The sequence below is a fragment of the Oncorhynchus kisutch genome, linkage group LG11, assembly GCF_002021735.2.
Source record: "Oncorhynchus kisutch isolate 150728-3 linkage group LG11, Okis_V2, whole genome shotgun sequence".
NCBI classification, from domain to species: domain Eukaryota; kingdom Metazoa; phylum Chordata; class Actinopteri; order Salmoniformes; family Salmonidae; genus Oncorhynchus; species Oncorhynchus kisutch.
Genome location: NC_034184.2, coordinates 64,731,275 through 64,859,709, shown reverse-complemented (window position 1 = coordinate 64,859,709; position 128,435 = coordinate 64,731,275). Strand labels below are relative to the sequence as shown.

At 41.8% G+C, this 128,435-nt stretch overlaps 2 protein-coding genes across 2 annotated transcripts; both read right to left on the bottom strand.

Moving 5' to 3' along the window:
• Positions 1 to 18,269: 18,269 nt before the first annotated feature.
• gad2 (glutamate decarboxylase 2) lies at positions 18,270 to 32,286 on the bottom strand. Its single transcript, XM_020494623.2, has 16 exons — positions 31,370 to 32,286; positions 30,901 to 30,963; positions 30,587 to 30,742; positions 29,912 to 30,145; positions 28,870 to 28,960; positions 27,934 to 28,046; positions 27,314 to 27,429; positions 26,512 to 26,591; positions 26,342 to 26,396; positions 25,982 to 26,098; positions 25,093 to 25,157; positions 24,927 to 25,005; positions 24,473 to 24,622; positions 23,536 to 23,643; positions 22,412 to 22,501; positions 18,270 to 19,165 (listed from the first exon to the last, which is right to left on the bottom strand). Exons 1-16 carry the CDS (start codon positions 31,446 to 31,448, stop codon positions 18,992 to 18,994), a joined length of 1,770 nt encoding a protein of 589 aa, XP_020350212.1. The 5' UTR covers positions 31,449 to 32,286; the 3' UTR covers positions 18,270 to 18,991.
• A 5,186-nt stretch (positions 32,287 to 37,472) lies between these two features.
• Positions 37,473 to 115,251, bottom strand: myo3a (myosin IIIA). The gene is made up of 37 exons (XM_031836104.1): positions 115,147 to 115,251; positions 107,594 to 107,777; positions 102,442 to 102,576; positions 83,811 to 83,915; positions 83,455 to 83,554; positions 78,010 to 78,086; positions 76,166 to 76,311; positions 71,501 to 71,566; positions 70,988 to 71,143; positions 69,007 to 69,048; positions 66,175 to 66,274; positions 64,774 to 64,890; positions 63,474 to 63,578; positions 63,262 to 63,345; positions 62,889 to 63,091; positions 61,884 to 61,982; positions 61,641 to 61,755; positions 60,375 to 60,501; positions 59,232 to 59,442; positions 58,776 to 58,923; positions 57,206 to 57,359; positions 56,578 to 56,666; positions 56,244 to 56,373; positions 55,138 to 55,232; positions 54,817 to 54,861; positions 52,826 to 52,909; positions 52,264 to 52,469; positions 52,008 to 52,119; positions 51,730 to 51,892; positions 51,484 to 51,573; positions 51,260 to 51,383; positions 49,389 to 50,595; positions 49,126 to 49,270; positions 46,092 to 46,183; positions 43,962 to 44,002; positions 38,595 to 38,969; positions 37,473 to 38,246 (listed from the first exon to the last, which is right to left on the bottom strand). Coding segments are annotated over exons 1-37 (5,592 nt in total). The 5' UTR covers positions 115,149 to 115,251; the 3' UTR covers positions 37,473 to 38,128.
• Positions 115,252 to 128,435: the final 13,184 nt, after the last annotated feature.

Here is a 128,435-nt window from a genome sequence, read left to right as displayed (position 1 = left end):
CGAAGGGAAGATAAACAGAACAAAGAGCAGAGATCCTTGATGAAAACCTGCTCAGGACCTCTGACTGGGGTGAAGCTTCACCTTCCAACAGGACAATGACCCTAAGCACACAGCCAAGACAATGCAGGAGTGGCTTCAGGACAAGTCTCTGAAGGTCCGTGAGTGGCCCAGCCCGAGCCTGTACTTAGACCCAATCGAACATCTCTGGAGAGACCTGAAAATAGCTGTGCAGCAATATTCCACATCCAACCTAACAGCTTAAGAGGATCTGCAGAGGAATGGGAGAAACTCCCCAAATACAGGTGTGCCATGCTTGTAGCGTCATACCCAAGAAGACTCGACTCTGTAATCGCTGCCAAAGGTGCTTCAATAAAGTACTGAGTAAAAGGTCCTAATACTTATGTAAATGGTATATCAATTTATAAATTTAAATACATTTCTAAAAACCTTTTTTTCATTTTGTCAGTGACTCATATTACTAGAGCTATATGTCATTTTTTATTGCAGATTATGGCTGCAATTTGTATATATATACTGTATATATAAATAAAGCTGCCCTCATTATAAATAAATACTCCAGTTTGCATTTTCAAGTTGGAAGTTCTTGTTCAGTGCCCTACCTGATAACACAGCCATAATGGGAAAGAACATTGTTAAAAGATTTATCAAAAATTGTACTACATTATTGTGATTGCATTATTTGTGACAAACCTTTTCTTAACCTACCAAGTACAAAATTATTTTTATTGTTCCTCCAAATGTTTTATTTTATTTCCTCATTGTCATGCTTTATTCTGGCCACATGAATATTCCTGCCTGTCAATTGATCACTGTGGGTGGGCTCATCAGAGATCAGGGATGTTTGACTGTTTGAATGGGTTGCTATTTCTTTTTTAATATTTGATTCTGCTAGGCAAGAACAAATTCTTATTTACAATGACGGTCAAACCCGGACGACGCTGGGCCCTATGGGACTCCCAATCACGGCCTGTTGTGATACAGCCTGGAATCGAACCAGGGTCTGTAGTTACACCTCTAGCACTGAGATGCAGTGCCTTAGACGGCTGCGCCACTCTGGGTTTCAGAGCCGTCTTATTTATTGGGGGTCTGATTTTCAGGGAAGGGAGTAGATTGGTTATCTAGTCATAAACACTTTTCAATATACTTTATTGTGGCAAAATCTAAAATGGTTCTGTTCATAAATATAGATTCCCCCTGTAAAACTGTAGAATTGCAGGAAAATTGTCTATGGGATATCCTATAGACGGCAGACATCCATAGATCGATAGGGCCAGCTAGCTAGTGTGGACTACAGCATCATGTGTTGGTCTATGGTAATACTCAGTATCATGGATACAAGCTGACTTATACAGACTTGGAGTAGACACAGTAGCTCAATCATACTCTTCAAACGCCATTACCAAGACAGCTGGGTCACTATGTTGTATAGAAGTTGTATAAGTGCCAAGCCTGGCCTCCATAGACGTAACATAAATGTATATCTGTGACACTCCAAATTAGAATGATGTTTTATATTTGGTATGGTTACGTAAAGGATAATTGCGCTTCCTGTTTTGGACTCGTTTGGAAAATTGCTCATTAAGAAATGCTAGCAGCCATTACCGATGCCAAATGAGAGTTGCCTTGGGAGTGGGGTTTGATGTGGGTGTGTTATGTTCGCATATCGTACCATGTCAGGTTCTGTTCTGAGTAACTGTAGCCACTTCCTCAAAATAATACGAATGAATCCTTAAGATAATTCAATAAATAACTCAGATTTTTTTGTAGATGAAGAGATCTTAGTCACTCAATTATACATCTAGCTAAGGTGTTCGGTGCTGTTCTTTATTTAAGTAAAATGTGCAGGGAAGAACTAGTCAGTGCACTGCATACAGTCTCGACAAGTCTGGCTGCGTGCTCAGGACTGAAACATGTCTAACTTCATCTGCAAGCTGTCAAACTATCATAAATATAACACAAGCGACACTGGCGTTATTTCAAAGCGAATCATGTTACAAAACAGGTCTCGGCAGACAAGATGCGCACATTGGTTTTGTAATATTTACAAGCTGTAGTTGGGATACAAGTGCACTCTGATCATCTTAATTCTCATTTTGCCTGAAAAAAGTGCCACTCGAGTGATCCCTATCAAACACATCAGCAATCTAGTCATTCCCCATGCTCCCCCCCCTCTTCTGTCCTCCACCTGTCCCCTGATTTTAGTTGTCAGACTTCCAGACATTGTTGAGTAGTCTGACCACCTCTTCATAGATGACAAACACGATATACACATCCTGCCCAGCCTCGGCACCGTACCGTTATAGAACCTAGCCACGCACAAAGGGTGATTGGGTTAGACAGTGGCCACATCCTGCCCGGCCTCGGCACCGTACCCTTATAGAACCTAGCCACGCACAAAGGGTGATTGGGTTAGACAGTGGCCACATCCTGCCCGGCCTCGGCACCGTACCCTTATAGAACCTAGCCACGCACAAAGGGTGATTGGGTTAGACAGTGGCCACATCCTGCCCGGCCTCGGCACCGTACCCTTATAGAACCTAGCCACGCACAAAGGGTGATTGGGTTAGACAGTGGCCACATCCTGCCCGGCCTCGGCACCGTACCCTTATAGAACCTAGCCACGCACAAAGGGTGATTGGGTTAGACAGTGGCCACATCCTGCCCGGCCTCGGCACCGTACCCTTATAGAACCTAGCCACGCACAAAGGGTGATTGGGTTAGACAGTGGCCACATCCTGCCCGGCCTCGGCACCGTACCCTTATAGAACCTAGCCACGCACAAAGGGTGATTGGGTTAGACAGTGGCCACATCCTGCCCGGCCTCGGCACCGTACCCTTATAGAACCTAGCCACGCACAAAGGGTGATTGGGTTAGACAGTGGCCACATCCAAGCGACCGAGTGGGGGAAGAGCAAGAGAGAGTGCTACTCACGACTGTGGTCCTTCGTTCTTGAGGATCTGGAAGGCACAGTCCATCGTGCTGCTGTACCGGTGGGCCTCCAACCCCTACGTTAGGCTTCAGTGGTATATCAGGGTATTTTTTTATTTATTCATAAATTCAATTGAGCCAGTCACATGGTATGATTGTTTTACAAAAAGCACATGTGTGACCATCCACTGTTGAGCAGCACTAGAGGCGATCAAGGTACACTTGAAATTCACAACTACTGTTTGCCTGCTAAATATTGTGTAACTATTGGTTACTATCCAAATACATTTTCTCCAGCTATGCATTAGGTTTGATAACGTTAGGTGGCTAGCTTGCATTATCAAGCTTCTTCTGTATCACACACACACACACCGATAAATCCTACAAATTCCTAAACACACACAGTGCTTCGCTGTGTGTGTGTGTGTGTGTGTGTGAACTTTTATTGGTCACGTGTTTAGCAGCTGTTATTGCGGGTGTAGCGAAATGCTTGTGTTTCTAGCGCTTCCAGTGTAGTAATATCTAACAATTTCACAACATACACCCAATACACACATCTAAGGAATGGAATTAAGAATATATAAATATATGGACGAGCAATGTATATAGGCAGAAGCCTCTGGGCTAGTGATGGCTATTTAACAGTCTGATGGCCTTGAGATAGAAGCTGTTTTTCAAACAGAATAGTGATTTGGCTGTGATAATATACATAGACACATTAATATTTTCTCTTGGCCAGTTGTTACAATGTGTCATGTTTTATATCTAACTTGGAGCTTCGCCCACCTTAAGCGTTTTCATTGGACAGACGACGATAATGGCCTCCGCTTTGCCTGCCACCAGGCCACACCATGGGCTGCGTGTGTTATCTAGGTGATGGTTGTATCACCACCTAGAACGTCCCAAACCTGAACAGAGAGGGAGTGGTAGACAGGCTATAGCTACTCGTATCCTATGTTGTAGGTATCTAGGATAGCGAACTTCACTTGTCAAAATAGCTAGCTAGATAGACATGATCATTATTCCACAATGTTGTGTATCTAGCTAGGCATTAGCCATAGCAATGCCAGCTTGTCTTGTCAAAGAATGAATGACTGGGTGAGGTCATTAAACCTAGTTCCACTAGCTAGCTCACTGAGATGAGAGAATGCGGTTCCATGGGGTAAGCTGTCTGTCTAGCATTACAGCTTTCCACTAACGTTAGCTACAGTAACTGCTGTGCAATGAAATCGTCTCTGCTAGAGCTACAGTGTTAAATCATATTTCTATACCAGTAGCTAGCTGCTACATTCGCCTGCTAGAATGGCCTTCCCCAGGTGGGTGACTTTCCTTCCTCTGACCGCTGTGGCCACCAGCATCATTATAGCCGAGTAGGTGTGGTAAATCTCTGGGGAGCAGCCCGGCTTGGTTGCGTTGATCCCCCGGTGTTCCCAGCCCCTTTACCATGGGATTTGACACGTCTGGGAGGAGCATTCTCCTCGCTTGAAACCTCTACTCTCACACGGCCCATCAGACACAGAAAAACGGCTGTCATTAACTCCACAGCTCTCTAAAGTAGCGGATAATTTTGCCGCATCCTGGATTAGAGGACATGTCACCAAACGTAGAGCCTAGATAATTTTGGAGCAGGCTGAACAGATCAGACACCCATGCCCTGGTCTGTGTGCTTGATTGCCTATACAAAGCGGCTGACACTCCATCCACAATACCCGCTTAATCACCAGACTTTTCCAAAGCCTTTTGACCACACCACAGTAATAGAGTGTCTGATCCAACTGGGCGTGACACCAGCAATGCTACCATGGGTCTGTAGTTTTCTGGCTGGCCAAAAGCAAAGGGTGCACTACTAGGACTGCCACTCTGGCTGGAAAGAACTCAGAGGGGCGTGGCCCAGGGAACACTGGTCCACTGATCTTTCTTGCTGTTATTGATAGTGCTGCCAGAGACTATTGCAATCTCAGGAAAAATGTTGATGATCTACATCTGATCCATACCTGCCCAGGTGAATAATATCTCCACCCCACTATCGGTGTGTGTGTGGTCTGTGTGTTTAGTTAGATGTTGGGGATCATGAAAGCACAGGTGTATATCCTCAGTCTGTTGTGTAGCAGACCCAAGATTACTCCTCACAGACCTGAGGAATCCTGCTCACATTCCTCCTCAGTCTCCTGCACAGAGTACATCCTCACCTAGACAACATCATATGTTGGTGTGTGTGTGTGTGTGTGTTACAGATGGAAGGTGTATGATTGCCATCCCTATTGACATGCCCCCCTCCAGGCCATGGATGCAATGACATCAATCCAGACCTATGTTAGGCTTGGATTCGCCATGCCAAGAGGTTTTTCCCCAGGTGCATGAACAATGAGGACATTTACTGCAATGTTGATAACCTTTGATCACACATGGGCTAATTTTGGTGGGTAGTGTAAGTGTATTGCCAAATGTGTGAATAGTGTAATTTACAGTACTGAGCCATATTCAAAGGGCAATTTTGAAAAATGTATCTTGCATTTTTGTTTTGCTATTGGATTAACTGGTTGTTAAAAGAACTAAATTGAAGATGTGTTTTGGTGATTGAATCAATGTTCTCATGCTATTTCACAGTGATCTTATATTTTGGATCAATGTGTGGTGAAAGATGTCTCCAAATAAAATGAATGCCCGATAAAAGGTTTTGAATGTAAGACTTGCTGCGTTACACGTGGTACCAGTTTGCAGTTTTTGTACAAAGAGTTTAGATAATTCACAGCTTTTATTGCTTTGGCGAAAATGGCACCAAAGTGATAAACTGTAGCCGGCCTTTTCTGCTACATATTTGGTTTATGCAGAACCAGTGTTTGGACTGGAGGGCTTTCCTCTTCTTTGAATAATCACATTGAGGATTACAGTGTTAGTGCTTTATAGGCCATGAGATGTGGGCCACATGTGGAGGGTCATGGCTGACACTAAACCGATACACTGTTGATAAACGGCCCAGCCAAGGGAATCTACAACATGAGAGGACATGTGCTTTGGCGAGAGGAATCTTTATGTGGAGTGGAAGTTGAATGTGACTTATTGTATTGGGACAGGGCAACCATGTCATAACAACTGTCAGACCAGGGCCTAGAGATGTTGCTGTAAATGTAGAGCAGGAAACTGGCTTTGAAGCTCTAGAATGGGAATCAATCAACTCCTGACCTAATTTCTGCTATCAAGGCCACTGGAAAACAATGCCCAGGTCTGTGTGGAAACTAGAAGGGTAGCCAAACATCACCCGAACAGACTTCGGCAACTGATGAGACTTACTGTAGTGTGGAACGAGTTAAATAAGTGGGCTACTACCACCATGTCACATTCAAGATATCACCCATCTCATTGGAGAGAACTGCAGGCCTGAGCCAGCTAATAATGTGGTCTCCAAATGTTTAGCATACATTATAAATAACACTTAGGGAACAGATCCGATCAGATCAGGACTTTTGTCATTAAGTAAACAAATATGGTAAGACCCTATCTTAATGTGGGCCAGAAGTCTGTTAGAGACTCAAATGGTGCCAGTTCCCTTGCATCAGTGTTCCGTCTATCTCCGCGAGCAACTCTCGTCCTGAAAAGGAGAGGATAGTGGAGGTAAACCATTTTTATTTAACCTTCATTTAACTAGGAAAGCCAGTTAAGAACAAATTCTTATTTACAATGACGGCCTACCCTGGCCAAACCCTTACCAGGTACGACGCTGGGTCAATTGTGTGCCGCCCAAGGGACTCCCAATCACATCCGGTTGTCATACAACCTGGAATCGAGCCAGGGTCTGTAGTGGTAGCACTGAGATGCAGTGCCTTAGACCGATGAGCCACTTGGGAGCCCCCATCTGGAAACCTTTTACAGAGTTTTGGAAGTGAGGATCTGCTTACAGTAAATTTCACTTTCATCTGATGTTCAACCAACTTTAAAGGAGGCTTTCATAAAACAATCCTCAGCTAAATAACTGTAAGCATACAACACACCAAAATGACCCGAAAGATGAAAAGCATGCACGGTACCAAACAAATAAACCATGTGTGACACAGGGCTTTCAGATAGATTATTTTTCATGTTAAGAGTGGAAATGGAATTGATATAATGCTCTCTCCAGGTTTGGGAAACTTGTGAGAAAGCAGTGCCACCTAGAGATTAGATGGAGCCACTGACGTCGTACTTCTGAGGACAATGTCCTCCCTCATACGCTAGTGATGTTGTTCGCACCCTAGGGAATGTAGATTTAGGACTTGGTTCAATCCTTATCGTGGAAGCCTTGCTTTATAGTGCGATTGAAATGTAAAGGTAATGTTCCTGCGTTGGCGGAGACTGCATTCACAGTACCTTGGGTTACAGCAGGAATCAGTCACTATGGTATTTTTGCTCTGTAGAACCCCATACACTAATCTAATTCGACAATAATGCATATTTAAAGCAAATTCAGCATAAACTTCCAATTCAGACACACATGGCCCTATGAAATGAATTTGTTTCATAGTTCATCCCAAGGGCGTAACTTTGTATTGCATATTGTGGGGTGGGGTTCCAGGGTCAATACCCTTCTAGGGGTCCAAATGAAATATTACTTTAAACAGGTTGGTTTAACTATCAGTTCTAAAAGTAACCACGCTATGAGAAAGTTAGTTCTGAGGTGTGGGGTGCGTTCAGTTTTATTGAACGTTTGCTACGTTGCATAATGGGTTGTAATGAAACGACACGTTTCCCCAAAATGTTCAACGTTCTTAAACAAACTTTGAGGTAACCTACGTTTGCTCCATTCGGCGATGGAGGGGAGGGGGGTGTGTGGCTTGAAGCAAAGAGTGACATATTTGAAGGGCAGTGATGCATTTTGAGCCCATAACCCAACACCTCTTTCAACTGGACATTCAGAACAGCGCTGTTTCTGTTTAATTGAACATTGCATCATGTTTATTTGTACTGAACGCAGCCCTGGTGACTTTTCTTCTCCAAAATGAATGAAAATAAAATGATGGTGACACCATTACAATATAATTTTCCCCTCCAAAAATGTGCTTTCTAAACTTTTTCTGTTATGGCCCCCTTTCATGTCTCTCTTTTATTCATATATATTTTTTTTAAATGTAACCTTTATTGAACTAGGCAAGTCAGTTAAGAACAAATTCTTATTTAGAATGACGGACTACACCGGCCAAACCGCCTCCCCATGGGACTCCCAATCACGGCCGGTTGTTATACAGCCTGGATTCGAACCAGGGTGTCTGAAGTGAGGCCTCCAGCACTGAGATGCAGTCTAGTCATAGTGGGAGGACCACACACCATATCATCGCGTGACTCCCCAAGTTTACTTCGATATGATGGTTATTATATCAATATTTGTCCATAAAGGCATTTCCACTACCATTTCTTGCCAATCAATTTTACTAACACAAAAAGATCCCACCCTGTCTAGCGAACAAATTATCTATTGGCTTTCATAAAATTGTACAGAAACTTCCTGTTTCCATCATAGCTGTTGTGATTTCATTTGATATGGTATGACTTTACTCACATAAAAACTGTGGATGGAAACGTGGTTAGTGAAGACTAGGGTGGGCAAATTTATTTTGTAGATGTTCTCAATTAAAATAAAATATAAAGGTGGTTCTGGAAGTATTCTTAGGGGGAATATTAGGTTGCATAAAGATGAGTGCTTTCCCCGCACAATGTTGGCCTTCAAATTTGCCCTCTAAACATAAATAAGGCAGTAGGTTGCTGCTGCTGGTCAGAGTCTGAGAGACAGGCTTTCTTTAGCCTAATGCCTAATTCTGTCGTCTACTAGAAACCAGTTGTTTCAAAGTTAATAATACTAGCAAAGTTGTCTTTGAACTCACAAAATGAGCTAAAATTAAGTTAAAAATGATCGCTGGTTTTGAGAAATACTGCTCACATGCTAGATGTTCATCTCATCACTTTGCAATAGAAACTTTAACCATTTGAAAAATATCCTTTTCTATATAATTCTTATTTGTTATGAATTTACCACGTTAAATAAAACGGTACTTCTTTATTTGTTTCAAGTTAGCTCACAGAATTAAGGGTTTGTCAAGGAGAAGAGAGAAAGACAGGAGCTATTGCTCCATCCTCCTTAAAAGTCTTGCGCAACGCTTTTCCCTTCACAAACCTACCTGGCCGAACCAAAATTTTGCGGAGGAATGCAATCATAAAATGGGGAATTGAGTAATAGTGTGCAGTGGAAAGCCACAGAAAGCCAGTAACTACGGTGGGAAAATAATTTCCAATCCATCAAATTCATCATGGTTGGCTATATTATTGAGGGGGTCAAATTGGCCTGTCTCTAACATTGGGGTGGGGGTCATGACCCCCATGTCCTCTGCAGGTTATGTGCCTGGTTTATCCCTTAAACTGGGGCTGTCAAACTCAAACTTCCATGGAGGGCCTAGTGTCTGTGGGCTTTTGGTTTTTCCTTTCAATTAAGACCTAGACCAGTGCTTTCCAACCCTGGTCCTCTAGTACCCTCAACAGTACACCTTTTCATTGTCGCCCTAGATAGCCACACCTGATTCAACTTGTCAACTAATCATCAAGCCCTCAACGAATTGAATCAGGTGTGTTTGTCCAGGGCTACAACAGAAATGTGTACTGTTGGGGGTACTGGATGACCAAGTTTGGGCTGTTGGGTGTTTTGGAGGACCAGGGTTGGGCTGTTGGGTGTTCTGGGGGACCCGGGTTGGGAAACACTGACCTAGACAACCAGGTGAGGGGAGTAATTTACTAATTAGTGACCTTTAATTAATCAATCAAGTACAAGGTAAGAGCGAAAACCCACACTCAGCCCTCCATGGAATGAGTTTGACACATGCCTTAAACCATATTTCAGTATGATAGAGAAGCAGTAGTCATATCCCATTATTTCTGTGATTGGAAGCACTGTGTCAGGAAGCCTTGTGAGTGCCGATTTTACCAATCCTAAAGGCTTCTGAAATAGTGCTTTGTTTGACACACCCAATGGCTCAAATGTAACTGGGTGATTCTGCAACTTCGAGCACTTTGGCCCTGCAAGCTTTCAGAAATGAAAATGTATTGAAAAAAAACATTTTAACAGTATTATAATTCTCTTTGATTTGTCTAGAAATAATATCTGATAATGGCTGCAATTGTACTATTCGGGAATGTATATATTTTTGTAATTTTTCTGACAGCCATAGACAAATGTAATTTACATCACTTCATTAAAGATCAATTTTAGTTGAAAATGAAATATCATACAATTAATTTATAACACATTTCTTATACATTTGTACATTAACTTGCACTGAATATTATTGTGCTTTAAGGTTTTCCTAAAATGTATAATTAAACAACGCCTGAATGCATAAACCTGCCTTTGTGACAGCAGAAACATTTACTTATCATTAAAAAATATATATATTTCCACCCAACCTTTTTGTGAAATTATGATAACAACCATATGATTTCCCTATCTAAAACGGAAAAAATAAATGTCATCCTCATAGAAGACCTCAGTGAGTAAAGTGAAACCGTATCATTTGTGGTATACCCAACACAGGTGTGGAGGGTCACCTGCTTGTGAGAATCACCAAAGTTAACTGCTTGGATTTCACTGGTGAAATTGAAAGTTGCGCCCCTGAGTTCTCTGGAAAGTCAATATGCACGATGATCTCCTCTTTCCGCAGATTCTCTTTTAATTCTCTCAGTTTAGAGTATTGATGTCGAATGTTGTACACGTGTTTCCCTAACTTCTCTTTCAATACTTTAGAGAATTTCTCCAGTAGAATATGCAGTGTGCCACAAACCTTTTCTTTAACTGTCAAATAAATGTACAGTGAACTTTCCCTCTTTGTTTTTCCTTTTTGCTCTCTTCAGCTTTGCTTTTCCACTCAAACCACCATGTCTGCTCACTAGCATCAAAGTCAGATGTTTAAGCTCTTTTGCTTGGTGAAGGGAGCACTCTATGTACATGCACTCTTTCTTCAGGTTCTCACAGCACAAAGACTCAATAAGGTTCTCATTGTTGCTGCAGCTGATCACTCTGTGATGCTGTAGTTTGTTCTTCGGAGTTCCCTTCATTTTCTGTTTTGTCTTTGGGGAATCTTGTCTCTCCATTTTCAGTTGACCATACCTTTTTTGTATTCCTCAGTTTTCCGTTAAGCTTTATCAAGTTTGACATTTGTCATGCAAAGATCTCTATGTTTATTCCGGCACCAATGTGCCGGAGGAAACACCATGCACCTGGCAGCCTTGATTAGCGCGCACTGCGCCCGGCCCGCCACAGGAGTCGCTGGTGCGCAATGAGACAAGGATATCCCTACCGGCCAACCCCTCCCTAACCCGGGACGACGCTAGGCGTAATTGTGCATCGCCCCATGGACCTCCCGGTCGCGGGCCAGTTACGACAGAGTCTGGGCGCGAACCCAGAGTCTCTGGTGGCACAGCTGGCGCTGCAGTACAGCACCCTTAACCACTGCGCCACAATCTGTTCTTAACTGACTTGCCTAGTAAAATAAAGGTAAAAACAAAAAAAAATTGCCATCTCTTGCTTCTTTGTTCTCGCTTTGTAAGCTCAGAGATAGATTTCACTATCTTCTCTCTGTCTTTTTGCAGATGTTCTTTGTATCGTGTAGGATAATTTATTTTGTTTCTATGTCTGTGACATCTGTGCTGTTTTATGTGGCATCTTCTAAAAACAAATAAAATACTACTTAAGCTTTCCAATTTTGCACATCTTGGAGCATTTTCTAGATTAAAGGATTAAAGATTAAAACATGATTAAATAAGTCTAAAGTTTAAAAAAAAGTCATAACAATGGATTTTTGTTATTTCCACCACGTTCTGTTATTTCCACCACAGTTAAGTTTGTGATGGAAATGACGCTTCTACTATTTCTGGAGAAAAATGACAGACTTCTTAGCATGCTTTGGCTAGTATTCCAGCTGAAGGAAAAAGGAAACCGCACACTGCTCTTGATAGTATCACTGATATTTAATAAGCTTACGTATCGGCCTCACGGCCTTCGTCAGAGCTTTTGTGATTAAAATTTTCTTTGCACCCTTATGTAGACCTAGCCCCACCCACATCCGTTCCACACATCGAAAGGGGTTGGAGGCAAAGGAAAAACAAATATAATTATTAGTATATGCTAGTATTACAGCTAGCATATAGTTTACACTAAATACAGTGCCTTGCGAAAGTAATCATCCCTCTTGGAGTTTTTCCTATTTTGTTGCATTACAACCTGCAATTTAAATGGATTTTTATTTGGATTTCATGTAATGGACATACACAAAATAGTCCAAATCGGTTAAGTGAAATTTAAAAAATTACTTGTTTCAAAAAATTCTTTAAAAAAATAAAAGTTGTGCGTGCATACTGTATGTATTCACCCCCTTTGCTATGAAGCTCCTAAATAAGATCTGGTGCCACCAATTACCTTCAGAAGTCACACAATTAGTTAAATAAAGTCCATCTGTGTGCAATCTAAGTGTCACATGATCTGTCACATGGTCTCAGTATACACCTTTTTCTGAAAGGCCCCAAAGTCTGCAACACCACTAAGCAAGGGGCACCACCAATCAAGCGGCACCATGAAGACCAAGGAGCTCTCCAAACAGGTCAGGGACAGCGTTTTGGAGAAGTACATATCAGGGTTGGGTTATAAAAAATATCTGAAACTTTGAACATCCCAATTAAAAGAATATGGCACCACAACAAACCTGCCAAGTGACGGCCGCCCACCAAAACTCACGGACCAGGCAAGGAGAGCATTAATCAGAGAGTCAACAAAGAGACCAAAGATAATCCTGAAGGAGCTGCAAAGATCCACAGCGGAGATTAGAGTATCTGTCCATAGGACCACTTCAAGCCATACCCTTCACAGAGCTGGGCTTTATGGAAGAGTGGCCAGAAAAAAAACTGCTTTTCGTGTTCACCAAAAGGCCCCTGGGAGACTCCCCAAACATATGGAAGAAGGTACTCTGGTCAGATGAGACTAAAATGTAGCTTTTTGGCCATCAAGGAAAATGGTATGTCTGGTGCAAACACAACACCTCTCATCATCCCGAGAATACCATCCCCACAGTGAAGCATGGTGGTGGCAGCACCATGCTGTGGAGATGTTTTTCATCAGCAGGGACTGGGAAACTGCTCAGAATTGGGTAAATAGTTATGCATGCTTAAGTTTTCCATTTTTTCATCTTATTTCTTGTTTGTTTCACAACAACAACAAAAAATTGATATAAACCCCCCCAAAATCAATTTTAATTCCAGGGTGTAAGGCAACAAAATAGGAAAAATGCCAAGGGGGGTGAGTACTTTCGCAAGCCTCTGTACATAAAATATATATTTTAAAAAAAATCTAAATTCTACCACAAATTAAAGAAATTATAGCCTGTTTGGTAATGACTGACAATAACAATATTCTATACACAAGCAATATTTACCTAGATTTTTCTTCAACTTCTGTACATCACTTCTGGAACAACTGTCTGCTGCAGCCATGTGCTTCAGTGTCACAATAAGTTTCCATGGTAACTAAGTTAACATTCTCTTTACAAAACATGAATTTGCCCTCAGTGGTGGCAATGACACCACTACCAAAGAATAGGTATGTTTTGTGTAAATAACATAAAGGGCATACTCACAATAAACATTGATATAGATTTAATTTAATTGACTCTTTCTCTAAAAGGTAACATTTCATAATGTGTAGTTATTAATGTTTTCTCATCGTAGTAGCTCAAACGTCTGGGTCAGGGACAAAGGAGAAAGAGTGAAATTAAGGTATAAAATGCATCTGAAAAGTAGCTAAAATACATGATAGAGAGGTGATAAAGAAATCTGGGGTGATTGTTGAACTTAACATATAAAGAATAAAATCATTAAAAAAAGAAAAAATACCCAAAATTGACTCTGAGGACATAAGTTCCCGTAGTTGCAGAATCACCCAACTATGGAATATTGCTCTTTCATGTTTGGACGTTTTCTGACATTTCCAGAGGTCTGGAAATTGTGTTGAGGCAGGATAAAAGACAAAACTGAGGATGTCTTTTACTTTTGGCAAGAAGAATATTTATTTGTATTTCCCCAAGAGAGTGACACACATTTCAAGATAACTGGATGTTTGAGAGAGGCTTGTATACATGCGACTGTACATAAGGGTTCCTATTCATTCAAAACCAGTAACCAAGTTTACAGGATAAGTTTATATAATACATTATTTTTGTATCACATGAATGCATGTTTGTGTGTTTATTTCTGTAAACACAGTCAATTCTCAGATTTGTCATTTCAAACATACTTTGTTACAGGGCAAAGATAATATATTTTAGACTCATCCCAGAAACCAGGTTGGGAATCTTGACTGTACAGGATCTATTGTTTCCAGACACCAGTTCAGGCAATTAGGGACCTCAGAAAAGGGACCGCTTTTATTCAGATTCCACTGACACGGTTAAATTAAACTACTTATGTAATGTTGTTTATCAAGTCCATCACCATGACACAAGCCAGCATAAACCAAAAACATTCTCAAACAGACTGCGAATATTGTGGGTAGCCAAGAAACTTCAGAGGAAAGCAATACATTATTCGTAGTGAGATTTGATTGCTACTACGGCAAAGCTAGAGAGCGATAGAGAGAGATAGAGAGGTTATATATATGTATAGAAGAGCTTTTAGAAAGGCATGCTTGGGATCTACACATAAAGATATATTATTCTACGTTCATAGCGACAGACTTAAAGCGAAAGAGATACAGTATAGAGAAAGTTAGATTAGCACAGAGAGGACAGTTGCAAGGCAAGATTAGCATGCTTGCTGATCGAGAAGCTAACTTTTTACAGGACGTCAACGATACACAAAGCAGCTGTTAAAGGCTAGCGACAGTGCACACTATAGTATAAGCTAAGCTATTAATTTGACGCTAAAGCTATTAAGAGGGACTACATGGTTGTCACTAGTTACCACAGCCAAAAATACACAAACCCTGCCTATTTCTTAAATGTATCTTCATAAAATGTGGTTTTAAACCTTAACCCTAACTTTAACCACACTGCTAAATGTATGCCTAACCCTATCCTTAAATACAATTTTGACTTATGGTAACTAGTGGAAACCGGACTACATATACCGTAGATTGTATTTCACAAGCTGGAAAGGCAAGGCGTTTCATGCACATGCAAAGGAAGTTAATCTAGTAGCAGCAGCAAGAGAAACAAAATGGCTGACTTTCCGACTACCACAGTGAGATTCCTATTTTTGTTTCTATGATTCAATACCCAATGTTGCTTGTGTCACAGTGTGCTTGACAATTTAGATAAGGCATGGAAAGATAGAATCACTTCAGAAAATAGATTTAAGGATGCAGCATTTTTTTGTATTATTTTTAAATATTTAAACTTCCATTGTTGAAGACAGTTGATGGACTTCATAATATCTAAAGATCACTCCAACTACAAAACAACGGAACAATAAAAGCAAGCATTTTCCAATCAAACCCGGTACTTCCAACAGACCCTTAAGTCGCCACACATTCAGACTAATGACAGTTTCCATTTTTTGTGTATGTCTTTTAACATCGAACTATGAACAACCATTGGACATTGCACATTATTAAGTCATCTTATGCGTTTAGTCTAAAGTGCACAATCTTCCCTTTGAGGAGAACTAGACAATACTGGCGATTGATACTAAGGCAACACAGTTACAAACACACAAAAGTACACATTGGCACATACTGTCAAGTACTGTATCACTTGTACACAAAAACCACAGGGCTTGAGTTTAGAAATGGCTTTGCGTACTCATTTGAAATCTACACTGTACCATAGTCGTAATCTGAAATGGTTTCCAAGATGAATTCGGAAAATTTCCTTTGAAAGCCAGTCCCTGAACACATTTATCTTTGAAGTAGCTATCATACACTAATCAAGTCAAGTATTTTGACATAAAAACACAGGAAGAAGCAATATCAACTAACAGGGATGAAAATACTGTTTTTTCAATAGAGAAAATATGAATCCTTTTACCTGACAAATAGTCTCTGATTATATGCCTTTTGTATACACAAATGCATACACATAGATATGTACTACAGTTATGGTATCTAAAAATTCTATTTACAACCTATGATTAAAAGGGATTGTACACTGACAAACCATGTTGAGGAAATTGTGCTTTTCTAACTTGTGTTCTAATGACAATGCTACAAAACCCCTGCTTATTGTGAAGCAGGGCTTGCCCTCTGCTGACCTATGCAATTGTCCATAACTTTTAACAATATTTTTGCAAGTTATACATTTTTTTGACACTTGCATATGATCATCTAATTTTGTAGACTATTGAGTTGACCAAAACGATGCTTGTTAACTTTGTTTATTGGCCAGATAAATACGTAAATGCTTGAGAATTAATACACTGTAGATGCCTCAACCACAATGATAAGGGAGGCACCTCTCTTCCCTATGCTTTTGTGCAAGTGATGTCAAGTATAGCTGCAAGCCTGGTGAAGTGCCTATACTCAAAACAAAATTCTATCAGTTTCTACATGTAATTAATCGCTCATTGGCCCCATGAATAAGCAGTATATTAACCCAATCTCTTCACTCCACTCCAAATACAGGTTCTCTCCAATGAAGACTCTGCTCTAAAAGGTCTGATGTCTATCCCAAGAAGGTGACACTGCCACAGAATTACACTGAGTGTACCAGACATTACGAATACCTGATCTTTCCATGACATAGACTGACCAGGTGAATGCTATGATCCCTTGATAAATCCACTTCAATCTGTGTAGATGAAGGGGAGGAGACAGGTTAAAACTCCATATTAAGAAGGTGTTCCTAATGTTTGGTATATTCAGTGTATATCAATTTACTGAGAGGTACAAACAACATGGCTGACTATACAACTTGGCCTGAATTACTCCCCGTCATGTGTTTCGGTCACACACACCTAAACTCAGCAAAAAAAGAAACATACCTTTTTCAGGCCCCTGTCTTTCAAAGATAATTCGTAAAAATCCAAATAATTTCACAGATCTTCATTGTAAAGGGTTTTTAACACTGTTTCCCATGCTTGTTCAATGAAACATAAACAATTAATGAACATGCACCTGTGGAACGGTTGTTAAGACACTAACAGCTTACAGACAGTAGGCAATTAAGGTCACAGTTATGAAAACTTAGGACACTAAAGAGGCCTTTCTACTGACTCTGAAAAACACCAAAAGAAAGATGCCCAGGGTCCCTGCTCATCTGCGTGAACGTGCCTTAGGCATGCTGCAAGGAGGCATGAGGACTGTAGATGTGGCCAGGGCAATAAGTTGCAATGTCCGTACTGTGAGACGCCTAAGACAGCGCTACAGTGAGACAGGATGGACAGCTGAACGTCCTCGCAGTGGCAGACCACATGTAACAACAGCTGCACGGGATTGGTACATCCAAACATCACACCTGCTGGACAGGTACAGGATGGAAACAACAACAACTGGAAACGCACAATCCCTCCATCAGTGCTCAGACTGTCCGCAATAGGCTGAGAGAGGCTGGACTGAGGGCTTGTAGGCCTGTTGTAAGCCAAGTCCTCACCAGACATCACCGGCAACAACGTCGCCTATGGGCACAATCCCACCGTCGCTGGACCAGACAGGACTGGGAAAAAGTGCTTTTCACTGACGAGTCGTGGGTTTGTCTCACCAGGGGTGATGGTCGGATTCACGTTTATCGTCAAAGGAATGAGCGTTACACAGAGGCCTATACTCTGGAGCGGGATCAATTTGGAGGTGGAGGGTCCGTCATGGTCTGGGGTGGTGTGTCACAGCATCATCGGACTGAGCTTGTTGTCATTGCAGGCAATCTCAACGCTGTGCGTTACAGGGAAGACATCTTCCTCCCTCGTGTGGTACCCTTCCTGCAGGCTCGCAGGCTTGCAGGTGCCTTGGTGGAAGAGTGGGGTAACACTCTTCCAGAAATGGCAAATCTGGTGCAGTCCACGAGGAGGAGATGCCCCGCAGTATTTAATGCAGCTGGTGGCCACACCAGATACTGACTGTTACTTTTGATTTTACCCCCCCCCCCCCCTTTGTTCAGGGACACATTATTCCATTTCTGTTAGTCACATGTCTGTGGAACCTGATCAGTTTATGTCTCAGTTGTTGAATCTTGTTCTGTTCATGCAAATATTTACACATGTTAAGTTTGCTGAAAATAAACGCAGTTGAAGTGAGAGGACGTTTCTTTTTTTGCTGAGTTGATATCATCTTGCACCCACTACACACCAGAGAGAGAATTGAAAGTGACATTAAATAAATGAGGTCATCCAATGAAAAGTGCTTTTGCTGTTGAGCATAAACATGGCTGCTTTGAAGAGCATTACTGTGGCGCTACTCTTAGAGCTGCTTGGTGTTAGTCGATTGACATTGTCTTTCTCCTTCCCTGCTATGAGGCACGACTCTTTTCATCCTTCAGATTCTTTGGAAATGTGTTTAAATTCAGATACTACAGTTATGGGATGTGTTGGATTTGGAGACTTTGTCATTGTTTTCTAATACAAGTAGAAGTGAGTCAACCAACATTTGACCAAAACCACTGCTTGAAGTATGCAAATGTTAAGGCAGTGGACTGAGTTGAGATAAGTCGTAAGTGTTCTTTTAAACATGAGTGAGACTAGAATGTAGCTTACAATGGAATTTAACCACATCTGGCACTTCCAATGTACCTTGCAAATGAGAAAACAATTAGAAAAGAAACTCTTCATCATCAACCTATTGCACTAGCATTTCATATCACAAAAATACATATAAACTTACATCAATTACACTACTCTATACTAGGAAAAACTTTTACAGAACCCCAGACCAAGGAGGTCCACGACAAAGCTGCGATACATAAATATGGATATATCTATAGATTATTTTTTTCTTCTCAAACATACCTTGTTATAATATATGACTTTGGAAGAAAGAAAAATGGATTACCAATACATTCACAACAAACATTTCATCCGTTTAGGGAAAAGGAAAGGGATATTTGGGTGACACAAGTCTTATAGATCCTGACCGAGCCGCTCGATTTCCTCGATAAGAAAGTCGATGTCCTCAAAGGTGGCCGCGGGGTTGGAGATGACCATGCGGAAGAAGTTAACCTTGTCCCCCTGTGGTTGGTAGCTGACCATGGTTGTCCCATACTCCATCATCCTGGCCTTGATCACTGGAGCCACCTAGACAACAAGACACATACAGTTGTGTTACAAAGAAAAAGTGTTAAGTGCTTTTCGACTATTACGAGGAAATACTATTGTAAAACAAGGTCACATGTATTTATTTAAAAATGTCAAGCCCCTTTTTGTATAGCCTGGATAAATTGACAATTTCCTTTGACAAACAAAATGGACACCAATCGACATTTTATTCCCTAAAAAAAAGGAAACTTCCTGTATTAAATGCCGTTCACTTGATCAAACCTCTGTGTTTTCAATGTGCGACACATCCCTGTAGTCAAGCTATAGTATCTACAGATGCACAACTTACATTCACTCAGTGGACAGGCCGAAAAGACAGCTACAGACAGCTGGGGTGACAAATAAATCTAACACCAACAAGGTTCAGAAGAGTTCAGCAGAAACTGTGATGTTGAGAGGCTATCTTGCAATAAAACTTGGTAAAAGTCATTTATTTGTTGTTCAGTACAGTCTGTCTGGCTTTGTGGATTACATTCTCTGATGTGCAGAGGCAGATTCAATTACATGTTCTGGAGGAGATAGTGAGAGTGACACAGGCATAGCCGTGGGAAGTAGGGGTGCTGAGGGTGCTGCAGCACCCCCTGAAATATATATATATACAGTTGAAGTCGGAAGTTTCCATACACCTTAGCCAAATACATTTAAACTCAGTTTTTCACAATTCCTGACATTTAATCCTAGTACAAATTCCCTGTCTTAGGTCAGTTAGGATCAACACTTTATTTTAAGAATGTGAAATGTCAGAATAATAGTAGAGAGAATTATTTATTCCAGCTTTTATTTCTTCTATCAAATTCCCAGTGGATCAGAGGTTTAGATACACTTAATTAGTATTTGGTAGCATAGCCTTTAAATTGTTTATCTTGGGTCACATGTTTTGGGTAGCCTTCCACAAGCTTCCCACAATAAGTTGGGTGAATTTTGGCCCATTCCTCCTGACAGAGCTGGTGTAACTGAGTCAGGTTTGTAGGCCTCCTTGCTCACACATGCTTTTTCAGTTCTGCCCACAAATATTCTACAGGATTGAGGTCAGGGCTTTGCAATGGCCACTCCAATACCTTGACTTTGTTGTCCTTAAGCCATTTTGCCACAACTTTGGAAGTATGCTTGGGGTCATTGTCCATTTGGAAGACCCATTTGCAACCAAGCTGTAACTGATGTCTTGAGATGTTGCTTCAATATATCCACATACTTTTCCTGCCTCATGACGCCATCTATTTTGTGAAGTGCACCAGTTCCTCCTGCAGCAAAGCCCCCCCCCCCCACTTTTCGCGCCAAAGTACGTTCATCTCTGGGAGAAAGAACGCGTCTCCTTCACAAGCAGTATGACGGCTTGGAAAGTGCTCAAGAGAAAAGGATAAAAGGCTCTTTTACATGGGTGTACAGTATTTTTGTAATTCACATTTGGCTTAAAGGGGCAAGGAGGTACTACCAAGAGGTAATGCTAGGTGACAGTTTGTGAAGCTCAACTTTTCAGCTTAGAGCTTTACAGTAGCAGTGCTGTACAGATTCAAATCACCTGCAGGTCCACAGTAATCTTCAATTGACTTAGAATATATCTGGGGTATTAAGTTACACAAGGCAAACGGAACTTTGGAAACTTCTGCAAGTTTAGGCTTAATAAGGAAAATGGATATTGTCTTTAAAGGGAAAATCCACCAAAAAAATGATATTTTGGTATTTGTTTCGTTAGTGCACTGTTGATACGGTCCCAAAATGTTTTTGCATGTCAGCAGTCTAGTTTTCACCAGCCACCTCCTCATGATAATGCAACATGCTAGTTAGTTTTTAATGTTTGATCGCTTCATTTGTTTTAAGTCTATATGTTGAATCAGCAGGTCATGTTTTGATGTATTGTGGTCATTGTTTCTCCTTACTGATGTATTGATGCTGTTTTTTGTTTTTGCTTTCTACCTTATGCGCATTGAGCATGGGAAATGCGCTCTACAAATGTCATATTATTATTATTATTATTATTATTATTACTACAGTCATTCCACACAAATCTGTTGCAGGTGTCCTGTTGTCATTGGCAACCCTGCAAATAATAATAAATAATCAACTCTGAATTGTGCCTCACTTGAATCGGTCCTTTGGCAAAGGATTTTGTGTCCAATTGTTTCAAAGCACTGTTGAAAAACACTGGTGGTTGAAAAAAAGCTAGTCAACATGGATTCAGAATATCACGTCTTCCAGCACAGTCCCTAATTGTGCTAAATGGTCATCATTATGACAATCACCTCTGTCTGCGGAAAATGCAGAATATCAGTCCTGCTAAACATCTATACCCATAACAGATGGGGCATGTCAAAACTGTTTTAATCAGGATGTTATCATGCATGTGTGAATGAGACAATGGCATAGATTCGGTGTCAGAGGTGTCAGAGGTGGAACTGCATTGGAGCCTTCAAACCAGTGAGTAGCTGCTCTTGCGATCATTGTCACGAAGTCACACCCGCCCCACTCACTTTAGAAGTTCAGCGCGAGAAAGTGAAGGCTATATAAAAATAATTACGCTAAAATGTAAAAATCATCAAATAAAATAATGAGAATTTCTATCAGCCTAATCGAGGTGTAGATTACATCTCACATTCCAGAGTTCGAACTTGTAAACAAGGCTGGATGGGATTCCTGCAGCCAATGGCAATGTCCACTTTAGGTGTAATGCCACTTGTGGATTTGACAGCTCTAACTCAGTTCCACCTCTGACACTGCCAAAACAACTGCTATGAGGATGTCGGCTAAAGTATATCAGATTTAATAGAGCCCCATGTGTGTTTGAGAGAGAGAGAGAGGTCTCTATATATGGCTGGCACGCACATCATCTGTTCATCCTAATTGCAGATTAGAGGACCCCTGCTGCTGAGTGGCTGCCACAGTAACAACCCACGGCCAATGATTGAACTCATGGACAGTAGCCCCCCCCCCCCCATATTCACTCCCTCCCTCCTCTCACAGTCCACGGAAACATGTCTGTCATTTAAGATTCTCTCATTCCAATTGTGCTATCGAGGTTGAGCTATTGAACTCTATTTACATGCTTAATGACTTCCCAAACGCCTTCCATTTTTAGGCACAGGGGTTTTTCTACAAATTACATCAGAGGACTGCCATTTTGTTTCGGGTGAAGGAGACATGATGTGGACAAACTGAGTGCAGTGAGACGGAGGCGTTTGAGGCTCGGACAATAAGGACCGGACTAGTCCTTTATGTCTTACTGCTCACCTTGTGCAGGCGCTTCTTTTTCTCCTCTTTGTCCTCCATGTACCGCATGCCAGGAGGGAGGTACCAGAAGCACACGTTGGTGTGTTGAGGCTGGGACAATGCAAGATGGGAAGACGAAATGATTCATCAGTCAATCATTATGCTTTACACATGGACGCACACACACTCGCGCACGCACACACACACACGGTGGTGCACACGTCAAATTGAGCTGGAAAGACAGGCGGGGGAAAAAATCCATTAGAGAAACCGTGGAATATTGGAATCCACTCAGGTTGTACAAAATAGAAAGCTCTCAAAGCAATCATGGCTGTCAATTTATCAAGCCAGCGCAGTGTATACTGAGCAATTCACACCCTTACAAAAGAACTCTGCTGTGAGTTCTGCTGTGACGGGTGGTGCTGTCGGTGGCAGTGGTCTGAATAGTAAGCAGGTAGAGTGGCTCTCATTCATAGACCCTCTAGCTATGTCTGAGTGTCTCACATGTCGATCTCCTAGTACCAGATGTGATGGGAGAAGAAAATTCTGTCTGCTCACTGGTGTAAAGCATTCATTACCAATGGTTGACTGACCATGCATACCAGACTCATTTATTTAGCGTCAGTGTTGAGTCCCCGACTGCACTGATGTGGTGCTATGGTTTTCTGGGCCACCAAGCCAAGTTAACACCTGGACCAATGCCCAGGGGATTTGGACTATTCCTGCCTGTCACTCTATTGTGTTACAGTGGTTTCTGTCTTTTATATGGCTGTAATTATAAGCATAGCTAAATAAAAGTCATTTAAATGCCAGGGTGTCCATACTCTACCGCAGGGGTATTCAACTCTGACCCTACGAGGTCCGGAGCCTGCTGGTTTTCTGTTCTACCTGATAATTCATTGCAACCACTTGGTGTCCCAGGTCTAAATCCGCCCGTCATTAGAGGGGAACAATTAAAAAACACACACAGTGGAAATGGCTTCGAGGTTGAGTTTTGAGGGCTTTATGGCATGGCTCAGCCCTACTCTATAGTATAAAATACATTCCAATTAGATTTGAGCCATTCACAACATCATCACATATTTGGTTAGTTTTTTTGTGTTATCATTCATGTCGTTCAGTGTCTAACCATAATATGAACATACCTTTCCATTGAAGACCATCTCATATCCTTCCCTGTCCTTGATCTTGTTGTACAGGTACTCCGAAAGCTCCAGACACTTGTCAATCTGAGCCTCGAACCCGATGGTGCCCTATCGGTGAAGAGGAAAATGCTGTCAACAACACGGTAAAGGTAACAACAAAGGTGGAAAAAAGAGAGCTTATTTTAGAATCATACTAACGATAGCTAATATTTTTAAGTCCCAATAACTGATAGCAGGAACAAATAATGTTGTTTTCCTGTGGTGATTGACATTTTCCAAGAATGTTTCATAAATGTCTTGTCCAAATTAAAGAAGACACTTGGTACACTAAAACCCATAGTCCAAATGCAACACGAGCAAAAAACAACTCCCTCCACACATCCCTGTCTTTGCAATGCAGGTTGATGTCAGTTCCCATTGTAGCACTGTGATAAGCAATTACCCCACTAGTCCTCAACTGTCAAGCTGCAGGGGTCAAACTAACTACTTGAAGACCAGGACAGGCTTTACATCCCAGCCACATGGTCAGAGGGAATCTATTTGTCTGGGATGTCCAGCATCACAAAGCTCACTATATTATACTTAACAGGACCATTTGTTGACTGAAGAAACAGAAGGCTACTAAAGGTTTGGAATTCATACTGGACACAATGTAGTCAAACAGACATCAACAATGCAATCAAAAAAGCAACACACTGTACATTGTACTAGGCTGTAAAAGGCTTTTGGAATATGTATTTTGAAATATACATGAGATAGTCCCTGGCAAAGAGAACTATAATATATATGTTTTTAAATACCAAAAATATCAACATAAATGTTATTTAAAACAATCTGTTTTACAATTAATCAAGGGATGATGAAAATCTCTAGAGGGGATCTTTATTGAACTAAATGATCGAAAGAGAACTACATTTGCAATCAGTACTCTACCAACCTTAGCTCTCCACATGAGCCAGAGCTTGAAGATGTCCACATGACGTCCACACTGCAAGGCCTTGTCCCCAGTGTCGTAGGACAGGTCGTAGTGCTTGTCCTGCTGGAACAGGTAGCAGGCGTGCATCTGGTTGCAGTTTTGCATCAGCCCCTGGAGAAGAGAAAATAATCACTTAAACAATAAGGCCTGGGGGGGTGTGGTATATGGCCAATATACCACGGCTAAGGGCTGTTCTGAGTGCTAGGACACAGCCCTTAGTCGTAGTGTATTGACCATATACCACAAACCCCCGAGGTGCCTTATTGCTATTATAAACTGGTTTCCAACATAATTAGTAGTACAAATAGATGTTTTGTCATACCCATAGTATACGGTCTGATATACCACGGCTTTCAGCCAATCAGCATTCAGGGCTTGACCCACAATATATGTAAAGGGGACTTTGACCCCTTACCTCCTCCCGGACCAGCAGGGCTGAGCACTGCAGTGGGACTGCCATCATCTTGTGAGGGTTCCATGTCACTGAATTGGCCCTGTGAATTGAAAAAACAATGGATACTTTTTCTGAATATTGATTTAAAAGATGAAAATTCATCATTTTAGTACATTTCAGTACGGACCTCTCAACTCCATCTAGCTTCCACTTGTGCATCCTGGACATGATGAGACTGCCTCCCCACGCACCCTGAGTAGAGAGAGAGATAGTGAGATGACCAAACTACAGAACACTTTGTAGCATGAGACTGAGTCTCAACATGAAGAGCCCCATTACACCACAGCATGTCTGAACTCAACCAGCCATATGTAATAACATACACTTCATATTCCCGGAGTGACCCCGCTGACAGTTTCCTGCAAATACTGACGACTCGTCTCTATTTCATATTTTGTGGAAAGGGAGCTCCTAAACCTAAACCTCACCCTCAAATTTCTATGTTCGAAAATGCAAGAATTCAACGTAAAAAGGCCCTAAACAAATCCAGCATGTCTGCAGTTTGACACTGATGGATCTCCTTTCTTGGTCTTAATAGAGGTGTCTCTATGTCATGCCTCAATCACCTCCATTACACAGAGTCCTTCAGTGAGAGAGGCCATGATGGGGAAGTCAGGGGAAAGGATGATTTACAGCCCCGGCTCCAGTTTCCTTAATCTCCAGTGTTACAGAGGAAACTGGCTGAGTGGCTGTCTCCTATCTAGGTCAGCTGAAAGCAGCAGAGGGGACTCAGATATATTACATGAATCAAACTCTGACTGGTGAGCTCTGTGTGCCCCTGTCCCTGAAACACCCAAAGCTAAATGCTATGGACTTACCATCTGATGAGGTAACAACAAAGGTCTTCACCTAAAGTAACTTGAGTGTGTAATAGCCACTTGTATAGTGTAACTTAATGTAATTTGCCAACATAACAGGAGTCTTGGTCTGTATATCAGTTGGGACGATTCTTATCGGTCAGCTGTACAAAATCAGCATGTAAAAAAAAAAGATAAAGTACACGTGTTTCTACTTACATCCACGTGGAACCAGACTTGGTACTTCTTACAAATATCTGAGATGGCAATGAGGGGGTCAAAGGCTCCGTAGACTGTGGTGCCAGCCGTCGCACTCACAAAGAATGGCACAAATCCCTAAACATAAAACATGAAAAGAAATCATTTGCATGTACAATGTCACATACCAACATTATAACTATTTCCCATTATACACATGACATTACCGATGATATATTCTAGATAATAGCACAACACATTCCTGATCATCGTTGCGGTAAATTTCCATATGGTTGCACAGTATGAAGGAAAAAAATGACTTAATAGCCATTGCTCTTCAACAGGGATATGGATGGATGTGTCATGTGTGTATGAAATTACCTTCTGCTTGGCTTCCAGTATTTTCCTTTCAAGGTCAGCTGGTATCATTTTACCACTGTGAAGAAAGAAAAAAACAGGATTTCAATTGCTTGAATGCTTTTGCCATTAAATGACATGTTCTGTTTTATTCTACACCTGAGGCCTACTGTATAGTTAAAACACTACAGTACCTCTCATCAGCTTTGATGCAGATGACACTCTCTGTACCAATGCCAAGGGCTGCTGCTCCTTTCTTGATTGAGAAATGACTCTAAAAGACACAGAAGTAGAGAAATCCCTCGCACAAGCTCTTCTCGTAACCTGATTACATTTCCTGTTTGATGCATTTCATTGAATGCTGCTATAAAGGGAATTCAAGACCAAGGAAAGAATAAAAAGAGATGAGCTGTAGTAACGTTGGAATGTTGCTGTCCAAGGCAAAGCAAAGGCTTTTGGGAGTGTTCTATTTGAGCTGTTGTTTGCCCAAATTATTTAAATGTCCTGGGCCACTGCAGGGGAGAGGAGATAACAGCAAGTGTCCCTGTGTGCTGTACTGTCATGCAGAATGTCAGCAAATCAGCCTCATATTAGCTATGGCTGCATGTGAAGGTGATGTCAGTCCCTTTTCTACAACATGAATACATCAGTGATGGAAAATGTGACCTGGCTTTATATGGAACAGCTGGCCCAGCAGTATGCCAAAGGGATTTCATTGGGAATCTGACGCCCACTTTGCCAAACATTACCCTCTTTAAATAGTGAACGCTGGATCCTTGTAATTTGACGTAATCTAAGAACAAAGCATACAAATTATACTCCCTCACCAAGACATTGGGATAACATCACTATGAAGCAGCTAAATGAAATGCACAATAAATTAAACACACACAAAAAAGGAAGTCAAAGCAAGAAATGTATAAAACGATAAATTAACGAATTAACAAATTAAATAAAGTGAAAATGAAAGATAGGAGTAAGGGGAGGGAGGCCTACATGCTCGGATGTGAAGGCTGCCAGTCTGGGGACTGATGACATTCCTTTCTCCTTCACTTCAGGAAACATCTTGAAGCGAGCCAGCAGCATGGCATACATATTGGAAATGGCACCACCTAGGGGAAAGAGGCGACGCACACCACTCAATCACTTGTGTTGTGTCAGGATCATTTGGTACAGCCATCAGATGTCAAAACTCACATGAAGATAACGCTTTGGCTATTCAATAACACAGGACTAAAAGTAAATTCAATGGTTATGTATTGGTAACATACATGTCTCGGGAGAATCTGTCTTAAATGTTTTGAGGAAATAATAAAAAAATACAATGTTTCAATGATGATAACATATATGTCGATGTAATTGTGAAAAAGCATCAGTTTGCCTCTGTTATTATAACCTCCTATGTATTTTTGTTTTTGTTACATGTCAACCAAGAGTCCAGAGGAGAAATGAAAGCAACCGTTATGTTGTAAGGGAGGAAGTGGTTTTATGCTAATTGACTGTGGAAAGTGTTCCATTTTTGTCATCAAAATGCTAATTTACACATAGCTGGAGATGGGCCAACCAATTTTCTGTGAATCTGATGGGGGGGGTTATAATTGGCGTCACCTACGCACCGGGAGAGAAGATTCCATCCCCTCGGCCATCCTCCCAGCCAATGATCTCCCTCATTTTCTTCAAAGTGACGTATTCCAGCAGCACGAACACTGGAGCCACCTCGTAGGTGAACCTGGATTCAACAAGAGAGATCACATGACTGAGTTACACAAAATATGTAATGACAGACAAATGATTGAGCATCTGTCTTTTCTCCCCTCTGGAGGTTCACAACCGATTTGGCTTGAGAAACAGTTTATCATGGGCTCAGGTTTAGCATGAGGGATGGGGTTATATAGCCAATAGAAGCTGACAACGTATTTCAAAGTCAAGACAGACAAAGCAAAACGTTGGGTTTATTGGAATGCACATAGCAGTAGATGTCAATGTACAACGTTGCAATTCAACTACAAACACAGTGGAATTTACAAAGGTCATTGCAGGTTATGTAGGTTAAATGCATTACTCTGTGTATGACTCCTTTCTCTACATTACAAAACAGTTCAACATTCTCTGCATCATACAAACGGCTTGCTACACTGCAGCATGTCAGACTCCAAATTGATTACAAATGTATTCATTTTGGGGATTCAGTGCATTTAATGGTGCTAGCAGAACCCGTATTTCACTGAGCCATGACTCTCAGTATATATCATCCCCCACTCAGCCAGAAATTAACTTCCGATTAGCCTGAATCAAGCCAAAATGCTAATTTTCTCCTCTTGAATTGCCATGGGGATAGCGAAGGAGGGAAGGCGGCGAGGGGTGGGGTTAAATGAATACGGGATTGAATTATATGCTGCCTTTCCTTTCAACCTTTCACATGCTCTCTTTGAGTGAGACTCCACTATCAGTGTGAGAAGTCGCAGCAGAGAATGCCCATGGATGGACCGGAAATGGAAATGATTGTTATTCTGTTTTATCATTTGAATCATGATGAGGCTAGTCATACTCACATGTTGGTGTTTGCGGTGGACGTTAGCCAATCAGCTGCAAGACCAACCATATCTAATCCTGTTGAGAGCTGATTGAAGTATCTGGGGTGGGCTAGAAGCAGAGGAAATTGTGTGAGATTACAGAATTGTGTTGTGGTCTTTTTGGAAATGTCAGGCATATTTTCCTGTATTTCTGTTTTCCATACTATGCGTTTTATGTGATTGTGGTGCCTATGCCACTTGGCACAGCTTGGCATGTAAGGCTGTATGTAGCTCCTTCATAGTTGAATTCAGTTGTGGTGTGTTTTTGGAGTGACAACTATTAAGCTTGTAAGGTCATGCTAGAACATTTTAGAGAGAAGGTGATTTCAAAACGTTTCCGTATTTTTTGACATTTTACCAGCCCTGAGGGGTATTCGTTTTAGTTTTTAAATTGAACATGGTGAGGATAATATCATGGCATATATGGAACGTGTTAGTGATTTTAGCATTGATACTGTCAAATTCGTTTGGAAATTGTATTTTGGGGAAAGACATCATGTCATTTCCATTTTGCTCCATATATTATGCCTTTCTTCATCCCGAATAGTGCGGCACGGGGGGAAATGACCTAGCACATTTAACAGATTATGATCTCAAAAACATTCTATTTCCACCATCTATACATACCATCTACTGTAATTTGCTAAATAAAAACATGTAACGAAAACACACATGTAGGTCTGTTTTCTTGGATATGCCACTGGATAGGCCTGGTTTATATTTTAATCTTTATCTATTCATATATATTCTTTCAACAATCTGCCTGCTGTACATTAATTTTCGTCTGGGTAGCCCCAGGCCTAATTTATGAATAGGAACAACTCTTCAGAAGAAGACATTTAGCAATTAATTTCGTGTATATTGACCCAAAACGAATTTACAAAAAAACCATATAGATATCTATAGGCTGAGTAAAACAGCAGACAGGCAATATTTGAATTGAATTGAATTGTCCATTTCCTCTCATAAAAAAATCTGCGACATTAGCATTTTGTTGCAATAAATATATATCTTATAATACCTGTTTTGATAGCGTATTTCAGAGTTGCACGACAGCTTATCAAAATATCATCCAGTGTTTCTGGCTCATCCTGCAGTTCCCAGTTGTTTCTCTGGAGCAATTCATTGGGATAGTGGAAATCAATGACTTTCGTTTCCCTATCAAACGATTCCGTGATATATGCCAGCAAAATATCCACAACTTCTTGGAGAAAAGTCATTGTCTTCAAGTCACCATCCAACGCGGGTAGTAGATCTGTGAATCAATGTAAAAATGCAGGCAATTTGAATTTGAACTCTAAAGTGTCATTTTAACCTTGAAAATGAAGGACAGAGAGGCCTAGATTTAAGTAAGGAGAAAATGCGTATAAACTGTAGACTTATTAGGAAATAATAGGCTACACATTTATACCAGATACATAAGGCCATCGACTTTTTTAATTATTTGTTTCGAAGTGATAATGACTAACCTAAATTAATTATATGTAAATAAGAAAACCTAACACATTTTTCAGTTCAAAATAATAGGTCTATACGTCAGTATGCCTACGTGGGTTTTAAATGGGCTTCTTGTTGAATTTGTTGAAGGTTACTCTGTTTTTCATATGAATGATGCATCATGCGGGTAGGCCACTCATATCACGATTTCGTATGTGAAAAATGTATCAATATAGGCCTGTCATGTTTATAGGCCTACCTGTTGAATATAGATCTGAGAAACCGACAGTCGCCTCAGTCGCCTTTAGACAATTGCACGGTTTGTTGCATCCGCAGGTCCCAACCGTTGTCTCATCCAGTTTGGTAGATGTCGGCTCGGATGTTTTCTCGCCCTCTCCAGCAACACTGAGTAGAGCTTTAAATGTTTGTTTCAGTTCATAAAAATCAGAAAAGGAGGAAACAATTCAATGCACGATAAGCAATGAATATGTTGCGACAATGTTATATTGCCTCATATAGGCTATGCTAATATGCAAATTATAGCAGTTTTTTTCTTTTCCACAACCAACCTACCACACAGTTTCGATCCAATGCCTCCAGGTAGTTTTTGGGCCGCCGCCTGGCACCATGCCCTGGCTGGAGAGAGCAAGTCAAAGACGGATGAATAATGGGCTATATTCAGGCTGTGTAACTTACAAATATTCAGGAAAAAACGTGCTGAAACAAGGTGAACACAACCTCACATGAACATAATACGCTGTATTGGGCTACCAAATTCACAATGATAGGGCTACTAGCAATTTATATAATCAACATTTTTTAAGTCGTCTTAACCTTGACTAAGCCCATTTTGTCTAGGGGCTATATGCATGACATAAAAACATTGTGACATCTTCTACCAGTCATTGTTAAGCCACATTTATCCTGGTAGCCTGAATACATTGTTTATGCGAGTTAGGGGTTGCAAGCGTTAAACGTTGATTTATCCAACCAAATAGGTTATTTCATTTTCCCTTTAGGGGCTCAAGCCGATAATACTCACGCGTAGTGGGGCTTTGGTTGCTGGTATTATCACCAGCATTCTCTGGCGCGCCAAGACCCCAAAATCCGTGTGATGCCATTGCAAACAGTCGCCAGCAGTTAAGAGCTATATGAAAGACGGACAAATAGCGCCCATTCAACCGGGGGGAAATCTGCCGAAGGGAAACGGGAGCTGTTCAGAGACGTGGTGCTGAAGCTGTCTGTCGACTCTTTTCCAGCTGCACAAAATCAAACTGTGCATTCAACAGAGACACAAACGAAACTGCAAAAGTGCTCAAAACGTAGCGCTCTCTTCAACGAGACTCTTCTCTGTACGCAGGCGACCACAGGTATACAGATGGAATGCCAGGCATTGTCTTCTCAGAGAATTCGGTAACAGTTACCCAGAGCCCCTCGCGATTCAGTGTAAAGCGCAACCTCTCACCACTGGGTAAAATACAAGGCTATGTAGTATGGCAGAGTGTAAGAGTATGAATATATCCGTATTGTGAAAAAAGGCGATAAAAAGGCGATTTCACTAAGGCCACTTTCAGGAATAAGCACTACTATGCAGAGTATAATCCAGCGGTGAAAAGTAGAGCGCAGGGTCTGCTATATTAATGGTATAAGCAACTTAATAAAACAAACGTGTCCCACCGTAGTGTTAACCTGGTTTCACGTCACTAAATAAATTCCAATGTGATTCAGTTCATGACGAACTGGGTTGCGTCATGAGTCGTGACCACACATCTTTGTCCCCCTCCTGCTGTGTGCGTGGAACTCAACATCAGAAACAGTCTCATTTAAACAGTTTTACTCCAGCTTGGCTGCCCTGATAATTCATTGATCCAAAACTTTTGTATGCCTTGGCGCCTTCTATCATTGCCCCCCTCCGGTCAAGGAAACGTAACGCGGTGTGGAGTGGGAACGCGTGGGTCCCTCTCGCTCCGCTAGAGTTCAAACCGAGTGCTCCATGGAGAGTGGCGTTCAAATCCGCCGTCCGTTTATTGTGCCTGGCTCTACGTCGGTCATGGCTAGAAGGGCTCCAGCTGTTGTCAAATGAATGTCAAAAGTTTAAATGTTTTGAATTTCAGCTAACCCTAACCCTTTTCCTAAACTTAACCAAATTCCCCTAACCTGCTACGTTAATTCTGCTGCATAAATTCTCCTAACTTGCTATGAGAAGTCAAATCTGACGTTTTAACTTGACAAAAGATGTAGCCCTTCAAGCCATGACTGTCAGTGCTGTCCAAAAGCCATGCATCCAGATCCCAGATGGCTATATCGGTCTGCTAATACAGGACTAGTAAAACCCCAGTGCACTACTTTTGTAAAACAAAATAAATGCCGTAACAATAATAATATATATATATATTTTGTATTACTATTTTTTTGTCATTCAGATTTTTCAGCATCCCTACTTCCTGCGGCTATGCACAGGCCTACAAAAAGAAGAAACATAGCTATGAGGTCATCTGGGGAAATAGGGATGTGTTTTGTTTTGGGGCAGACTACATTCTGTTGGATGCTATCATCAATCAGTTGTGCTGCTAGTGTGACCACTGAGAACACATCACAAGTGAATCAGTAACAAACCCTGTGGGCTTTTCTGCTTTAAATGTCACACTTAAAGGTTACGGATTCACCGAACAACAAAAAATGCTAAGTTAACATAAGGGAAATACATAGGAAAGTTGAATAACACTGCAGCTCCGTGGTTTGCATTTACGTAAGTGGTAATATATTTGGGCAATTTATTAAACAGCGTTCAAATGATTCAACCTGAGCATTGGGAAGTAGAGTGTGTAAAGTCAAAACAATTCACAGTGAATGTAGGCATACCTGAACACAACAGTAATGTTGAAAGCCATTCTCAATCTACATTAGGCAATACAATCTACACTGTTAAAATGAAGTGCTTTGTAACACCAAAACGAGTGGCAACTGAGCTGCCACAACACGAAGGAGATAAAACCTTAAAGCTTCTGGAGTATTGAAACACATCATCCTGAGATGTTTTGAAACATTGCATGTTGTCAGTGGCGACCCCAATCAGGACTGCCCCAACTGTTTTGAGCCCCACCTGTTTAGCAAAAAAAAAAGAAGCCTGTTTTGCATGTTATTTTGGCATTAATACGCATAACATATCATTTTGCAAACAATGTAATTTTTTTTTAAAAATGTCATTAATAAAGCCGCATACAAACATGGTCTCCTTATTTGCTTTTTAAGGCAGCTACAAAATGCAGGTGTTTCAGCCAAGCTCAGTGCTTTCTGTGGTGGTGGGGCAGCCAGCGGAACATACAAAACATAGGGGTTGGTAATGCTCTCTAGCTGTGCCATGATTAGTTCAGTGTTCTGTCACTCATGGGGACACTTCGTCTCTGCAAAATCTACAGGGAGAGCTAGAAAGTTCAAGCCCCGTAGGTGCTGCCATAGATTTACAGTAGAAGTACCCATCCAAGAAGGCTCAAGGTCATTGGCTACAGATAAAATTACATCGGTACACGGTTTATGTACCGAAGCTTTGATTAGACTGATCATGACAACATCATACTTTCAAAATCTTAGCTAGCCAGCTAGACAAGCAGTCATCATCATGAATCAAGTTGACAATCTACTGGCAAATCCTTTTCAGTCCTTGTCATATAAAACGTATTGTGCTCATCGGCCATTGGACATAAACATTACACAACAAGTTGGAAATCGCAAATTCACCAATGAGTGGCTTGGAAGGAATCAGTGGCTAACTGCAAGCGTTGCAAAGCAATCACTAGCCTGCTATTCAGTTGAGTGGGTGTGTGGTCCAAGTCTGGGTTTAAGAGTCTCTTTTCCAAACTTAAAAGGATAAACATTCAACACCATGGGCCAGAAAAGGTTGAATACATTGGCCATGCTGTCAATCCAGCATGACTTCTACCGCATTCAAAACAACTGGAAACTCTGAACTGGGAAATCTCAGATTTCAGTGAGTTCAAGACAACTGGGAACTTCGAAAAAACAAGCTCAGACTGGGAAAATACTTTTTGAACGGTCATCCAACTCGGAATTCCAAACCGGGAACACATGCCTCTTTCTAGAGCTCCGACCTGAAGATCACTGAATGATCTTGATTCGACCTTGTATTTTTCACAGTTCCCAGTTGCCTTAAAAGCACTATAAATCCAGAGAATGCCAGACTTTGATTTTAAAAAATGATGACAAAATTTGCCCACAAGAAGGACCCCCACACCACCTTCCTGTTCAAGTGAGCACAGCACAACAAGATGAGTCCAAAAATGTCTTGTATGCTGCTGCATAAATTATGTAATCTGCCAGGGAGATATGTATACTGTAGCTAAGAAAGTAATACTAAGTGTATATTATGTAGTAAGCTGTTAGTAGCCATGTGTCTCACCCTAATAATTGTGTCCCTTCCCCACTCATAATTTAGCTTACTGTTCTGACTTGGTGGTGCACATGTAACCTATAGCCTGTATTTGAGAAATGTAATCATTGAATATTGTAAGAGCTTTCATTGTCTGTTTATATGCCCCCCTTTATTTTTCCTATGGTTCTGACTTGGTGTAACAGGGAGAATACTGTAAGATCGACCCATGTTCTGAATTTTTTCACTGTACATTTCAAAAGTGCTTAACAAATAGTTATATTGTCTACGTTCGTCTTAGCTTGCTCATTAATGTCTCAATCGAATTTACTGATTGCCTCTTTTCCGCTCATCGTTCCCTTATGCCATAGTATGTACATCTCAATTGCCAGTAGAAACCACATTTGTTGAAGCAAGTCAGCCATGTCAACTTTTTTTTTTATAAAGGCAGTAAATAAGGCTGAATGAACTGTTTCGGTGCCAGACAAGTCTTCTCTGATAGCCAGGTGTAGCAGTGGTAAGGATTCATTCCATGGTTCTGAAAAGAAAACTGCTGTTGGGACAGCTTTATGTAGGCCCTAACCATTTGTGGGCACAGTTTGTCACCGTTATAGTGCAATTAATGTATTGTTTAGTATCGTGTTGTGTTGTGTAGTGGCTTCCCTGTCATGCATCCCCATGACATTTCTTTTGTTGATGTTTTCCCCACCAAGATTTACATGCTAAAATCACCACTGCATGGTGTGTTGTAACACCACTTAATAAAGTGTTGCACAACACCTTGCCAAGGACCGGGAGCCCTACCAAAAAAGGTTGAAAAAACTATATTGGTATTTCGTATTCTGTTTAGTGCAGAATTAGATAACTTCTCTTTTGGTGCCGTTTCCTCCCTCTATAGTTTCTAAACACTATTATGGTATTTCAAATCCTGTCTAGAGCAGAGTATTTTATTGTTTAGCATTCATTAATGTGTCTGTTCATTTGCCTGTTTAACCCATTTTGGCAACAGTAACTCCAGGTTTTGCAACATGTTTTGCAATTTCCTCTTCCATCAAAAGTTAGAAATGTGGGAATGGGTTTTCTCATCATTGAACATTAAAAATGCAGTTTTTGATATCCGTTCATCATGATCCATTACACCTTATGGTGCATCAAGCTGCTTAATACTAAACTATACTGTAAATATACTTTTCTTTCTTCAAACATTCATACACCATTGTGTAAAATAAGAATACATTCTAAACACTTTTGAATTACCCATAATCCTCTAAAAACAGAGCCATGTGGCACGATAGGATTCAAACCAATTAGTTCAATATCTCAAATTTCTCAGACTTTGGATCTCCTCATAAAATATCTTAACTTTTAAGCCACATGTTAAGTTGGATTTATTCTTAAATTGTTGGGTAAAATTAAATGAACAAATCATTGAAATGACTTGCAATCCTTTTTAGTAAGTATACTGTATGTTTTTAGTTTTTTTATTATACATTTCAATTCACCCTAGAATTTTTTTGTGGCGGGGTGGTTGAGTTTGTAAAACTTCAATAAAATTCAAATGAAATGTACTATTTTACTGCCCCAGAATTCGAGGGTTCAATTCTTACTTCTGCCTGTCCCACTTTCACTCCTTCTCTATTTCCTCCTGTTTCCAGTCTAAATAAAGCATTGAAAAAAGGTAGATTCCACCAAAAATATTCTCCACAAGTCCTCATCAATCAATATTTAGGCTATAAATAATTTGCATTTCTTAACTATTTTGATTGTGTATTTTTTTACGTTGCCTTTTACATGCACTAAAACCCCCAAAACTGTTTTCACAACACCAATATTCAGATTAAAAGAACCACTTTGGGTGTTTCAGAGTACTTCTAGTCAGTTTTAAAACCCTTTCTGTGTATCAGAACACTTACATTGGGGTCTACATTCAAACCCCCTCCTAACACCAGATCCCAGGTAAGGTGCACTACTTTTCACAACTTTCCCCCAAAAATGTCCATGTCAGGGCAAGCTGTCAACATCCCCAAGGGCTCTCGTAATTAATAAACGGTTAGAGCCACATGGAAGGTAAGCCGAAGGATGGGGCTTGGCAGACAGACTGACAGTTACTCTTAAAGACGAAAAAAATATGGACAGGAAATGCAGAAAGTGACTGATAGTTTATCAGGAAGTACAGCAGCCTATCTGCCCTTCAGAGGTTTCTGTATGTCACACCAAGGAGAGCAATGACATATGCACACACTATTTGATAAATTATAATTGATGTATTTTAAAAGACCCAAATATGTAGACAGCCACTTAATTAAAGTTAAACAAGATAAAGTACTAAGCGTGGTTGGTAATCAACTGTAATAACACACATTGCAATTGAAAGACAGATCATTGCAACCTCAAATCGTGCAGTTATTGCGTTAAAAACCGATATGACATTACATTTGGTCTGATGGTACGACATACACTTACGGTCTACAGGTCAATTTATGTATTCAAATTAGCGTTGACCTTTTACATGTATCTGTATTGCTTTGTATATTTACACTTCACAACAGTAATAAAATGATGTTTGAGTTGATAATATTGACCATTCAAGCAGCAAACAAGCATTCATATCAACATACTGTACATCACAAACCCATACACTAATAAACAGTGGTAGTGCCAATGCAGTGAATTTCAGGAACGTAAGCTGCCTACAGCCAATGATCACCACGAACCCTTGTTTGATAACCCACTGTGCATCACCATAAATGACATAGGACCACATTTTCCTTCCAACTTTATATTCATGGACATCAATAGTAGTAAACCTGTTTTAAATCGATCACAATACACTGAAACAGATCCTAGAGGTAGAGCCTTCATGGCTTGCACCACATACCACTCCATTTCTATTCTCTATCTCTTTTGACATTCAATTCCTTTCATATACATTTTGAAGGATAAAGAACACATTATCAGCTCACACTAAGCAGTGAATGAAGCTTACCAGCATTGTTTAAAGTAGATACAACAAATCTGCTTCTTAGAAGAGCCTGACGCAAGTATTTACAGACTGACAAAGTTAACCCGTTCGTGACGCCATCTGCTATGTATAGGCCCCAAACTCAACCTGGTAACTACAGGGAAGTGGCTTGGCGCAACACCGTCATAACAATGCCATAAGCAAAACATACCAGCTGTCATGACATTTTATGAAAACCAATGTTAGTTTATAACAGCTGACACAGCACTATCATAGAACGCAACTCATTAGACATTCAAATAGGGTTTGTCAGATGTTAACAAAAGTCAACAGTAATGAACTATCATGTCGCATTATGTCAGATGTTATGGCATGCTTCTGGCGGTGTCACATACAGGGAGGTATTATGCCAATCTGCTTTAAATGGAGTATGCCTTTGAGAAGGGCACTGCTCAGTCTCTGTACTGTTTGATGAGCCTTCTTCTCTGGGAGGTCTTTCTCAGGAGCTTTCTGTAGTCATAAGGGTTGTCGTCCTGGCCCTCTGCAGAGGGCAGTCTGGGAACGGAGTGCCTGTCAACACAGCAACACAGGAGATAAAGTGAGACGGCCAGGCAGGAAATGAACAGAGGACCAAATAGTGAAAGAGGGAAAGAGAGATGCAGTACAGTGAGAGATGAGCAGAGGGATAAAGATGGAATGATAGATGGTAATAGATGAGAAAAGATCAAGGCTCATGGTGGAATATTTAGGATTTGTTTGTTTTCTCTCTGCAGTCTCTCTGCGTCATCATAGACTTCCATGCTATGGACATACACTATGTATCAGTGTCTTGTGTCTGTGTATTCACACGTATTCCCAGGCGTATTAACAATAGATATGTGAGTATATGCATTTGTCTGTAGTGAATGGATTACACACCTTTTATCTGCTGGCTCGGAGACTGCCCTCTCTCTAGATTGTCTCCTGTCTGGAGTTTGTCTTTTGGTCTGTGGACTTCTGTCTGCAGCTGCAGTCTGTCTTTGGTCAGTAGACTGCCTTCTGTCGGCGGCTGCAGACTGTCTTCTTGTCTGTGGACTTCTGTCTGCAGCTGTTGACTGCCTCCTGTCAGAAGACTGTCTCCTCGCAGAAGACTGTCTCCTCTCTATAGAGCGCTTCTGTTCGATAGACTGCCTCCTCTCGAGAGATGCTCGTCTGGTGAGAGAGGTGCGTCTGTCTCCGGCTATGGCACCGGTGGACCTACTGGTGGGGAGGCCCTGGTAGTACTGGTCATCTACGTCCAGCAGCTTCCCAGGACTGGAGCACAGACAGGAGAAGGCAGTTATGGTCAGTCACTTACTATTTGACAATAAGTCAAAGTGGACATTTCATATGCCATACATTGTTCCAAACTTCAGTTTGGAATGATAATTTGGCTCTCCGAATATGGCAAACCGATCAATTCAAATCAAATCAAACTTTATTTGCCACATGCACCAAATACAGCAAGTATAGACTTTACTGAGAAATGCTTACTTACAAGCGCTTAACCAACAGTGCAGTTCAAGAAGAAGAATTGATTTACCAATTAGGCTAAAATAAAAAGTAATAATAAAAAGTAACACAAGAAAAACAATAACAATAACGTGCTCATAGTAAATTGTCCGGTGGTGATTTTTATGAATTGTTCAGCAGACTAATGGCTTGGGGGTAGAAGCTGTAGTATTGCTGTATTGTGTCATGGCGAGGAAATATCAACGATACATTTGCTCGGCCATTGATTGGTATTGAGGAAGTTTCTCTAGCCAGCCACGCTGTTCACCCGATGGCTACAGTAGCCTTAACAGAGTATATTATTTCATAGCAGGATGAGCATCAATATGAACTCCCTTATTCCACTTCCTCATTACACCAGCCTTGTGATGAGCTAGCTGGAGCTGTGCATAATGTGAACCCAGGACCTTTAGTTCTACAGCCGAGGCGGAAGGGCCTTCCTAGTTCCTGATTAATCACTGCCTCCCCTCCTCTTCTATTGACAGACTCAAATGGAAATTTCCCCTCTGTGGGTTTTCATATGCCCCCTCTTCTTTCCTGCTTATTGGTTGAGTTATGTAATAGAAACAGTAATCTATGTCACAGGCAGAGGCAGGCAGACGAGCAAGCCTCAATGCCTACGAACTCTCTAACTAACAGGATTCTGCCGCTATTATATCGTTCGGTTAGACCGGCCACACAATGGGTGCTTTTCAATCAAAACCGCATAACGGGTTTCTGGGTTAAAACTAAAAAAGGTGTTCCACCAGCACTGAAAGTTGAGTTTTAGTTGGGTTTGCATTTTCATTAACACAGGAAACACGTTTTATTGTTGAATCCGAATGCTTATTCTCACAGCGCAAGGGGAATCGTTTGTGTCATTCTCTGGAGACTTGATTACCAGTATTAATTGAATAGGACCTGCGTCTCAGGAGCCAAATGGGGTTTATTGAACCTGAATGGGATCTACTTTGCAGTGGTATAGGGCTTATCTCTCTCTCTCTCTCTCTCTCTCTCTCTCTCTCTCTCACACACATTCTTCTGTTCATTGGTTCCTTCCCCTTCTCTGTGAACCTCTCTTCTTTTTTCTTTACTTTTCTAGTATTCACACCCCTTGAATGTTTCCATATTTTGTTGTGTTACAGCCTGAATAAATAGTGGATTCAATTGTAATCTTTTTTTTTGTCACTGGCCTGTACCACTTCACCACATTATGTCAAAAAATGAAATTATGTTTTTCAATTTTCTTACCAACTAAAAAAACAAACATCTGAAATGTCTTGAGTCAATAGGTATTCAATCCCTTTGATATGGCTAGCCTAAATAAGTTCAGGGGAAATTTCATGTTTCATGTTTCATGTTTAACATGATTTTTGAATGACTACCTCATCTAGGTACCCCACAGAGGAAGGAAACCGCGGGTTACTGGTGACATTAGAACAGTTACTGGATCAACAACGTTACAGTTACTGAGTTGAATGGCTGTGACAGGAGAAAACTACGGATGGATCAACAACGTTACAGTTACTGAGTTGAATGGCTGTGACAGGAGAAAACTACGGATGGATCAACAACGTTACAGTTACTGAGTTGAATGGCTGTGACAGGAGAAAACTACGGATGGATCAACAACGTTACAGTTACTGAGTTGAATGGCTGTGACAGGAGAAAACTACGGATGGATCAACAACGTTACAGTTACTGAGTTGAATGGCTGTGACAGGAGAAAACTACGGATGGATCAACAACGTTACAGTTACTGAGTTGAATGGCTGTGACAGGAGAAAACTACAGATGGATCAACAACGTTACAGTTACTGAGTTGAATGGCTGTGACAGGAGAAAACTACGGATGGATCAACAACGTTACAGTTACTGAGTTGAATGGCTGTGACAGGAGAAAACTACGGATGGATCAACAACGTTACAGTTACTGAGTTGAATGGCTGTGACAGGAGAAAACTACGGATGGATCAACAACGTTACAGTTACTGAGTTGAATGGCTGTGACAGGAGAAAACTACAGATGGATCAACAACGTTACAGTTACTGAGTTGAATGGCTGTGACAGGAGAAAACTACGGATGGATCAACAACGTTACAGTTACTGAGTTGAATGGCTGTGACAGGAGAAAACTACGGATGGATCAACAACGTTACAGTTACTGAGTTGAATGGCTGTGACAGGAGAAAACTACGGATGGATCAACAACGTTACAGTTACTCCACAACACAAATCTAATTGACAAGAGTGAAAAGAAGGAAGCCTGTACAGAATAAAAAGATTCCATAAAGTAATACTGAAGAGGCAAAACCTGGTTCAGTCTGCTTTCCAACAGATAGAATGATGAATTCACCTTTCAGCAGGAAAATAATCTAACAAACACAAGGCCAAATCTACACTGGAGTTGCTTACCAAGAAACCTTTCAGCAGGACAATAACCTAAAACACAAGGCCAAATCTACACTAGAGTTGCTTACCAAGAAGACGGTGAACGTTCCTGAGTGGCCATGTGGCCGTGTTACAGTTTTGACTAATTCGGAAAGTATTCAGACCCCTCAACTTTTCCCACATTTTGTTATATTACAGCCTTATTCTAAAATGGATTAAATCTTGGTTTCATCAGACCAGAGTCCTTTAGGTGCCTTTTGGCAAACTCCAAGTGGGCTGTCGTGTGCCTTTTACTGAGGAGTGGCTTCCGTCTGGCCACATAAAGGTCTGATTGGTGGAGTGTTGCAGAGACGGTTGTCCTTCTGGAAGGTTCTCCCATCTCCACAGAGGAACTCTGGAGCTCTTTCAGAGTGACCATCGCGTTCTTGCTCACCTCCCTGACCAAGGCCCTTCTCCCCTGATTGCTCAGTTTGGCCTGGCGGCCAACTCTAGGAAGAGTCTTGGTGGTTCCAAACTTCTTCCATTTAAGAATGCTGGAGACCACTGTGTTCTTGGGGACCTTCAATGCTACAGAATGTTTTTGCCACCCTTGCCCTCATCTGTGCATCGACACAATCTTGTCTCGGAGCTCTATAGACAATTCCTTCGACCTCATGGATTGTTTTTTTTTCTCTGACCTGCACTGTCAACTGTGGGACCTTATTATAGACAGGTGTGTGACTTTCCAAGTCATGTTCAATCAATTGACTTTACCACAGGTGGACTCCAGTCAAGTTGTAGAAATATCGAAAGGATGATCAATGGAAAACACGATTCTCATAGCAAAGGGTCTGAACACCTATGTAAATACGTTTTTTATTTTATTATTATACATTTGTAAACATAAAAAAAATTGACGAGATTGACTAGGGTAAAAAAACAAAAAACATTTTAGAATAAGGCTGTAACGTAAGAAAATGTGGAAAAAGTCAAGGGGTCTGAATACTTTCAGAATGCACTGTACTTGAAAATCTATGGCAAGACCTGAAAATGGTTGAGTAGCAATGATCAACAACCAATTTGATGGAGCTTGGATGAATTTTGAAAAGAATAATGGGTAAATGTTGTACAATCCAGGTGTAGAAAGTTCTTAGAGACTTACCCAGAAAGACACAGCTGTAATCAATGCCAAATGGGCTTCTACAAAGTATTGACTCAGGGTGTGAATACTTATGTAAATCAGATATTTCTGTATTACATTTACAACACATTAGTTAAAATTTCTATAAACATGTTTTCACTTTGTCATTATGGGGTATTGTGTGTAGATGGATGAGGAACATTTTTATTTATTCAATTTTGAATTCAGGCTGTAACACAACGAAATGTGGAATAAGTCAAGGGGTATGAATACTTTCTGAAGGCACTGTATCTATCTGTCTTCCTTCATTTTTTCACTGTGCTGTTTCACCACTGCTTTTCCTCACTGACACAATCCACCTCTCTCTATCACTCTCTCCCCTCCTATTTCACTCCCTCTCCCCACCCCTGTCCCTCTCCCTCTCCCCCCTCTCTCTCAGCTGTCAGCGACAGTTGGAGATGCTATCTTTCCTCCTGACCTTCTCGTTCTTAATGATGCATGTAAACTGCTCCTGTCCATAGCTGGCTTTATTTATCTGCTAACAAATTATTACCCTTGATGTTTACAGTCTCGTCGTCTCACAGCCCAGTGTGTGTGTGTGTGTGTGTGTGTGTGTGTGTGTGTGTGTGTGTGTGTGTGTGTGTCCAGATTATTTTGATAAAGTACCATACCCCTTCCTTGTTCATCCAGACCTATCTGTCTGTCTGCCAGCCTAGGGGAACCTCTATCATCACCTTTCTGGGAGCTACACGCACTTCGTGGCGCACACACACAGACACACTGGGACACACACAGACACACTGGGACACACACAGATTCACATCAAACAAAAAACAGACACGAAACAAAGGAGGCTCACATGGTCTGTCTATCATGTATTGCAACATATTAGGTTTATTGTAGATCCTAAATAATTGATCACTGCATCTTTCATAAAATACACAACAAACACACAGTAAAAATACTGATGTTACTATGAGTGCATTATATTGGACTTTGTCCACATGGCACTTGTCATATAGTTAAATTTCATTAAGTAAAACCATTGTATAAGGAGGATGAAGGATAAGGCCAATTAAGTCCATTGTAAATGTGTAAGGCTACAGGCCGTTAAGTTTGGACCCACACCCTGGCCTTACAGTTGGCACTGTCCCATATTCATTACTCACAAGCAGTGCCAAGTTTCAGATCTAACCTCTTAAAGGCCTGTCAGTAGCTACAAGTGGCTAGTTAAAACAGGGTGAATGATGGGCCGTTGACTTACCCTTGTTTCCGTGGCCTGCGCTTGTCATCCTGGACAGACCTCTGAATGTGAAAGACACAGGAAGTTACATGGAAATAAACTAGGATTCAAATCTGTGAATATGTTTAGCTCTATAGCCTACTTACAAGATGTATTGCCTCCAATATAGCCTTCGAGACTATGTAAAAACTTAGAACTTAAAGCCGGCAGGTGATTAGTCTAGTAATCAATCGATCTGTTGGTTGACTAACAATTAAGATCAGCTAGCTTGAGATCAGCTGAAGCTGAAGGGATGAGGTTGGAACAAACCTGCAGGGACTCTCCAGACCCTACTTTGTGCCTTTCTAGTGCATACTGAAATTATTAGACAGAAATATTTCAACAATATAACACATAATGGAGTGCATCAAGGCTTAACTTCTTTGGGACAGGGGGCTGTATTGAGTAGCTTGGATAAAAAGGTGCCCAGAGTAAACTGCCTGCTACTCAGTCCTAAAAGAATATGCATATAGTTAGTAGATTTGGATAGAAAACACTCTGAAGTTTCTAAAACTGTTTGAATGATGTCTGTGAGTATAACAGAGCTCATATGGCAGGCAAAAACCTGAGAAAGAAATCCAACCAGGAAGTGGGAAATCTGAGGTTTGTAGTTTTTCAACTCTTTGCCTATCCATGATACAGTGTCTATGGGGTCATATTGCACTTCCTAAGGCTTCCACTAGATGTCAACAGTCTTTAGAACGTTGTTTGATGCTTCTACTGTGAAGGAGGGGGGAATGGGAGCTGAATGAGTCAGAGGTCTGCCAGAGTGCCTTGAGCTGACCACGCACGTTCACGTGAGAGTTAGCTTGCGTTCCATTGCATTTCTGAAGACAAAGGAATTCTCCGGTTGGAAAATTATTGAAGATTTATGATAAAAACACCCTCAAATTTGTTTCTACGGACTGTAAACGGAACTTTTTGACTTTTCGTCTGCTCGCGCCTCATGAATTTGGATTACTGGGCTAAACGCGCGAACAAAAAGGAGGTATTTGGACATAAATGATGGACTTTATCGAACAATTCAAACATTTATAGTGGAACTGGGATTCCTGGGGGTGCATTCTGATGAAGATCATCAAAGGTAAGTAAATATTTATAATGCTATTTCTGACTTTGTTGACTCCACAAAATGGCGGATATCTGTATGGCTTGCTTTGTTGTCTTAGCGCTGTACTCAGATTATTGCATGTTGTGCTTTTTCGGTAAAGATTTTTTTAAATCTGACACAGCAGTTGCATTATGGAGAAGTGGATCTAAAATTCCATGCATAACACTTGTATCTTTTAGCAATGTTTATTATGAGTATTTCTGTAAATTGATGTTGCTCTCTGCAAAATCACTGGATGTTTTGTAACTACTGAACGTAACGAGCCAATGTAAATTTTTGGATATAAATATGAACTTTATCGAACAAAACATACATGTATTGTGTAACATGAACTCCTATGAGTGTCATCTGATGAAGATCAACAAAGGTTAGTGATTCATTTTCTCTATTTCTGCTTTTTGTGACTGCAATCTTTGGCTGGAAAAATGGCTGTGTTTTTCTGTGACTAGGTACTGACCTAACATAATCGTTTGTTGTGCTTTCGTCGTAAAGCCTTTTTGAAATCAGACACTGTGGCTGGATTTACAACCAGTTTATCTTTAAAATGGTGTGAAATACTTGTAAGTTTGAGGAATTTTAATTATGGGATTTCTGTTGTTTTGAATTTGGCGCCCTGCACTTTCACTGGCGGTTGTTGAGGTGGGACGCTACCGTCCCGAATATCCCAGAGAGGTTAATAGCACACCCAATAGGATTCAAGTTGAATCTATACCAGTTGAGAGCCTTGTACGGTTTTGTAATATGCTTTCCTGCTTTCCATCGGAGCACTTGAAGTTGTCATGGACAGACCTTGGCAAAACTACATTAATGGAAAACTTTAAGGTTGGAAAACTTCTAACAACAGAGATTGTTACATTCCCTTTGATCTTGTGTCTTAATCACTCTTGGAGAAAAATGGCCACATCAATAATGTAGTGCGAATGCCAATAGATAAAAATGCAATTATTACAGTGCTGTAAAGGTGACAGAGAAGGTGACTGTATGGATGGAGTCAGACTCACATGGATGAGGTTGTAGTACGTAGAGTCCTCAGGGGTGTTGAGTGTCTTTGGCTGCTGGGTTCTGCGAGGCGTCCGACACACTTTCAGATCGACTGAAACATCACAACAACAAAAAGACCCAGATCAGCAATAATACTTTGATTTCCAAGTAGCTAGAGAAAGTAGACATAGGTGTATTGTTATCCAGGTTATTAATTTTTATCTACAGTATTTATCATTATTGCGACTTGACAAATCCCTGGTTCATCATTTTTAAAAGAGTGCTATGTAATAAACAGAGACATTTTGTGTCCTTGTGTTTTTTTTTACACAGGAACTGAGTAAAAACAGTTTTTTCATGTTATGCTTGAGAAAATGGCTTCCAAAAGACTAGCATGAGGAGGCGATTGACCCCCTGAGGGCAGCGAGAACACACAGTGACTCCCTGCTGGTTAACTCTACTCCACTTCACACTATTCTGCACTATTCTGCACGCTCTAATATTTTCATCGCTGCCTTTAAACATAGCTTCCGAGAGGACAAACATTGCTACAATTGTAGCAATACCCGAAGAGAATATTACCTGGAAATAGTTTTGAAATGGGAGGGCGTTTTAATAATGGTGACTTCAGGAGATTCTATTCTACCAAAGACTTAAAGATTTAGTAACTTTTATTGTTGAAAATCATTATCCTAAATATAAATATGGTAAAGTACACACATTAAAGGGTGAAAAAAAATGTTTTACACAACTGCAAACTGCAAACTTCAAGGAGAAGGACATTCAAGGAGTTAGTTTTATGGTAATTTGTGATGTCATCGCCAACCTCACTACTGATGAACAATAGAGGAACAATGGAGAACAAAAGAGGAAAGGTCCACCTGCCCACTTGTTTCACGTCATGAGATACCTGGATTACCTATTGAGATGGATCTTTTGTTAAGCAAATCAGGTGATAAATGAGCTGAAAAGGAGACTGGAGTAGGACTTTAAGTTTTGAGAATTTGAGGTATTTTACAAACTTAAATGTCCCCAAAAATCGTAAGCCTACATTATTCAGTTAAACTAACCTCATGGGCTTAGGGTTTGGATGCTATGTAGCCTACTTGAGGCTGATATTTGGCCTACAAGGCTGTATGTAAAATTGACTTAGGCCGTTATGTTAGACCCTGTTTTTCTAAAGACTTACTTAAGAGGCTTTATGACTGGGCGTATGATCACTGGAGAGGCTATCGAGGGTGAACACATGGTTTCCAGGTGCCATTCCATACACTCTGTTCCATAAATGATTATGAGCTGTGCTCCCCTCAGCAGCCTCTACTGTGTTCCATATTATGGTGACCTCAGTAATGTATTATGGTCTCAGTAATGTATTGAATAACATGTGTATGTGTACATATGGATGCAGTATGTAAGGTTAAGGCTGTATTTCATGCATGGGTTGGCATAGTTTTTCATATTATTGAACCTGTCTATTTAAATGTCGTCAGTGATTCTGTATTGCTCAAAGGAGAAAAGCTCATTTGAAATCCCCATATTAATGGTTGTTATAATTGCCACAGCGGTGCCTTATGAAACGTGATTAGCATTTAATGACCTTTTCCATGAAGTGAAATATGATTGGCATTCTAAGAAATGTCCCCAACTTTCTTTCTGCATATAAAAATTAGTATTTTAATTGAAATGTAGCGAGGTATGAGGACAGCTTATTATTGGATCAAATCGAAGACATTTTGGAGGATATAATGTCTCTGGAAATGAATTCTGCTCCTCAGGCGATGTGTTGCTGTTAAGAACACCTTGTAAAGGGCACATAGCAGGCATCTCAAGAGATTGCAGTTTGGATTTTATTGTTGTGGTGAGTTGTTATTGTACTAATATAGCGTATATCTCACATTCAGAAAATGCAGATCTGATACCAGGTTACCAATTGTGTTGAGCCGCCGCTTATACTTAGACACGGCACTGCAAGCAGCCACACATAGTCCCCATATTCTAGGCTTGGCTCTCACAATCCAATATGAGAAAGTCACCCATGACACCAATAAAACTAATCATGGATGACACAATAATTATATTTCTTCCCGACACCTGGTAAACTTATGATGATAATAACATTTCAGCTGCCAGACGGATTTGACACACCAAGCACTGAGATGCTGAACTTTCACTCTGCCAGCTCCCTTGCTCATCCTTTCAAAGCAATTGCACATATCACCGGTGGGAATCAAATTCATTTTCTGATGACGCATCGCGTCGAGAACCGCTTTCCGGTTTTGGCACTTGACATCCCCAGGTTTGTTTTAGATACAATCTAGCCTTAATGAGAGAGAAAACAGAGCTTTGTCCGCTGATAAAATCATCAGCTAGTGCGAACCGGAGACATAACAAAAGCTGTGCCTTCTTTTCCCCATCTTGTTTCGCACCTGAGGCAGGGATGACTGAGCATAGGCTGAAAGTAGCACCTGAAATAGGAGAATGATTTCACAAAAAGGGGGAAATGACACAAGACATACAAAAAAAAACGCGATAATATCTGTGCACTTCACACATTGAGAAAGCTGCTTCGAAAAATGTAAATACTTGAAATGTGTTTGACATATTGTGTGGTCTATAGGGCCAACCTGACACTCAAAGAAACACTGGTCATAAGTTCTCTCTTTACAAATGAAGAACGAGTTGGTTATGGAAGTAAAGGCTATTTGCAAGTGCACTCTGTCTTATTTCAATGGGTGTCAGTGAACTCTATTCAGCTCTCTGTCTGTGAGGGATAGTCTTGGAGCTGTTTGACCAAGCAGACGAGCCAGGAGCCCACTGGAATGATGGATAGACCAGAAAAGAAGGATTTGATTGCTCTTTCAGACAGGAAATTATACGCAACACTGCCAGAGTGACTCGGGATCACCATTGGTTTTTGTATAAAACCAGTCTACAATATTTAGATTGACTTATTCTCAAATGTATTGAATTTCATCCATGTCTGTACTCAACTGTATATTTGTTGTGTCTTTGCTATGTACAATGTCTTGTGGTTTTCACACAAGTCAGACTTACCTGATTGCTGATGGTTGGCAGCAAAGCCATTGACTGCCTGCCCTTTGACAAACATGCCGTTATTGGCTGGGTTTATCTGGTGGGCCAGGATGATCTCGTTCAGTTTCTGCTGGAGGCTCATGTAGTTCTGGGAAGACGTCGAGACCTGTTGTATAGACAATGGACAATTGATACATATAATCAAAAAGTTGGGGGTTCAGAACCCCAAGAAAAGCTGTTGGCAGACATATAAAGTGGGTTATAGTGGGTTAGTACTAGATTACCTCTTTAGAAAAGACCTCCAGTTCCTCCATATCTCTCTGGGCTGTGGCCTTGGTGGCCTTCAGGTTCTTCCTGTCCTTGTAGCCCCTGAACTGGCTCTGGATCTTCACCGCTGCCTGCTCCTCGTCATACATATCCCCTCCCTGAGACTCTGTCTCCTCTATGCGAACCAGCTCTACATCGGTGAGGTCCACAACCCTGTCCTCAACCTTCAATCCTTCCTCCTGTTCCTCAACCATGGGTTCCTCCTTGCTCCTTTTGACCCGTTCTCTCTCCTCCTTGAATTTCTTTCTATCCCGGTGTCCTCTGAAATTGCTCTGTAGAACGGTGGCAGCTTTTTCCTCGTCTGGCTCCGACTGGCTTGCGGTGGACGGCTCTGGTTGGGGTTCTAGCGTTGGCTCCTGTGGCTGGACTAGTTCTTGTTTCAGTTGTTCTTTGGCCTCTTTCGCCTTCTTTTTCTTGGGGATTTTTCCTTCCTCCTGCAGGCGTTTGCGCTCCTTGTGGCCACGGAAGTTACTTTGAATGACCGTTGCTGCCTTGGCCTCTTCTACTTCCTCCTTCTCTTCCACTCTTGCAGACACGGCTGCTGTCTCTGGAACCTTTGACATTCCTTCTGGTTTTGACATACCTTCTACCTCTGCGGTCTCGTCTTCAGTTGGGCTCATAACTCTCTGTTTCCTTGCTGGGATCTTGCCTTCTTCAACCAGCCTCTTCCTCTCTTTGTGGCCCCTGAAGTTGCTCTGGAGAACTGTAGCTGCCTTAGCTTCCTGTTCCGGGTTAACCTCCTCCCCTTCTCCTCGCTCTGCATTCTGTTGCTCGTCAATTTCTGTGTCTTCCTCGTCCACCAGCTCTTCACCCACTTCAGTGTGCTCATCGTCGTCGTCCTCTTCCGCCTTGGCCGTGTCTTCATCCTCTTCCTCCTCCTCCGCAACTTCGGTCAACCCATTCTCCTCTTCCTTTTCCACTGCAAACTCCTGCTCCTCCTCTTCATCCTCCTCGATAATAGCAGACTCCAACTCCACAGGTGAGGGTGACCTTAGTCTCAAATCGTCTCCGGACAGTGTCTTGTGGCGCTCCCTGAGTTTCTTTCTCTCCTTATAGCCTCTGTAATTACTCTGGAGGACCACGGCGGATTTGGCCATCTCTTCCTCCTCCAGTTTGGCAGCTTCGATCCTCTCTTTCTCTACCCTGTCTTTCTCAATGGCCTCCCTAAAGAGAATGCAGTTGATTTTTCTCTGAACAGAATCAAACTCAATGTCAAATGTTTATGATCTGGAACAACTATAGGGGGTATACTCCACATATACGTTGATATGAAGAGTTGTTCCTGCCTTGTCAGCAGCTAATGGAGATCCTAATAAATACTGAAATACTAATTATGAACTGGGTGGTTCGAGCCCTGAATGCTGATTTGTTGAAAGCAGTGGTATATCAGACCATATACCACGGATATGACAAAAACATTTTTTTTTAATGTTCTAATTACGTTGGTAACCAGTTTATTATAGCATTAAGGCACATCGGGGGTTTGTGGTATATGGCCAATATACCAGGGGATGTGTCCAGGCACTCCACGTTACAATGCGCATAAGAACAGCCCATATCTGTGGTATATTGACCATATACCACACCACCTTGGGCCTTAGTGCTTAAATATAAAATGTATACTAAATAAAACATCAACTTCACAATGCTTAAAAAGTTCTGGATCTACTGTCCTACATTTGACTATGACTATGTTTTTTGCGTAGTGCAGATCCATCGACATGGTTGTCCCTACCTTTTCTTTAAAAAGTTCTGGATCTACTGTCCTACATTTGACTATGACTATGTTTTTTGCGTAGTGCAGATCCATCGACATGGTTGTCCTTACCTTTTCTTTTTGAAACTCTTCCTCTCCCGGTGTCCCCTGTAATGGGCCTGAATCTTGGCTGCTGCTTTATTTTTTTCCTCCACCAACTCCTTGTACTTCCTCTTGGCGAGGTGACCTCGGCAAACTGCAGAATAGGAGGGTACAAGTTGAAGCTACACTAAACGTACCACGTATCCCTCTGAACACGAGCAAACCGATCTTAGAAAACAAAATCGTCTCCTCACCAGCCTGTAACTGGGTGATGAACGTCTCAAACTTGGCTTTGCTTAATTTATCATCAGCACATCTCCTCCGTACTTTATGTCCTCTGTACGCTGGTGGACGATATATTAGAGACAAATCATTAACATACAGATATTAACTATTGTTTATGATAATAATGACGTTAACAGTATTTGCACACGTTTAAAAGGAACTGGGACAGTTTTGTTTCCACTATGGTCATGAGGTCAAAGTGACCACGTACTGACCTGATTGTATGGCCACAGCGCTCTGTGCTCTCTTCTCCAGTATTTTGCGGTAACGTTTGGCCCCCAGCCAGCCCCGGACGTAGGCCTGGACCAGAACGATGCGGTCTATGGTCTGCCTCACCATCAGGTTTAGGGTCTCCACATGGTAGTACTTCAGAAACACCTGAGAGACACCACATGGAAACACAATCAAAGGGTGTAGACTCAGTCATTCTCTCCATGAGATTTGTCTAATCATTTACATTTGACTACAAAATACTCCATGAATGTGACCTTACTTTAGTTTTGCCCAGGACCCAATTTTCCAGTTTGGCTTTTTCCAATATAGCTGCACAAGTCTCTGGGCTCACATCTGGCTCTTTGTGCGCATGGAAAGCTAGTATGTAGTACCTGCAACAACCAATACTAGACTTACCAAACCATTCCTGCACACTATTAGCCTAAAACCTTCAAAATGAGTTGTCTATTCTTCTAGTCATTCACAAGCAATAAGTGGGAGCCTATGGAGTCTTTTCTATGATTAGTACCACCAACCTGTTGACGAAGTTGGTGTAGAGGATGCGGTGAGAGTAGCCCTGCCGGCGGATCTTAGCTGTCTCCAGGACGCCCGTGTAACGCAGCTGCACCAGCACCTTCTCCCGGTCAAACTTACTGGCCTGCCGGTCATTGTTGGGCTTGATGCAGCGCACAAAGTGGGGCTGTCCCGCCACCATCTTGGACAGCAGGTCCATTAGGGAATACTGGTGATTGAAGAGGCAGGAAGTGAGTAGTTTACCTAAAGCATCCAATCAAAACTAGTGTCCAGGTAAAGACCTGAATAAGACGAAAATGCCTATTCTTGAATTCCTGTATGAGAAGACATTTAGTTGCCTTCTTTTCTCGTGTAAACCAGTATTCATAATCTAATTATCCAGGGGTACTGGTGCAACGCCAAGGAGATCAACAGGTACACATTAAATGTCACAGTATGCAAATGTGCTGTACTACCAGTCAGTTTATCAACAGAGCTGTACTACCATTCAGAGCTATACTACCAGGGTTGGGGATAATCTATCCACTCAGTAATGTAGGAAGTGATCAAGTGAGACATTCTTACTCTGAAGTAGGAGGCTACTGTCTGTGTTCTCATGTTGGTGGACTCTCTAGGATGGTGGGTGGTCTCTCCAGTTCCAGTATCACCCTGGACACACAAAACACAGAGTTTATCAAAAAGGATTCACCACAGGTTGATGGTAGGTGTATTTGTTGAGTTATATCAGTGAATATTGAAAAACAGTATTATATGTATTATACAGTATATAGTGTAAAATACTATGGGCCAGTTTCCCGGACATTGATCAACTTCAGTCTTGGACTTAAACGCCATGTCGTTGGAGATTCTCCATTGAGATTGATGTTAAAACCAAGGCTTAATCTCAGTCTAGGGAAAACTGGCCCTAAAAGATGTTGTAGAATATTACGTTTTGTTTTATTGACTGAACGGTACGAGTATGAAATCATTATGGATTGGAAGTTATTCATCAATGTGTAATTAACATGAAAAGCAATGATGTGTTAGATGAGGGCTCTGAACCCCAAAATACTGTCCTGTGAATAACAAATAGGTAACAGCCTAAAATGGGTATCAACATTCAGAAGCCTTATTACCCCAATCATCTGTGTATCATATTTTTTCATGGAATTGTCTCTCATTTTTGTTGTTGTGTGAAAATCACAAAATTTTGAAAATCACCAATCACCGTTTGAATATGTACTGTGTGATCGAGAAGCAAGAAAGGCTTGTGTTTTTTTTCTGGGGTGAGAGTTAATTTCCGAGAAGAAGGCTGCAAGAGATGCATAAAGAGGAAGGAAGCGTAAACAAACACGAGCCAAGTTAGGAATCAAGTTTGCATAATGACAACTTGTTTTAAATGTTTAATGCTGAGTATTGACTTCTGAGGGGCGAAATTAGACGTTTGTGACAAAGGACAGTGACCACTTGATCATAAGAGAATGTATGTGTTAAGTCAGTTTGTTTCAACTGGCATTGCTAGATATGGCATGGATTATAAGGATTTTACCACAGAGGAACTAGCTATTTTCCTGCTTATGATCATTGGTGAAACTGACATTTAAAAGAAATCCAGACACTTGAAAATCAGTGGGACTTTTCTTAATCCATAAAATGCCCTCTGAGAATTTCCAACAATGTTCTCAATAGCAGAGTAATAAGGAGAGCGCATACTATAAATGCAAAGGTATGCTAATCTGGGACATGGCCAAATACGAACCTTGAAACATTGCACATGAGTTACATTGCTCACTAAAAAGCAACAGCACTGACAAAACATACCTTTACACCATGAGTCTAAAACATTTCTAAAATTACACTTTCACTCTCATGACTACAGGAGGAGTCTCTGATGTGCTTTCTTAGGCAGAAATGTAAAATATGCAGATGAATGGAAATACATGCATGTACTCATCAAAGACAGTTAATTGCCTGGTTTAGCCTCTGCCGATGACAAAGTGGGAATTGTGACTTCAAAAAATGCCCTTTTCCTCTTCCCCTAACAATCAGATTAGTATGGGGTACTGGAAAGTAAAGGGTTGTGCCCTTTTTGTGGGGAAGATACATTCTAGGGGTAACTTTAGGTTGTTATGCAGAAATACAACAAACAACTTTAAGTTGAAAATGTTATGACTTCAATCTCTTACTAGTGTGTGAAGGGCACATCCTCAAAACTAGTCGATATCATGAGGCCTGGTGTCATAAACAGAAATAACCCCATTAAAGCAAGGTAAATGAGAAAAGATCCAAATTACCAGTCATACGCACATGAAAGCCTCTCCTTTAACATCTAATCAGACAATCAATTCACTCTGAGATTCTAAGGACAATCAAAAAGACTGCTTTTGCAGCCAAACTTAATAGATTCTCACTCTCATCTATTGAAAGGGAAATACGAAAGGATAGGAATTGGACGAGCCATGAAGAAAAACAAACGTAAAACGACTAGTCTTATTATTTCCTAGGGGTGGGTAGATGGTTTGCCACACAACACAGATACAACATAGATACAACATAGACAGAGAGATTGCCATTACCTCACAGAGTGACATACTAGAACTGTATAACTTAAGCACTCCCATCTTTACAAGGATAAAAGCAGAGAGAGAGACAGGGGAGACAGAGAGAGAGAGAGAAAGAGGGGAGAGTCAGAGAGGACACACAAGGTTAGTTTATCTGAAAGAGAAAGCGAGACTGGAAAAAAAGACAGCATTATTTCCCCAAAGATTTTTGACATGGAATTACAATGAGGACACTTAGCGTTACTGTATTGGAAAAGGGAAGCAAGAAAGGCAATGCGACAGAACTATAAACTTTGTTTGAGTGTGTACAAAGGAAAATCTTATACCCGTACGTACCTTGGCAAAGTTCATGGTGCGGTGAGGGTGTGCTGGGGTGCGAGGCATGCTCATGAGTGTGTTCATTCCTTTACCCTTTGTGTGGGCCAAATTACCTAGAGGATAGAGAGATAGCGGGAGAGAAGTTGAGAACAAATGGACATGCTACACCACACTTTCAAAAGAGGAAAGAGTTAGTGCGATATCTGGCAATCAGCGCCTTCACGGAAAAACAAAAAGGCAGTAGTTAGACATGCCAGTGGACATTTAGATGTAATATAACCAAATCAAGTTGTACTAAAATGGAAGAAGGTGGAGGGAATATGTGGGAGAAATAAATTAAACAAGCTTGACCCCATAGAGCAAGTTACTCTAAAGAGGGAAAATTCCAAGTTAGCAAAAGAAGGCAATCTGAAAATCAAAATTAGTGATGCAACATCAGCCATGCAAATTCATCAACAAACATAGACAGAATTTCCATGTTACTTGATAATGTCAGGTGTATAGCTATAGGCCTATACTATTTCAATAGCACACAGCTATAGAGAAGTGGACTCGCTCTCTGCTAATCTCTCCAGTAGCGTGCTAGCATGTCATCGTGTTAGCTTTCATGAGGGCAGTAGGGATGACAGTACAAAGGGGAAGGAGAGGTTGCCGTAGCTCAATAAAACAGCTTCAGGGGTATATTAAAGAGTGATTATGGGATTGCTGATTGGATTTGAGCTCAGATGGCCTCGTCCTCTGCCTATGAAGGGTACTCACGCTGCAAAGACCAGCTTGTCACAACAAAAGCCCTGCCTCCAACAACAACAGGCCGCACTGAAAAAAGTGACATGGACCGGTTTTCTTTGGTTCTTTGGTATTTCGCATTTCAATTTAGACCAATAAACACATTTGTTTACATCGGCATTCATTTCTTATAAATATTGAGGTTGTTAACGATATAATATTTGAATAATCACCACAAGGCAAGTCTGGAGAGAGTCAGATGGGAATGAAATCAATGCCTTGCTTGACAAGAAAAGTGCCAATTTGAGAGACTACCTCAATTATGACATACAAAGTGAAAACATAGGTTAGATGATTGTGCTAAAAGACAGAGTTGCTATTAGACCGTGTGTGTTTACCTGTTTTGGTGAGCGGGTGGGTGACCAGTTTGCGAATCAGCTGATTTTCTGACGACCTCAGTAGAAGAACAATATCTGCCGGTAGTGTATCTCTGTTCTTAGAGAGGAAGCCTGCAGCGTTGTAGATCACCTAAACATGATCAACAGAGGGGTTAAGAAGACCTGTATGCACAAACACGGTTTTACAGCAAACTCAGCTTATTACACCTGCTACTGTTATTCACATTTCGGGTTGGGGTTTCCCCATATCCTGTCTTTTTTTCATTATTATTGCCAACTCTAAATATTTGACCTAAAACATATATTTTATGTATTAGATAGGAGGCCTTATAACCTTTCCAGCATAGTGATGAATTCCAAAGCCAAGGTCCACCCTTTTTGGTCTCCAAAAGTTTTTGGATTTCAGGTTGTCTTCAAACTTTTCTACAATGGACAAAGTTCAAACAGGTTAATTAACTAGCAGTCCAAGCTGGATGGCTGAGCATGTAAACATAATTGAATGACAGAATAAACAAGAATGCATACACATAACATACTCGCAAGGCTGCTAATTATTTAAAAAGCAATGTTTAAACTACTTTTAGGTCCTCCTAAATGAACCTACTGAATAATTCATGACTTGAGTGGGGGAGTGGCTTAGCTAACAGGATAAAACTGGTGTACACGTCCTAATAATAATGATAATATGAATAATAATTTATTGGACTTATATAGCGCTTTTCTAGACACCCAAAGCGCTTTACATAGTATTGGAGGGAGCTCACCTCATCCACCACCAATGTGAAGCAGCGACCTGGGTAATGCACGACAACCAGTTTGTGCCAGAACACCCATTGTGGAGCCATGATGAAAATGGGGCCAAGTTGGACACTTAACCAGGACACCGATCACTGCCCTGAGGCATTTGGGATTAGATCTTAGTAGCTACACGAGGACTGAGTGAGGACTCTGTGGGGACTTGCCTACAAGGGTTTGGTCGGTGGCTTGGGGAAAACGGCTCTCCTCGTCCAGCAGTGACAGCATGCCCATGGGCTTCTGCAGAAACAGGTCCAGGAGAGGACGGTTGTCCTCATACTCAATCACCCTGGCGTCCACATCCTCATTCAGGTACTCGTCCTATAGGAGAGGGTAAGGGACAGAAAGATTTAAATTGGAATGGTGAAGCTGGTTTTGAATGAAACCAAAACCAAATCTGATAGATAACATCACCCTGGGTAGGTTTAGTTTAGTTCTTCATGTTTGGCTCACCTGATAAAGTCAAGGCCCAACTATGAGTCAGAAACATCACAGAACATACAGTATATGTCTCTCTAGAGGTGAAGCACAAAATTGAAATACAACGTCAAAGCTTTTAGGTAGAGCTTGGACAACAAACCGAAAATTAGCGACACGGACCATACCGAACACTTATCGCAGGTTCATTATGATAAGTAGCATATAACTAGAGAAAATGTGAAACTTTAAATGAAATAAGTTTGCTAATATGGGTGATTGTTAATGGGACAAACATCAAACTACTAGTAGTAGTAAAAGACAATGAAAAAAACTGTGGTGCACAAACATATCGTTCTGTTTATCGTTATGGCATCAATCCAGGCAATTTATCGCAATATGGATTTTTGTCGATTCTGCCCTGCTCTACATTTATGTACCCGTGTTCACAATGGGTACAGACACACAGACAAACACGCTCACGCATGCACACAAGGCATCTAATATCTGGAACAGGACACAGCATTAGCCTCTCAGGCAAAGTCATTCTGAATCTGCAACCTCTTCTCAGGACAGTAGGACAACGCTGCTGGAATAACATCCTGAGGAAACAAAACAAAGCCTTCCAGAACAACAGAGGGACACGGACAAGAAGAGCTTGTTCCTCTGGGCTTTGCTCTTATTGTTTGTCTGATAAAAACAAGTAAATATCCTTACTCTCTTCAGGAAGGATGTAGTCTATCAAGAGCCTGACATTACAATACCGGTATGATTGTTCTGAGGAGATATACGTTGTTCTACAGATGTCTTACTGTGCAGAATTTAGTCAGGACAGTTGAGACAAATATATTTTACACTTAGCACTGTAGAAAAAGCCTTGTGTTCTGTACATACAGTACATCTATATATCGGGGCCTTATGCCAGACTTTGCCCTGGTGTGTCCTACACTGACTGTCTTTAACTCCTAATTGACCCTCCTTTGCAATGATTTATGGAACCTCTCTATGGGGTTAGACTAAAGCATTTAACAAGAGCAAACCATTCTCTGCCCGAGGCAAAAGCGCACCCCAGAGACGATGGCTGGGGAATTGTCATCCTTTCCCCATCGTAAATACAAGCGGAAGGATATTTCACCCTTACGCACTCTGTTAAAGAGCCAGGTGGACAAACGACGATGCGTTATCACCATTTAAATGGAAATCAAGTCGTATCCAAAGGTGAAAAGTGCTTTGAAATGCTTCCCTGGAGGCATAGGCACACTCAGATGAGTATTCATCTGAGAGAGACGACTGTGTTAGCGACAAGGAGGAATGGGCTACCTGCTCCCAGGCGAATATGTGTTGGTTGAAGTAGAACTGGATCTGTTCGTTGGCGATGTTGATGCAGAGCTGCTCAAACGAGTTCCTCTTGAAGTTCTCAAAGCCAAAGATGTCCAGGATGCCAATGTTCAGGCCCTTGTCATCCTCTCTGTCAGGGGGAGATCACAAATGATTAGGTATTAAGGAAGAGTATTAGAAAGGATGAGGTAGGACAGAGACAGATCAGGAAGGTTTTATAATGATGACAGTCGTTACAATTAGCGCCTACTAGTGAGGTTTATGTTCATTTTCAGGGCATCCGCACGCACGCACGCACTCACACACACACACACACACACACACACACACACACACACACACACACACACACACACACACACACACACACACACACACACACACACACACACACACACACACACACACACACACACACACACGTGCGCGCTCTCTTACCCTAGGTGTGTGTCGGGTCGGAGCAGGGTGTTGATGCGGTTGACGATCCAGCTGAAGAGTCTGCCGTATAAGGCCTTGCCCATGGCATCCCTCACCTCCGTGGCCTTGTCCACCGTGTTGGGCCTGACGATGGTCTCGCCCCGGGCCACTACGCAGTGGGACGTCAGGGCCTCCTGGAGCTCGTCTGGACGGATACACAGCAGCGACGCAGCTGTGGGGAGAAACCCAGGAATGGAAAGAATGTATAGGTACTGGATGTTGTCACCATAGAAACGGCCCTGCGGTATTGACGTTTGCATGCAGATTTGCAGCGACAACACAGATAAAATGCACATGAACATGGATATAGACATGCGGTATGGGTAGACAGGCAGCAGGGAGGACATTGTGGGGACGATATACTGTATGTGTATGCAAACATGATGAAAATGTACACAGTCAGAGAGATATCCTGTACACGTACTTTACACATAAACCAGATATAGTCAAACACAAAAAGAGGACCTATTAAAAAAGATGCAGATATCCGCCATGCGCGCATCAGCAAAACAAAACCATACATGACACGCCACATCAACAAGGACAGAAATCTCAACAGACACACAGACATGAATACAGCCAAACTGACACAGACACGCACATTCATATTTATCAAAACGAGATAACACTTCTTCAAACTGCAGCTGGTAAAATACGATAACTGGCTCTCACACCATGATACAGATGCTAGACCACACTCTTAGAAAAGAAATGGTTCCAAAAGGGTTATTCGGCTGTCCCCATAGGTGAACCCTTTTTGAGTTTCATGTAGAACCCTCTGTGGAAAGGGTTTTTACATGGAACCCAAAAGGGTTCTACCTGGAACCAAAACGGTTATACCTGGAACCAAAGAGGGTTATTCAAAGGGTTCTCATAAATTAAATAAAAATCATCAAACACAACTTAGTCCCCATGTCAAGCGTGTCAAGCTGAATTTAAAGGGACTGCATGTAAACATGCTTGGGATACTGTAGTGCTTTATATCTCCAGCGTTCACGCTAGGCTGGCCTCTCTGGAGAGGTAATGGGCATGAGCGGGGAAAGAGGTGAGAGTCATGTTAGCTTTACATCACACCAGGTGCTGAACTGTGCGTCTGTGTCTCACCATTCTCCAGAACTGCTATGTTGGAGATGTTGCTTTTGTCGGTTTGGTGCTCGGAGGCCACAGAGGTAAACTCAATGTCGCCTGAGTTTAGGATAGCAGCCAGAGTACTGTACACACTGCCCAGCTCCTAAGGGTTCAAAATGTGTGATTAAACTTGACCTTATTGTTCAGAATATAACACATTCATACTTTGATACAAAGTCATGGAATACTCATTTGGAGATTTCATCTGAAGGCTTTTTCATAGATTCAGTGGTTCTATTGGAACTACCTAGTTAATAGCCTTGGGGCTTGGTAGCCTACAATCTGACAGAATTCCTACATCACACAAACACAAGTCTGTTTGATGGCTTTGGCATCACTGTCACATGCCGTGTCCTAATGTCACTATACTCAGACTGACATGACACCAACAAGCTCGTGATAACTCTGCTCTCTCTTGACGGGGAGCTGCTATCCAACAGCTAGCACGGTTTAAAACACCTCTCCCCCAATGTGAACTACTTGTTTGTGTGTATGTACTGACATGTATGTGTAACACACACACACACACATACACACACACAATTCATGTTAATGTTGTTATTTTTTTATTTAATTTATTTTTATTTTTAAGTGTCTGTAAATTGTAAAGTATTTTGTCTGTAATGTCTTCTCTGTCTTGTGCCGGACCTCATTAAGACTAGCTATCGCCATAGGCGTCGGCTAATGGGGATCCTAATGAAATGAAATCAGAATCCATTTCATCCAAATCAGAGATGCACTTTAGATGCACCCTGTCTTTATGTGCAAGGTAGACAGGGGAATGGGAGGTAGCCGTACTAGCAGAGTGGTTAGCGATTATAGTGATTATACTGTACATACGATAAGTACTATTGACTTGTGGAACCCAGAGGCAATCAGTTATTTACGGCACTTCCTTGGGCTTCATCAGTGTCCATGTTGCTAATTGCAAACTGTACAAGGCATCGTGCCACAGTCCACACTGGCTCATATGACAGCCTATATCAACTCCTTTGAATTCCTCATTTACTATAATTTCCCCTTTTCACAGCCGAGGCAATAAAATAGGAGCCATTTGTGGAAAAAAAAAAACATTTTTTTTATAAAGCATCATAACATGGCAAAGGCATTCTCCTCAGCAACCTAGTAAAAAATCCTCCAGGCTTTAACTGAGAACAGTTATGTCTGTAACCTTTGGACATGAGGTTGGTTTTCTTTGCTTTAGGAATCAGCAATGAACCCACTGTACTATAGTGTATGTACCTCCAGGGTAAAGCCGATGACTTTGAAACACTGTTCCACCGAGTCAAACTGCTCCTTGTAGAAGGTGTTGTTCACTATGTCAGGGCCCAATTTAATGTGCTCGTTGAACAGATACCTGGGACAGAAGACAGGAAAATAAACCACAATTAATAAGGTCATGATTGGTGGGGTAACGGCAGCAAAGCAGGGTATTTGGGAAAGTATAGGGTTAGGAGAGATAGGAAGGTTAATTGTGGGACCTACTTCGGGGTTTTGCTCTCTGATAGCTTGTAGTGGGCAAGTTTCTTCCGCTCAGCTAAACCAGCATAGATGTAGTAGAATATGTGGAAGTTCTTCTCACCTCTGTAGGGACAGTCACAGGACAGGTATATGTCTTCACTTATGAATATATTTGATGATTGAAACACAAAGACTATTAATCCCATCCAAGTCTGTCAGCTATGGTTGCCTAAGATTACCAGAAGCCTATTTACAATCTCATAAAAAGCCAAAGACATAGTAAGATGTACTCCGAAAACACATAATTGGCAAGCAACCAAGCTAATCTAGACTGCTGTGTTAAGTCAGTTGTGATAGACTGTCATCAGTTTTAAAGCTATTTGTCATGCAATACTTATCACATCCGATTATAGGCTTCATGATGGTTGCATTTAAACCTCTCATTTTAATATAATTTTATCCCCCCCCTCCCTTTGGCACCAAAGACAATATAACCCCAAGGGAGAAGTGACACTTTGAATCTAGGCAGTAGGTACATAGTTAACTGACAGACAACATTACTCTCAGAGAATGCACCGATCCTTCACCCTCAGTCTGAATTTATTTACCAAGAGCAAAAAGTCACCCTTTGAAGCCCCAATGAGGAGACGTCGGCAGCTAGAATCTTTGATCAAACAGGAAATAAGCTATCCACTCTCACTCTACCCTCTGCACTCCCTGGTCATGGGATATTACAACAGGAGCAATAAGCTGCAGTGGGAAGGCACTTCCACCAGCTTCAGAGGGACAGAGGAAAACAATCTTCCATCCCTTGCCCTTCTTGACCAGAGGCTGCTAAAAAAAATTCTAGAAATAATGACTTTTGAGCCAAATAGATGGACCCACACATTAATTGGCCATTGGCCACAATCGTAATGTTGTTGTCGTGTGAAAGTCACAAGAATACCTTATACGTATTACATGACGGCTATGTGCCAGTCAGATGAGGGCCATATGAATGCCTTAGTGAAGCTGTCTGAGGGGTCTTACGTGGCCTGATGGACGACGCGGGATTTCTCCAGGAGGTATTCTGAGATTTGCGCTCCGACAACGGTCCCCCCACAGGTAAACTTCATCTCCAGGTATTTCCCGAAGCGGCTGGAGTTGTCGTTGATGGCGGTGCATGCGTTCCCAAAAGCCTCCACCAAGTTATTGACCAATAGGATCTTCTCTTGGAGTGATCGATTATTGGCCTGCAAAGATGTGGACGATCAGCATAAAAACGTATCATTTTAAGCGACGAGTAACAATGAAAGCATGATCTGCAATGGTGCACTGTAACAGGCAGAGTATCATGTTTGCCGTCACAAGTGAACATGAAGTGCCGTAATTACATTCTGTCATTCTTACGACCGTATCTCACCTTTCCAAGCACCGTGAGCTGCTCGACCAATAGATGGGCGCTCTCTGTCTTTCCTGCACCACTCTCTCCACTGATTACAATGCACTGCACAGAAACAACCAATCCCCAGTTACTATGGTATTCTGGTCTACTGACATGTTGCTATGCTTGTACAGCACATAGTGGAACGTACTGTATCATTCATACATTACAGTTGACACGGACTTGTGTACCTGGTCTGCGTTGTATGACACCATGGACTGGTAGGCTATGTCAGCGACAGCAAAGATGTGTGGCGGGTTCGCGGTGCGTTTCGCTCCTATGTACATCTTTGTATACTGTGCAAGGAAAAGGATAAGGCACATGTAAGGGGATTTCATTTGAATTTGATACCAACAAGTAAGTTAGCTACACTATATGCAGCTAAAATGGGCTGACTCAAATACAACAACCTTCTAGCTGCCTTCTAGTATAGCAAAAAGACAAAGAGATTAAAGACGTGCTCTGGAACTTTGGAGAGTAATATGTTGTTTTTTTTTAAACCTCCCTCTTTGAGCTGGATGTGTCATTGTGTAGTTCATACATGCCTAATCTATGAGCATAATTACGATCTCACATCAATTAGCCACGAAATCCCTAGTTTGAAAGCGACTGTTTTCTGGAGGATATGCCATTTTCTTTTGATTTTCCCACACATGGGCCAGCCCCCTAGCAACTCGAGTTCAACCAATGAGCTTCAGCCCCTCGCCAATTGAGGGACAGCTAGCAAGAGGCACATCATGCACACACAGCAGAGCGAGAGTGGGCCATTTACTTTATGTTCATATTCCTTTTATTCATTCTAATTCTTGTTGCATTGTTGAGAAGGAACCCGCAAGTAAGCATTTCGTTGGACAGTGTATACCCCACATATGACTAATAAAACTTGAAACTTGAGAGCGATGACGTGGTACCACTTTTGGCTCGTGAGTGCTACTTTCAGAACTATTTTCAGAACGACTGGTTGGAAAGTACACAAAAGTACCGGAGATTCTCTTCAAGCAATTTTCAAAAATGTAATGACTAGTTATGACTAGTTTAATTATGTGCAACATGCCACAATGGACAATATAACTTCAAAATAGTATCATGGCATTTTGTCTTGAAGGGTTCAATTACAAAAACATCAGCAGTTCAGTAAGACAAGCACCATTTTTACAGAACAGCATAAACTCTAAAAAGAGATGCAGTGAAGAAACCGTGTGATAAATGGAAAAGTGTGACCAGTGAAGAGAGAGAGAGAGAGAGAGAGAGAGAGAGAGAGAGAGAGAGAGAGAGAGAGAGAGAGAGAGAGAGAGACAGAGAGAGAGAGAGAGAGAGAGAGAGAGAGAGAGAGAACGGGAGCGTGGAAGGGAAAGAGGAAATGGGGCACTGGGGCCCTAATGAGATACGGTCGGGTACATTCAGTAGTGTCTGTTTGGCCACATTAACACACACGCTCGCAGGAATACACACAGACAGACAAACACACATCGCACACACAAATACACACACCTGTGGGCTATACAGCTCCATCTTGTGAAATGGGTTAACTGCAATGAGGATGTCTCCAACGTAGGTATAGATCTGGTCCTTGGCATAGCGCCTCTGAAGCTGCTCTGTGACTGAATTCTGGGAAGAGATCAAACATGCGTACTCAATATTGTGACATTCAAAGGTAATAATTGATGTTTGAAGAGACGTCATCACAGTGTTTCAGTATCATTTGACGAGGGCCTCGGTGCAGAGCAATGATTACCGAGGAAACATTGCAGTAAGATTAAACACTTATTAGGAATGCTTACAGTATGCTGGCAAATTGGCAATATATCTGTCAGCGTAAATAAGCATTATGCAACATAATAAATGTACACTGTCGTTGATCACATGAATATGAGAATCTGGACTCCGTTCCGTTCATCATCTCCACCTTGATTCCATTAGGCATTGTGCTTAGATCATACATTCTGTTTCCACCCCCTCTCTCGGGCCAGACTTGGATATAAACAAAACCAGCCATCTAGAAGAATGGGCAAAAATATCCCGAGGCGACTGAGCAATTTGTATGTTTCAATATGTCAATGGAGCACTCAGCTTTGATAAATCACCCTAAATGTGTTTGGTAAAAATATAGCTATTTTGCTTCTATATTCATTTAATACCGGTGTAGAGACTAGAGGGAAGTGATTCTGAGAGGAAACACTGTCCTAACTTAAACTGTGGGTGGTTATCAATAACCTACACTCATAGAAAAAATGGTGCTATCTAGAACCTAAAAGGGCTCTTTGGCTGTGCCCATAGGATAACCATTTAGAGAAAACATTTGGGTTGAAGGTAGAACTCTTTTGGGTTCCAGGTAAATCCCTTTCCTCAGAAACCCAAAAGGAACACAAAAGGGTTCTATCTGGATCCAAAAAAGGTTCTCCTATGGGGACAGTTGAAGAACCCTTTTGGGAACCTTTTTTTTTACAAGAGTGTAGGTCAGGAATGGCAGCTTTGATGGGGATGGAGGCAACAAAAAATCTGAACTCATCATGAGGGGCTGCAGTGGCTCATGGGTCTGTGTACCCACATCCATACCCACACATGCAGTCAAAGCTAGCCCTAGCCATTTGGGGGCCCTAAGCGGTAAAAAATAAAAGTTGCTTCCGTTTTGGGAAATTTATCCGTGGGCCTACAAAATGGGAAGTCAGCCACCAGTTGCCCCTCCCTGACCTAGGTTATTAGTACCAAGTGAGAATAAATAAAACCACCTTGACACTGATTAACACAAAGCCGATTCAATTGTATGTGTGGATCTGAAAGGATTGGCTAGATTTGAGCAATATGGCTAAGAATTCCACCTATCGGCTAAGGGGAAGCTATTACCGTGTTGATAATACATATCCGATATCTTCAGCCAATTGAATCTCTTACCTCATCGAGTACTTCCAGGGTGACAAGGTCATCCACTTCGTCGGGGGTGGGGCTTGATGACATAATTTGACCACCTTTCTTGGTGTGGATGCGCTCATGCCTACAACACAGGATGCAATATAAAGTCTAAAGCAACTAGTTGCATCTAAACAACTAACTTATAACAGCAACATAGCTGATAAGTGATTGCAGTAGATTCATCCAGCATTTAACAATGGCTTCACATTACATTCCTCTAAAAAGTTATTTTCTTAAAACTGCAACGCCTTGACTCCTTTCTCTTTTTACTCTCTATCTACTTAAATTAAACAAATCTCCCACATCCACACACTCCCACATAAAAATACTACAGTTTACTATGGAATACTACAGAACTTAGCATAGAATTCTGTAGTAAACTGTAGTATACTGTAGAATACTATACTACACACTTTAGTATTCCTCGATCGTGTGTAGTACTTACTATATCATTTTGTAGTATACTGTAGAATACTATAGTAAATACCACAGTATACTAGTTTGCAAAAACACTACAGTCCGCAAAAACAATGCCGTTTAAAAAAACTATATTACAGTATTTCATTTTCATACCTACAGGATGTTAGCTCTCCAGGAACAGGGTAGGAGAGCCCTGATCTAGATCTATTCAAGCTGTGCTTCTACACAAGCTTTTTGCCCACGATGACAATTTAGCTGCATGACTATCCAGACACTCCTCTACTAGTTGTCCTTTCAACCCCTCTTGAGTGCGACTCCAAGAAAGCGTTTACCTCCCCAGGCGGATAAAGGTTGAGGCTGACCACAACAGAGCTTGACCAACTCTTAAACAAATCATTTGTTGGTCCCCACTGATCCTATTGTTATTGTTTCTAAATGGCTAGTAGCTTTTTTTTAACTGAACCTTTATTTAACTTGGCAAGTCAGTTAAGAACAAATTCTTATTTTCAATGAGGCCTAGGAACAGTGGGTTAACTGCCTTGTTCAGGGGCAGAATGACACATTTTTACCTTGTCAGCTCGGGGATTTGAACTTGCAACCTTTAAGTTACTCATTCAACCACTAAGCTACCTGCCACCCCTTGGCTGGTGTTTTTACAAACGTTTTACAATCCTCGCTTGACCAGCAACACGTGCCAGTATTGTGGAAAAACTCAATAATTATACCCATTCCTAAAGCATCTAATCCCTCTGTGCTGAAAGACTTGACATCCTTAGTAATGAAGTGCCTTGAGAAAATTGTGAAAAGTCATGTGTTCTCAGCGCCACCCAGGAACTCCTCGACCCGTTTCAGTTTGCTTATCAGCCCAGTAGAGGAGTTGATGATGCCATTCTTATACTCCTCAACATGGTCTATAGACATCTAGAGGGTGCCAAATCCCATGTCAGGGTTTTGTTTGTTGACTTTTATTCTGCCTTCAACACAATCCAGCCTTACATTCTGGCACAGAGACTCATTCGGCACTTCCCCTTAGATTTGTGGCTGGTTTTGTGGCTGTTGGACTTCCTGAGCCGACGGTCACAGCGGGTCAAAATAGGTCCCCAAGTGTCCGACATACGCACCACCAACACAGGCTCTCCTTGTACACTAATAGTTGTACAGTTCCCATCCTGACAGACACCTCGTTAAGTTCGCTGATGACCCTGCCTTGATCTGCCTGTTACATGATGACGAGGAACACCATGGCCCGGTCCTAAATGACTTTGTAGAGTGGTGTGACCAATCACACTTAGTCCTCAATACCAACAAGACCAAAGAGATGTGCATAGACTTCAGGAAGTGCATAACACCTACCTCTGCAACATCTATCAGAGGTCAGAACATAGAGATTGTAGAGAAATACAAATATCTGGGTGTCCCCTTGGACAATAAACTTCAGTGGAGTAAATGTACAAACCTGATCTACTAAAAGAGTCAACAGAGACTGTACTTTCTCAAAAGGCTGGGATCTTTTAATGTTGACTGTACTATACTGACTATGTTTTACAAATCTTTCATTGAGAGTATTTCAACTGCTTGTATTGTTTGTTGGTTTAACAATGCCACTGTCAGTCAGAGAAATATGCTGACAAGGATTATCACCACAGCAAGCAAGGTACTTGGAGTCAAGCAGACAGGCCTGGATGAGATCTTTAAGGCCAGGGCCCTCTGCAAGGCTCACAAAATCATTTTAGACCCCAGCCACCCCCTCTACCCGGACTTTGAACTAGTCCCCTCTGGGTGCAGGTATAGGGCACCCCTCGGCAGGAAAAACAGAACTAAACAATCATTTGTGCCAGGTGTGATGTCCCTCCTAAATAGCTCGGGCTAATGTTCCTATCCACCCAGTAAGGCCAGCAGGCTAGTCTCTTTTTATTGCTATGTAACTGTTAGGAAAATTGTATTGTCAATTTGTTTTGTAATTAAACGCCACTTTACATGACAGTGCAACAAAATTTCCCTATGGGGACAATAAATTCAGTAAAGCTGTGACAATGTCATTTTCACGCTATTTGATGGGTCATACATTGTTTGATTTGTTAAAACATGGGTGTAAGTTGTAAAAACTACAGTCAAAGTTAGACATGAAACAGAAGACGGAGAAACGAACAACACATCTACACTCAAAAGGGTCTAGCCTGACTAAAACACATCTGGAACACAAGGATGACAGTGTCATCCTTTGATGTCGACAACAATCATCTAGACACAGCACAATGACTTGATTTCAGCAAAGTGCTGGGTTGTGGGTAGGCTACAAACTACAGTCTACAGTTAAGGCTTTGATTAGACAAAATAAGTGGGCGGGTAACTAGCTACCCCTACAACCCCTACCAGGGCATTCATATCCCCTACCTGTCGTTACTGTCTGTGCTTCTGTCTGTCTTTCCATGATGGCTTAAATGACAGAAATAACATTACAGTTCATAAGCAGGATATGACATCGTTGCAGGGGTTGAACTTGATATCTGGGCTTTAGGGGCCCAACATTCAGTCACTGGTGAAACTTTGAGCCTGAAGGTGACCCAATATCCAGCTGATGTGCAATTTGGATTACTGTCTACATCCAAGTAAAAATTAATGCCTCTCTCCTCCAATGGCAGACAGTTGTGCAACCAGTAGGAACGTAATAGAATGTAATAGAACATAAAGTACTGTGTGGAGTAGGTGAAGCTTGGGTTTGAAAGTTAAGATGAAATAAATCCACTACATTTTCACATTGGATCACGGCATGGGTCCTTTTCGTAGATAACAAGTGACTGTATAATAACATGTAAAAGATGCAAGGTTATATAAGAATAGGTCTACATGACCAACAGAGAGATGTTATGAAATATATTATGACATTCATATGGAAGGAGTTTCTAGAATGTTCCATATGTTTTTTTTTTTCTTCTTTTATTTCACCTTTATTTAACCAGGTAGGACAGTTGAGAACAAGTTCTCATTTACAACTGCGACCTGGCCAAGATAAAGCAAAGCAGTGTACAGTGTGTACAAATGTAGAAGAGTAGGGAGGTAAGGCAATAAATAGGCCATAGAGGCCAAATAATTACAATTTAGCATTAACAAAGGAGTGATAGATGTGCAGATGATGATGTGCAAGTAGAGATACTGGGTGCAAAAGAGAAAGAGGATAAATAACAATATGGGGATGAGGTAGTTGGGTGTGCTATTTACAGATTGGCTGTGTACAGGTACAGTGATCAGTAAGCTGCTCTGACAGCTGATGCTTAAAGTTATAGAGGGAGATGAAAGACTCCAGCTTCAGTGATTTTTGCAATTCGTTCCAGTAATTGGCAGCAGAGAACTGAAAAGAAAAGCGGCCAAAGGAAGTGTTGGCTTTGGGGTGACCAGTGAAATATACCTGCTGGAGCGTGTGCTATGGGTGGCTGTTGCTATGGTGACCAGTGAGCTGAGATAAGGTGGGGCTTTACCTAGCAAAGACTTATAGATGACCTGGAGCCAGTGGGTTTGGCAACTAATATGTACTGAGGGCCAGCCAACTAGAGCATACAGGTCACAGTGGTGGGTAGTATATGGGGCTTTAGTGACAAAAACGGATGGCACTGTGATAGACTACATCCAATTTGTTAGGTAGAGTTTTTGTAAATTACATTGCCGAAGTCAAAGATCAGTAGGAGAGTCAGTTTTGCGAGGGTATGTTTGGCAGCATGAGTGAAGGAGGCTTTGTTGCAAAATAGGTTTCTTCTAGATTTCTAGATTTAGATTCTAGATTTAATTTTGGATTGGAGATGCTTAATGTGAGTCTGGAAGGAGAGTTTACAGTCTAACCAGACACCTAGGTATTTGTAGTTGTTCACATATTCTAAGTCAGAACCGTCCAGAGTAGTGATGCTAGTCAGGTGGGCGGGTGCGGGCAACAATCGGTTGAAGAGCGTGCATTTAGTTTTACTAGCATTTAAAAGCAGTTGGAGGCCACGGAAGGAGAGTTGTATGGCACTGAAGCTCGTTTGGAGGCTTGTTAACACAGTGTCCAAAGAAGGGCCAGATATATACAGAATGGTGCCGTCTGCTTAGAGGTGGATCAGAGAATCACCAGCAGCAAGAGCGGCATCATTGATATATACAGAGAAAAGAGTCGGCCCGAGAATTGAACCCTGTGGCACCCCCATAGAGACTGCCAGAGGTCCGAACAAGAGGCCCTCCAATTTTACACACTGAACTCTATCTGAGAAGTAGTTGATGAACAAGGCGAGACTGTCATTTAATGCAAAGGTCAGTTGAATCCTGAATGCATAGTGCTATGTGGGGCCTTTTTATCTTTTATCTTTCTACCATTGGCTAACAGAGGTCATCTGCATCATGACGGTACCTTGTCTTCCCAGTGGTTCCTATCTGCTGGTTGAGGTCTATGAGTTCCATCAGCTGTTTCTGCAGGATCCTCTCTCGGCCTACAATCTGTCTGATGAACACATGCTGGAGCAGGTCTAGAACGTTAGGCCTCAGCTCAAAGTCCTTGATCAGACATCTGTGGGTGAGACAGTTGAACAGGGAGAATGTTACTTATGCTCTGGGCCTTGCAATCAGCAAGTGAACATTGTGATATTCTGATTCATGCTTCTATTTTAGAGGGACGAATGGTTTATGAAGAGCAAATCTGAAGAGGATAATAAGAGGGAATGGGGAATGTTTACACGTTTGTGCTCTGTAATTAGCAACGACACACACACACACACACACACACACACACACACACACACACACACACACACACACACACACACACACACACACACACACACACACACACACACACACACGCACACACACACACACACCAACAGACACATAACATACACACACACCCAGCTCCCATTATACTCACTTGCAGATGAAGTCGTTAAAGTGGTCCGACCACAGCTCCGGCTGGTACAGGGTAGGGGGAGGGTTTCTGTATGGGGGAAATAATCAAAAGATAAGATAAAACGTGAATTACACAGACTGGGAGGAGAACAGGGTCTACGGCTGGGAGCAGGATGATGGAATGATCATCACACTGTGCTTCATTTCAGATACCAAGAGAAATCTCAACGTTAAGCCTGACACTCACATAGGGAAACTTTAAGGCCACTTGGATCTAAGCATTTTGGTGAAAAACACCAACAAATGATTTCGAAGCTAAACAGCACCAGGTTGTACTTGCAGAATGCTGACATAAACTTGTCATGGGACCATCAAAATGTTGACAGGTGTTATGCCAATCGGTTATAAGACATTATACCCATTATGCAGACTTTCTCCTCCAATCTCAAAGTATCCATACTGAATACAAAAAAGTGGTCCTTTAACAAGCAAATACAGCCAGAGACTGTAGTTATCCCCCCAACCCCGACAAGACCACACCCACTAAGGAACAATAACGCTCATTTGTATAATTCCCTGTCCTGTTTAAAGTGGTTCTTTAGGAGAGGGTGCTTGGCACAGGTTGTAAGAGTTGATATTGCATTAGGCCCTTTTCACGTCTGCACTGACAGCGATTCATTGCTGTAATGGGAGGGCATACATCTCCTGGTTATCACACTTAGTTCACACCCCATATAGACAGAGTGTGTGTCAGACATTTAAATGGACTCTGTTCTGCCAACGCTCCCACTATTAAAATGAATTCTTATCTGGAAGACAAACAGGTCTGGAGAAGCTGTGGGGAGGGGAGAGTCAACCATCTGCTATCTAGACCTGGATACTGGAGCTGAATGTGGAATCAAGGAGCTGAGAGGAAACAACGACGCCTACTGTAGCGATATACTGGTGAGAGACGAAAGGGTTTTGACCATTGTAAAAAGGACGCAGCCATCAGTAATATTGAGTCAAGATAATAGCAGTGGTCAAACAAGCTCATCACATCTCATCAAATTCTCATGCAACTAATTCATCTGTGTGATTAGTACAACCTACTCAATGTGTTTAAAATGTGTAATTCCGGGAAATATTTAGACCATTCCTATACACTCCTGTATCTTTCTACTCCTTTACTATGAACCGTTTTGATCTGAAGAACCCTTTATGGAAGACAGCGGTTCTTTGTAAGGTACAGGGTTCCACCTAGAACCTTTGTCAGCCTAAGAACCGTTGTTGGAAGAAAGAGCTCTTTGATGATTCTTTACTAGGCAAGAAGGACTCTTTGGAAGGCAAGAATGGTTCTACATAGAAACATATATCATATTTCCCAGCAAGCTCTTTTGCAGGGTGGTTTTCAAAATTGTTTGTTTAATGTCTGTGTTTTTGCATGTAAACTGATTTATAGATACATTTTATGCTACACACAGAAAAATAGCATACATTTTTCTTAACTAATCCAATCTGTTAGTGGTTGGACTTATTGCACCTGTTACTGAGATGGTTGTTCTAGATGGTTGTTCTAGATGGTTGTTCCAGTTATGATTGTTTGAGGTATTCTCAATATTCAATCTTCCCTACAAAATTCCACTTGTTCCACTAATTCCAAAACTAATTAAACATCACTTTGCAAGCCAGCATAATGTGACTTGCAGGCCTGATGTGGCCTGTAAACCAGGAGTTTCCTAACACCACTGTGTTAATAAAAAAACATATTTTTACCTTTATTTAACTAGGAAAGTGTTAGGGTATAATTAGGCTCTCAAATAAAGGCCTTATAATATATGTAATGTATTGTCATAAATAATTGCATTTTAAAGGCTAATAAGGCTGGTGGAACTGTTCATAGAGGGTACTAGGAAGAAGATAAAAGGGTTTCTCGGTTAAACAATTCATAAAGAGTTCTAGGTATAACCATTTACAGGGGGTTCTATGAGAACCCTACATAGTGGGGTTCTATGAGAACCCTCTGTAAAGGCTTTTACCTAGCATCAACAAGGGTTCCCCTATGAGGACAAACTGAAGTGTTTTTTTTTTACCCTTCCTTCACCTAAATTCATGTATTTTGGACATGTACTGTATGCTGGGACATATTTTGTGTGTGTATGCTTTCCTGGCTGTGTAGTGTGTATTTTAGACTTGACCTGGGGTCTGTTCCCGTCCCTTATCTGTCTGGGTGACTGCTAGGCAGTGCCAGGCCAGAGGGAGTGTTGGCAGAACTGCTCTCTCTGGGATCAAACCGGGATAATCCTGAACACAGGTTCCCTAGCAATAATCCAGTGGAGGAACAGCTTCCGGACATCTTGGGTGATGTCATCGTGGCTATTAAAAGGGGACAGCACTTCAAGCAAAAACACAGCGTGTGCCTTCGCTGGTCACTAGTGTGTGAGTAAGAGAATGAAATGAATCACTGTTGAACTCAAGACCCATTTGAATGCATTACTGAAATGCATTTACAAACCTGCTCAATGTGTTTGATTACTTGTATACTAGCATGTCTGCTGGCAGGACAGGACAGTGTTGGATGTAGAGTGTTGGCAAAACAATTTTGGCAACCAAAAATATAAAAGTCAGTGGCAATCATCCCACTGAATCTATTGAATTTTGTTCATTTAACATGGTTTCTCAATGGAGATCCTGGCCAGCATGGTGAAAGAGGAGTGTGAGGGAAGTGTGTGGAGAGAGCCTGCAGCTCTTGTAACAGCAGTCACAAAGATTCAGAGATAGCTGTGTGATGATGACTGCTCTGGAACAAAAACCCCCAAGCAAAGAGTACACTAACAACAGAGGGGAGAGCTGAGAGAATGGCCTTTGTGTGTGTGTGTGTGTGTGTGTGTGTGTGTGTGTGTTTAGACAGGGTCATAGCAAGAACGAGAGAGAGAAAGAGAGAGAGACACACACACAGAGAGAGAGAAAGAGGCACACAGAGAGAGAGAGAGAGAGAGAGAGAGAGTGAGAAAGAGAGAGAGAAAAAGACAAAGACAAAGACAAAGAGAGAGAGAGAGAAAGACAGAGAGAGAGAGACAGAGAGACAAAGAGAGAGAAAGACAGAGAGAGAGAGAGAGAGAGAGAGAGAGAGACAGAGAGACAAAGAGAGAGAGAGAGAGAGGGAGAGGGAGAGAGAGAGAGAGAGAAAGAGGCACACAGAGAGAGAGAGAGAGAGAGAGAGAGAGAGAGAGAGAGAGAGTGAGAAAGAGAGAGAGAAAAAGACAAAGACAAAGACAAAGAGAGAGAGAGAGAAAGACAGAGAGAGAGAGAGACAGAGAGACAAAGAGAGAGAAAGACAGAGAGAGAGAGAGAGAGAGAGAGAGACAGAGAGACAAAGAGAGAGAGAGAGAGAGGGAGAGGGAGAGAGAGAGAGAGAGAGAGAGAGAGAGAGAGAGAGAGATGTGAAAGAAAGAAGGGAGAGGAAGCTACTCTTTTGTCATTTACCATTTGCAATTTTTCCAGTCTAGTGAGGCATGTGTGTGTGCCTCTGTGTGTCGGTGCACACAGTGGTGGGGTGGAGATGGACAAAATGTTGTGGCGTCAAGATGACAGCGGTGATGAGCGCTTGTGCACCCGCCTCACAGCCTGAAGACCAACGACAGTAATCAATAACCATTCACCTCCTCCGCCCCCAACACAGTGAGGGCAGAGGAGGAAAAAGATGATCTAGACTCCCCTCCCTATGATGATCTAGACACCCCTCCCTATTTATCCACAGAAAGAGGAGGATCACAGTAAATAGTAGAGAGAGGTGGTACGTCTAAGCTGCTGTAATGCAAAAGAAAGCTATCTATTCATTTTGCCTTCTGACAGATCCAAGCCCCGCAGACAGTTGTATAGAAGGACAATTCATCTCGCTGGCTACAGAACTATAGAGCGCAAATGGTTTTGTAAATTGCAGTCCAAACTGCCTGCACTGCCCTACTTTGAGGTTCTATTCTACCAACTGAAAAGCGCAGTCCTAAAACCTAGTTGTGATGATTGTGTTGCTCTTTTGTGTATGAAGGGCCCTCACAGTGTTATACAGGAGCACCATCGAGAGCATACTGTCAGGCTGCGTCACAGCCTGGTACGGCAACTCCACCGCCGTTGACCGCATGGCTCTTCAGAGGGTGGTATGCTCAGCCAAATGCACCATTGTCTGCACACTGCCTGCCCTCCAGGACACCTACAACACCAGGTGTCGCAGGAAAGGCCAAGAAGATCATCAGGGACCTCAGCCTCGCCATGGCCTGTTCTCCCCATTTTCATCACTCAAATGTGGGCAGTACACAAGCATTATGGCTAAAACTAAGACTGGCAAATAGCTTCTACCCCCAGACCATCAGGCTGCTGAATAGCCACCACTAGTTAGCTACCTGCTACCCCTGCCCCCCACTGACTTTCTACCACCCCTCAACAGACATCTACCCTACCCCAATGGACATTTATCATTATGAATAGCCACCACGGCTGCCATCTGTGTAGCAGTTAGATTGCTAGGCTGATGTTAGCTGTTGCAGTAACGTCTCGTTGTCTGATATCTAACAACAGATGTTAGATATAGCTAACGCCTAGCCTTTAGCTCAGTGAGTTAGGCAAATACTTCCTTCTCTGTTGGATATCTTGCACTGAAAACCCCGGTTCAATCCCCAGATGGTTAAATATGCAGTTATAGGAGCCTGACCTGGGGATTTTGAAGAGAGCTCTCATTGGATGGAGGTCGGAGAGGGGCGGGTCTCCATCTCCCAGCTCTATGGCAGTAATGCCCAGGGACCAGACGTCACAGCGAGCGTCATACGTGGAGTCCAACTGCTGCTCACACGCTATAACCTGTAGACGGAGACACGCGCACACACCCTCATTACGATTAGCAGCAGGAAAATGCAGTCTGTCTTTCTAATAGTTTTAAAAAGCTTGTCTAAGGAGAATATTATTGAGAGTGTCTTGGGAGTTACGGGCACACCTTTATCAACAACTGCTGCAGGCGTCTACAGGGAATATTGTACAGATAGGGTACACACACACACACACACACACACACACACACACACACACACACACACACACACCATCATCAAGAGTGCATGCGCACACACACACACACACACACACACACACACACACACACACACACACACACACACACACACACACACACACACACACACACACACACACACACACACACACACACACACACACACACACACCGCCATAAACAATATCCTTAGGCCAAAATGGCATCCCACTAACAAAATATATCTCCCCATAGGAGACACATACGGTACGTACACAGACAGAGCATCGATACACACAGTTAAATCCACACCCAGACACCTCAATCACCTGCAGGGAAACAACAGTAATCATTCCCAAGGTACATACTTTAGTAGCGTACTCAAAAAAATGCATAATATTGTCCAAACATAACAATTACAACATCATTAAGACACCTTTATCGACAAGGGTCCCAAAATGAAATATTGTAAATGACAAAATGTCACATGAACAGAATGAAGTACACATTAACGTGCAGAATGCACACCATAGCACAGTACACACGCACAAACATAGATGAAGAGTAGTGTCATGAACATGTCACAACTCACATGAATAACAAGAAACCATAAGCAATACGGAATCTTCATCTCAACAGTCATGAAGAATATTCAGCATTTAGGACAACAAGAAAAGCCAAGCAGATACATCAGAATCCATCTTGCCTTACCCTCAACTCAAATCCACTAAATTTGAGGTACTCTTATCTTTTTCCAACAAAGCACAGTAGGTACCATCCAACCCTTCGTAAAAGACTTCCAAAACTGGCAGAGTAACCTTACGATATCGACTATCTGCCGCACTCCTCTCTCTGTTTCTGTCCGGTGTTCTGTACGTTGTTGCTTTTTAAAAAGTCTTTTTTTTACTCAAATGGTCCACCTGAAAGGACATCCACCTCCGAATCTAATGTCATTAGTTATACTCTATGTAAACGTTATGTAAAATGCCATTTCTCCGCGTGAGTTAACACCAAATACATTTGCAAAGTGGATGTAAAAGTCATGTAAAAAAAGAAGGACGGTCGTTCTAACCAGGTCACCTTCAGCATCATGTTGTAGTGTGAGCCAGCCAAGCGCTAGTGTCTTGTGACAGACAAGAACATTGAGTAGCTGGTCAGAGGCCAACACTCAGGTGAGATTTGGTTCTTATTTGTGGCGCAGCGGTCTAAGGCAGTTCATCTCAGTGCTAGAGGCGTCACTACAGACAACCTGGTCCAAATCCAGGCTGTATCACAACCGGCTGTGATTGGGAGTCTCATAGCGGAGCACAATTGACCCAGTGTCGTCCGGGTTTGGCCGGGGTAGGCCGTCATTGTAAACAAGAATATGTTCTTAACTGACTTGCCTAGTTAAACAAAAGTCAAATAAATCAATTCTACTTATCAAGGTCAACAAAAGTCAGCACTCTTTCTACAGGTCCAGTGTTGGGTGCTGTGTAAGTGTCTAGCGAGGTAAAGGGAATGAGGCCTACCTCCGGCGCCATCCAGAAAGGTGTTCCCACCGAGGTGTTCCTACGGAGACGAGTGTTCGTCAACTGGGCCGAAACACCTGCACAAAGACACAAGGACAACATAGCTCAATTAAATAGGAACCACAGTATGAACGGCTGTATGCATTGGGACATCACAGTTCAGTTACATAGGACATCTATAGATTTATTTTCATCTCATGTCCATCAGACAGAAACCAGAGCAGCTGGTTCCGATGATGAGCTTTCATAAGGTCAAAGAGGGAAGTTCTATTCATATTCCAGCTGGGATGGATGAAGTAAACGAAATTCCTGACCCACTCTGTTAGTCATGATGGTGCGGTCACTGGTGACATTGAACGAAAACAGACGTGTGCACGCATGCTCGCACGCACACACACACACACATACATAGCCTCAAACATAGCCTAAACACACGCCAACTTGTGATCGCTCTCAAGCAAATGATGGATTGCTTTGCATTACAAATACCCCCAGGTGATTTAGCAGTGCATTTGACTAGAAATCCCATCATGAACAAACCTCAGAACGACTATATTAGCACTTGCTTTCTAATCTACACAATACTGACTAACCCATTCAAACCATGACATGATTTAATTGGGATTATTTGGTAAGTGTTCCCGTTATCTTCTGGTCATTTTGAAAGGAGACTGTATACAATTCAAACGGCTATGTCTATGGTGGATATTTAACTAAGAATTATTCTAAAGGTCCAGTCAATCTGAATAGGACCATGAGTCGTCTCTTCACTGTGGCCATAGCCATTAGCAGAAGGCTGCTTTCTCTTCCTACCTTCACAGTTATGAGGGTAGGAAGATGTTACACACATGATGTGACACTCATGTGCAGTGGTGTAAAGTACTTTAGTAAAAATATTTTATTGTAATACTTAAGTCTTTTTGGGGGGGGGGGGGGGGGGGGGGGGTATCTGTACTTTACTTTACCGTTGAACTTTTACTTCACTATGTTCCTAAAGATAATAATATACTTTTTACTCCATACATTTCCATACAGTACTCGTTATATTTTGTATGCTTAGCAGGACAGAAAAATTGTCAAATTCACGCACTTCTCCAGAGACCATCCCTTGTCATCCCTACTGCCTGATCTGGCAGACTCACTAAACACACGTTTCATTTGTAAATGATGTCTGAGTGTTGGAGTGTGCTACTGGCTATCTGTCAATTTTTTAAAAACCAAGAAAATGATGCCGTCTGGTTTGCTTAAAATAAGGACTTTGAAATGATTTATACTTTTACTTTTGATACTTAAGTATATTTTAGCATTTACATTTAATTTTGATACTTAAATATATTTAAAACCAAATACTTTTACTCAAGTAGAATTTTACTGGATGATTTTCACTTTCACTTGAGTCATTTTCGATTAAGGTATCTTTACTTTTACTCAAGTATGAAAATTGGGTACTTTATCCACCACTGCTCATGTGTTCATATCAAAATGCCTGGACAATCAGCGACAGGCCGAGCCACAGTCGTGACTCCAGACTCCAGTCCAGACAAATCAGTGTGAAGCTGCAGTAGGTGGTAGAGGAGCAGCCTGAACTGAATCCACCGATGAGCACTAGGACATCAACAGAATGCAGTGAGACTACTATGGACTGAGAGAGAAGCTGTGCATCAACAACTAGCTGTGTGGTTACTATGTGCTTATATGTTTAAACAGACAACTGGAGAATTCCAAAGTGTTTACAATACAGTATATGACATGTTGCTAGCATAGATGAATATACAGTATACAGTACACTCCATCTGAGTCAACAAATCACACATGTGTAAAACAGTGTTAATGTTGGCTTTTATCTATGCTGTATGTAACTGTATAGTGAATATGAATGAACTAGAGTATAAGACGATGTTATTTGTAAAGAGTATATAATGGATATCTCTCCGAGGACTTCCTTGTTGAATGGGTTAAACTGCATTCTGGATGGAATGAATAGGCAGGAGAAGGACTGCAGTAAGCAGCAGATTCTCAACGGTGCTGTAGCAAACATCAAAAGGGATTAGGATTATATGCAGGAGGGGATATACACAGGACTGACACACTGTGCTGCACGTGCACGTGCACATGCACACATGCTCATGCATGCACACACGCTCATGCATGCACACACGCTCATGCATGCACACACACACAAACGATGCATGCACGAGCACATGCATGTTACTAGCAGAAAAATGTTTGCACAGATAGTCAGTACACAGACACATTTGAGTCATTTATCAGAGCGACTTGGGTTAAGTGCCTTGCTCAAGGGCACATCGACAGACTTTTCACCTAGTCGGGATTGGGATTCAAACCAGCACCCATTCGGTTACCGGCCCAATGCTCTGAATCGCTAGGCTACCTGCTTACACACACGCACACACACAGAAAACCTACACCCAATCAAACACACACGTCCTACACACATATGTTCACACATATTAACCCGTATTTAACCATTTCATGGTTGGTGTGATGGAATGGTTATGAGGCCCTGACACGTAGGCACAAAGACAGCCCTATAAAAAGCCCCCGTGGCCGTTCTTTTTCTACAACATTACCCAGAGGCAGGGCCCGGCGGAACACCCTTAATAATCATCAGAGAGATAACACTGTCAATTAGCATATTCATTAAGAAACTGAAAAGATGGCCTCCATCCATATTCTTCTTCTCTTTTTCAGGGCTTTTTTTTTCTCAGGGTGGTGATGAGTCACTGCAGGGGTTTTATCTTTTCAGCTGCTTAGTGTAGCGTGGGACGTGCCAGTCTCCCACATGGAAAACTATTAGCCTCGGCGTGACGCAGGACACGCGTGGAGCACGTGTCCCTCCTATCTTCCTCTCTCTCGCTCTCTCTGTCCCCCATCTCTCCTAGCCACCTATGTCCAGCCCCCTGTATCACCACTGTCTGTCTATTTCGTCACTCTGGGCCATGTCTGTCTGTCTGCCTGTCTGTCTGCCTGTCTGTCTGTCTGTCTGTCTGTCTGTCTGTCTGTCTGTCTGTCTGTCGCTCCACGTATCAATGTGCCCATTGATATATTCCCCAACATTTCTCTTATCAAAATCAGTTACCAGGATTCAGGAGAGAAGCGAAATAAAAAAAATCCTGCACAGCATGACAGCCTATTGGAATAAATGTGCAGTTGAGTGTCTTTTAGTTTTCACAGTGGGTGAGATAACATGGGTCGCCAACCCCAACAAGAGTAGACTACATTAATTCAGTGGAAGAGGATTTGGGTGATTCTCACCATAATGACAGCACATTTGAAGCTAAATGAAGAAACATAAACTCTTCTCTGTTCCCATGACAATCTTTGTTTTTGTCATAGCAACACATATTTATGCGGCAAGTAGCCTAGCGGTTAAGAGCGTTTGGTCAGTAACTAAAAGGTCGCTGCTCGAATCCCTGAGCTGACTAGGGGACAAATCCGTCGATGTGCCCTTGAACAAGGCTCCTTCCTGTAAGTCGCTCTGGAAAAGAGCGCCTGCAAATTATATATTTTTTTAGATGCATAACATTTTGATACCTGGATACCACCCCCCCCCCCCCCCCCCCCCCTTTGAATCAGTGATATGTATAATAGTTTGATGGAACACTGATGAAACCAACATAACACCACACTGTAAAACACAGATCTCTGTACCTCTGTACAAACGTACGGGGCGTTATGTATTTCTGATGGGGTGCTTATCAAAATAAAGGCATGTTTGATCAAATGAATCTGACCATGGGATATTCAGACAGCCTCAAACACTCCTAGTTGTTTATAGGTCACCTCCTAACTCTGTATTCATAATGTAGAGTGTAGCACTGGTATTTGTGTGGAGGACTTCGCTAAATCAGATCATACAGAAGGGTCATTTGAAAGGGAGGGGGTACAGTGTGTTTCCTGGAGTGCAGGTTTGATTGAATCCTGCCCTCATTTGAATGAAGTATTCATGGGGAATGTGGTGAGTGAAATATTAAACAACAGAGTGGAAGGAGAACATTGTGGTTCCAAATGACAGCTTCTCTGTAATAACATCGAAGCTTTTCTATAGTCTACCATGACTTTACTATCCTGACCAAACAATGCTTTCCTGTTGGCTGACTTTGACAGAGCCAGGGGAACTTTAAAGCATGAGTCATCACTATCTCCCTCTCACTTTCTCTCTGTGGGGTCGTGAGTCATCACTATCTCCCTCTCTCTTTCTCTCTGTGGGGTCGTGAGTCATCACTATCTCCCTCTCTCTTTCTCTCTGTGGGGTCGTGAGTCATCACTATCTCCCTCTCTCTTTCTCTCTGTGGGGTCGTGAGTCATCACTATCTCCCTCTCTCTTTCTCTCTGTGGGGTCGTGAGTCATCACTATCTCCCTCTCTCTTTCTCTCTGTGGGGTCATGAGTCATCACCATCTCCCTCTCTCTTTCTCACTGTGGGGTCATTAGTCATCACTATCTTCCTCTCTTTCACTCTGCGGGGTCTGCTCCTCCTATCTGCTCATTTCATATGTCCGGGTTCACCCTCCTCCTCCTAACCCCCTTCCTACCCTGATTGCGTGAATGCCAAGCTTCCCCGTTATCTCTCCGCTACCCAGAATTCCCCCAAAGTAATTAGCATCTTCACATTGCCTCTGCACTGGGGCTGATACGGACTGAAGCCAGGGTGGCGACCATCTATCTGAGGGATTGGGCGAGCACGGCGAGCCATGAGAGTATCACTTGAGAGTAGCTTATAGCTAAAGTGGAGCCTCCTCAGAAGTGAATACCTCGTTAATGGAAGTGTTAAACAGAGGAGCGGCAACAAAGAGCGCAAATGGGCGAAGTGTGTTATTCGTGGAATTTCTATGGAGCCGACAAAAATTCACAAGACCCATTACTCATTGGTTTAAGTGAGGGAAGAGAGGGAGGCAGCGACATGCGCAGGTTGATGCTTTTAAGAGAAGCTTCGCTTAACAGGCTGAATGAAGAGGAGATTCAGCTGTAATGGAAAGAGGCATGCTGCTTTTCAGGCCCCAAAGGAGCTTCGCTGAGTCACTGCTGGAAATGGCCTGAATCATTTCTCCTTATTCAGACTCTGGCTAGCGCACAGAGAGCTTCATTTGGTTGAGAACAACAGGAAACAAATCAGCGCTGCATTGCTAACACAACGAATAAAAACAATGTCCTCTGCGGTGAGGCCAAATGCAGGAGACACTGCGTCTAATGGAAATGTATTTGCGGCTACCCACCTACCACCTTCCCACCACCGGGTAAACGTATTCCACCCTGGATAAGAAAATAAATGGAAGCCAATTAAGGTGGCAAACAATTTGGGGTAATGGATTTGATCCATCGGCAGTATCACAGACACGTAGGCACACATAGACCGCTGACAAATTAACACACACACACACACACACACACACACACACACACACACACACACCACAGAGCGTACCAAAGTCCACCAGCTTCACCCCTCCTTGTGTGGTCAGTAGGATGTTGTTGCCTTTGACATCCCGGTGGATGGTCTTGTTGATGTGCAGGTGATGGAGACCCTGTAACAGCAGAGATAGTAGTAATATAGTAAGTCATCGGAAGAGGGTCATTCAATTCATAGTTGGGAAAAGTAATTTTCAGGCTTTGTCCCTCTCTCTCCCTCCCTCTCTCTCCCTCTCTCTCTCCCTCTCCCTCTCTCTCTCTCTCTCCCTCCCTCTCTACCTCTCTCTACCTCTCTCTCCCTCTCTCTCCCTCTCTCTCCCTCTCTCTCCCTCTCTCTCTCAAGTCCATCCACCGTTCAAAGACCATGCTTACCGTGAGGGCCTCGTGTATGATATAGGCAATGATCGCCTCATCCATTCTGTCCCCTCTCTTCAGCATGCCTTTGGCCAGGTCTGTCACCGAACCTCCATTGCAGAGCTACAGGCACATAAGAAAGAGAGAAGACAATGGCTTTCCTTTGCTAAACCGTAGCGTGAGTCAGCATATTCTGGCCAAAGCCGAGACAATGAGCTTAAATCTAGATATGCCACATCTAGATGTGCATACTGTAGCTTCACATTGTGTAACACCCTTCTGATAAAAGCGCTGGGTACAAAATTAAGATTTCAGAAGGAATCTTCAAAGCTCTGAAGACCATGGTGGTGATAGTTGATTATTTTGTTCAATCTCTCTACGCTTATCTATTTGAAACAGCTTAGGGGGAGGTAGGAATTGTGTGTATGGAGAAAATGCAGATTCTCCTAAGAGGGGTATAATCGGCTTTGTGATGACTAAACTGTAATTATTAAAGATGTGCGAATCGAGGTCCTCGAATCAAGCACCTCCGCCTACTTTGGAGACTATTTCTGTCAGGAAGATTAAAACCCATGCATATGCATATGCCTTGATGAAAACCCATGAAAAGTGTTTTAAAGTATACATTTGGCAGAGAGCTTTACTGAGCGGCAAGGGAAAACAGACTTGTTTTCATTACCAAGTAATCAGTGCCCATTTTACACTACAAAAAAAATGAAATAACCGAAGCTTGATTACACAACAAATCTCTCGTATGAAGAAATGTCACTTTCTGCATACTACATAAGGTTACAGTGCGAGCAGCAGAATCTATCTCCTTAAAGTGAGACGTGGCTCTGTTATCAATGTCAACGCCTGCCTGAAAATCACAGAAAATCACAGAGAATTGCCCCAGGTGTTGCCAAGGCAACAATAATACCCCATTATTTTGGGCTGTCATCACCTGACCTCCAGATAAAGAGAAAACGCCCTTGAGTGCCGACTGAGATGCGGAGGAAACAGAGTGGCGCATAATAGTACAATCTAAGTAGCTGTGTCTAAGTACTTTATAGACGGATACAATGGCCCCTCATCTGCATCAGTGGGAAGCTTGAATCAAGCAATAAATATTTTGTCTCTGCACTCTCAGAAATGCTACTTGTTTTGCCTGCATTTTTCATGAGGAACTGCATGCATAAAAGCATTTTTTTTTGCATTCTAAAAGGGAAATGTCTATTTGTCTAATTATGCGTAGAACACTTATACTCCTATAATCAGAGACATCTCTGTCTCACTTGTGCATTGAAGGGATAATGAGGGAAGAAACCTCAGTGGTTACAGATAATTAGAAGCACCCTCTTGTGGAGGACAACCGAAAAATGCTTCACATTCATTCTCAGAGTGAGTCACAAAACGCAGAGTGTAATCATCAATGCAATCATGTCTCCTATGATGTAATGGTAACCAGTTCTAGAGAGTTTATACCGTTTTTTGGTGATGTTTGTTTCCATGATCATTCACACGTCACGGGAAAAGCAAGCAAGAACGTTTTAATGCTAAATTCCCATAATAAAGGAGGATGGGAAATGGATGGAGGAAAGATGCAGTAACACAACCAGGTTTTTATAGAGAGCTTCTCTGTTGGTGACTTGGTAAGGAGTTCCCAAAAAGACAGATCCATTTTCTGATCTCATTAACATTCTGTCCACATGGCCCAAAGCCATTGTGCACTGTGTCTCTGCCCTCGTGTTTCTCTGCCAGTTACATGCACTCATTGAGCTAACCACAGGGAGTTGTAATTTGCCTGTTCCACTTAGCCTGCAGTTTACAGTACACAGTGTGCACTTTTTAAATGGGAGAAAGGAAAGGAAATGGTTGGAATACACAGTCCTGTATAAAAATGAATAATACAAATACTGAGCTATGTTGTATGCTCCAAAACATTTGAAAGTTGTGTTATTTTAAACTAATAAAATGACTTGTGGAAAATTAAATAACTATTAAAAAGATAGGTGTCAAAATGATTGCTGCCCGTTTTCAACCACTGGTGTGTGTGGCCAAAGAACCCAAAACAATTTGTCATCGAAAGAAGGATGCATAATCAGAAAATAACCCCATACTTACAGTAAAATATGGTGGCCGAGATTGAAGTTATGGGGCTATTTTGCTTCCACTGGTCGTGGGGCCCTTGATGAGGTCAACGACACAATGAACTTTACCCAGTAGCAGGACATTTTAGCCAAAAAACCTGGTTACCTCTGTTGGGAGGCTGAAACTTAACCGCAACTGGATCTTCCAGCAAGACAATAACACCAAGAACTAATAAAAATCCACAAGAAATGGTTATTTGACCGCAAAATCAACATTGGCCTTTGGCCATCTCCGTCTCCAGAATTGAAACCCATTGAAAACCTGTGGTTTGAATTGAAGAGGGCAGTCCGTAAAAACAGATGAAGGACATCAAGGATCTGGTAAGATGAATTGGTCAAACGGCTCAGTGTTGTCATACTTCCGTAGTAATACAAACAGTGGTGCCAATAATTTTGACACGTAAAAATCTACAAAAATAAAAAGACACATTATTAAATCAAATCTGAGCAGTTGTGTTAGCAGAAAATAATAGCATTTCTGAATTTTTTTGGAGCACACAATATAGCTCAGTATTTGTCTTTTTTGCTCATCTTTGTCAAGGGTGCCAGTAATTTTGGTCATGACTGTAGGTGGACGTGATGCTTTGATATGCTTAACTTTTCCTATTGTCTTATGTTTCCTTCAACACTTAGATACGGACGTCAAGACGTGTGATGACGACAGACAAGATGAGTGGCAGCCAGGTGGTGTATTGTCAGGGATGTCAGATGATGTCAAGCACCCTTCACATGTGAGAGCTTCACACAGACCCCTAGAGGGCTGAACATGGGCGAACTGATTTGCCCTCGCAAGGACTAAACCATGGTATGTTGTCTCTGCATGTCTGTCTGTCTGTCTGTCCTGGTGATACGGAAAAACATTGTTATATAGAAGCTCAGTCAAAACCCCCGTATTCCAGAAACTGTAACAGTAATACTTCACTTCCCTTCCTGCAAGCCCCGGCTATTTCCTATCAGCCTTTGCAGACAGACTGCAGTCGAGCAGAGCGTATCAGAAGCCTCTGCAGACAGGAGCGTCTCAGCGAGCCGGCTGAGCCTGACGTCAGAGTCCACATCACTGCCGAGATCACCTGTCATCATTAAATTACACAGGGCAAGGCAGACCGATCCATTTTAATGAGCTAGCTAGGCTCCAGTGCCATGGTATTAGCCAAGCTAAACGTTAGCACTCGCTCTCCCGGCTTGCACTCTTTGGTCTTCTAGAGTGCCCCATTTAACGCCAACATGAATTATTTTGGACATGTTGAAAGAGGCAGTCGCACCAGCTGGCTGACTAAAAGACGACGTGTGAAATTTCACACTTAGCTACATTGTTTTCTATTTGGGATTACCTAGATGTAGCATAGTATCTTATTAAGTTCTTGCATTTGAGTCACTTCAAGTCATGTTGCCAACTACTGTTACAGGTACACATCCAGAAATATCTAATTCCATCAATACCCACATTTGGCCCTAAACCAGAACCCATCAAATCAGATAGAACTGGCTCTTCTGTCAACATTGGTCAAATATCCACAGAGTTCAGACTACACGAAGAACATATACTTTAATGTCAGATATTGGCTTCGTTTTGAAACCTCATGGTTATCTCCCCGCGAGAGACGGTGGGCACATTATTGCAGTCAGCTTTGGACAAGACATCAACATAATTCCTCACATGTTGTATGGAAATGACTTGAGACTTAGGGGCTAATACTGTTAGCTGCCATCACCGGCTCCATCCCCCTACCTTCTGCTAGACTAGCTGTTGGATTTAAAAGTCTTAGCCTGCTATTTATACCCACAATAAAAATGGAGGGATGGTATGAAATACTGTACACAAACTAATTACCACAACCATAAAGTTTATAAACACCAGCTATTTCAATCTATTTCCTTCAAATCAGATTTTAAACCTAACCTTAACCTTAACCCTAACCACACTGCTAACCTTATGCCTAACTCTAATCTTAAATGAAGACAAAAGCACATTTTTGTTTTATTACATTTTTACGATATAGCCTTTTTGACTTTGTGGTTGTGGTAGCTAGTGGAAACCCGATGACGATAGCTAACTAGTAGTAGAGATGTGAAGCTTTCTGAGCTCCATACTGGGTCATCTTCATTGCTATACCGGGTCCTGTCAATCATTAACTAAGAGCTGTCTGTGGGTACTGTGAGTCATCACATGATGATCCCGCCTATAGGATATGTGGACCTTAACCAATCACCCCACTGCAACAAGACAGCTTCAAAAGAAATGCATATTGTGAATCACCATAGTTCTTCTTTGTCAGCTCAAAGGTTTGGCCAGTAAGCCTCGAAACAGAACAGGACATGATCCAATACAGATCAGGTGCTGCTTTTGTCATGTAAATGAAGTGAATGGATCAAAGACCATGAAAAGAAAGAAGAAAAGATGATGAGGATGTCACAAATATGTATGCCCCCCCCCCCCCTCCCCATACCAGCCCTTTTGATTGGGCATTCCATTTTAAGCTTGGGGATGTTTTCTCTACAGGTGCAGCTAGTTATATTGAGCAGTATAATTGTGTAGATCTATGTTTACTGCAGCACAAAGAGATGTCTCCATAAAAGGACACAAAGATTTCTTGAAAGAACAGCTACGCAAGGTTTTCTGATGTGTACATATCTCATGTTTTCCTTTGTTACTTTTCAACTTGTAACAAAATGATGTTTTATCATTGTGTGTGTGTGTGTGTGTGTGTGTGTGTGTGTGTGTGTGTGTGTGTGTGTGTGTGTGTGTGTGTGTGTGTGTGTGTGTGTGTGTGTGTGTGTGTGTGTGTGTGTGTGTGTGTGTGTGTGTGTGCGTGTGTACGTGTGTGTACGTGTGTGTGAGTGTGCGTGTTTGGTCCTCAGGCCAAGGTCTCTTATTTCTGACTGTGTTTAATTTAAAGCCCTAACAAACAAAGCCATTATAAACCTCATTGTCAATTAATAACGGCCAGAGTTGGCGACGACCTGGAGTCGGGGAGAATAAGGGCAGTGGTTTTTAAGGGAGTAAAATGGAGGCTTGAAGACAACAGAGCTGAAAGACAAATAGTGTGTTTCAAAAAATATAAAATGAAACATGATTAGATGCATGTTATTAGCACCTTATATGAAATGATTTCACAACTTAAAGCGTAGAACAGAGCACTTGATTGCTGTTCAGATGAAAGTATTGGGGACACAAGGGCAGAGTGGCTGAGGGTTTGAAGCAGCGGCACACTATGATTGATATATGTGAGTAAAAAAGCAGAGTGCCGGGCTATTTAAACGTCAGACCACCGGATCCATCTTCTCAGCTCATTTCACAGACGGAACAATTATCTACCCCTATCATAGGGATCGCTGTCTCAATATTTATGTCTCCCGGTGTATAATGAACGCAATCTCCCCCTGTTAGTTTATCTGCATTAAACATGCCATCGCTGCAATGATCCTTCATTATTATGGTGGGATGGTGGTCATAGAATTGATAGTTGCAGTGTGCGCCAATACTAATCATGCCAACGTGCTTCATGGTAATTGTTTGGTTGTTTTGGATCATTTTCATTGGTTTAAAAAATAAGTCTGTACCATATTTAGCCATGTATGTAGCAATATGTAAAAGCTGACGACAACTGCCATAACACTGTGATAACGGCACTACTGATGACACTAACCGTTGTTTGAGCGTATTGCCGTTCAACTAGCTTACCCACATAAGAGTTTGCATTACCGTTTAAGTCTGGTGTTATCAGCTCAGAGGTTCTCCTTTGAGCTTTGATACTGAATGACATAGCTACAAGTATTTTTACATCGGCTTACCTTCACTCATTTCGCTACACCCGCAATAACATCTGCTAAACACGTGTGTGTGACAAATAAAATGTGATTTGATTCGATGACTTCCAAAAGCACACACTGTAAGTGTAAGACAGGGTGTCATTAGGCACCGTATCTCTGTGAGGAACTGGAACCTCAACATTGTGTAGCAACTCAGTGAGGGGAAACAGTAGTAGTCAGGCATAGGTATAGCTAGCCCTGCACATAGGAAGTTACTCGTATCAGACAAACCATTATACAGTTGTTGAGTAGCTGACCAGCCTGCACGCATGATTTGATTCTGGATGCAGAGATTAAAAACATATGTGAAGCCAGAACTACCCAAGATGCTAGCTTTATCCTGCCAACCACTTTACTCCCTGGCACTCAAGGCCTTATTTCCTTTTATGTGGGTGTAATCCTGGATGCTGATTGGTTCAAACTTAATTCCAGCCGGTGTCTATTCCACAAGTTACCACCGGCTAAGGCTATGACGTTAAAATTCCTAATGTTCCATCTCACTGCGCAATCCACTGTCTGATCAGCCCAAAAAGGACATTTCTAAACTTAATCTCCACCACAATTTTTTTTTGAGATTTGTATAAATTTTGCTGTCTATCTCTCCGAAATTTGCAACATTGTTTCAATATCAAAAAGCAAATGTTCTATGCCAGGCAAAATCGCACATCATTAGCTCATTGTTATGGATGTATCAAAATAAATGTCACTAGAAAACAGCTTAAACAAACACAAATGCTGCACTTTGCTGTTATTCTGGCTGCACTGTTTGACGTGACTGTGTTAGCCGAAGTTGGCTAGCTAGCAAGCAAGGGATAAGAGTGTTGCTAGTCATCACGGCAATGAAACATTTAGAACGAAGGTCCATAGGTTGAGAACAAAAAGACTTCACGACTGGGTCTCGTCTCTGGCAACCTAACCGATAGAATGAACAACCAGCCGGCTTAGGTAGCAACCCTAGATTTGTGTCAGGACTATATCTCATGGAAGGATTAAATAGTATGAATACAGTAATCAAATTGACATCTTTAATGAAAATATGTCAATCATTATTTGAATATGATGGTACACAACACCTGTGCCAATTTATCCTCCGAACACCGGCTTCTCAGGCAGTATCATTTAATTAGCAATGTGTTATGTGCTGTTAGTGAGGAGAAGACTAATGTCCACTGAATAAAATAAAAATCATAAATACAACATGGGAACAGAATAGACAGCAATATCAATTTATGACTTATACGATGCTGGAAGAGCTATTAGTACCACAAAGATAATAATACAAATTGTAACATTGGGCTGATATTATAGAGGTTGTTTGCATAATTGATAATAAGGGACTGAAATACTGCTTTGTGTGCTTTGCTATCACAGACTGGAACATGTTCCGGGATTCATCCGATGGCATTGAGGAGTACACCACATCAGTCACTGGCTTTATCATCAGTCAATGGCTTTATCAATAAGTGCATTGAGGTCGTCATCCCCACAGTGACTGTACGTACATACCCCAACCAGAAGCCATGGATTACAGGCAACATTTGCACTGAGCAAAATGGTAGAGCTGCCGCTTTCAAGGTGCGGGACTCTAAGCCGGAAGCTTATAAGAAATCCTGCTATGCCCGCCGACGAACTGTCAAACAGGCAAAGCGTCAATACAGGGCTAAGATTGAATCATACTAACCCCGGCAAAGACGTTCATTTTATGTGGCAGGGCTTGCAAACTATTACAGACGACAAAGGGAAGCCCAGCCGCGAGCTGCCCAGTGACACGAGCCAAATCACTTCTATGCTCGCTTCGAGGCAAGCAACACTGAGGCATACATGAGAGCATTAGCTGTTCCGGACGACTGTGTGAGCACGCTCTCTGAAGCTGACGTGAGTAAGACTTTTAAACAGGTCAACATTCACAAGGCTGCGGGGCCAGACGGATTACCAGGACGTGTGCTCCAAGATGGCGTAGCAGTAAGTCGTCCTGTCGTGTCCCTTGTATATATCGTTTCTTTTTCGTTTTTTACATATTTCTCTTCGCATGTCTCTTTAAAAACATTTTGCTAAACCTAAGCTTCCAAATACTCTCCTGCAACCCAATGTAGCTATTTTTCCTAAAGTATTTATATTTACTTCGGAACCGGAACCCCTCAACTGAAGCTAGCCAGCTAACCACCAGCTATGCTAGCGGTCTTCAGCTAACCGGTCATCAGCTAACCTCTAGCTCGGAAAGCTCTCGCCAGTTCGAACAACGCGAGCTATCTAGCTAAACCGCAACCCCGGATGATTACTCCTGGCTAGCGTTTCCACCCACTTAGCTTGAAGCTAGCCCGGCCAGAGCACCTGTGCTTCCACCGTAGCATACTCCTGGGCTACAATACCCGGGCCCACGACCGGTCTATCGATGTCACCGCATGAAGAGGAATAAACAGACTCACCCCATCGCGACGTCCCCCAAAGGCTAACTCTCTAGCCCTCGCTATCTACCTGCTTGCTAATTCGGCCTGCTAACTGCTAGCTTGTCTTGCTCCGGTCCGCTAACTGCTACCTTGTTGCTACCTTGCCACAGGCCTGCTAACCGTCTGAATCGCCGCGTCCCAAACACTCACTGGACCCATATTTACTTTCTATCTCTTTTTGATTTTTAATTTGTTTATATAGCTGATGCACGCTGGACTGTCCATTAATCACGGTACTCCATTCTGCTTGTTTGTTTTATCTGTTGGCCCCGTTGCCTAGTCAATGCCATTTTACCTGCTGTTGTTGTGCTAGCTGATTAGCTGTTGTTGTCTCACCTACTGTTTTAGCTAGCTTTCCCAGTTCAACACCTGTGACTACTGTATGCCTCGCTGTATGTCTCTCTCAAATGTCAATATGCCTTGTATACTGTTGTTCAGGTTAGTTATCATTGTTTTAGTTCACAATGGAGCCCCTAGTTCCACTCTTCACACCCCTGATAACTCCTTTGTCCCACCTCCCACACATGCGGTGACCTCACCCATTACAACCAGCATGTCCAGAGATACAACCTCTCTCATCATCACCCAGTGCCTGGGCTTACCTCCGCTGTACCCACACCCCACCATACCCCTGTCTGCGCATTATGCCCTGAATATATTCTACCATGCCCAGAAACCTGCTCCTCTTATTCTCTGTCCCCAACGCTCTAGGCGACCAGTTTTGATAGCCTTTAGCCGCACCCTCATACTACTCCTTCTCTGTTCCGCGGGTGATGTGGAGGTAAACCCAGGCCCTGCATGTTCCCAGGCACCCTCATTTGTTGACTTCTGTGATCGAAAAAGCCTTGGTTTCATGCATGTCAACATCAGAAGCCTCCTCCCTAAGTTTGTTTTACTCACTGCTTTAGCACACTCTGCTAACACTGATATCCTTGCTGTGTCTGAATCCTGGCTCAGGAAGGCCACCAAAAATTCAGAGATTTCCATACCCAACTATAACATCTTCCGTCAAGATAGAACTGCCAAAGGGGGAGGAGTTGCAGTCTACTGCAGAGATAGCCTGCAAAGTAATGTCATACTTTCCAGGTCCATACCCAAACAGTTCGAACTACTAATTTTGAAAATTACTCTCTCCAGAAATAAGTCTCTCACTGTTGCCACCTGCTACCGACCCCCCTCAGCTCCCAGCTGTGCCCTGGACACCATTTGTGAATTGATCGCCCCCATCTAGCTTCAGAGTTTGTTCTGTTAGGTGACCTAAACTGGGATATGCTTAACACCCCGGCAGTCCTACAATCTAAGCTAGATGCCCTCAATCTCACACAAATCATCAAGGAACCCACCAGGTACAACCCTAACTCTGTAAACAAGGGCACCCTCATAGATGTCATCCTGACCAACTGGCCCTCCAAATACACCTCCGCTGTCTTCAACCAGGATCTCAGCGATCACTGCCTCATTGCCTATATCCGCTACGGAGCCGCAGTCAAACGACCACCCCTCATCACTGTCAAACGCTCCCTAAAACACTTCTGTGAGCAGGCCTTTCTAATCGACCTGGCCCGGGTATCCTGGAAGGACATTGACCTCATCCCGTCAGTTGAGGATGCCTGGTCATTCTTTAAAAGTAACTTCCTCACCATTTTAGATAAGCATGCTCCGTTCAAAAAATGCAGAACTAAGAACAGATACAGCCCTTGGTTCACTCCAGACCTGACTGCCCTCGACCAGCACAAAAACATCCTGTGGCGGACTGCAATAGCATCGAATACTCCCCGTGATATGCAACTGTTCAGGGAAGTCAGGAACCAATACACGCAGTCAGTCAGGAAAGCTAAGGCCAGCTTCTTCAGGCAGAAGTTTGCATCCTGTAGCTCCAACTCCAAAAAGTTCTGGGACACTGTGAAGTCCATGGAGAACAAGAGCACCTCCTCCCAGCTGCCCACTGCACTGAGGCTAGGTAACACGGTCACCACCGATAAATCCATGATTATCGAAAACTTCAATAAGCATTTCTCAACGGCTGGCCATGCCTTCCGCCTGGCTACTCCAACCTCGGCCAACACCCAAATCCAGATAGCAGATGTTCTGAAAGAGCTGCAAAACCTGGACCCGTACAAATCTGCTGGGCTTGACAATCTAGACCCTCTATTTCTGAAACTATCCGCCGCCATTGTCGCAACCCCTATTACCAGCCTGTTCAACCTCTCTTTCATATCGTCTGAGATCCCTAAGGATTGGAAAGCTGCCACAGTCATCCCCCTCTTCAAAGGGGGAGACACCCTGGACCCAAACTGTTACAGACCTATATCCATCCTGCCCTGCCTATCTAAGGTCTTCGAAAGCCAAGTCAACAAACAGGTCACTGACCATCTCGAATCCCACCGTACCTTCTCCGCTGTGCAATCTGGTTTCCGAGCCGGTCACGGGTGCACCTCAGCTACACTCAAGGTACTAAACGATATCATAACCGCCATCGATAAAAGACAGTACTGTGCAGCCGTCTTCATCGACCTTGCCAAGGCTTTCGACTCTGTCAATCACCATATTCTTATCGGCAGACTCAGTAGCCTCGGTTTTTCGGATGACTGCCTTGCCTGGTTCACCAATTACTTTGCAGACAGAGTTCAGTGTGTCAAATCGGAGGGCATGCTGTCCGGTCCTCTGGCAGTCTCTATGGGGGTGCCACAGGGTTCAATTCTCGGGCCGACTCTTTTCTCTGTATATATCAATGATGTTGCTCTTGCTGCGGGCGATTCCCTGATCCACCTCTACGCAGACGACACCATTCTATATACTTTCGGCCCGTCATTGGAAACTGTGCTATCTAACCTCCAAACGAGCTTCAATGCCATACAACACTCCTTCCGTGGCCTCCAACTGCTCTTAAACGCTAGTAAAACCAAATGCATGCTTTTCAACCGATCGCTGCCTGCACCCGCATGCCCTACTAGCATCACCACCCTGGATGGTTCCGACCTTGAATATGTGGACATCTATAAGTACCTAGGTGTCTGGCTAGACTGCAAACTCTCCTTCCAGACTCATATCAAACATCTCCAATCGAAAATCAAATCAAGAGTCGGCTTTCTATTCCGCAACAAATCCTCCTTCACTCACGCCGCCAAGCTTACCCTAGTAAAACTGACTATCCTACCGATCCTCGACTTCGGCGATGTCATCTACAAAATGGCTTCCAACACTCTACTCAGCAAACTGGATGCAGTCTATCACAGTGCCATCCGTTTTGTCACTAAAGCACCTTATACCACCCACCACTGCGACTTGTAAGCTCTAGTCGGCTGGCCATCGCTACATACTCGTCGCCAGACCCACTGGCTCCAGGTCATCTACAAGTCCATGCTAGGTAAAGCTCCGCCTTATCTCAGTTCACTGGTCACGATGGCAACACCCATCCGTAGCACGCGCTCCAGCAGGTGTATCTCACTGATCATCCCTAAAGCCAACACCTCATTTGGCCGCCTTTCGTTCCAGTACTCTGCTGCCTGTGACTGGAACGAATTGCAAAAATTGGAGACTTTTATCTCCCTCACCAACTTCAAACATCAGCTATCTGAGCAGCTAACCGATCGCTGCAGCTGTACATAGTCTATTGGTAAATAGCCCACCCATTTTCACCTACCTCATCCCCATACTGTTTTTATTTATTTACTTTTCTGCTCTTTTGCACACCAATATCTCTACCTGTACATGACCATCTGATCATTTATCACTCCAGTGTTAATCTGCAAAATTGTAATTATTCGCCTACCTCCTCATGCCTTTTGCACACATTGTATATAGACTCCCCCTTTTTTTCTACTGTGTTATTGACTTGTTAATTGTTTACTCCATGTGTAACTCTGCGTTGTCTGTTCACACTGCTATGCTTTATCTTGGCCAGGTCGCAGTTGTAAATGAGAACTTGTTCTCAACTAGCCTACCTGGTTAAATAAAGGTGAAATAAAAAAAATAAAAAAAATGTGCTGACCAACTGGCAGGTGTCTTCACTGACATTTTCAACATGTCCCTGATTGAGTCTGTAATACCAACATGTTTCAAGCAGACCACCATAGTCCCTGTGCCCAAGAACATGAAGGCAACCTGCCTAAATGACTACAGACCCGTAGCACTCACGTCCGTAGCCATGAAGTGCTTTGAAAGGCTGGTAATGACTCACATCAACACCATTATCCCAGAAACGTTAGACCCACTCCAATTTGCATACCGCCCAAACAGGTCCACAGATGATGAAATCTCTATTGCACTCCACACTGTCCTTTCCCAACTGGACAAAAGGAACACCTATGTGAGAATGCTATTCATTGACGACAGCTCAGAGTTCAACACCATAGTACCCTCAAAGCTCATCACTAAGCTAAGGATCCTGGGACTAAACATCTCCCTCTGCAACTGGATCTTGCACTTCCTGACAGGCAGCCCCCAGGTGGTGAGGGTTGGTAGCAACACATCTGCCACGCTGATCCTCAACACTGGAGCCCCTCAGGGGTGCGGGCTCAGTGCCCTCCTGTAATCCCTGTTCACCCACGGCTGCATGGCCAGGCACAACTCCAACACCATCATTAAGTTTGCAGACGACGCAACAATGGTAGGCCTGAGCACCGACAACTACGAGACAGCCTATAGGGAGGAGGTCAGTAACCTGGCCGGGTGGTGCCAGAATAACAACCTATCCCTCAACGTAACCAAGACTAAGGAGATGATTGTGGACTACAGGAAAGGAGCACGCCCCCCCTTCTCATCGATGGGGCTGTAGTGGAGAAGGTTGAGAGCTTCAAGTACCTTGGTGTCCACTTCACCAACAAATGGTACTAACACACCAAGACAGTCGGGCACGAGGGCACGACAAAGCCTATTCCCCCTCAGGAAACTAAAAAGATTTGGCATGGGTCCTCAGATCCTCAAAAGGTTCTACAGCTGGAACATCGAGAGCATCACTGCCTGGTACGGCAATTGCTCGGCCTCCGACCGCAAGGCACTACAGAGGGTAGTGCGTACGACCCAGTACATCACTGGGGCTAAGCTGCCTGCCATCCAGGACCTCTACAGCAGGCGGTGTCAGAGGAAGGCGCTACAAATTGTCAAAGACGCCAGCCACCCTAGTCATAGACTATTCTCTCTGCTACTGCATGGCAAGCGGTACCGGAGTGCCAAGTCTAAGACCAAAAGGCTTCTCAACAGCTTTTACCCCCAAGCCATAAGACTCCTGAACAGGTAATCAAATGGCTACCTGGACTATTTGCATTGTGTGCCCCCCCCAACCCTTATTTTACGCTGCTGCTACTCTCTGTTTATCATATATGCATAGTCACTTTAACTATACATTCATATACATACTACCTCAATTAGCCCAGCCAACCAGTGCCCCTGCACATTGGCTAACCGGACTATCTGCATTGTTTCCCGCCACCCACCACCCGCCAGCCCCTCTTTTACGCTACTGCTACTTTCTGTTTATCATATATGCATAGTCACTCTAACCATATCTACATGTACATCCTACCTCAATCAGCCTGACTAACCGGTGCCTGTATTTAGCCTCGCTACTGTATTTAGCCTCGCTACTGTATTTAGCCTCGCTACTGTATTTAGCCTCGCTACTGTTTTTTTTTAACTGTCTTTTTACTGTTGTTTTTATTTCTTTACTTACCTATTGTTCACCTAATACTTTTTTTTTTAAATTGCACTTTTGGTTAGAGCCTGTAAGTAAGCATTTCACTGTAAGGTGAACCTGTTGTATTCGGCGCACGTGACAAATAAAATTTGATTTGATTTGATTTCAAAGATAGGAGGACATTAAAGTTGAATTAAAGTTACTCCTAACTAAACTCCTGATTATGTTAGTTCGTGGCTTTTTCATCATAAAGTACCAAGTAAATTTAAAAAGCCATGTGAAATAAGATCTTGAGAATTACATTTTCTTTTATTTAACTAGGCAAGAACAAATTCTTATTTACAATGACGGCCTAGGAACAGTGGGTTAACTGTCTTGTTAGGGACAGAACGACAAATTTTAACCTTGAGGATTCGATCTAGCAACATTTTGGTTACTGGCCCAACGCTCTAACCACTAGGCTACTTGCCGCCCCATAAATAGCACAGCTCCTTGGGTTTACCATTCAACCATGAGAACCAAATATATCAAGGTATACAATTTAGGTCGACAATATTCCCAATTAGAGAAACAAATTGGTCCCTTTATTGGTATCTTTGAAGTTTTGATAGGGTTGAGGTCTCAAACCTTCAATGGACCCAGATTGGGAGCAAAAGATGAAAGCTCCCTCATCTCCCCACATCCGCTATCTATCATAAAGGAGTCCACTAGAGAGACTGAGTTATAAGCGCAAGAGCAGAGCCCAATGAGGCCCAATGAGGAAGCAACAAAGTGAAGGATGCAATTTGTGCAGATCGTCGTCATAATGAGCAGCGTGGCATGAGGAGAGGGGATCCTCTGATCCACAATGAACCACGGAAAATTACAGTTCAGAAGGAAGGACTGTAACCATGGTGATTGCATCCTCTATCACCCATCTTCACCCCTTTGTATTTTCCCCTCTCCCTTTGTATAAATACACACACATGCACACACTCTCATACACACACTCACAGATGCAAGCACGCACGCACGCACACCCACACACACACACACACACACACACACACACACACACACACACACACACACACACACACACACACACACACACACACACACACACACACACACACATACAGCGTCCAGTAACGCGACTGGCAGTGATTTCAGCCCCGTGGATTAGTCCCTCAGATTTGGGCTGTTGGCTGGAGGTTTTTGCATGAGGAAAGAGTTTGCATACAGATATGCAAAACACAGTGGGGATAGAGAGTAAACAAAGTTGCAAAGCTGACTGAACTCACCCAAACACTGGCTTTGCTTTTCTAACCCGCGGTAATTGTGCTCCACTGAAATACCTCAGGGAGCCCTAGTGAGGACTTAAAACAAAGACACAATTGGTACATATCAACACCTGCCTTGTGACAGAATAGGATTTACTCTAACAAAGACTGCGGCCCTTGATTGGTATGCTTTGGAAGTCTGAATGGTGTGGTAACATTTTATTCAGGGTATGCTTATGTTGATTATGCTAACAGAAAGCCCCTGTCCTCCTGCTGGTCACATTATGGGTTTGAAGTCCGACTTTCATTCAGAGAGGAGCCTGACATCTAAAGTCAGACAGGTGATTAAACGACCCTTCCACCGAGAAGGAAACTGAGGACAGCCAGGCAGAAACATAAGCTGGCGATGTGAAAACTATCTACTGGGCTAGCATTACACCGAGAGGGGATAGATGATAATGTTCAAGCCACTCTGAACTTGGATAACAGAAATGTGTGAGCTTTGTTCAAGCTTGGCTACTTTACCTTAGATTACAGACTTGTAAAAGAGGCTAGGGTAATGGAAACAGGCTGAAGCATCACACAGAACACAGCGGCACGGAGGACAACATCAGTTAAGAAGCAGGCCAACAAATAACCTTCCCTGAGGCACAGCAGAGAGGCCGCTTGTCCTACATGCTTCGATAGGGGCTCACACACAAATGCCGGGGATACACGTGCACACACAATCGCCTGCACACGCACGCACGTATGCACGCAGGTGCACATTTACATTCACAATCACACTCGCACAACTCAAAAACGCACACACGTACACTGGCAAACACTGTTCGGTAACATACAGAAAATATCCTACATCTAGCCCTACATACAAAGATATTATGTGTTTTGACACAAACGAACACACAACTGGAATCTGAACATCCAACACAGACAGCATGTGTGACTTTTGGCGCTATGAGCTTTCTCACCAGAGCCTCTTGGGCCAGCTAACCATTATTACCAGCCATTCATATTATATTTGAAATAGTCTCTCTCGATCTTCACACCAGGAACTCAAATTTGAGGGTCAAATTTCAGACAGCACAAAGCTCAGCTAGTGGCGCATCAGATCTCGCTAACACTTTCGTCAGACGCAGGTTGACCTCTGTAACACGTTTGTCTGGAGCTTGGCATTCTGGGGGAAATACAACATAAAGGATGCAGAGCTACGGGCCACATTGCCTCTCACAATCATAACATCAACCAGGTCCCCTTGAATTTCTCTCTCAAATACCACCGTTTTCATAGTTGAGTCATGAAATTCACACTCAGTACGTTCAGAAGGATGAGGTTGTTTTTCATTGAGTGAATAAAAATGCAGCCTGGCAAAAAGTCTCAGCCTTCACTGCGGTTATTCTTCCTCTTGAGCCAGTCAAATAGTGCGCTTGACTTGACATGTTGAAATGAGGAAATCCTTTCTAATCGAGGCATTACACTGTACTTTCAGTAGAATAGTTAGTAACACTGACAAGCTTACTGGACTGCGGACATTGTGCCTTTGTATTGCCCAAAAAACTCACTACTATAAACTGTAACAACACATGCTTCAGTTTGAACAGTATTTATACATGTTTATGTGCGTTGTATAAAAGGGTCACCTGGGGATACCTGCTATAATCCTGAGGCGCATTGCTCAGCTAAATCCTTTACCTGAGGTTGAGTCTTACCCACACCAATACTGAACATAAGCTTCCCATGATAGGGCCTCCAGGGAAGGTATCCCCAACTCAGGTCCTTCAGAGCAGTTATGTTTCCTGGTTTTCCATCCATACCTTTCAATCAACGTGTGGGCAGAAAATGTGTGGGCAGAACTGAAAAAGGGTGTGCGAGCAAGGAGGCCTACAAACCAGCTCTGTTAGGAGGAATGGGCCAAAATTCACCCAACTTATTGTGGGAAGCTCGTGGAAGGCTACCCAAAACGTTTGACCGAAGTTAAACAATTTAAAGGCAATGCTACCAAATACTCATTGAGTGTATGTAAACTTCTGACCCACTGGGAATGTGATGAAAGAAATAAAAGCTGAAATAAATCATTCTCTCTACTATTATTCTGACATTTCACATTCTTAAAATAAAGTGTTGATCCTAACTGACCTAAGACAGGGAATTTTTGCTAGGATCAAATGTCAGGAATTGTGAAAAACTGAGTTTAAATGTATTTGGCTTAGGTGTATGTAAACGTCCGACTTCAACTGTAGATACTTTGTACCTGTTCCCTCCAGCATCTTCACAAGGTCCTTTGCTGTTGTTCTGGGATTGATTTGCACTTTTCACACCAAAGTACGCGTCTCCTTCCTGAGTGGTATGACGGCTGCGTGGTCCCATGGTGTTAATACTTGCGTACTATTGTTTTTACAGATGAATGTGGTACCTTCAGACGTTTGGAAATTGCTCCCAAGGATGAACCATACTTGTGGAGGTCTACAATAATTTTTGTCTGATTTCTTTTGATTTTCCCATGATGTCAAACAAAGAGGCACTGAGTTTGAAGGTATGACTTGAAATATATCCACAGGTACACCTCCAATGGGTTCAAATGATGTCAATAAGCCTATCAGAAGCTTCTAAAGCCATGACATAGTTTTCTGGAATTTTCCAAGCTGTTTAAAGGCACAGTCAACTTAGTGTATGTAAACTTCTGACCCACTGGAATTGTAATACAGTGAATTAAAAGTGAAATAATCTGTCTGTAAACAATTGTTGGAAAAATTACTTGTGTCATGCACAAAGTAGATGTCCTAACCGGCTTGCCAAAACTATAGTTTGTTAACATTACATTTTTGGAGTGGTTGAAACATTTGTTTTAATGACTCTTACCTAAGTGTATGTAACATTCTGACTTCAACTGTATGTTGGCGATTGCAGGGTAGTATAAAAAGTGTAATGAACTTATATTTGCAGTCGTGAAACAGCCCCTGGACACCCAGAATATACTGCACTCAGCCAGACAAGAGCAAAATCAGCTGTCCACGCTGATTCGTGGAGACGGCCCAGGAAATGCAAATCCCCCCTCTGCTTCTCTCAGCACGACACAGGTTGAGCCAATGACACGAGAGCCCATATGGCCTTCTATGGGAAAGCTGTATGTCCAGACCTCCTGCTGGATCTTATACGGTTACATAATACCTTCCCCCGCCTTGGCCCTTTACCACTGTGCTGTCTACCTTGTATAGAGCTGACTAGTTGAACAAATCTATCATTGAACAAGGCACTTAACCCTAATTGCTTCTGTAAGTCACTCTGGATAAGAGTGTCTTATAATTGACTAAAATGTAAATAGTTAGTCACATTGATGTACAACAACAAAAACATTGTGGGCTTTACCTCAAGAACTAGCCACAACTGGTCCCCGTTTTTGACATCCTTCTGGTAGTACATCCCAAAGAATTTAACCACATTGGAGTGGTCAGAGAGAGCCTTGAGGATATTGTATTCTGCTTCAATCTCCTCATCGATATCCTGGAAAACAAGAACCAACATGGGGTCAACCACGTAAAATGACAGAAGACTTACCATGAATCCTCAATGACCGATCTGTAACAATTTGGTGTTCTGCAGCCAAGTCTTATCATACATTGTTTTTGGTCATGTTATGTATTCAATCATATGTCAAATCACAGTACATGCTCGCATCACAAAGAGGAATTAAACAGTCATAATGGAACCAACAGCTGCGGTTCCTAAAATGTCATCTCAATGCTTACGAATCTGATCATCTTTAATGAGTGATATTGTGCTTGTGTTCTCTGCTGGAACCTATCAACCGATTGATTAAAAGGATGCTCCTCTCAGAACGGTCTATAGATAATTATTCTTCATTAATGAAAAACAGTAACAAACTCTCTACAGACTAATGAGACAGTTATTAAGATGATGCGAGAGTTTAATGGATAAAAACAACTGTTCATTACGCTTTCACTTGATATTGCCAGGGTAGCCTAGTGGTTAGAGCGTTGGACTAGTGACCGGAAGGTTGCAAGTTCAAACCCCCGAGCTGACAAGGTACAAATCTGTCGTTCTGCCCCTGAACAGGCAGTTAACCCACTGTTCCTAGGCCGTCATTGAAAATAAGAATTTGTTCTTAACTGACTTGCCTGGTTAAATAAAGGTAAAATAAAAAATTGTACCTGGAAAAGCAAATGAACACAACAAGAGTTACATAATCTACTTAAACCTTGTCCACGTATAGTGTTGAGTATCTGCTTTTGAAAGAAACCATTGTTAGGAATTGTAAACACTTCTACTGCTTACTGAACTACATGGCCAATAATAAAAACATTTTACAGTCAAGTAGCTACTGTAGTTGATCATTTTCAAATTGTCTTTCAACATAGCAATGTGCCGTTTGTGTCCTATTTCTCCAGCATCTCACCAGATTTAACTTCTCAAAACTGAGTGAGAGGAAGAAAATGTTAGCTGGGTTTTATAGCCATAGCAACCACGTACATTTCAAACGTGTATTGTCTCTAGATCAGTAATAAAATATACGTTTCATGAATGAACAATGAAACATTTCCCTCTTTCGGTGTAATTGTAGGGCCTTGAAAGCACAACCCAGGTAAATCTACAGTCGATGCTTTGTGTTGTTAACAAAAGAAGGGGAGGCTTGATATTAAGCTATACAGAGAGAGATAGATGGAGATAGATTAAAATGTATAAATTGATTAAGAGAAAGAAAGAGAAGGAAGAATTCTAATGAGGAGGTTGGGGAAGTCTGTTGTGGAGACTGAAGACGGACTGAGAGAGAGAGAGACATAGAGAAGATGACATAAAGAAAGAGAGAAAAGATTTGATAAAGTGACAAAGTGTGACCAAACAGAAGACAGAGCCTCAGAAGAGAACAGAAGCCAGTAAGATAGACTTTAAATTTGCAGTTTAACATGTGAAAATCGGATTTTCACATTTGAAATGGCTGTTTTCACGACACCATATGTTCACATGTATTAAATGTACAGTTCACGTGTTAACATCACCTTTTCTCGTGTGACGAAAATAACATGTTTTCACCTCACGTGAATTGCAGTTTATATATCCACATAATTTTCCTCCCTCATGATGCCATCTATTTTGTGAAGTGCACCACTCCCTCCTGCAGCAAAGCACCACCACAACATGATGCTGCCACCCCTGTGCTTCATGGTTGGGATGGTGTTCTTTGACTTGCAAGCCTCCCCCCTTTTCCTCCAAACATAATGATGGTCATTATGGCGAAACAGTTCTGTTTTTGTTTCATCAGAACAGAGGACATTTCTCCAAAAAGTACAATCTTTGTCACCATGTGCAGTTGCAAACCGTAGTCTGGCTATTTTATGGCGGTTTTGGAGCAGTGGCTTCTTCCTTGCAGAGCGGCCATTCAGGTTATGTCGATATAGGACTCGTTTTACTTCAATCCCATAGAAAATATGTGGGCAGAACTGAAAAAGTGTGTGCGAGCAAGGAGGCCTACAAACCTGACTCAGTTACACCAGCTCTGTCAGGAGGAATGGGCCAAAATTCACCCAACTGATTGTGGGAATCTTGTGGAAGGCTGCCAGAAATGTTTGACTGACGTTAAACAATTTAAAGGCAATGCTACCAAATACTAATTGAGTGTATGTAAACTTCTGACCCACTGGGAATGTGATGAAAGAAATAAAAGCTGAAATAAATCATTCGCTCTACTATTATTCTGACATTTCACATTCCTAAAATAAAGTGTTGATCCTAACTGACCTAAGACAGGGAATTTTTGCTAGGATTAAATATCAGGAATTGTGAAAAACTGAGTTTAAATGTATTTGGCTTAGGTGTATGTAAACGTCTGACTTCAACTGTAGATACTTTTGTACCTGTTTCCTCCAGCATCTTCACAAGGTCCTTTGCTGTTGTTCTGGGATTGATTTGCACTTTTCGAACCACAGTACGTTCATCTCTAGGAAACAGAACGCATCTCCTTCCTGAGCGGTATGATGGCTTTGTGGTCCCATGGTGTTTATACTTGCATACTATTGTTTGTACAGATGATCGTGGTACCTTCAGGCGTTTGGAAATTGCTCCCAAGGATGAACCAGACTTGTGGAGGTCTACAATAATTTTAGGCTGATTTCTTTTGATTTTCCCATGATGTCAAACAAAGAGGCACTGAGTTTGAAGGTATGACTTGAAATATATCCACAGGTACACCTCCAATGGGTTCAAATGATGTCAATAAGCCTTTCAGAAGCTTCTAAAGCCATGACAAAGTTTTCTGGAATTTTCCAATCTGTTTAAAGGCAATTGCATGTTCACATGTGAAAAACAATCATGTGAAAATCACATTTGCAGTTTCACATAAAGAAAACTCTTAATGTGAAAATATCACTTTCACATGTGGAATTGCAAGTTCACAGTGGGGGTGAAATAATGTTATTCTCCTCACATGTGAAAAGGTGGTGTTAACATGTTGCAGTAGCAATGTTTCCTACCTGTGTATAATAGTTAAAGTGCGTAAAAAAATAATGATTTATTTTTCCTGAGCCATCCACTCCATTTTTATTGCAGTGCTCCATGGGGTTCCACTGATATACATGTATACTATGCGATACCACAAGAGAGAGGCATTTGGTGTGTTCCTTCTTCCAACTTTGAAGTCCAGTGAAAAGAACAGCGAATCTATCTCTCCATATCTTATTATTTTTTTATCCTGTTTTCCAGTTTGTACACATGGTTACATTTTCTAAATCTAGAGATGACATGTTTAACAAAATTGTGATGAGTTTTCTGGTCTTTTTTTGTTGTATCCTCTTATTGTTTTGACGAGTGAAAAACAAGCTAGCTAGTTAAATTTAGTATGCAAGTCAACGAGAACAATTTGCCGTTTCTGAGGATTTTTTATTTCTATTATAAATGTTTTGGCTCTTAAATATACAGTCAAAAGTTTACTCCTACTCATTCAAGAGTTTTTCTTTATTTTCAGTTCTCTCTACATTGTACAATAATAATGAAGACATCAAAACTATGAAATAACATATGAATTCATGAAGTAACCAACAAAGTGTTAAACAAATATATTTTATATTTGAGATTCATCAAAGTAGCCACCCTTAGCCTTGATGATAGCTTTGCTAAATCTTAAATTTACCTGATTTTGCTAACTGTTACCTTGGACAATATCAAGACGTTAATATTCTTTATGTAAAAAAGCTTAAATGACAGCTCAATTCGAGAAAATTCTGAATTTGCTATTAATTGTGATTAATCACAGCAAATCCTACGATTAACTCATTTTAAAAAACATTTATCATTTGACAGCCCTATTTTTTATTGAAGAGTCAATATTCTGAGATTGAGAGAAATTTATAATAAATATACTGTAACGTCTGTTTCCAACTCACACGCTCAAACACATAGATCCCCTGAACGCAGCTCACTTTCCAGCCCACTTTCCAGCTCACACTCTCAAACACGTAGATCTCTTGAACGCAGCTCACTCTCCAGATCCCAATCACTTGAATTCTGATAACCTGTTCACACACCTGTATGTCATTATCACACACTATTTAGTTAAGTTCTTTGCACCCCGTCATTGTGAGATATTGTTTGTTTTTTGACGTGTGACACACGTCTATTTGGAGCGCTGGGTTCCCTGCAATTTAATCCTCCCGTGTATGATAGTTTTGGCCTGCCTAACTAACAACGCCTTCTCCCTGTCTGTACTCCTGTTATCAACCTATTGCCTGAAATCCTGGGTGACGTTACTAGCCTTTTCTCTGCCTGTACTGTTGCCTTTTTGGACCCCCTGTGTATGACCTTCTGCCTGCCCCTGGACCCAGCTACCTGCCTCCTCCTGTGGTCCGTTACAAATAAACACCTTTAAAACAGCTCTCTGTCTCCCATTGTGTTCATTAGATATACATTGGAAGAGAAACCCAATTTTGGCCCTCTTGATCGAACAGTCAAGACATTGGCTTCTCCTGTGGGAGACATGGACTCCAATCCCACCGGTTCCAAAAGCACACATGTGAAACTTAGAATAGCACATGTGAAATGTTGGAAAGTGAAGTCGTGTGAAAAATATATGTGAAAAATCTTTGTGAAACTTTACACATGTCTGAGAATGTGCAATTTATTTTCCTCACGTGACATTTTTCTAATATGTGGAAAATAAACGGGAAAATCCATGTGAAACTTGTCCGAAAACCACGTTCCTGACCAATGTGTAGTTTCTATTCATCATGGATGGCAGCCCAGGACCTGAAGCTCCCTGAAACTCCCCACATGACAGTTCTGGGGCTACAGGTAATGTGATGCGTCCTCACTATGGCTCCCCAGGATCATAAACATACCGAAGGCTACTGCCGGCCAGTCACACTAATGCATACAACAACACCTGCATGGCAAGAAAGGACATTCCTATTATTGGCCTACTTAAAAACCAAAACCCAACATGCTCATTTCAAAAGCATGCACCTCGACATGCAGACACACATACTTCAGAAAGTAAGGAAACATTACTCACATGGATGGGGTCCAGTATCTTGACAGCCGCTTTGCTGCCATCGATCTTGTTGAGTACTTTATAGACTTTGCCATAAGTCCCTTTCCCGATGGTCTCGATGATCTCCCAGGTATCTGTCGGATCAGGAAATGTGTCGAAGATAATCGATTTCCCTGATTGTGGAAACATCTTCATGAGAGATCTCCTGGGAAAGAGAGGGGTAAAGGAATAACATGGCCATTGTGAATGAACATTTCTTGTTAAAGACCCAACTTTTCATTCCGTGAATGAAATAAACAAAAGGGCTACCAATCTTGGCACATCAAATCAAATGATTCACATCTTTGCATATAAGCAATATGTCTCCAGTCTTGGCAGTTCGTTCTACATATTTCCTTCCAATTGTGGTTACCATGGTTGCATGCTTCCATTCGTGTGTCTTGTATCTTCCTTAACCCCTCCCCACATGCCAGTTCAAATGACGAAGAAGGTACTGGATGGATGGATGGATGGATTAATTGATGGATGGATGGGAAACCTTGTTAGCCAGGCTTGTTATTTGTGTCTTTATAAGTCCATGGTCTATTTTTGGTAGTCAAAACAATAGTGTAGTCCTGGGCCTTCTCAAATATTGGATTCATGTCAAGAAAAGTTATTGTAAAGGATCTGTAGCTTTATCTCTCATTAGATTTGTTACCGCAGTGTTTATCCTTGTTGGAATTCCACTGAGATGATTGTAATTGTAAGGGTTGTTCACAATGTCCTGAGAACATTACTCAAGGATACTTGATTCCCTCAGATGCACAGCGTGCATAGGCCTTGCACTTTGAACACTGGAGTGGATCTAATTGGGTTGAAACAGAGCCAATGTTTTAGGTTTTATTTATTTGCACCAAAGAAAAGACGTGAAAGACAGAATAGATTTGAAAAAAAACGTGTAAAAACATTGTGCAAGTGAGGTGTTCTTTAAATCAGTTAATCAAAGCATATTAATTATAATTGTACATGATATACTCAGTATACAAGAAAAAAACGTGTGTGTGTGTGTGTGAGAGAGAGAGTTAGGCTATATGGAGGGAATTATTATGTAGTTTCAGGCTGACCCCCAGTCTTTGCTTTAAGTTATTGAGGGATGATGAGGTTTTGGCAATGTGAAGATAAGAATTCCAGAGTAAGGTACCTCTGTATCTGATACAGAATTGACTATGTGAGGTGCGGCAGTGGGGAGGATGAAGGTATTCGTAGTGTCTTGTGTTATATAGATCGATTTCAGAATGACCATGGAAGAATCTATTGAAGGGTTAGGTAAACTATCTGGGAGGTATGAGTATTTGTAGATGAAAGTGCATAACTGGCGTACATTAATGTTGTAAATAGACAAGATATTGAGTTTCTTAAACAAAGGTGCAGATGGAGCCAGGTAATTAAATGTATTTTGTATGATGAGTAATTTGTGTAGGTAGGAGGCATATGTACTGGCCCAGACAATATTACAGTTAATTAAGCTATAGTATAGAGTTAGGAAGCAAGCCTGATGAACCAAACCACTAATCTTTCTGATGATATCAACAGATTTCATCACTTTGCTACAAACAAATTGAATATGATCATTCCAGGATAACTTTTCATCAATTTGAACTCTGAGGAATCTAGTGGATGTGACCTGTTCCATTTCATTCCTACCAATTGAGATTCTGGCTCTTTTTATATTCATTTTTTAACTATATTTCTTATGCTTACTTGTGAATACAATAAAGTTGTATTATTATTATTTTTTTACATTTAGAGATCATTTGTTTATCTGAAACCATTCAGAAAATGTGGCCATACCTGAGTTGGCTTCATTAATATATGAATCAAAATTATTGTGTGTATCATCAGCAAAGAGAATAGGAAGTACGATAGAAGACACACCAGCAAAGTCATTGACATAGATTAGGAATAAAGAAGGTCCAATTATTGAACCCTGTGGCAAACCACAGGATATCTTGGTCCTGGTAGATGCACAGCCGTTTGCATAAACAAATTGTTCTCTATCATACATATTGCTACATTATATCACCCGCTATCTGAGCAGCTAACCGATCACTGCAGCTGTACATAGTCCATCTGTAAATAGCCCTCACCCCCATATTGTTTTTATTTACTTTTCTGCTCTTTTGCACACCAGTATCTCTACTTGCACATCATCATCTGCTCATTTATCACTCCAGTGTTAATCTGCTAAATTGTAATTACTTCGCTACTATGGCCTATTTATTGCCTATCTCCACACGCCATTTGCACACACTGTATATAGACTTTATTTTCTATTGTGTTATTGACTGTACGCTTGTTTATTCCATGTGTAACTCTGTGTTGTTGTTTGTGTCGCACTGCTTTGCTTTATCTTGGCCAGGTCGCAGTTGTAAATGAGAACTTGTTCTCAACTAGCTTACCTGGTTAAATAAAGGTGAAATATATATATATTTTTTAAAAATGTATAATCATGAAAACTGTAATAATGCAATTTAGAAAATAATATTTAATGATCAACTGTGTGAAAAGCTTTGGATAAATCTAAAAAGATGCCAAGAGCATATTCATTGTTGTTAAAGGCTGTAAAGATTTTATCCACGAAAACCATATTGGTGCGAGTATAGAATACAATGTTGATTTACATGTTTCAATATTGTCTTATTCACCAATTTTTGTAGGATTTTAGAAAAACATGGCAGTACAGATATTGGTCGATCATTTGTAAAATATATTGGATCCCCAATATTCAATCAATTTTCAAATCATTAGGAACAAGACCAGTTTGCATAGATTTGATGAAGATATACAGTCCCAGTCAAAGGTTTGGAAACACATTACTTATGCAAGGGTTTTTCTTTATTTGTACTATTTTCTACATTGCAGAATAATACTGAATATATCAAAACTATGAAATAAAACATACGGAAACAAAAAAGTGTTAAAAAAATCCAAATATATTTTATATTTCATACACCTGAAGGTGTGTTTTGGGTCATTGTCCAGTTGAAAAACAAATGATGGTCCCACTAAGCACAAATGGGATGGGATGGCTTATCGCTGCAGAATACTGTGGTAGCCACGCTGGTTAAGTGTGCCTTGAATTCTAAATGAATCACATACAGTGTCACCAGCAAAGAACCCCCACACCATCACACCTCCTCCTCCATGCTTCACGGTGGGAACCACACATGCTGAGATCTTCCGTTCTTTGCAGCAATTGGAACATGGAGGCCTGATTCACACAGTCTCCTCTGAACAGTTGATGTTGAGATGAGTCTGTTATTTGAACTCTGTGAAGCATTTATTTGGGCTGCAATCTGAGGTGCAGGTAATTGCCGATTTCTGAGGATGGTAACTCAAATGAACTTATCCTCTGCAGCAGAGGTAACTCTGGGTCTTCCTTTCCTGTGGCGGTCCTCATGAGGGCCAGTTTCATCATAGCGCTTGATGGTTTTTGTGACTGCACTTGAAAAAAAACATTCAAAGTCCTTGAAATTTTCTTCATATCTTAAAGTAACCCATATTCACAAAAAAGTGTATTGAATTCACATTAAATAATATCAGGATCACTATATGTCTTATTTCCAACAATAAATTGAGATTGAATACTTGTTGATGCCTTTTCCTTATTCAATAGCTGATGATTTTCCAAGTTGACTTTATATTATTTAAGGATTCTTGGAATTTCTTTGTAAAATATATTTTCTTGGGATATCCAAAGTAGATGAGTAAATGTGTTCTTATACTTTTTGTATTTTGCAGAATTTAGGGGAGAGGTGTCACAGCTTCTGTTTTATTTGATTGTTGTTTCCATAGGTTACTGCTGGAGGGCACCCTTACCTTGTTTTCTAGTTTCCAGGTTACCCTGATTATTACTTATTGGATTCACCTGTGTTTAATTACCTTCTCTGTTCACCTGGTTGCCTTGTTTATTTAAGTTCCTCAGTTGGTCTGGATATTTGCTTAGGTCTCATGTTTTATTAGTGTGCTCTTGTGCGGTTGACTTGTTTATGTTAAGACTCTAAGCAAAAGATCTGGATTTACCCTTACCTCTGCTTGCTGTGTTTCTCTGCACCTGGGTTCGAGTTAGTACAAGCATTATTGTGACAGTAGACCTAAGTCAACAATGGACCCAGCAGAGATTTCTCAGTCGTGCGAGGAACATTCCGAACTCCACCATTTACAGTCGGCTCTCACCCACCATGAAGCTGTGATTGGCTGCCATGAGGCGCGGCTGCAGACATTGTCGGATGATTTAAGAACTCTTGTGTTCGTTCTGCAGACAGGACAAACGGCTGCTACACCTGTGGCTGTTCCTAATCCTCCACTCCACCCTACCAGCTCAGCGTCTTCCTCCATTTGGGAGCCTCATCTCCCGGCACCAGAGCGCTATGAGGTGCATCCTGGGAGGTGTCGTGGGTTCCTACTCCAATGCTCGCTGGCCTTCAAGCTGCAGGCATCAACGTTTCCCACCGAGCGTTCCAGAGTGGCATACGTCATCTCCTTGCTCTCAGGACGGGCTCTGGCCTGGGCCATGGCCATATGGGAGCAGCAATCGGACATTTGTTTTAATTGGTATAGCTTCACCCAGGAGATTATTTGGGCTTTTGATCACCCCATCAGTGGCATGAATGCTGCTCAAAGATTCATTGTGCTTTGGCAGGGCAGCCAGAGCGTAGCTGATTACACTATTGACTTTCGGACACACGCCGCTGAGAGCGGTATACAGAGGCACTTCACCCAGCCTTTCGGAACAGACTCAGCGAGGTTCTCAACTGGCTTCCCGGGACAACCCTGACACTCTGTATGAGCTTATCATTCTGGCCACACGGATTGACAACCATCTTCGGGAACGTTGTTGTAAGAGGACGGAGGGGTTCTGAGTGGATTCAAGAGTTTCAGGTTCCGCTGAGGGAGTCAATTCTTCATTTGTTCCACTGCCTTATGCTGCGTCTGCTTGTCCTATACCCCGTCAGAGTTCTCAATTCGGCTCTGGTTCTCCTTCAGAGGTGCCGATACAATTGGGATGCACCAGACTTTCCGGTCTGGAGAGAAGACGCAGGATTAACGAGCAACGTTGCCTTTACTGTGGACAGTCTGGACATTTCCGTGCCTCCTGTCCCGAGCTGACGGGAAACGGGAGGACTCATCAGTAGATGAGAGAATACTGGCGAGTCAGATGCTTCCAGCCAACCTGCGGTGGGACAATGGGCAGTTGGACATTCCTGCTTTCATAGAATCTGGGGCTGCCGGCTGTTTTCTGGATCGCACATTAGCTCGCCCTCACTAAGCTGGACATTCCGTTGTCGGTCACTGCGCTGGATGGGGTGCCCCTAGGGTCTGGGAAGGTGAAGCAACTCACCATGCCTATTCAGCTACGAGTTCTGGATTATCATGTGGATTTTATCCAGTGAAATTTGGTGGACTCTCCTGAGATACCCCTGGTTTTTGGACATCTGTGGATTTCTATCCATAATCTTCAAATTGACTGGCCCTCGGAAAGAGTTCTGGGATGGAATCCTTCATGCCAGTCCACCTGCCAGCAACGCTTTCCACATCTTTCTGGCCCTGCTCGTCTGGAGGCTTTCGATTCTCCTGTTCCTCCAGCTGGGGATGACAAGCCTGATCTTTACCGCATACCTTCAGGATTACGGGGATCTGAATCAGGTCTTCAGCAAATGAAGGGCCAGCCGACTGCCTCCTCACAGGTCCTACGATTGTGCCATTGACCTCCTGCTCAGCACCACTCCTCCGGGAGGAGGGCTGTATTCTCTCTCAGGTCCAGAGACTCAGCCATGAAAAGTTATATTAAGGAGGCGCTGGGGGCGGGTTTTATTTGGCCGTCCAATTCACTTGCAGGAGCAGGTTTTTTCTTTGTTGGAAAGAGGGATGGGGGATTACGTCCCTGTATCGATTGGACTATTTTCCTGTCAAAATGTAACAAGTAATTTTGGGTGTCAGGGAAAATGTATGGAGTAAAAAGTACATTATTTTATTTAGGAATGTAGTAAAGTAAAAGTGAAATAGTAAAGTACAGATACTCCAAAAAACGACTTAAGTAGTACATTAAAGTATTTTTACTTAAGTACTTTACGTCACTGTTCGTGTGTGAGTGGGAATGACTCCTAACACTTTAGACATTGAGAACACCAGACACACCAGTAGTGAACGAATGACTGCCCTGTTAGCGTGGGCCAAGAACTCAGGGGGATGTTTCTCTGGGTCCATTACACGATCAATGGCTTCCAAAACAAAACCTAATGGATGATCCCTTAAACATCAGAGACAACAATGGGATAGAACAGGAAGGCGTAAATAAGCCTACTGTCTTGGTGTAAGGTGAAAGACCAAAAGGTGAGTGTATCATTCCACCTGGAAGAACACTCAGTTCTTTGACGGTGCACTTTGATGATAGCTGCTAGCCAGCAACGTTCAACAAATTGTATAATACTGTATTAGTGAATGGATAGGTGTACTATAGTTTGGGTATCTGAAAAGGCAACTAGACATAGTAGGAAAGCTCTAAAAGACTAACAACAACAAACATTTGACGAATTCAGACCGATTGACTTCTTCCACATTTTGTTACATTACAGCCTTATGCCAAAATGCATTAAATATTTTTTTTCCCAACACCAATCTACTCACAATACCCCATAATGACAAAGCAAAGCCAGGTTTTTTGATTTTTTTTTACAAATGTATAAATAAAATAAAAAGAAATATCACATTTACATAAGTATTCACACACAATTGTATAATAAGGCTATAACGTAACAAAATGAGGAAAAAGGGAAGGAGTCTGAATACCTTCCGAATGCACTGTATCTCAGCCTAATGAGGCTATAAAGATACAGCTCAACTTTGACCTGTAGGTGTACGTGCATGCTGTCAACTCCTCCAGTCACTACCTATGTGGAGATTGCATCCCACTGTGAGTTTCCTTAACAAGGTTTGTATTCTGACACACATTCTATAGATTCACACAGCAGCGGTGTATGTTCCCATTTCCAACGGCATCCAGAACAAGAGTCAAAGCAGTGATATCAGTCCCAATCTCTAGAGCAGAGGACTCATCATTTTACCTGCAGGTCTTCCATCTCCTGAATGGGGGCTTTACACTGCATGACCTACAATCAGAGGAAGATAATGGGAGCAAGATAACCCTCCACCATCCCAGAACACAAATGATAGTAACCAAAGAAAAAGATCCAACCAACATTCAAAGAGCCATGTCTACATGTAAGTGCATATAAAATGTGGTTTAGAAAAAATATATAAATGTTATATGCACTTATATGCAGACATGGCTCTTTGAGTGTTGATTGGATCTTTTTATTTGGTTACTATCATTTGTTTTCTGGGATGGGGGCAGGCCATCTTGCCCTATTATCTTCCAGTAAGTTACAGCTCCACTAATACCTGACAACCACACACAGTACACCTCCATGAGGCCAAATTTCAGTCAGGCCAAGGTTATCCCCTGGTCACACTCACACAACTTTGTCTATCTAATCCACAACAACACCAAAACCAACAACAGAAAAAAAACTTACATCGTTTTGTCATTGTGCCTGGGGACATATTTTGGAGGAGGATTAATCCATTTTCGGTGAATTCGGTTAGCTTCGAGGGAGTGAGAGAGGGAAAGCAACTATGAGTGTAAACAGCAGAGGAGGAGCTAACCAGCGCTAATCTCGCTAGCAATCCCCTCGCTCCTTCCATTGGAAACAATCTCTAAGTAGTAGGAGATATGTCAGGATTAAGAGGAATTAGCCAGTTGCAACATGAGCCTTTCCCCATATAGATGCTCATTCATACACAAAGCAAAGCTGATTAGTGCAACCTTACAATATGGTGCTTGCTAAAGACAAAGTGCCATCCCTTTCTCTTCTTGGTGGTCTTGTACATAATTTAGTACTGAGCATTGTATTAACTCTATTGTATTTAATCCCTGTTATCCATGTACAGTGTTTTGTTAGGATAACATATACAGTACCAGTCAAATGTTTGTACACACCTACTCATTCCAGGGTTTTTTAACATACCTATTTTTACACATTTCTACATTATAGAATAATAGTGAAGACGAAGAAGTAACACATATGGAATCATGTAGTAACCTTTTGTTTAACAAATCAAAATATATTTTATATTTGAAATACTTTAAAGTAGCCACACTTTGCCTTTCCTTCTTAATGCATTTGAGCCAATCAGTTGTGTTGTGACTAGGTAGGGGGGATATACAGAAGACAGCCCTATTTGGTAAAAGACCAAGTCCATAATATGGCAAGAACAGCTCAAATGAGCAAAGAGAAATGACAGTCCATCATTACTTTAAGACTTGAAGGTCAGTCAATGCGGAAAATTTCAAGAACTTTGAAAGTTTCTTCAAGCGCAGTCGCAAAAACCATCCAGCGCTATGATGAAACTGGCTCTCATGACGATCACCCCAGTAAAGGAAGACCCAGAGTTACCTCTGCTGCAGAGGATAAGTTCAGTAGAGTTAACTGCACCTTAGATTGCAGCCCAAATAAATGCTCCACAGAGTTCAATTAACAGACACATCTCAACATCAACTGTTCAGTGGAGACTGTGTGAATCAGGCATTCATGGTCCAATTGCTGCAAGAAACCACAACTAAATGACATCAATAAAAATGAGAGACTTGATTGGGACAAGAAACACGAGCAACAAGACATTAGACTGGTCGAAATCTGTCCTTTGGTCTGATGAGTCCAAATTTGAGATTTTTGATTTCAACTGACGTGTCTTTGTGAGACGCAGAGTAGGTGAACGCATGATCTTCGCATGTGTGGTTCCCACCGTGAAGCATGGAGGAGGAGTTGTGATGGTGTGGGGGTGCTTTGCTGGTGACACTGTCGGTGATTCATTTAGAATTCAAGGCAGACTTAACCAGGGTGGCTACCACAGCATTCTGCAGCGATACGCCATTCCATCGCGTTTGCGCTTAATGGAACTATCATTTATTTTTCAACAGGACAATAACCCAACACACCTCCAGGCTGTGTAAAGGCTATTTGACCAAGAACGAGAGTGATGGAGTGCTGCATCAGATGACCTGGCCTCCACAATCACCCGACCTCAACCCATTTGAGGGTATTTGGGTTGAGTTTGATCGCAGAGTGAAGGAAAAGCAGCCAACAAGTACTGTAATCAGCATATGTGAAAACTCTTTCAAAACTGTTGGAAAAGCATTCCAGGTGAAGCTCGTTGAGAGAATACCAAGAGTGTGCAAAGCTGTTGTCAAGTCAAAGCATGGCTACTTTGAAGAATCTCAAACATAAAATATATTTGGATGTGTTTAACACTTTTTGGTTACTACATGATTCCATATGTGTTATTTCATAGTTTTGATGTCTTCACTATTATTATACAATGTAGAAAATAGTAAAAAATAAAGAAAAACCCTGGAGTGAGTAGGTGTATATGTAAGCTCAGCAAAAATAGAAACATCCTCTCACTGTCAACTGCGTTCATTTTCAGCAAACTTAACATGTGTAAATATTTGTATGAACATAACCAGATTCAACAACTGAGACATAAACTGAACCAGTTCCACAGACATGTGACTAACAGAAATGGAATAATGTGTCCCTGAACAAAGGGGGGTCAAAATCAAAAGTAACAGTCAGTATCTGGTGTGCCCACCAGCTGCATTAACTACTGCAGTGCATCTCCTCCTCATGGACTGCACCAGATTTGCCAGATCTTGCTGTGAGATGTCACCCCACTCTTCCACCAAGGCACCTGCAAGTTCCCAGACATTTCTGGGGGAATGGCCCTAGCCCTCACCCTCCGATCGAACAGGTCCCAGACGTGCTCAATGGGATTGAGATCAGGGCTCTTCGCTGGCCATGGCAGAACACTGACATTCCTGTCTTGCTGGAAATCACGCACAGAATGAGAAGTATGGCTGGTGGCATTGTCATGCTGGAGGGTCATGTCAGGATGAGCCTGCAGGAAGGGTACCACATGAGGGAGTAGGATGTCTTCCCTGTAACGCACAGCATTGAGGTTGCCTGCAATGACAACAAGCTCAGTCCGATGATGCTGTGGCACACCACCCCAGACCATGACGGACCCTCCACCTCTAAATCTATCCCGCTCCAGAGTACAGTCCTCTGTGTAATGCTCATTCCTTCTACGATAAATGCAAATCTGACCATCACCCCTGGTGAGACAAAACCGCGACTCGTCAGTGAAGAGCACTTTTTCCCAGTCCTGTCTGGTCCAGCAACGATGGGTTTGTGGCCATAGGCAAAGTTGTTGCCGGTGATGTCTGGTGAGGACCTGCCTTACAACAGGCATACAAGCCCTCAGTCCAGCCTCTCTCAGCCTATTGCGAACAGTCTGAGCACTGATGGAGGGATTGTGTGTTCCTGGTGTAACTCAGGCAGTTGTTGTTGCCATCCTGTACCTGTCCCGCAGGTGTGATGTTTGGATGTACCGATCCTGTGCAGGTGTTGTTAAACGTGGTCTGCTACTGCGAGTATGATCAGCTGTCCGTCCTGTCTCCCTGTATGGCTGTCTTAGGCGTCTCACAGTACGGACATTGCAATTTATTGCCCTGGCCACATCTGCAGTCCTTATGCCTCCTTGCAGCATGCCTAAGGCACGTTCACGCAGATGAGCAGGGTAACCTGGGGATCTTTCTTTTGGTGTTTTTCAGAGTCAGTAGAAAGGCCTCTTTAGTATCCTAAGTTTTCATAACTGTGACCTTAATTGCCTACCGTCTGTATGCTGTTAGTGTCTTAACGACCATTCCACAAGTGCCTGTTCATTAATTGTTTATGGTTAATTGAACAAGCATAGGAAACAGTGTTTAATCTGTGAAGTTATTTTGATTTTTACTAATTATCTTTGAAAGACAGGGTCCTGAAAAGGGACGTTTTTTATATATACTGAACAAAAATATAAATGCAGTATGCAACAATAACGATTTTACTGAGTTACAATTCATATAAGGAAATCAAGTCAATTTAAATAAATTAATTAGGCCCTTATCTCTACATTTCACATGACTGGGCAGGGGTGCAGCTATGGGTGGGCCTGGGAGGCCATAGGCCCACCCACTTGGGAGCCAGGCCCACCCACTGGGGAGCCAGGACCAGCCAATCAGAATGAGTTTTTTTCCCCACAAAGGCCTTTCCTATAGACAGAAATACTCCTCAGTTTCATCGGATGTCCAGGAGGCTGGTCTCAGACGATCCTGCAGGTGAAGAAGCTGGATGTGGAGGTCCTGGGCTGGTGTGGTTACACTTGGTCTGCAGTTGTGAGGTCAGTTGCACGTACTGCTAAATTATCTAAAACAACGTTAGAGGTGGTTTATAGTAGAGAAATTAATATTACATTCTCTGGCAACAGCTCTGGTGCACATTTCTGCAGTCAGCATGCCAATTGAATGCTCCCTCAAAACTTGAGACATCTGTGGCATTATGTTGTGTGACAAAACTGCTCATTTTAGAGTGGCCTTTTTTCTCTCCCCAGCACAAGGTGCACCTGTGTAATGATCATGTTGTTTAATCAGCTTCTTTATATGCCACACCTGTCAGGTGGATGGATTATCTTGGCAAATAAGAAATTCTCACTAACAGGGATGTAAACAAATATGTGGCCAAAATTTGAGAGAAATAAGCTTTTTGTGCATATGGAACATTTCTGGAACTTTTTATTTCAGCTCATGAAACATGAGAGCAACACTTTACATGTTGTGTATATATTTTTGGTCAGTACAACATTTAATGTGTTGGTCCCATGTTTCATGACCTGTTGTGTTTATATTTTTGTTCAGTATAAATAGACACAACAACTGAACCAATACACATAAACTCTGTATTTCATACATTAAGGGCAACATTTTCTTTGCGCAAAATAATTGTGCAAAGTGCTAAAAATACTCGAAACCTCATTGAAATCTCGCAGTGTGAGTTCATTTTGTAACTTGTCTTCAACAATATGCAATATAGAGGAAGCGAGTTTTTAAATGAAAGTTTAGTAAACAGCAATGCATAAATAGTCTTTATCGTGCACATTATTGAAGAAAAGTTTCAATATAAATCACAATGCCAGACTCTAATGATATTAATGGTATTTTTTGACTTGGCACATTGGTTTTGCAGTCTGAAAATGTTGGTTGTTTAAATGTTTGTGTAAAAAATGAACATGAACAAATCAGTTCAAACAAAGTTCGAGGTGTGTGACTAAACCTGACTACATACGTCATTCTACGGAGACATTTATCAGCAATTACCTATGCAGAGCAATTAGGCTTCTATACAGGCGTTCAACTCTGCTATAATAGAGCTGCTTGTTAGTGTAATGTACAGGACCTAAGTAACCCACAGAAATGGTGAATAATATATTACAACTCTATATGTGATGACATATTGTAACACAGAAGACATGGGTGAGATCTAACAATTGGCTGGCTCACCTCAATACTAACACATGCCGTGGGGACTTAACCCTAGGAGGAGATTGTGTGTGTGTGTGTGTGTGTGTGTGTGTGTGCCTGCTCACTCAGACAGAAATTGATTAAGTGTTCAGGTAGACGGATTAGCTGCAAAGAGCAGAGAAGATAAACAATAAAGAAGAGAAGAGAGACAGTGCTCTGTCTCTCAGTACCTCTTCTGAGATTCCATCTAACTTTCTGCACCAATTACAATTTAACAAGACCCATAATACAAAACAAACGGCTACAAACGTGATGCATGGGTCAACCTGATTAGTGTTTCAATAAGACACAAGTTTGGCCGGTTGAGGCCCTTAAGAGAAACAGGAGATCCTATCTGATCACCACAAGGGGTAATGAGACCTGGTTAATCTGTGTCTGATGAGTTGGTTAAAGTTTCGGGTTAACCTTGGCATCGGAAGATAAACTTTCTCATTTGGGTATATCCAAGTCAACTGGTCTTGGCCATTACAGTCTGTATTTACATTATTGGTCATTCATAGGGAAGCATGTGCTTTAATATTTAAAGTGTAAACCAAATGTAACAGTATAATTTATTGCTCTCCTGTTGATAAGCCTTCACTGAATCTAGCACAACATTCACAGTAAGTACAGTATATTGTTAAATCCATATGAACTATTGCCTGCTAGCATTTTTGGATCTAACATTTGGTTGTTAATAATACATCTCAGATATGTATTTCCATAAATACATTACATTTTCAACCATTGCTACTGTCATTTTGTATTCACACAGAGAAAGGAGAAAAGTAAACTGCTCTTAAGATTGACCCACTTCACAATATACTTATAGATCTATTATTGTATCAATTACCTGTAGCTCCAGAGAGACTTACAGAAACAAGCCTGTTGACAACTGCAGTCACTTATGTAAAAAGTGAATACAACATAAAGATTCACTGACCTTTGAGAGGGAAGAAGCCTGGTTCTACCCAGAGACACACCGTGTTCACATGTAGTCACTCCCAATGGCTTGCAAATAAGACATGCTCCAACTACACAAACACTCTGTTTTGCATGCATTGACAATAAACTTTAGTGTGCATCTTCAAAAGGCCAAAGACTGAGACCTACTGGGCAGTCCATTTCAAATCATTCTCATAACCATCGAAGGCATGCGTTTAATGGCCAGACCTGAAATCAAATTATCATTTCGATATACTTACTGCTCTGAGATGCGTCTACATGTTTGAGTATCAGTCCTTGATATCAGTGTTAATCAGCAAGAGCGGTCTGTAGTCACTCACGGCTGGGTTCAACTTATTCAACAATCTATTATTCATCCAGAATAAGTAACACTATATTGCAGAGTATGTTAAAGTTATCACGCTCTGACAATCAGTTTAATGGTCTTTCCTATGGAGGTGTTGGGAAGTCCAATAAATGAATCAATAAATAAGACTAGAGACGGCAGGTTCAAAACAGGCTTCAGCATGGGCACCTAGAGGTCCATGTCAGGTGAGACGGGGCATGACTTCATCAAAGTCTCCTCAGAATCACTTGATGGTGGTATCGGCTTACAATGCACTGGTGTTTTGTTTAGCCCTTACAGGAGAGGAGTTAAGATAGAGCAAGGATGTAAGTTCAACTGTAGCTTCAGAACTTGGATGTAAGACAATTTTTTGGGGACTTATTTTGACCAGTTGTAAAATAATATTTGGTTACCCCAGTCATAAGTAAAAAAAAAAAAAAAGCATATTCAGACATAACAAATCATGTCAATATGTCATGATCTATTCTTGTCACGTTGTAAGCAGTAACATGTAACACAAGGCTCCAGACTGCAACCACGCATGAAGCGACCCTTTGACTCGGCTTTGCAAGTTAAAAAAAATGTATTGGTCGCACTGGTGCGAGCTGCACATTCTACCCGGTCACCTCAATCAAAATGTCCAAATTTTGGGGCAGATAAAACCATGAATTTGTTAAACAATAAAGTACATTATCCTCATGATTCCTGTAATAAAAGTGTCTGTCCTGCCAGTGCCTGCCTGTTTCGTTGGTGCGGGCTGCTGTAAAAAACAACAACAACTAGTTGTCCATATTAAAGAGAGTAGGGTCATAGCTTTCGGTAAGTATACTTTGTATTTCTCACTGATCATAATTGAGGTCAAAGCACACTGTTTAACAATCAACATACCTTTGTATGGCTTTGAAATATGTAGCTCGCGAAATTGCACATTGGCCATCGTGAGTGCACTTTTTTACGGACATTTACTCTTAGATGAATACATGGCTACTAGCTTTAGGTGTTATATTTAGAGTTAGCAATTTAGCTAATGTGTTTTGAGTTTACACTTCCTCGGGTGGTGAATTAGAACCAATTGAATTAGGCCTGTATATAATATTAGTGTACGTAAAGAAGAAGGCAAATTCATCTCTTCGAACAACAAAATCTGAATTCTGGAGCCCTTTTTTGACAGTAACATTTTTACAAAATAGGTCACACTTATTTAGATAGTGCCACATAGATGATGTACAGATTGTCATACTATCAACAAAGTCATTGTTGACATGCAAATGCTTGCTATGGTTAGGTTCAAAATAAGGGTTAGGCTAATGGCAAAGATTAGGGCTAGGGTAAGTGTTCAGTTTAGGGTTAGGATAAGGGTTAAGGTTAGGGTCAGGGTTATGGTTCGAGGATAGTTAGTAGAAATGTTGTTGACAGTTATTGAACATCTACAAAACACCTACTTGAGATTATCCAAGTAAAGTGTCACCTAAAAATAGCCTAATTGTCAACCCAAAACGCATTGTTAGATGTAACAACGTATTTATTGAATACCATATCATTAGTCTATTACACTTCTAATAAAACATTGTGAATAACTTTCTAAATCATGGGCTGGTGTCACCAACTGAAAAACGTTAGTGCCACCAGGGGAAAATGTTAGTCTGGAGCCCTGCAGTCAATGTCATTTTCTGCAACCATGTTGGTTGTCATAAACTAACATTAGTTGTTATGACTGGTTACGACACTGTGCTTGTAATTTATTGTGCTCATACTGGCAAGAACAGCTTGCTGTAGAAATGGAACTGGTAATGGCTGATGCAGGGGAACAGATGGGTCCCTGATTGTTTTCTCTACAGAGTTTGTGACCCACAGACTCACTGGCATTTATCCATCATAAAAACACAATATGGTATTGCTTTGATGCCCACTCCATATGTGTTTTTCTGTCTACAACTGTTCTACTCTATTTCGATCCATGAGCCATGATTTTGGGGAACAAACTTCCATTGGCAACTTGGTCGTAGTAAAAGGTAATGAAGCCTAAAATTAGATATTGATTGTGAAGTTATCCCTTAGACTTTCTGATTTGATCACGATAAGGTGTACAACTGTTAACCGTATCGGTCCCGAGACCCCAGTGAAAATCGTCTTTACATTTATCTGACTTTCATTTATCTGCATGGCCAGCCCTTATATTTAGCCTCACAATGAAGTGTTTTTCTATTTTCTTTTCAGGACAACCAGCGCTACAAGTAGAACATAATTTGACTCTCCTGAGGTTTTTGTAAAAGACCCGGCCCCGGGGCCCCTTCGGGATCCACCCTTGTCTCACAAACACCACTCTGGCTCAGCCCCCATTAATCACACAGACTACTGATTGGTACCAACCGGTGCAGAAGAAATAGACAAATCCAATGGTGCAGAAGTCTGTAGCTCAAAAATTCCACAATGTGCATGTATCACAGTGGGATTGCAGGAGTTAATAGATTTTTAAAGCCCCTATGCAGTCTTTTTAATTGTATTAAATCATCACTGTATGTTTAATAAATATGTGTACATTTCATGGAAATAACTCCAAATATATTATTCAGAATTTATTTCCCTGAGCCTCCTTTTGTAATTGAAATGCTCAGGCTGATCGTATGGGCATGTTGATACAAATGTTTAGATATCTACATACACAGCCCTGATTGGCAGATAGGATTCTAGACTCTAGAGCCTACCCCACTTACCCCTTCAGAGTAGGAGGATATATATGCAAAAAAAATATTACTGGTTATTGGTCAGAATAATCAGATCAGATTGTGATCATTTCTTTCAAACAGCTCTAACACAAACAAAGGCATTATCATAATTTTCACAAACATTTCAGTGTTATTTTGAGCTCAGTGTGGAAATATACGTTTTTTTTAAACAGGAAATTCACGTTTTTGACTGCACTGGCCCTTTAAGGAAAGTTACAGAGAATTGGGATTTTATTCCAACTGGGTTTAACTACACACTTATACCTCTGGGGCTGTGATTTGGTCATCTTAATATGAAATCAATAAAATATATGCCTGAATGAACCATCCACTGTCTATTGCTTTACTGTATAGTCATGTGCAACACTGAGTATGTGCAACACTGAGCTACTGGGGTTAAGGATACTCTATCCAATCAATAATCACCAATGGCCTTTTACACTAACGTGTCCACCTACTATCAGCCCAACATAGAATTGTACTGTACTGGACTGGACTTCTAGAGTCAAACCAGTATTATCTATGTAATCCATTAACTTTAATAGGCTTGTACTGGGTGTCCAGTTGACTCAATCTCTGAGTTATGCCTTGTCATATGCCAACCAGTCCTACTCATTTTCCACACCCACCGCTGCTCTTTGGAACGCTGTGTAATGGAGTCTCGTGTTTTATGGGTGCGTGGCCATGATAGGTTCCGCCTGATGGGACAGTACAATAGCTAAAGGCATCCAGAAAGTTGCAATATTAATGACAGCTTCTCCGTTTTCACAGCCATTATTACGAGGATACTGTGGTGCTCCTCCCCTCGCTTCCCCTTCTCTTGCCTCTGGGTTAGGGTTACAAAGTGGAGGAAAGGAAGTGGTGCGTTTGTCCACTTAACCGCTCGGCGTGTATGTCACACAAATACTATAGATCAACTGTATGAGGCAAGGATCCCATTCCTCACAGAGCACCGAGGAGGAAATCGACATCGAACCACATCCATCAGTGGACTGGGAGTACCATAGTCTGTCAACAATAGTGAGTTTGAAGCCGTTGATGTCGTCGTCAACGAGCAGTAGGGCCGTGAATCACAATGTCACTTCCGCCCACTAATCCCGCACTCTCGGTCTAGAAGGGACCTAGTTTGATCAACGTCACGTCTTAAGTGGCGCTCCCTCAACCAGATCCTCCAGGCTTGGGTTACTGGCCGAAAACCTGGGTCATTTCCTGCTCCGTTGGTTAACAAATGGCTCTTGGATGCAGAGTGGAGAGAGACACTCGTGGCCATAATGACCTTGTGATTAGTGTGGGCACAGGTCCAGCACGCTGGGTGGATAAACCTCTAAGTCTTATTGTCGGACTGATCTAAGGTCAGACTGATTAACCCCTCACAACATTAAGGAAATGTGTGAGAAAATTGCCCCTTCTGGCCCTGACTCAGTATAATTAGCCCCCTTTTTCATGAAATCCATTTGGACAACAACAACATGACATCATTTTGGGATGGAGAGTTTTGACTGAACAATGCCATCCATATTGGCAAATGATGATAATATTAGGGTCAGTGCTAACAGGGATCCTTGGGACGTCCCTACCCTACCCTAACCTCTACCCTTACCCTAATCATAACCATAACCCGTACCCTTACCTAACCCTAAGCATTACCTTAACCATTTAAATGTAAACTTCATTGGGGTAGGGACATCCCAAGGATCCCCGATAGAACGGACCATAACATTAGCATCGTTGTCACAAGATGTATTATGCCTAACCAAGGCATCAAAAATAACATACCGCTATGCCAAAGGACCTAAGAGTGAGCTGAAGCCACAAACTACTTGACACTAATGGCAGCCCACTTTCATTGAGACCATCTTACATAAGACGCAAGTAAGCTTTATTCCCTGACAGGTAACCTAGAAACGTATCCCTCTCTGTGTAATTGGCAGCTTCCACACTGATGGAGTCATCAGACACAATGCAATGAATAATGACTTGTCAATGATTCACCAGGAAACTGTCAGAGAATATTAAGATGATAATATGGAACATGAATGATGGCCAGTAATTGAACAATGTCCCTTGCATAAATCACTCTGGTGTGTTGAATCTTTGGATTATTGTGGTTTTCAGTCACCTAGTTTTTCCATCTTTACTTTGATCGAAATTGAAATGGAGAATGACATATCATGCTTCTCTTTTGATCAAAGACCATATTCAGAAAGGGAAAAGTATGATAGAATGTTATGCATAACACCAGGTAAACATTACATGTGATTCTAGCCGTTTCCATGAGAAAGTATAAAACCCTTTGCGTTAAATGATCATATACACGACCGTTCAAACGTCACTTAGAAATGTCCTTGTTTTTGAAAGAAAAGCAAATTTTTTGTCCATTAAAATAACATCAAATTGATCAGAAATACAGTGTAGACATTGTTAATGTTGTAAATGGCTATTATCAGAAACCATCACCCATGTGTTCCAATGGCATGTTGTGTTGGCTAATCCAAGTTTATAATTTTAAAGGGCTAATTGATCATTGGAAAACCCTTTTCAATTATGTTAGCACAGCTGAAAACTAATTTCCTGATTAAAGAAGCAATAAAACTGGCCTTCTTTAGACTTGTCGAGTATCTGGAGCATCAGCATTTGTGGGTTCAATTACAGGTTCAAAATGGCCAGAAACAAAGATCTTTCTTCTGAAACTCGTCAGCCTATTCTTGTTCTGAGAAATGAAGGCTATTCCATGCGAGGAATTGCAAAGAAACTGAAGATCTCGTACAACGCTGTGTACTACTCCCCTCACAGAACAGCGCAAACTGGCCCTAACCAAAATAGAAAGAGGAGTTTTCAGCAAAAGGTTTTTCTAATTATCAATTAGCCTTTTAAAATGCTAAACATGGATTAGCTAACACAACGTGCCTTTGGAACACAGGAGTGATGGTTGCTGATAATGGGCTTCTGTATGTCTATGTAGATATTCCGTTAAAAATCAGCCATTTCCAGCTACAATAGTCATTTACAACATTAACAATGTCTACACCGTATTTCTGATCAATTTTATGTTATTTTAATGGACAAACAATTAGCTTTTCTTTCAAAAACAAGGAAATGTATTTTGAACAGTAGTGTACATTTTTAAAGTGATTCATTCAGATGGCATTTTGATTTTCAGTTTTGTGTTGTTAAGTACATCAATGATTCCGATCACTGAAAGAAACATCGTCCTTGTTCCAGTAGCGTGTTTCATTACACTCACCCAGCAGATAATACATAGCCACATGATTACACCCCCATCTCTCTATCTTTCTGTTTCTCTCTGCAATCAGCTGGAGTCTCTTCGATTTACATAGAAGCCATTATCGTTGCTACGTAAACGTGCAAATAGGATCGATGCTGAAGCAGGTGTTTGATCCAAGCCATTTCCCCCTCTGTGACAGCGAATCAAAAGCAACTCCATAAGAGGTGGGTCAAGGGTTTGGTCAAAGGTACCAGACTGAATTACAAAAACAGATATTTGATCACACATTGGTGGGGGGGGGGCCTAATGAAAAGCTAATGAAGTTGCTCTGGTAGATTGAAGATTACAACTTCTAAATTAGGGTACAGAATACAATGCCTTATGTCAATACACAAATTAAGCAACAGACAAAACAAATAGTATAACATAGCATAGCTACTCCAGTAAGAAACATATAAGGATATTTCTGACAATTATAAAGACTGGTATGCATGCATGTGATGAACAAGAGTGAGAATCTTACCAGAAGTTGACGCGGCTGTCATCTGACATGTATGTTAAATTTTAGAAAGTAGCACTGTGTTGTGATTCAGAACTGTATGGCTGGTTTTATCCCATTGAGAATGAAGTGCCTTTGATGGGAGATATCTGTGCTTTCGTTCAGCCCAGTCTCTAGCCCACACACTAAACTCAGCTTTCATTGCAATAATTGATATTTTCATGTGCCATATGGCGTGAAATAGCTGCTTGTGCCTTTAATGGTAAGGGAAAAACAACAGCTTTATGCATAGAAATATAACCAAGCAATGTCAGCCAAAACAAATCTGTTGTTACCTTGCTTTACATTGCAGCAGAGAAGGCATAGCAGATTACATTGTTTTGTAATTTAAACAGCAGACATTTTAGTTTTTTGCAACATAAAAAAAAGTTTTAAAAATAATCTATTCACACCCTGAAAAAAGTGTTAATTGTGTTAAATACTATCTATTTGAATTGGCCTCTTTGGGGCAATAAAGTGTAAGTTCAGCTGGGGTTTGTGACACATTGGTCTGAAGGACAAATAACAATGTAAAGGTTGCTAGATTTGTAGAGACATTGATTGACACACATCACGTCTGTGCGTGCGTGCGTGCGTGTGTGTGTGT

Coding starts and splice junctions, on each gene's coding strand:
- gad2 (XM_020494623.2), bottom strand. CDS start 31,448: ATGGCATCACACGGATTTTGGGGTCTTGGCGCGCCAGAGAATGCTGGT. Junction 26,592..27,313: donor CAGCCTTCACATCCGAGCAT/GTAGGCCTCCCT, acceptor TGTGTCTTTTAG/AGTCATTTCTCAATCAAGAA. Junction 26,099..26,341: donor TACTGGAAGCCAAGCAGAAG/GTAATTTCATAC, acceptor TTTTATGTTTAG/GGATTTGTGCCATTCTTTGT.
- myo3a (XM_031836104.1), bottom strand. Junction 58,924..59,231: donor CGACCCGACACACACCTAGG/GTAAGAGAGCGC, acceptor TCCCCCTGACAG/AGAGGATGACAAGGGCCTGA. Junction 51,384..51,483: donor CATCACCCAGTTACAGGCTG/GTGAGGAGACGA, acceptor CCTATTCTGCAG/TTTGCCGAGGTCACCTCGCC.